At 46.2% G+C, this 144,179-nt stretch overlaps 1 non-coding gene across 1 annotated transcript; it reads left to right on the top strand.

The window, feature by feature from the left end:
• The first annotated feature begins 90,410 nt into the window (after positions 1-90,410).
• On the top strand, positions 90,411-90,545 carry LOC130493652 (small nucleolar RNA SNORA38). Its single transcript, XR_008934014.1, has one exon. It is a non-coding gene; the product is annotated as a small nucleolar RNA SNORA38 (small nucleolar RNA).
• The last annotated feature ends 53,634 nt before the right edge of the window (positions 90,546-144,179 follow it).

Below are 144,179 nucleotides of genomic sequence, written 5' to 3'. Positions count from 1 at the left end.
GGAGGGGCTTGAGAAGAGCGGGTTTGGTGAGGGGAGGGACTTCAGTGGGGTATAACGCCACAGAGTCCTCCTTCCAAAGTGGCTATTTTCTCCAGGTGAACCCATCTCTGTCACCTGGAGATCAGTTGTAATAGCAGGAGATTTCCAGCCACCACCTGGAGGTTGGCAACCCTACCCCAAACACATGAGTCTGTTTCCTACACAGCCAGCCTATTGAACCTGAGCACCACCGCTAGCTGTATGCATAGGGTTGCCAACCTCCAGGTAGTAGCTGAAGATCTCCCACTATTACAACTAATCTCCAGCCGATAGAGATCAGTTCCCCTGGAAAAAATGGCCACTTTGGCAATTGGATTCTATGATGTTGAAGTCCCTTCTCTCCCCAAACCCCACCCTCCTCAGGCTCTGCCCCCAAAATCTCCCAACCCGGAGCTGGCATCCCTATGTATGCATAGGGCACTGAGATAAGCGTAGTCATAATCTTTCTTATTCAGAGGTGTTTCCTTATGTTTAACAACATTTTGGAACTGATAGTCTGAGGACATGTCCTAAGATTGCACGACCTTCGTTCTGGTAGACCATGGCTTCAAGACTGTGGCACGAAAGGTTTTTATTGCTCTTCTTCTCAAAGTTGTTTTCAGCCTTTTCTAATTCAGTTATGTTACAGGGAAGCACCCTCCTTCTCCTTGGCCTCACGCCGCACCATTTTATTCAAGCGCCACAAGGATTTATAGACTGGAAAGCAATTTTATGAGTTCAGAATGCACGATTAACTAAAGAGGGAAGGACCAGACGGCATAGCCTAGTGTAAAGAAGAGTAAGGGAAATACGGGCAGTGTTTTTTTTTTCAAGAATCAAAAAGACTGTCGTAAAACAAAAGGCAGAGGCCGTTGCAGCTCTACACGCTGCCGCGGTCTTGTTTTCTTGCAATCAGCCTCCACTGCGTCAGAGCATCCCTGTGTTGCGAGCGGACTTGTAAGGTTGCCAACTCTGAGTTGGGAAATGCCTGGAGATTTGGGGGCAGAGCTTGGGGAGGGTGGACTTTGGGGGAGGGGAGGGAGCTCAGCAGGGATATGATGTCATATGGACATAAGGACATAAGAAAAGCCCTGCTGTGCCTCTGGGAAGCCCACAAACAAGTCAACTGCAGCAGCATTCTCCTGCCTGTGTTCCACAGCACCTAATATAATAGGCATGCTCATCTGATCCTGGAGAGAATAGGTATGCATCATGACTAGTATCCATTTTGACTAGTAGCCATGAATACCCCTCTCCTCCATGAACATGTCCAGTCCACTCCCCTCTGAAAGCCTTCCAAGTTGGCAGCCATCACCCCATCCTGGGGCAGGGAGTTCCACAATTTAACTATGCGTTGTGTGAAGAAATACGTCTTTTTATCTGTTTTGAATCTCTCACCCTGCAGCTTCAGCAGATGACCCCAGCAGATAAGAGAGGAAGAAAAGCTTCTCCCTGTCCACTTTCTCCACACCATGCATAATTGCATAGACCTCTACCATGTCTTCCTCTTAACTGCCTTCTTTCATGGACTCAGCTGCCATTTTCTCCAAAGGAACTGATCTCCGGGCACCCCAATTGCAAGTGATTGGATGACTCAATCGCTCTTGATGCAGAAGCGTGGTAGAATCCCCCGCACAGAACCATGCTGAACGTGAGACTGCATGATTCTGAGCTCCAATCAGGACTCACGTTCAGAACAGTGACTCAGTCAGAAGCAGAAGGAATGCTCCTCTAAGTGCCGACAGTTCTTATCCTTCCCCATTCGAAGAGCAAATCTTTTGAGACGCAATGTAAAGAATGTGCCTGTAATTGTTATTTATAAAACATGCGAGCCGGAGCTATCAGAAGTTTGGGCGATTCTGTTCTGAGGGGTGTTCCCTACAGTCAGGAACAGACTGTACATGAAGAGCGCTCAGGGTAGAGGACAGCGTTTGTTAGGCTCCGAAATGAGAGGAAAGACGTTTTTGCTGAGCATTAGATGGCCCAGGCTAGCCTGATCTCGTCAGATCTCCGAAGCTAAGCCGGGTCAGCCCTGGTTAGTAGTTGGATGGGAGACCACCAAGGAAGTCCAGGGCTGCTTTGCAGAGGAAGGCAATGGCAAACCACCTCTGTTAGTCTCTTGCCATGAAAACCCCAAAAGGGGTTGCCATAAGTCGGCTGCGGCTTGACGGCACTTTACACACACACACACACAGAACTCATGCAGAGTCTTTCTTCAGAGGCCTACCCCCCAGGGGCTTGTTGCAGGCCCCAGCAGGTAAAACATCAACCCTGAAGTACTAATTTAACAGCGGAATGATTTGAGCAGAGGCAGGTCTAGACGTCTCCTGGTGGATTAGCTGAAGTGACTCAGAGAGCGGCAGCTGGGAGGGGAGCGGGAGATACGGAATCTGGAATTTCAAGTGGGTTACGCGGCACGGCGGAGGGGGTGTGGGAGAGGCCGAGAGACAGAACTCCTGGGTTCCCAAAAGAGCAAGGGGGAGATGGCTGAGATGCCTCAAAGAGGAAAGAGGGGGACTAGGGGTTCCTTCAGAAGGAAAATAAGAGTTTCATGGTTTACAGCCAAGCTGGGAGACCTAAGAACATAAGAAAGGACATTCTGGATCAGACCAAGGCCCATCAAGTCCAGCAGTCTGTTCACACAGTGGCCAACCAGGTGCCTCTAGGAAGCCCACAAACAAGGTGACTTCAGCAGCATTGTCCCACCTGTGTTCCAGAGCACCCAATACATTAGGCATGCTCTTCAGATCCTGGACAGAATAGGGTAATTTAATTCATTGATAGGAACATAAGGAAAGCCCTGCTGGATCAGACCAAGGCCCATCAAGTCCAGCAGGCTGTTCACACAGTGGCCAACCAGGTGCCTCTAGGAAGCCCCCAAACAAGACAACTGCAGCAGCACCATCCTGCCTGTGCTCCACAGCACCTAACAGAATAGGCATGCTCCTCTGATCCTGGAGAGAATAGGCAGGCATCATGACTAGTATCCATTTTGACTAGTAGCCATGGATAGCTGTCTCCTCCATGAACATGTCCACTCTAGGGTTGCCAGGTCCCTCATTGCCACCAATGGGAGGTTTTTGGGGCGGAGCCTGAGGAGGGCGGGGTTTGGGGAGGGGATAGACTTCAATGCCATAGAGCCCAATTGCCAAAGCAGCCATTTTCTCCAGGTGAATTGATCTCTATCGGCTGGAAATTAGTTGTAATAGCAGGAGATTCCCAGCTAGTACCTGGAGGTTGGCAACCCCTACTCTTGAACTGCATCTCTAGTTATACTCCCATGTACCAACTGCATTCCTCAGACAGCCTTCTTCTCACGGTGAACTCATTTAGGATGGTCTGTTTAGCAATGCTTAGGCCATGGGCATTCTCAGTGATGGCCTCATTCCTCTGGCACAGCCTAACTGAGTGGGTTCAGTGGGTTCCTTCCCTTGCACCGTTCAGGAATGCATGTAAGATTGTTGTGTTCCAGAGGCCATTTGGTGAAGGGTACATTAATTTTAGGCTGAGTTCTTTTAACGGTACAAATTGGCTTTTAAGGACATGTAGTGGTCTTTACTAGGGTTGCCATGCCCCTCTTCGCCACTGGCGGGAGGTTTTTGGGACAGAGCCTGAGGAGGGCGGGGTTTGGGGAGGGGAGGGACTTCAATGCCATAGAGTCCAATTGCCAAAGCGGCCATTTTCTCCAGGTGAACTGATCCCTATCGGCTGGAGATCAGTTGTAATAACAGGAGATCTCCAGCTAGTACCTGGAGGTCGGCAACACTAGCTTTTACCCATGTTTGTGTATTGGTTTTATCTCGTTGTTCCCTTATGATGTTTTGTCCTTGCAGCTTTTGATGGTCTTTTAGTAGCCTTGGGTTTTCAAAGGCAAGGCAAGGTATAAATAGGGTTGCCAGGTGCCCGGTGGTGGTGGGCAAACCCCCGACAATTCGCCCCTCTGCCCGCCGACCACCTGAGGGCACGCCAATGCACGCGCACGGCACTTCCGTAAACCAGAAGTGCCGCGCGTGCGTATCAGCATGTGCACGTATGCGTGCGCGCGCAATCACAACCACAGCCCCATAGCCTCCCGCCGGAGCAGAGGAGGGACCTGGTAAGCCTAGGTATAAATGAGTTCCGCAGGGCCTGCAAAACAGAACTGTTCCACCAGGTCTACACCTGAGGGCAGCCGCAAGCCTTTCCATTATTACAAATGGCTGGCCTCCCCATCCTCCCCCAACTGGTTTGGGGCTCACTGGCTGGTCAGGACTGCCCAGCCGCTGAAGTCACGCCATCTTGTTTTATTATATGTGGTATGACTTTTAAGCTATGTTTTAATATAGATTTTAATTGATGCTTTTATGTTGTGTTGTGAGCCGCCCGGAGCCGGGCTGGCCAAGAATGAGGGCGGGGTATAAATAATAAATAAATAAATAAACATTTCAAATAAACAAATAAGCTTAGCTTGTGCACAAATCCAGATCTGGTCAAAATGGATGCTAGTCATGAGGCATACCTGTTCTCTCCAGGATCAGAGGAGCATGCCTATTATCTTAGGTGCTGTGGAACACAGGCAGGATGAGTCGTCTTGTTTGGGGGCTCCCTAGAGGCACCTGGTTGGGCCACTGTGTGAACAGACTGCTGGACTTGAAGGGCCTTGGTCTGATCCAGCAGGGCCTTTCTTATATTCTCATGTCAGACCTGAGCTAAAATTCACTCCCATCATGCAAGGGATGCCAACCTCCAGGTGTGGCCTGGACATTTCATAGAATTACAACTGACCTCCAGGCTATACAGATCCGTTTTCCTGGAGAAAATAACTGCTTTGGAGTGTGGCATCACATCCCTCCTGAGCTCCCTTCCCAAATTCTGCCCTCGTTCTATCTCCAAAATCTCCAAGAATTTCCCAACCCAGAGCTGGGAACCCTACATGAAGCCCATTTGGTACTCTTTGTCCTTTCAGCCTAACCTACCTCACAGGTAGGGTTGCCAGTTCTTGGTTGGGAAATATCTGGATATTTGGAGGGTGGAGTCTGAGGAGGGTGGGGTTTGGGGAGGGCCGGGATTTCAATGCCATAGAGTCCAATTGCCAAAGCAGCCATTTTCTCCAGGGGAACTGATCTCTGTCATCTGGAGATCAATTGTAATAGCAGGAGATCGCCAGTCACCACCTGGAGGTTGGCAACCCTACTGATATGGTTATTATGCGGCTGCATGGCTAGGAGATGCAGGTGGTGGTGGCTGGAGATCTCCTTCTATTATAACTGACATCCAGGCGACAAAGATCAGTTCACCCGGAGAAAATGGCTGCTTTGGAAGGTGGGCTGTATGGCATGATACTCCCTTGAAGTCCGTCCTTTCTCCAAACCCTGCCCTCCTCAGGCTCCAACCCCAAAATCTCCAGGTATTTTCCAACCCAGAGGTGGCAGCTTTATATGCTGCCCTGAGCTCCTTAGAAGAAGGCTGAATTTTAAAAATATATAAATGTGATAACTAAACTACCATCATGGGGGAAACTGCATTTCGACCAGAGTTCTGTAGATCCTACAGAATGAGAAAAAAACCAGGAGCAAGCAAGATGATAATTTTCTTTGGCTCAGAGAGCCTTTAAAATATCAGACGCAGGCTTTTGAGTTATGTAGGACCCTTCTTCCCTTGCAAGGTGTACAGAGTGAAAACAAAAAACAGACATGCCGTAGCTGGGCTAAGGGTTACCTGAGAGTAGTTTTTGGGTGATAGGCCTCTTTGCATAATCAGATGCAGATGGCCGAATGCATTCATACAGGGGGAAAATGTCATCTCCACTTGAGTACAGAGAAGTTGCAGAGATGGGACGCGCTCTGGGTTGCAATCAGATCTTCTTCCCTGTTTAATATTAACGGGCTAGAAGTGTTCATGCTGACTGGGATGTTGGTGATCAGATGACGAGCAGATGAACTCAGCTGTCGGAGAGATGGGTTAATGGCAGATATCGCAAGTTTACACTCTATTACTGATCCGCTGGGAACGACGAGGCCTTCTGGGATATGTCCCAAACAATCAGCAGCTCACTAGGAGGAGTGTTTCTTAATGAAGGACATATATATCATGTAAGACCTGACTTTATGAATATGCATCAGTCAAAAGTCAGTTTGCAGACACTGGGACATCCACGGCCATTAGATGGGTGGGTATGAGGTAGGGTTGCCAACCTCCAGGTAGTTTTTTGAGCCATAGTTAAATGGGAAACCTAAACAAACAAACCTGTGCTGTAAAGAGCGTTACTACATATAAGAAACCAGCAAGAAGGCTCACTGTATACAAAATCTATTAGATGATTGCCAAAATAAGGATCTTATAATACTTATATATAAATTTGCAAAGATCACACCAAATAATACAATCACCGTCATAACTGTCAAATCCAATAACTGATAGTCCATCAAATATCCAGCAGTACGCGCAGAAACAACAGTCTGTAACAATGTCCAAAGACTTCAAGGTACTTCTAAGAACAGTCTATCTTCTGTTGAACTGATGGGAAAACACGAAATGCGCCTTCCGGATTTGGGTTCCACGTTTTCGCCAGACAATAGCTTCATCAGCCTTTTTAATTAAATGATCTGTAACTAGACCACAGAGGGTTCAGCCATAAACCATGTCTGCAAGGACTCTTGGTATGTGATAGTTCAAAAGTGTTCACGTGGTCCCAGCCTCCTAACTTTTCCAACATGGCCTGGACACAAGAACTTAAACACATGAAGCTGCCTTATACTGAATCAGACCCCTGGTCCATCAAAGTCAGTATTGTCTACTCAGACCGGCAGCGGCTCTCCAGGGTCTCAGGCAGAGGTCTTTCACATCACCTACTTGCCTAGTCCCTTGAACTGGAGATGCTGGGGATTGAACCTGGGATCTTCTGCATGCCAAGCAGATGCTCTATCACTACAGCCCCTCCCCAACTTGGTTCAACGGAGCCGGCGTCAGAAGCATCAGTGTTCAGGAAGGGCCCGTAGCTTGGTGACAGGAACCATGCTTTGCATGTATATGATCCCAGATTCAACCGGTGGTTTCATCAGTTCCAGCACCTCTGGTAGGGGAATCGGGAAAGATCTCTGCTGGGGATCTTGGAAAGCCACTGTCAGAGCAGACAGAACTAGACTAGAAGGACCGATGATCACACAGAAGAGCAACTAACTTAAGTGTGTGAAAGGTTTAATCAGCACAAAATATTCCCAACATTTTTCAAACTTCCAGGCATCCTTCTTCAAGGGAACTAGCGACAAAGCTGTATGCAAGTGTTACTTTTATTGTGGGAAAGGGCTGGCTGGCCGATTCAGACAGGCTTCTTGGTATTTGAGAGAGCTCCCACACTAAAGGGGAAACACCGAAAGCAGAGAGTGGGAAGAAAGCAGGTGGTGGGAAGGAGTTGTGTCAACCTGCCTTGCCCAAAACACTTGGCAGGACAGGTTGGTACATCTCCTTCCTAGTCTCTCATTACATTGTGTTTCTTTTTCTGTTCTTAGTGTCAGAATATTTTCCATTTGTCCTGGGATGAAGGATTTGCCTGTGTGAGTGTAAAGTGCCGTCAAGTTGCAGCCAATTTACGGCAATCCAGTAGTGTTTTCAAGACAAGAGACCATCAGAGGTGGGTTGCCATTGCCTTCCTCTGAATAGCGACCCTGGCTCCCATCCAAGTACTAGCCGGGACTGAACAGGTGCCTGGAGATGGGAATGGGATGGGTGAGGGCCAATAAAGTAAAGCTCAATCCAGACAAGACGGAGGTAATGCTGGTCCACAGGAAAGCAGCTCTGGGTTGGGAAATACATGGAGAGTTTGTGGGTGGCGCCTGGGAAAGGCAGGGTTTGGGGAGGGGGAGGGACTTTAATGCCATAAAGTCCAGTTGCCAAAGTGGCCATTTTCTCCAGGGCCAAAAATATGCTGGACTAGCAACCCCCTGAACCACCAAAATCAAAAGGGATCTCCATATTTTCCTCCCTATTTTTCTCTAAAGCAATTCCTTGGGTTTTGACTCATGCAGCTACAACCTCCCCCCAACATACACACAGACAGCGCAAGCGCGACAGAGTTCATTGAAGGGAGCCCCTGCATTGTGCTTCAGAATCTGAGGCTGTGTGTGGGAGAGGAAGTAACTCTCTTGTCTAGAGAGATTAATTTGCCATCCAGTACCATGAAAAGAGGATGTGGGCTGGGTTGGGGGGTGGTGGCAGCTTGCGGGATTCAGAGGGGCTGCTGGGATGGGCCCCCTTTTGTGCTGCGCTTTCAAAGGCAATCGATCAAGCGACTGTGCTCCACTGCCTCTGACAGGCAGTCAACCCCTCTGCATTGGCCCTGAGCTTCACAAGAGGCTCTAGAAGCATCCAGAAGTTGGCCTGGGCTGCATTACTTATGAAAAGAGAGGGGCGGCTGGAAAGAGGGAAGCAGGTGGGTCATGTGAATGGACGACAAAGAAGGAGTTGGTTTTTATATGCCGGTTTTCTCTACCCTTTAAGGAGAATCAAACCGGCTTACAAGCCTCCTTTCCATCCTCTCACCACAACAGACACTTTGTGAGGTAGGTGGGGCTGAGAGAGTTCAGAGAGAACTGTGACTGGCCCAAGGTCACCCAGCTGGCTTCATGTGGAGGAGGGGGGAAACCGACCCAGTTCACCAGATTAGAGTCCGCTGCTCATGTGGAGGAGTGGGGGATCAAACCCGATTCTCCAGATTAGAGTCCACCGCTCCTAACCGCTATACCATGCTGACTCTCTAAGCACATAGGTATACCTGTCTGGGGTTACCAACATCCAGACGGTGGCTGGAGATCTTGGATTTCAGCTGACCTCCAGGCAATGGAGATCAGTTATCCCGGAGAAAATGGCTGCTTTGGAAGGTAGACTCTAGGGAATTATACCCTGCTAATGTCCCTCCAGGAATTTCTCAACCCAGAGCTGACAACCCTATCACACCACAGATCTAAACTGATTTAGCAGTTATTGCCTCTCTCTAGAGAGCTCATTTTCTGTGGGAGAAGGGAATTTTTCAGGATTCTTTACAGGAAGTCATAGCAGTAAAAGTGACGCCCCCCAAACAATGTATGGTGTAAATATGCTACTACCATTAGGATATAGATCATGATGGGTTAGGCTGTCTGTATCAGTGAAAAAGAGCAAAAGTCTAGTAGCACCTTAAAGACTAACATAAGAAAAGCCCTGCTGGATCAGACCAAGGCCCATCAAGTCCAGCAGTCTGTTCACACAGTGGCCCAACCAGGTGCCTCTAGGAAGCCCACAAACAAGACGACTGCAGCAGCATTGTCCTGCCTGTGTTCCCAAGCACCTAATATATTAGGCATGCTCCTCTAATAATCACAAAAGCCCCTACCCTGCCTGAAATTGTGTTAGTCTTTAAGGTACTACTGGACTCTTGTTCTTTTCTACTACCATTAGGAAAGATAAGGGAGGCTGTGACGGCGAGAGGCTCAACCCTTTGCCATCATCGCTGCCAGAATTGTGACGCTCCTTGCTGTTAACACCCGTGGTGGCAGCGTAAAGCCAGAAGCGCCAGATGGCAACCAGGTCATCTCAGCAGTGGGACACCCCCAGCACGGTACCCAGCTCAAGGCCCAAGGCAGCTGCCCCGCTTGCCCCACGGCTAAGACCTAGGGTTGCCAACCTCCAGATACTTGCTGGAGATCGCCTGCTATTACAACTGATCTCCAGCTGATAGAGGTCAGTTTGCCTGGAGAAAATGGCCGCTTTGGCCATTGGACTCTATGGCGTTGAAGCCCCTTCCCTCCCCAAACCCCACCCTTCTCAGGCTCCACCCCAAAAATTGTGGAACTCCCTGCCCCAGGATGTGGTGATGGCTGCCAGCTTGGAGGGCTTTAAGAGGGGAGTGGACATGTTCATGGAGGAGAGGGGTATTCATGGTTATTAGTTAGAATGGATACTAGTCATGCTGCATACCTATTCTCTCTAGTATCAGAGGAGCATGCCTATTATTTTGGGTGCGGTGGAACACAGGCAGGACGGTGCTGCTGCAGTCGTCTTGTTTGTGGCTTCCTGGAGGCACCTGGTTGTCCACTGTGTGAACAGACTGCTGGACTTGATGGGCCTTGGTCTGATCCAGCAGGGCCTTTCTTATGTTCTCCCACCAGTGGCGAAGTGGAACCTGGGAACCTAATAAGACTGTAGCTTCATCCTCTCCCCTTCTACACGTCATGTCACCCACAGAGGGCATAAGGCTGCTTCATGTGCTTCTGCATCCTGTTGTTGCTCAATTAAAGAGTGGGATGGAGCAGTCCCTCCTCCCAATCGGCTGTCCTTCTGTCTTCTGCTCCCTGCCCCCAAACACTTACAATTTACACCAGATAAACAAAATAAGAGAACGGGATACTGAGTCTTTACACTGCAGTGGGAGCTTGCTGGGTGACCTTCGCCGAGTCATTCTCTCGCAGCCTAACCTATCTCACAAAGACGTGAGGATAAAACAGAGGAAGGGAGAATGGCGTTGTAAGCCACTTTGGGGGCCCCGTGGTGGAAAAAAGCAGAGTATAATAGGGTTGCCAGGTCCCTCTACACCACAGGTGGGAGATTTTTGGGGAGGAGCCAGAGGAAGGCAGGGTTTGGGGAGGGGAGGGTCTTTAATGATTACAATCCAATTGCCGAAGGGACCATTTTCTCCGGGGCGGTGGGGACAGGACTGATCTCTATCGACTGAAGATCAGTTGTAATAGCAGGAGATCTCCAGCTAGTACCTGGAGGTTGGCGACACCTAGAGTACAAAATATCCCACAAGTAAATAAAATACGTTCATCTATATGGATTTTCTCCCGAAGGACTAGACACTTGTTTTAAACTAGTCATTCTCGGAACTCTAACATATCTTTGGATGCGCAAATAAAACTTTCCGCTGCCCAAGGCACCCAGATAACCCCATTTGTCTGTCGATTCATTTCATTTTCAAAGCTCAGTTTCCCTTTCCCGGTCTTTCATTTTCTCGCATGATTGATGGAGCTTGCCACTGGGGAACCCTGGCCCGTGGGCATGAATACAAAGGCCTGGTGGGCGTTAGGGGACTGAGCGTCATCAGCTGTACTCACTATACTTATCTTCAGACTCACTGCTGCTCCCCCTCCAAGGCTCAGACGTCAGAGATAAGAGCTGCTGGTTCTAGCTGGCTAGCTGGAAGCCGTGGAGAAGCATCATTAATCAAAATCTCCTACAAGGGGGGACTGCTCAGAAAACTCAGACTTTGAACTGTGCAATTGCTTCAAGCCCACCAAGGGGCTTTGGTGGGCTGGCTCAGTGCTCTGTTGTCCTCCCCCAAGTCACCCATTCTCAACTAATTAGGGCCTAACTACACGTTATGTCTTTCCCTGTGGGTCCTCCCTGGGCGATAGGGTTGCCAACCTCCAGGCACTAGCTGGAGAGCTCCCGCTGTTACAACTGATCTCCAGCCCATAGAGATCAGTTCACCTGGAAAAAATGGCCACTTTGCCAATTGGACTCTATGGCATTGAAGTCCCTCCCCTCCCCAAACCCTGCCCTCCTCAGTCTCTGCCCCCCAAAGCCTCCTGCTGGTGGGGAAGAGGGACCTGGCAACCCTACTGGGCAATCAAATGTGTATTGTGAGCTCCACACTGGGGACTGAACTAGGGTTGCCAGGTCCCTCTTCTCAACCGGCGGGAGATTTTGGGGGTGGAGCCTGAAGAGGGCGGGGTTTGGGGAGGAGAGGGATTTCAATGCCATAGAGTTCAATTGCCAAAGCGGCCATTTTTCTCCAGGTGATCTGATACCTATTGGCTGGAGATCAGTTGAATTAGCAGGAGATCTCCTGCTACTACCTGGCAGTTGGCAACCCTAGACTGAACCCTTGGCAAACCATCTGGGGTTGGAACCATGGGGCACGAGGGGGCTTCAGCCCCCCCTCACACACCATTTTTCTGACCTGAAATGGTTCCAGGATAGGGTTGCCAACCTCCCAAGTGGTGGCTGGAGATCTCCTGGAATTACAACTAATCTCCAGTCTTCAGAGATAAGTTCCCCTGGAGAAAATGGCTACTTTGGAGGGTAGGCACTATGGTGTTGTACCTCACTAAGCTCCCTCCCCAGGCTCTGCCCCCAAATCTCCAGGAATTTCCCGGCCCGAGTTGGCAACCCTACCACTGGAGGTGGTATTTGTTCTGCTAGGAAGCCTAGGTGTATCCTGTCAATGCACTTGGTACCCCCAATGGGGCTAAGAAAGCCCTCCAGGGGCCATTTCAGGCTGGGAAAACGGGAAGAAAGCTGAAGCTCCCTTTCTCCATGTGTCACAGTCCGGATCTGAATAGGAACTATACATGTCTGGGATTATTTCCCAGCACAGAGCTCGCGATACACGTTTGATCAAGTGAACCTGGGGAGCGTCTGATGAGAAACATCACGCGTAGTTAGGGTCCTACGAGTTAGCAGTGGCACAGTGGCATGCAGACCCAGAATAAGAAGAGCCGGCATCTTCTGTTGGGTAATAAAAAGGGCCGAGTTTATTTATTTTGATTTGTTTACATCGATCGAAGGGGATTTGCTGCGCCCGCAGGCCAAAACCCCATTTGACGCAGTGTGAGACGTTGGTGGGATGCAGAAGTTAGGCCTCCAATTGTTTGTGCATCCTTGAATTTATGAGTGAGGTCACCCTGGCTCTCAGCTGTAGGCTGCACATACATATGTGTAGGCTTGCCAATGGCCCAGTGCAGGTGGCCCAAAGCCTTCCAGTCCCCAGGCTAAGCGCCAACCCTCAGGTCGTCGGCGGACAAAAGAGGCCAGGCGGAGGGTGAGACACACAACACCCCACCATCACTTCCAGCGCATGCACACACAAACTATTCAACACGTCGATGTCATTTCCAGGTTTCCCAAGAAGGAAACCATATGGAAACCATATGATGAAACCGTAGAATTTCATCAGAGATTGCTAGAATGTGGTTGTCACTTCCAGGTAAACCTGGAAATGATGTTGACATGTTGAGTGGTTTGTGTGTGCGTGCATCATGCACCTGCAGCCATGCCCCCACCAGTGGAGCAGAGGGACCTGACAACCCGACGACTCCTTGGAAAGCCTCCACGATGCTTGAGGGAGATGTGCTACTTCCTGTCCCCCTAGCCTCAAGGTATATAGGTGGAGGATAATGACACCCCTCAAGGGCTTCCTGTCCCAGTCCCATGAAGGCCCCAGGCCTGGTCTGGGAATTAACCCTTCACCACCCAAATGATGCCCCAGGGTGCTCGCCTAAGTTATACTGCGTACATTCATTCAACATGACCTGCCATGCTACTGCCATCACTGAATACCAATGCCTAGGCATTGCTAAAACTGGGTAGATGTTCTTTTGCCCTTTTCAGCGCAGAGTAGGTAAAAAAACCCACCCAGGCTAGTGCCAATCTGCCGGAGAATAAAAAATTCCTACTCAGTAGTTGCCAATCTCCAGGTACTAGCTAGAGATCTCCTGCTATTCCAACTGATCTCCAGCCGACAGATCAGTTCTCCTGGAGAAAATGGCCACTTTGGCAATTGGACTCTATGGCATTGAAGTCCCTTCCCTCCGCAAACCCAGCCCTCCTCAGGCTCTGGCCCGAAAACCTCCCGCTGGTGGCGAAGAGGGATCTGGCAACCTTACTACTCAGCCCCCATATGGGCAACCAGGTAGCTCTCAGTCTGAAATAAAGGCATGAAGGGTGGCATATGCCATCCTTTATATGGCCTTTCCACCCTCCCTCTGCACCCCCAACTGCATCACGCAGAAGATGGTGTCATGATATCTGCCTACTGATGCAAATCTGCTCCTTCCCAACTCCTCTTTGCCTCGAGGGTTTAGAAGCTCTCTTTGAACCAGGGGTTAGCTGGGGAGCATGTGAGGCTAGCGAATAAAGAAGAGGTACAAAGACCATGTGCACGAATGATTCTCCTTACTTATTAACCACTATGCTATCTGTGCCAACCTGGCTTCTGCACGCCCAGATCTCAGGTAGGTTTTTGTGCTTGAGCATTTCTCCGGTCGGAAACAAAAGGACGGCTGGAACCTCAGAGCCAGGGAAGGGCTCCACCTTAATTCCCCCGTGTCCTTTTCCAACTTGCCAGCCATGAATTAGAGCCTGGGCGCTCCTGGCCAAGACACAGCCTGTGCTGAATCCATTGAATGTGTGCCAGCTGTGTAGCAGTTAAAGGCACAGTAGCCCTGCCAGAGAAAGGTGGCAGCCCTACCTTTCACGAAGGCCACATTTCAAAGAAATAACAAAGCCCAGGCTTGTCTTTTATCTTATGAAACAAGAAGGAATTTTGGCAGGCACTGCTTGTCTTGTAGGGAGAAAGAAAAGCTGCTCCTACAAAGCAGTTTAAGAAGAGTTGGTTTTTATATGCTGATTTTCTCTACTTTTTTATGGAGAATCAAACAGACTTAAAATCTCCTTCCCTTCTTCTCCCCACCACAGACAACTTTGCCAACTGGACTCTATGGCATTGAAGCCCCTCCCCTTCCCAAACCCCCACCCTGCTCAGGCTTCGCCCCAAAAAAACTCCCACCAGTAGTGAAGAGGGACCTGGCAACCCTACTTGTGAGGTAGGCGAGGCTGAGAGAAGTCGGAGAGAACTATGACTGGCCCAAGGTCACCCAGGCCCAAGGTCCCTTCCCCTCCCCACAACAGACACCCTGTGAGGTAGGTGGGGCTGAGAGAGCTGTGACTAGCCCAAGGTCACCCAGCTGGCTTCTTGTGTAGGAGTGGGGAAACAAACCCAGTTACCCAGGTTAGAGTCCGTCACTCACGTGGAGGAGTGGGGAATCAAACCCGGTTCTCCAGATTAGAGTCCACCGCTCTTAACCTCTACACCACCACAGGAATCCTTTGCATCTGGCACTCCTAACCTCCTAGTCTGTGTGCTAATGCAAACCTCATTAAACGGCATGCCCTGGATTAGAATCAGTAATGCGGAGGTTAAGGTACAGAATTAGGAGCTGGGAGACCCAGGTTCGAATCCCTGCGCTGCCATGGGAGCTTGCTGGGTGACCTCGGGCCCGTCACACATTCTTGGCCTAACCTACCTCACAGGGACTGTTGGGAGGCTAAAACGGGCACAGGGGGGGGGATACAGCTGTAAACACTGGGACGACAAGCGGAGTATGAATATATGATGCACAAAGTAAATATATGTCAAAACAAAACAAACAGGACAAAGTCCCCAACTGGGTACGACAGTTCTCCAGTTTGCCTTCGGTCTGTACCAGCCACTCCTTGGCGTGAGTCCCTGTGCCAAGAGAGGGCCCTGTTGTGAGCCTGCAGTGGCCAAAAGGAGAGAGGACACAAAAGATTTATTGTCGGCTCGATTTGGCTCGTGCGCATGTGACTCATTCAAGGTTTGGGAAGAGAGGGCAGCACAGCAACAACACAGAGAAGAGCTGTCTCGCAGAGAAAGGGCAAGCGGGCTCAGAGGAAGAAGAGGAACCAGGACGTGGCCTGAAAGGGAGCAGAGATGGATACAAGGGTTGAGTCAGGATTCCTGGGATAAACAAGTTTACCAAGCAACTCTATCTATTGAAGCTATCTTGATCTTGCTAAGTCCAGTTTTATCTCTCCTGACTGGCAAAGCCTCCTAACAGAAATCTTTCCCAGCCGAGTTCCCGGGGAGGGTTGGGGTCACTGGGGATGTGGGGGGAAGGTAGTTGTTAATTTCTTGCATTGGGCAGGGGGTTGGACTAGATGACCCTGGTGGTCCCTTCCAACTCTATGATTCTATGATTCTTCTAAGTGGCGATGCCCAGGACTGAACCAGGCACAGAAGAAGAAGAAGAAGTTGGTTTTTATATGCTGACTTTCTCTACCACTTAAGGGAGACTCAAACCAGCTTACAATCACCTTCCCTCCCCCTCCCCACAACAGACACCCTGGGAGGTGGGTGAGGCTGAGAGAGGGTGACTTGCCCAAGGTCACCCAGCTGGCTTCGTGTGTAGGAGCGGGGAAACCAACCCAGTTCACCAGATTAGCCTCCGCCGCTCATGTGGAGGAGCGGGGCATCGAACCCGGTTCTCCAGATCAGACTCCACTGCTCCAAACCACCACTCTTAACCACTACACCACGCTGGCTGCCAAGTCCCTCTTCGCTACCGGCGGGAGGTTTTTGGGGTGGAGCCTGAGGAAGGCAGGGTTTGGGGTTCTATCAGCTGGAGATCAGTTGTATCCTTCCCAGGATACAACTTACCATAGCTATTGTGAGACTGTTACGTACAGACTTAATGGCAAGGAATAAGACATACGGAATGCGAGGAGGGGTGAGGTGGAACTGATGAAGAAATTAAATCATCATCTTCCCTTCTACTTCTGTGATCTCCCTACTTCAGGATAGAATTATACTTACCTGCCATCCATACCTGAAAGAGAAAAAGAACCATTATTGGTCTACCGGACTAGTTTTTCAGAATAATACTTACCTGCAATCCATTTTTGGAATATAACCATTATTGGTATATAGGGCTGAGATTTTTGTATGGTGAACTATATTCTATATAACAATTTTCTATGTGCTGTCTTGTTATGTGTAGGTCAAGTGTATTTTGTATTTTGCAATTTGTACAATATAGTCTTTGTTTAGCTATACTAGGCGTATAGATTATGTGTGTCAGAATATGAATTACCTAGAGGTTGGCAACCCTATTTCTACTCTGTGAGCTGCCTCAAGTGCACCTGGGGACTCACGGGCACAAACAGGCGCACACACCCATATGTAACAGGCCCAGGGACTGCCAGTACTGTTTGCATTGGATTGGGGAACCTCCACCCTGCCAAAGCAGATGGCAGCCCCAGTGACAGTAACTACCCCAGGTAGTAACTACTTAGATGATTACTGCAGGGCGCCTGTAACTCTGTTGTTGAACGCATGAACACATGAAGCTGCCTTATGCTGAATCAGACCCTTGGTCCATCAAAGTCAGTATTGTCTACTCAGACCAGCAGCGGCTCTCCAGGGTCTCAGGCAGAGATCTTTCACATCACCTACTTGCCCAGTCCCTTTAACTGGAGATGCCGGGGATTGAACCTGGGACCTTCTGCTTGCCAAGCAGATGCTCTACCACTGAGCCACAGTCCCTCCCCACAGTCAGCCACCTGAAGGTAGGGACTCTGGGGCCCACTTTTCACAGAAGATTTTGATGCTCTCTTGCCGCGGAGCAAAAAAAAAAAAGCGATTAAAATTTATTTTTCATGGGCGCGATTTCAATTCATGTCTTCATATCCCCGCCAATCCAGAAGTAGTTTTGGTTTTTCATGGGAACAAAGCAAGCAGTATTCTACAACGGTTTGGTCTGTCCCCTTCTGAAAAGCTCATGGTTTATGCCCGCCCCCAACTCTGCCCCAACTCCACCCAGCGGATTACCCAGTGCAGTTCACCTCCGTGGACACAGCCCCAGCCAAAAAAAGCACAAGTCCCTCTGGTTTCCTTATATAACTTTTCTATTTACCATGCTCCCCGTTCCCCCCCTTCAGTACTTGGCCACCCCCCCTTTCCCAGACTTTGACAGACGGTCATCATTGTGCCCCCCCCCATAGAGCTCCGGCCATCCATTGCCAGGAACTTCCATCCAGATAGAGAAGGGAGACCCAGAGCAGACTGGCTGCCCCTCTTCAGAAGGGTGACGGGAGTTTTGGCTTGGATTTGCAGGAGGGAGATCTGTCCTGCCTTGGAGGGAGGCTGTCCCCCAGGCTTGAAACTCTCCCAGCCAATCGCCGTTCACATGGGAGGAGAAATTAGCCGACATGGGTGGGGACAATTGGTCCGAACCCAGGAACATTTTTCATGGAGCGAAAAAAACCCCGTAGCAACCACAACGAACGGACCAACACAGGTTTGAGAAGACGCGGAGTTGACGCGGTTTTTCTGCTAAAACTCGAAGCGTTCATGAAAAATCAAAAATTTGCTGCGGGGCAAAACAAAGGTGAAACCATGCCAAAGCTCCATGAAAAAATGACCTGGGATGCCTGAGACTTTGGACCCCCCCCTCCGCCGCAACCCACCTTTGTCTTGGCACCAAGTGTTGGAAGGAAGGTGACCTTGAAACTGACTTTTCAGTTTCAATGGAAACAGCCAGGGATGACTTGAAGGAACAAGACAAAACACACACACACACAAAACCCCTCCAAGCAGCGGCAGGAGTGTCAGAGAGCACATTAGTTTTCCACTGGCGTCTCTGCTGGTCTCTCTAAGTGCATAAATGTGACAACGCATGACCCACCCCCCCTCCCAAGCCGTCTGGGCTCTAGGCTGCCAGCCGGAGAGGTTTTCTGGCTGCAGAAGGAGACTCTGATTTCCCAGGGAGATTATCTCCTCGGAGCGAAGGGGGCGTGTGGAATAAAAGCCCCGATAGAGCCACCGCCACCGTCCGCATTCAGAGATCCGCCAAAGCCTCTCTCTCTTCCCCCCTCCAGATTCTCGACCTACAACCTGTTTTGTTCCATCCCATCCTTTTAACTGGCAGGGTACCTCTTGTATAAAGTATGGCTGGGATCAAGACACACACCCCTGGCGCCTCTGGGAGAAGCACCGGCTTTATCTACTGTGATTCCAGGAGGTTTCCTGTGGTTAAATATAGGGGCAGAGAGAGAGAGACAGAGGGGCCAGTCCGAGGAGTAAAAGAGGAGACAGGGAGAGAGAGAAAAGGAACAAAGATGGATAAAGGGACGGTTTAGAAAGGGCTGCCTGAAACGCTGAAGTCCAATGTCAAAGATAATCCAAATTCTGTACTGAAAACCTCGTTTATGTGGCTGGATATCTGGGGCTATCATATATCTTTTAGACATGTCTGTGCAAATTTTAAAAATCTACAAAAGGGGGGATGCCCACAGCTGAGGAACAGGTTTCTGTAAACCTGGGATAATGCCCCCCTCCCCTCGTTTTGCAGATTAGTATGAATGTTTGTTTTAAAAGTGTGATCAAATCATACATTTTAAAACAGCAAGCTCTCACAACTCTATTTGCCAGAGCTTGGCTGCCAGTTTAGGTTTCCTCGGCAACCTAGAGCAAGGTTTCCAAGTCCCAAAGCGAGAGGAGAAGACACAGGGGACATGTCCCCCTGCCCCTCACGGGTCCCCCTCTCGTTTTCTCTCGATTCCTCCTATTTGGCATGATTTATTCTGGTTTTGCTAATTAAAGGAATGGACGTGAAGCCTTGCATGGAACTAGGGTTGCCAACCTCCAGGCGGTGGCTTGAGATCTCCTTCTATTATGACTGATCTCCAGCCGATAGAGATCAGTTCCCCTGGAGAAAATGGCAGCTTTGGCAATTGGACTCTATGGCATTGAAGTCCCTCCCCTCCGCAAACCCCACCCTCCTCAGGCTTCACCCCAAAAACCTCCCGCCAGTGGCAAAGAGGGACCTGGCAACCCTACATGGCAGAGAAGGTCCACTCCTCATCCTAGGGTAGCCAACCTCCAGGTACTAGCTGGAGATCTCCTGCTATTACAACTGATCTCCAGCTGATAGAGATCAGATCACCTGAAATCTCCAGGTATTTCCCAACCCAGAGCTGGCAACCCTACCTCATCCCCAAAATCCTGCCTCCCCCCACTTTTGCTTTTGAGGCTCCAGCAGGCAACGCCCACACAGCCATCCGTACTGCATGTCAACTATCCAGTATGGTCAAATACCAGCCATTGAAATCAAAAGTCACTGGGTGTCAAAAATAAAGATATCAAGTATTAGGGCCATAATCAGAGAATATCTGGGAAATAGTCAAGGTCACATATGCAAAGGAGAATTCTGAGCGGCAAATTTGTAACAGGCTAAAATCTCACACCCAGTACTATTGAAACCCTTGGAAACCCTTGGAAACGAAACACAGGTTGCGTATCCCTTATCCAGACATCCGATATCCGGAGTGCTCCAAAAACTGGACCTTTTGAGCAGCATGAAGGCATTACTCCCAGGCCCTCAGCAGCACCATTGATGGTTCAATGTACACAAAATTATTAAAAATATTGTTTACAATTACATTCAGGCTATGTGTATAAAGTATATATAAAACATAAATGAATTTCGTGTTTAGACTTGGGTCCCATCCCCAAGATATTATGTATATGCAAAAATTCCAAAATACAGAAATATCCAAAATACAAACCACTTTTGGTCCCAAGCAGTCCTGATAAGGGATACTCAACCTGTACTTCATCTCTGCATCCCAATACTAACCACTTTTACTCAGAGGTAAGTCTCACAAGTTTTCCCAAAAGGCATTCCTGAGCGATGACTATATTTAGGATCTCAGTCCCAGTTGCTAAAGTACCTTGACTCTCTTAGCGTTTCTCTCCTCTCGTGGTTTTTTTCTATCTCATCTGTTTCTCTTGCTTTTCAGGTCAGTCCAGTTTTTCGCTTGGATACAGCTGAATAGTGGAACGAATGCATGTCCAGACATACTCCCATGAATCATAGACATTCATCTTCTCAGCAAACACAGACATACAAACACCTACAGGCAGACACAAAACTGTGTGGTTCCTGTTGTGGGCAGACACAATCTGAGATACAAGTGCACTTAACATGGAATATTTATTTACCCCCCCCCAAAAAAAAAGTTGGAAAGATCCAGGACAAATCTTAGAGTGCTGTGATCAACAACAAAACACTTATCCTTATTCCTGCTTGTGCCTTCGCTCCTCCTATACCCTTTAGACCAGGGGTGTCAAACATGCGGCCCGCGGGCCACATCCGGCCCCCGGAGAGCTTTTATCCGGCCTGCAGAGCTGAGGCACCTAGTGCCCCTTCCCCCCTCCCCCAGCTTTTTCTGGGCTTCCCAGGGCCCGTGGATGGCCGGGGAGGGAATGAGGAAGGCTTCAGCCCAGTCGCATGTGCGGCCAGGTGGGGGCAGAGGCTTCGGCCCAGTCGTGCCAGGCTGCGGAGGCCCCTTGTGCACCCGGGTGTGGGGCAGGAGCCTGGGCCCCGTCGTGCTGGGCCACGGAGGCCCCTTGAGTGGGGGTGTGTGGGGCGGGAGCCTGGGCCCCATCGTGCCGGGCAGCGGAGGCCCCTTGAGTGGTGGGGTATGGGTCGGCATAGCCAATTAATGATATTTTTTACTTTGTTTTTACTTAAAATACAAACATACTTAAAACAATAACAGTAGGACTGTTAAATATAAGAAAACACTCTAAGAATGTTATTTTTGTAAACTTGTTTGTGTTTTAAGTAAAAACTGAAATCATTAATTGACTTTGCCTGTGTTTTCTATAAAGTTTGTATCTCCAGTACCTGGCATTACATTGTATGGTATTTATTTATTTATTTAGTCGGCCCGATCAAGTGACATTTATGTTATATCCAGCCCTCCTAACAAATGAGTTCGACACCCCTGCTTTAGACAAATATCAGCAGACCATTTCAGAAAACAGCGCCTATGCTTCTTAGGGTTGCCACAACTTGCCAGCTCCGGGTCAGGAAATACCTGGAGATTTTTGGGGTGGAGCTTGAGGAGGGTGGGGTTTAGGAAGGGGAGGGACTTCAATGCCATAGAGTCCAATTGCCAAAGTGGCCATTTTCTCCAGGAGAACGGATCTCTATCGGTTGGAGATCAGTTGTAATAGCAGGAGATCTCGAGCCACGACCTGGAGGTTGGCAACCCTAATGCTGCTGATTCACAACATTGCTTTAACCCTGCCATAAAGCATGCTGACTAAAGGTGTTCCTCTGCTCAGCCCTCTCTGGCAACTTTAGGGGGTAGAAAAAATAAATGTGGTCTGAGCTGTGATCTAGCAGTCTGCTTCAGAGCTAATTTTAAAGTTCAGTAGAGGAGGGAGGCAGCGGAGGCAGCCCATAGGGAAATCCCGCTGTCCTTTGCTTTTGGTCTCTCACATTGAGATTTAAGACTTCCCCTTGAGGATCCCCATTGATTTAGACACTGAGATCAGATAGCCCTATTCTCAACATCTATTCTGCCCTTTTTATCTCACCCTTCAAGGAGCTCAGGGTGGTGGTAGTGTATGTGGTTAGTTTGTGAAACCAGGACCTCCACACAGGGGAGAACTGGCTCAGTTGGAGAGAATACACATGAACACACATGAAGCTACTGGTTGGCCACTGTGTGAACAGACTGCTGGACTTGATGGACCTTAGTCTGATCCAGCATGGCCTTTCATATGTTCTTATGTACCTTATCCTGAATCAGACCCTTGGTCCATTAAGGTCAGTATTGTCTACTCAGACTGGAAGCGGCTCTCCAGGCAGAGGTCTTTCACGTCACCTGCTGCCTTGTCCTTTTCAGCCAGAGATGCCGGGGATTGAACCTGGGACCTTCTGCATGCAATGCAGATGCTCTTCCACTGAGCCACAGACCAATCTGCTTGGCATGCGGAAAGTCCCAGGTTCAGTCCCTGACATCTCTAGTTAAAAGGTCCAAGTGATGTGAGAGACCTCTACATAAAATCCTGGAGTAGACCTTGATGGACCAAGGGTCTGATTAACTTAACTGGAGATACCTAGGATCCTCTGCAGGCCAAGCAGATGCTCTACCGCTGAGCCAAAGACCTTCTCCACATTATTAGTTGAATTCAAGCTCAGCTCCCAACTGAATTACTGACTTTTGGTCTCCAAGAGCAAGGGGACACCTTAGCATGTTTAGCTAGGAACGCTTCAGGTTTTGGATCAAGTTAGACGTAAGAACATAAGAAAAGCCATGCTGGATCAGACCAAGGCTCATCAAGTCAAGCAGTCCGTTCACCCAGTGGCCAACCAGGTGCCTCTAGAAAGCCCACAAACAAGACAACTGCAGCAGCAGCATCCTGCCTGTGTTCCACAGCACCTAATATAATAGGCATGCTCATCTGATCCTGGAGAGAATAGGTATGCATCATGACTAGTATCCATTTTGACTAGTAGTCATCATGGATACCCTTCTCCATGAACATGTCCACTCCCCTCTTAAAGCCTTCCAAGTTGGCAGCCATCACCACATCCTGGGGCAGGGAGTTTCACAATTTAACTATGTTGTGTTGTGTGACAAGGAAGTATTTTGTCATGAGTAGGATACAGCTAACTTTTTTCTGTGAGTAAAATAAGGATATTCAGGATAGTCAAAGCCTCCAGGTGTTGTGCAAATGGGAAAGCTAGGAGTGGCCTCCCTTCTCCCCTGGAACAGACACGCCTGACAATTTCCTTATTATTTTCCCCTTTCAAAGGCATTGCCATGCACATTTGTCTTCTGCTCTCAGTTTATCCCACTGGGAGATGGAGTCGTCATTAGCAGGGGCTTATTCATTCATTATTCACTGCTGGGGCTGTGACACCCAGTACTGGCCCGTATGGCAGGGAGTGTGTGTGTGTGTAACAACTACTAAATAATGCAGAGATTGCTCAGCTGCCCCTGGGCTCAGTCGATATGCCAAGGAGGGGCTGGGAGACAGAAATGTGTCACTGTCAAACTGGAGATTTAATCCTGGTCCCACGGCCTCGTGATGGTTCCCAGATAGAGTCCAGGGACTGAAGCTTCCTTTTATCTCTCAGGACTCATAAGTCACCATTCCCTGTGGTTACCAACGGAGTTGGCAACATGAGCATTGCCAGTCACTGAGGTTTACCAAGCCCAGACCACAAAAGGGTCCCTGAAAGAATTTTGCCATGTTTATTTCTGATGGCCAAACCTACATTTTAGACATGGTGGCCCAGGGATTGGCAGGTGTATGGCAGCTGTGAGTTCCTTGTGGCAACTTAGAAAGGAACTGATTTATGCGATGTATAACCAACTCATGGGAGTCATTACCACACAATGTTGTTATGGCCACTGGCACAAATGACAAAGAAAATGGTTACAACAAGTTTATGGAGGTTAGGTTTATCAGCGGCTCTTATTGTCTCTGATTACGAGATGCTGGGAACAAATAATGAGATAGCTGTCACTTTTGTGTTGATTGTGAGCTGTCCTTGAAGTATTTTTTTGGGTCATTGTTGGCGATGGAAGTTTGACTAGACGGTCCTTTGATCTTGTCTAGGAAGAGATATCATATGCTTCTGTGCTCTTAAAACCAAAGGTGCCCAGTCTACAGGGGTGTCAGTCCTCTTCTCTCAACCCCGGGGAACAATTCCAGGGCGCGGCCTGGGGAGGAACTCTAATCTTGCTACATCACTTCCTGTTGAGCAGGAGGAGGTGATGACACACTACCATAGAAATATGGGAAATTCCTAGAGCGCTGCTGGTGCTTTGATGTCACTTCCATACACTCAACAGGAGCTGGAGCTGGGGCAGGAGGTTTCCCACTACAGCAGCATATAAAAACCAACTCTTCTTCTTCTAGTATATTTAGTAATCTGTTTGCCTTATGTATTATGTTGCTCTCAGTACCTTTTATCTACCTATGTAAGTCCACTCCTTGGCACTGTGAACATATCAAGTCTAAATACCTACGCTTTGTTTTCAGATTTCTGTAATCCCAGTCCTACTATTTCACTTGCCAGATGTCTTATTCTAGCGACTGCATTGATTTACATTCTGTAATCTGCCTTGAGTGTCAATGAGAAAGGCAGACTATAAATAACATAAACAAACAAAATAATAGCAAGTTTAACCTTCTAACATTCAGCGTTTGATACACTGGTCCCAACTCAATTGCAATCATCAGCAGCATTTGCAATCTGGGTTATGGCAGGGAGGGAAGCGAAGCGGCGCACCGGCTTTTTATGTTCACATCTACTCATTTATATGCATGAGCTTTAGATATATGCTGACTGTCAACTTGCATCCAACCCCCTACTCAGAGATTTTGCTTCTACAGAGACAAAGGAGAGAATGAAAATCTGCAAATTGGTGCATGTGCGTTCTCTCTCAAATTTTTAAAAAAGGTATCTGTGACATCCCCTAACAGGCAAAATAGGGGCAGCGGTTTACCAGGGCATGTCGGTACTGGGAAAACAGGTAAAACTGGGAGGATCCGAACATATGATATTGCCCTAGTCAATGGTGTACCTCTGAGCTCCTGGAGAACCCAGGTGTCCTGTTGGGCCCTTGAAAGCGAAACCTGACCTCTCCTTTGGTGAGGGGGAGCAGCTGCAGTGTATGATTGCAAAATATTTGATCCCTAGATGTGAAATTCAGCAGTATCTCTCTCTTCTCTAAAACATATAGACACTACCCAGGTAGCACAATCATGTAAATGAGTTTTTAGGCAGAGATGATTGGCAGTGGTGGACAGAGAGATCTGACCAGAGCACATGGCATTCCAGGTAGTGTTAGGTGCAAAGGGATATTGTTTTCTGCACCTTTAGGAAGGAACTTAGGTGATTAAAAATTAGAAGTTGCTATGAACTGTGGTTTAGTGTAGCTGAAACCTGGCTAGATATGTGAGAGCCAGCATGGTGTAGTGGTTAAGAGCGGTGGTTTGGAGTGGTGGACTCGATCTGGAGAACCGGGTTTGATTCCCCTCTCCTCCACATGAGCAGCGGAGGTTAATCTGGTGAACTGGATTTGTTTCCCCACTCCCACACATTAAGCCAGCCGGGTGATCTTGGGCTAGTCGCACTCTCTCAGCCCCACCTACCTCACAGGGTGTCTGTTGTGGGGAGGGGAAGGGAAGGTGACTGTAAGCCGGTTTGATTCTTCGTTAAGTGGTAGAGAAAGTCAGCATATAAAAACCAACTCTTCTTCTTCTGCCCCTGAAAATAGTCCTCATGATTAAAATTAAAGGGGAACACACACCTACCCAGTGCTGAGTAGGGCTGCCAGGTACCCACCAAAACAACCTCTCTCTATTACATTTTTATCCCTTAGGTGGGATCAGGTTGGTCTCCCTCATTCTTTTTACCTTCACAATAACCTTGTAAGGTACGTTCGGCTGAAAGAGTGGTTGACCCTGGGTAATCCAGTGATCTTCACAGCTGAGAGGGGTTTTGAACCCGGGTCCCTCCAGACTTGTCTGACACCAACCACTATGCAACACTGGCTGACAATAGTGCATAGCTGATCATCTCCCACCTCCTTTCCTTCTTTGGTCCCCTCATCCTCTCCTCTCCCCCAACTGTTTAAGGGCCAATTAGAATTCTATAGGCAACAGCATGAAAGGAAGGAATGGGTTAACGGGCCAGTTAATGGGAAAGAATCAGAACTGGATGTACAGCAGTTCTTGCCTGATCTGACCACGTGGTATTTCTCTGTGACAGGTACTTTGTGCATGGTCAGAGGTGCCTTATCCTTTGACAACATGGTCCAATACCTGAGGCTTAGTACTGAAAATACTTGTTGGTGTTGAACAATGTTGCAGAATTGTTATGGTTTTAGCCCAGTATACTGAGAGATTTCTTGTTGTTACAGCTACAGGACTCTTTGGGCGAAAACGCATGGTCGCTTTATCCTCCTTTAATCCCTGTTTCAGCCAGGATTCAGCCTGGATCGAACACATGCGTTTCGCCTAATGTGAGTTCGATCCTGGCTAAAACAGGGATTAAAGGAGGATAAATCGACCATGCGTTTTCACCCTTTAATTCAAGGAGCTTTACAGAGCAAATCTGCAGTCTATTGACATCATGTGATATAACACGCAAGTAGAGCAGCCAGCTCTGGGTTGGGAGATACCTGGAGATCTTGGGGGTGGAGCCTGAGGAGGGTGGGGTTTGGGGATGGGAGGGACTTGAACTGGGTATTTTGCCATAAAGACCACCTTTCAAAACGGCCATTTTCTCTAGGGGAACTGATCTCTGTCGCCTGGAGATCAGTTGTAATAGTGGGAGATCTCCAGCCACTACCTGGAGGTTGAGAAGAAAAAGGCACCTCTATACTAATACCAATTAGGTTAGGAAAACAGTACAGGGGCAACAGTCATATACAAAAAAGTGCAATTTATATAAGCTACTGAGTAGCTTATATAAACTACCTGGAGGTTGGCAACCCTACAACCCACCTTTGTCTTGGCACCAAGTATTGGAAGGAAGGTGACCTTGAAACTGACTTTTCAGTTTCTTTGGAAACAGCCAAGGAGGACTTGAAGGAACAGGACAAACGACACACACCCAAAACCCCTCCTGCAAACTGAAGTTCCTTGAAATGGGACTTGAGATCTCAAACAGAGGAAGTTCAGCACCCTCACTAAACTAACACTTCCAAGATTCTTTGGGGGGAAATACACATTTGTTGTCCAGAGTATTCTCCATTTCCTATCAGTGGATACAAAAAATGCTATCCCTCGAATTCCCTACCTATCCTGCATCAAAATGCACCTCTTGCAGAAAAACCAGGACTCCTGGCTAGCAAAAATCCTGATTTAACCGCTCGTATGTGGTTAGGAGAAGTACATAACATCCAGAGGCAAATAGGATGATGAGAATGCAACATGAGGTAACATGACCGAATTTGGCTCCAATTGACTCTGTACCTTGTATAACACCTTCAATTTATTTCCTGAGTTAATACAAAGGCTGCACGCCATTCCTTACAGCCTCTCCGGTTCAGAGAAGCATCAAAGCTATCTGTTGGCCATTGTTCATTCTGTGGAGCAGAACCATTTTATTGCTTCTGGCCGGAGGTAATTTGAAACCAGCTCCATTGGAACCACGCAAGGCAGGTGAACAAGAGAGGTGGATTCACAAGAGCCAGCGTGGTGTAGTGGTTAAAAGCGGCAGACTCTAATCTGGTGAACCGGGTTGGATTCCCCGCTCCCCCACATGAAGCCTGCTGGGTGACCTGGGGCCAGTCGCCATTTTCTCTGAATTCTCTCAGCCCCACCTACCTCACAAGGTGTCTGTTGTGGTGAGACAACAAGAATGTGATTGTAAGCCACTTTGAGACTCCTTAAAGGTTGAGAAAAAGCGGGGTACACATGAAGCTGCCTCATACTGAATCAGACCCTCGTTCCATCAAAGTCAGTATTGTCTACTCAGACCGGCAGCGGCTCTCCAGGGTCCCAGGTAGAGGTCTTTCACATCACCTACTTGCCTGGTCCCTTTACCTGGAGATGCCGGGGATTGAACCTGGGACCTTCTGCATGCCAAGCACATGCTCTACCACTGAGCCACAGCCCCTCCCTATAAAAAACAACTCTTCTTCTTTTAACAGAACTGACTAAACATATCCTGTAGCCTGTCCCAAAGCTCCTTTTAAACATTTTTGTAATATCCAGCCTGAAGAAGAGTTCTGGTGAACTTGAAAACTTGAAACTGTTACTTGTCATTGGGCTGCTCCTAATAAATGGTATTACATGGATTATGTTTAGGGTTGCCAGGTCCCTCTTCGCCACCGGCAGGAGGTTTTTGGGGCAGAGCTTGAGGAGGGCAGGGTTTGGGGAGGGGAGGGACTTCAATGCCATAGAGTCCAATTGCCAAAGTGGCCATTTTCTTCAGGTGATCTGCTCTCTATCGGCTGGAGATCAGCTGTAATAGCGGGAGATCTCCAGCTAGTACCTGGAGGTTCAAAACAAAACAAATCACAGCACTCTCAATATTTAAACATGCACAGTTTATAGAAAATGAATCATACTGTAGAACATGACTAACTAACCTATATGATAACATGCAAAGATATGACTAAACACTCAAGAGGTACTGAACAGCAACTATGTACAATATATACAAAAGACAACGTGGCCAAATTAGCCAAAATGGTCAAGATGGTCAAAATGGTCCCACAATGTACTGATAGTGATCAAAGGTACACACAGTCCAAAGCCAAAAGCCACAAAACCGGCTTGAACAATCTCACGAATGTGACGGTTGTATTCCGTTTCGCTAGTGGTACCAAGGTCAAAAAAATCCCTTGAAAAGGGTAACGTCTTATTCCTGGTGGGACCCACAAGTCGGATGTTCAGGAGATTCCCAGTTGCCTTAAAAAAGGTCCAGTGCTCACAGGAAGAAGAGAATTTTTGCAGAGATATTGCGCTAAACTATTATTTCTAAATAAGCCTCTCCCTCTGAGACCCAGCTGTGAACCATTAACAGGACCTTTTTTAAGGCAATTGGGAATCTTCTCGAGACGTGCAAGGCTGATGAAGCCTCGTTTGGTGAAACGCAAATAATTACCTGGAATTTGCGTCCTTTTCTACGCGGTCCTGAACATCCGACTTGTGGGTCCCACCAGGAATAAGAAGTTACCCTTTTCAAGGGATGTTTTTGACCTTGGTACCACTAGCGAAACGGAATACAACCGTCGCATTCGTGAGATTGTTCAAGCCGGTTTTGTGGCTTTTGGCTTTGGACTGTGTGTACCTATGATCACTATCAGTACATTGTGGGACCATCTTGACCATCTTGACCATTTTGGCCACGTTGTCTTTTGTATATATAGTACATAGTTGCTGTTCAGTACCTCTTGTGTGTTTAGTCATATCTTTGCATGTTATCATATAGGTTAGTTAGTCATGTTCTATAGTATGATTCATTTTCTATAAACTGTGCACGTTTAAATATTGAGAGTGCTGCGATTTGTTTTGTTTTGAAGTTCCCATTACAGCACCGGGTGATTCTTATTTTGTACTTAGTACCTGGAGGTTGGCAACCCTAATTATGTTCTTGGGTTTTTTTATTTTATTTTTGGACCAGAGCGGCTGTCAACAACGTCTTTCCAACCACTTGGACAAGAATCTGGGCTTCCAATTCCTTCCTGTAGCTTGACTTTGCAGCCCCCTCTCTGAACCCTTAGGCCCTGCTCCTCCTTCCCAAAGGAAAGGTATCCTGGCTACCAGTTTCCATGGCCACCTACCAGGAATGGATTGCAGGGGATTGGGGGTGGGGAGAGAGAAAGAGATGGATGAGACATGACCTAATGTGTCTTTTCCAGCAATGACCTTCGCATCTTCAAATGCAAACAAGAAACTGGAGAGAGCTAATAATACTCTGCGAAGCCCGCCCGGAGTAAACAGTCCCCTACCCTGGCTGTGCGAGCAGCAAGGAGCTCGGGTGACACCCGCCTGGAGCCAGCGCAGAGCGCCAAGAATGTGCCGAGAACGGATATAGTGTTACTGGGTTGCTGTCATGTGTTCATTGCCAGGGTCTCTCCGTCCTGACCCTCAGCCACTGGGCAGTGGGCGATTTGCTGAAGGAGAGAGAAATGGCACTGTCTGATTTAGAAGTCTGTCCTCTAATCCCCTGAGAGTTGCCAAACAAGAACAGCAAAAAAACCCCCACCTTGAGCGGATAATTTTGGACCTCAAGGGCTGGCTGCCAGAATTTAGTGTGGTGGTGTAAAGTGCTGTCAAGTCACAGCTGACGTGTGGGGACATTGGGGGGTTGGTTTCGAGTAGGGTTGCCAGGTCCCTCTTCCCCACTGGTGGGAGGTTTTTGGGGCGGAGCCTGAGGAGGGTGGGGTTTGGGGAGGGGAGGGTCTTATAGAGTTCAATTGCCAACTGCCATAGAGTCCAATTGCCAAAGTGGCCATTTTCTCCTGGCGAACTGGTCTCTGTCAGCTGGAGATCCGTTGTAATAGCAGGAGATCTCCAGCTACTACCTGGAGGTTGGCAGCCCTAGTTTTGAAGTAAGGGATGTTCAGAGGTGGTTGGCCGTTGCCTGCCTCTGCCCAGCGACTGTGGGCTTCCTTGGTGGTCTCCCATTCAAGTACTAACCAGGGCTGACCCTGCTTAGCTTCTGAGACCTGACCAGATTGGGTAAGCCTGGGACCTCAAACACAGGGTGAATTTAGTGAAAAAGCCAGAAATTTGGTCTGGCTGATGGAATTTTTTGAGTAAAACTGGCTCTCTCTTTTTTTGTAAATTAGCTGGGGAATTCTTTTTACTTTATTGCGCATTGATTCAAGGGTACATCCAGATGTATGTGTACTAGACTGCCAGGTTCTTGAGCTGAGGCTCTGCACACCATTTCCAACTGTACATGAGATATAGCATGCACGTGTGAAGAAGAGTTGGTTTCTATACGTTGATTGTCTCTACCGTTTTAAAAGGAGAATCAAACCAGCGTACAATCTCCTTCCCTTCCTCTCCCCACAGCAGTCACCCTATGAGGTAGGTGAGGCTGAGAGAGTTTGGAGAGAACTGTGACTGGCCCAAGGTCACTCTGATGGCTTCCTGTGGGGGAGTGGGGAATCAAGTTTGGTTCTCCAGATTAGAGTCCGCCGCTTGGAACCACTACACCACACTGTTGTAGTTTAGCAGTTTAGCTGCTGCCACCACGACCTTAGTGCCTTGTTAGGTTAAGAAGTTAGTTGCGGGACAATATGGAATTGTTGTGGCAGATGCTTTCCCACACATATGGCTCTGCTCCTACCTTTGGTATCAGAATTTTTTTAAACCAGACATGGGTGACCATAAATCCTACATATGTGACAGTGCCAGGGAAGGCAAATGCTCCTGCACATGCTTGAAGGTCCATGTGCCAGGGCTGATGCATGGTGTTAAAAGGAGCCTCCTGTGCTGAAGCTTGGGGAAGCCAAAGCAGAATACTTAAGAAAGACGGCCCCCATCCCTATCTCCCTGCCCAGGATGAAAGATCCACGCATGCTACGTGGGAACCAGCTCTGGCTGAGATCTGTCTTACTGGTAGGGTTGCAAGGTGCCCCTTGGCTACCAGCTGGGGGTAGATGTGTAGGGTTGCCAGGCTGGGAAACTCCTGGAGATTTGGGGGTGGAATAAGGTACCCTAAGGTCTGGAAACAACATGAAACATGGGGCTAATATTGATGCAAGTGATCTTATAAATGATGTGTAATAAATTAAATACAAACACAAATAAACAACGTATATACAGTTACATATAGTTATATACAGTAAGGTGTAATGGTTACACTATTTGGACGAGGACTGGGAGACTAGCTCCAATTCCCACTTTCCATGAAACTTACTGGGTAAAACCATAGACTTTTCCAGTGATTCCTAGCATGTCATAACATCACTGGCTGCGTTGGAAGGGTGTCCTCTATGGCATTATACTCCACTGAGGTCTTTCCCTTTGCCAAACCCCATCCTTTCCAGGCTCCACCTCCCAGATCTCCAGGAATTTCCCACACTGGAATTGGCAACCCTACTACAGTGCCTTACCTTACAGCATCCTTCTAAGGATTCATAAGTGAATGAGAAAGGACTTTGACCTTTGCAAAATGGTATATAAATACTAAATATTATTATGTTGCAGATGTGAATGTACTCACAGTACTCAAATCACAGATACATACAGCGGTTATACCAACAACGTCAACTCATGAAAGTGCTATATATTGTTACAGGATGCATTTCTGCCATTCGGTCTTCTTCAGAGACTTGTGTGTGTGTGTGTGTGTTAAGTGCCGTCAAGTCGCTTCCGACTCATGGCGACCCTATGAATGAAAGTCCTCCAAAATGTCCTATCTTTGACAGCCTTGCTCAGATCTTGCAAACTGAAGGCTGTGGCTTCCTTTATGGAGTCAATCCATCTCTTGTTGGGTCTTCCTCTTTTCCTGCTGCCCTCCACTTTTCCTAGCATGACTGTCTTTTCCAGTGACTCTTGTCATCTCATGACATAACCAAAATACGATAGCCTCAGTTTAGTCATTTTAGCTTTTAGGGTCAGTTCAGGCTTGATTTGATCTATAACCCACTGATTTGTTTTGGGGTTTTTTGGCAGTCCACGGAATCCGTAACCCTCTCCTCCAACACCACATTTCAAAGGAATCTATTTTATTCCTATCAGCTTTCTTCATTGTCCAGCTTTCACACCCATACATAGTAATGTAGTAATTTACTACAGAGACATAACATGTAGTAAATCCCCGTGGCTCACCAAACGCATGATTTCTCTTCACACATTAGGGAGCCGAACGTGTCTTGAGGAGGCCTGATTTGCATTATGGCCTGGGCTCCCCAGAGACCTTCTTGCCGTCCCTCATTTTATGGATTTTTGCTATCCTCCCTCGCACACACACACACCCCTAAGCCACCACAGCATTCGTGCTTTGTGCTCCAGCCTGTCCATTAAAACATGATAGGATCATCTTGACTGGAGCCAGTATTGATATGAGCAAGGATTACAATATCGATTTTCTGTCACTCAAGCTATCCTTTTTAAAATTCCTGGTCCATCTCCGATCCGGAATTGTAGCTGAAGTCTCTCTGCTGTGGCTTGCTCGACTGAGCCGCCCCATTTCCAGTTGGCGCCTCAAAGACATGACTGTTTTCACATGAGCAATAGAAACTTCTAGAAAAGCCCACCTCCCTATGGCTTCATTCAGGCATCATTTGAGTTATTGGTTCTTGTAGGTTATCCGGGCTGTGTTATTTGAGTTAGTTCCGTTTTATAAACTCAGTACACCTCAGGCTCAGTTGAAAAGAGCCCTTTGCGACAGGGCTCAAATCTGGTTAATTGTTGAGTTCATCTTAAACTACAGTTTAATTCTAGCTGTACCACACTTTCGTCATACTCTTCCACCAAGAAGCTTAGGGTGGCCTAGATTGGTTCTCCCCTCTTTCTGTTAGCCTCACAACAACCCTGAGAGGTAAGCAAGGCTGAGAGAGAGAGTTATTTGCCCTGGGTCACCCTGAGAGCTTCAAGGCAGAGTGAGGACTCAAACTTGTTTCCCCCCAGTCCTCATCTAACCACCACAACATACCGTGTCTTAACCAGTGTCTTAACCATAGTTAAGAATCCCATGTACTGGAAAATATATTTTTGTCTGCCCATGTGTGTGTGTGTGTGTGTGTTCAGTGCCGTCAAGTCGCTTCCGACTCATGGCGACCCCGTGAATGAAAGTCCTCCAAAATGTCCTATCTTTGACAGCCTTACTCAGATCTTGCAAATTGAGGGCTGTGGCTTCCTTTATGGAGTCAATCCATCTCTTGTTGGGTCTTCCTCTTTTCCTGCTGTCCTCCACTTTTCCTAGCATGACTGTCTTTTCCAGTGACTCTTGTTGTCTCATGACGGGACCAAAATACGATAGCCTCAGTTTAGTCATTTTATTTTTGCTGTAGTGTAGTGTAGTTTGTGTGTGGTGTAGTGGTTAAGAATGGTGGGCGCTAACCTGGACAACTGGGTTCAATTCCCCTGCTCCTCCACATGAAGCCTGCTGGGTGACCTTGGGCCAGTCACAGTTCTCTCAGAACCCTCTCAGCCCATGCGGAGACAGGCAATGGCAAACCACCTCTGAACGTCTTTTGCCTGGAAAAACCCACAGGGTCGCCATAAGTCAGCTGTGACTTGACAGCACACACACACACACACACATTGCCACTGTTGTTGTGTTCAGAAACCTTTAGCTACTTATAATGAATGTCTCTCTTAAATAAATGATAACCTCTTGCCTCCTCCAAGGACCCTGTCTGGCTCACACAGTGGTGGAAGGTCACTTGAGCAGATAAGGGTGATGGTTATCTGGAAAAAGCAAATTCCTGGGGGGAATCTTGAGTGGGGAGAATGCAGAACGGTGTGAGGCACAGCCACAAACCAGAAGGGAAGGGGGGATCAACCATGGCACTTTTTTAAAAAAACCTGCCTTGGGGGAAAAAAGTATTAGAGATCTGAAAAGCTTGAGCCCTGTCATTCTTAGAAATTAACCACTGCCTGAGATCAGTTAAATCCAGAGTTTTGATGGAGGTTTTTTTTGGAAATTATTAAATGGCTCCTGGAGCATAGAGTCCAAACAAAGAGAGAAGTCATATTTCCTGCTGAACTTGTACTCCTGGTAGATCTGGATTATTTCACTAGTTAGTGGATCCGTATGCTGCCTTTGCAAACTGAAGGTAGTTTACAAGTGAAGCGTAAGACTTCTGGCTGGGGCCCTCTCACTAGGTCCAGACAAGGCAATGTGTTTGTGTGTGTGTGTGGAGGGTGTAACGGAATTGGTGCGGAAACTCACCAGTCCATGGTAGCAGGATGTGTCTCACACTGGGCCAAATGAAGCCACCACTGTTTAATCCATCCCCCATGACCAAACCCAGTTCCCAGGGTCCTTTCCTTTTGATTCACACCTCCTTCTGGTTCTCCAGTCTTGCATGAGCCAAGCATATTGGCTGCAGCATCCATTCTCATGTAACAGCTGCCAGGCAAACCATCCTGTGGAGACAGAATTTCATAAGGACTTTTTGCCACACCCAGATCATAATGGACAATCCCCACATCTGTGCCAGCCAGAGACAAGGAATGTGCAGCAGCCCTGTGGAATTTATGGGGTGAGCCGTGGGAGCCTGGTGCCAAAGAGGGAAATGAGATTGCTTAGGGAGGCATTCTTAAGGGGGTCCTCTTTAAGGCCACTATCCGCCTTTTTTCAGGTATTTCTTGAGGGGATCAAGTTATGAAAAGATTTTATATTTATTCAAATGTATAGCCCGCTCTCAATTCTCAGCCAAGCCGGGCTCAGGGCAGATAACACTCTATAAAATCACATAAAAACCATAAAGTTAAAAACATAACATTACACTAATAAAACAGCAAGATGGCATTTAAATAAACCAGTTGCCTAGGGTTAGACGAGGAATAGAGAATAAAACTGCTGATATCATACTGCCCTTGTACAAAACTATGGTGAGACCACACTTGGAATGCTGTATACAGTTCTGGCCATCACACCTAAAAAAGGATATTGCAGAGCTTGAGAAGGTGCAGAAAAGAGCAACCAAAATGATTAGGGGACTAGAGCAACTGTCCTATGGGGAGCGGTTGAGACTCATAGGGCTGTCGAAGGCTTTCACGGTCAGAGTTCATTGGTTCTTGTAGGTTATCTGGGCTGTGTAACCGTGGTCTTGGTATTTTCTTTCCTGATGTTTCGCCAGCAGCTGTGGCAGGCATCTTCAGAGGAGTAACACTGAAGGAGAGACACTGGAGAGACACTGTCCTTCAGTGTTACTCCTCTGAAGATGCCTGCCACAGCTGCTGGCGGAACATCAGGAAAGAAAATACCAAGACCACAGTTACACAGCCCGGATAACCTACAAGAACCAACTCATAGGGCTGTTTAGCTTGGAAAGAAGGCGGCTGAGGGGAGACATGATAGAGGTCTATAAAATTATGCATGGTTTGGAGAGAGTGGACAGGGAGAAGTTTTTCTCCCTCTCCCATAATACTAGAACACGGGGTCATCTGCTAAAGCTGGAGAGCGAGAGATTCAAAACAGATAAAAGGAAATATTTTTTCACACAACGCATAGTTAAATTGTGGAACTCCCTGCCCCAGGATGTGGTGATGGCTGCCAGCTTGGAGGGCTTTAAGAGGGGAGTGGACCTATTCATGAAGGAGAGGGGTATTCATGGCTGTTAGTTAGAATGGATACTAGTCATGCTGCATACCTATTCTCTCTAGTATCAGAGGAGCATGCCTATTATTTTGGGTGCGGTGGAACACAGGCAGGATGGTGCTGCTGCAGTCGTCTTGTTATTGGCTTCCTAGAGGCACCTGGTTGGCCACTGTGTGAACAGACTGCTGGACTTGATGGGCCTTGGTCTGATCCAGCAGGGCCTTTCTTATGTTCTTATGTTCTTAGGGTTGCCAACCTCCGGGAACTAGCTGGAGATCTCCTGCTATTACAACTGATCTCCAGCAGATAGAGATCAGTTCACCTGGAGAAAATGGCTGCTTTGGCAATTGGACTGTATGGCATTGAAGTCCTTCCCCTCCCCAAACCCCATCCACATCATGCTCTGCCCCAAAAACCTCCCATCGGTGGTGAAGAGGGACCTGGTAACCCTACAGTTGCCACTATGGAACTGGGTTAACGCAGATCACCCCCCCCACACACACACCGATGACAGGAGTGGGGGGAAGATGGGGAGGCCAGCAATGATGGATAACTCACGGCTATCCTCAGTTATAGACCTGGAGGAATAGTTCTGTTTTACAGGCCCTGTGGAATACCATAAGGTCCCGCAGGGCCCTAATGTCACCAGGAAGACTATTCTACCAGGCCAGGGGCAGAGCCGAAAAAGCCCTGGCCCTTGTCGAGGACAGCCACACATTCTTTGGGCAAGGACCACCAGTAAATTGTTATTTCTGGAGTGCAAAGCTCTCTGGGGGGCATACCAGGAGAGGTGGTCCCGCAGGTATGATGGTCCTAGACCGTGTTAGATGCTTAAAGGAAACTGACTCAAGTGCACTTGCTGTAAGGCAAGCCAATTGCTGTAAGGCAAGGTTATATATATATATATATATATATATATATATATATATATATATATATATATATATATATATATATATATATATATATATATTTCCTGTCTTGGGAAAGCTCACTGTTACAAAACATTTGATGATCCCCTGGGGCAAGCAAGCCCTGATTTCATGAATCTAGAAGGCAGAGAACATATTAAATGCCTTGCTAGATCAATCTGGAGTCCAATGCCCCCATTACAACGGGGGCAGCTCCCCAGCTACTATTTTTTTGAAGACTACGAGGGGGCCAGCCCTGACCTGGATTGCCTAGGCTAGACAGGTCTTGTCAGATCTTAGAAGCTAAGCAGGGTCAGCCCTGAGTTAGTACTTGGATGGGAGACCACCAAGGAAGTCCAGGGTTGCTATGCAGCAGAAGGCAATGAAAAACCATCTCCGAAGGTCTCTTGCCTTTAAAACCTTACGGAGTCGCCATGTAAGTCGTCTGCAACTTGAAGATATTTTCCATCACAAGGGGGCCAAATTGGTGACTATTAGGAAATGTGATTTCTGGATCCATTAAGGATCCTTTATCCTCCCACCTCGGTTCATCTAGCCCAGTTTTATGTCTCCAACAGTGGTTAGTCAAATACTTCAGGATATGGAGGGGGAAAGCTATACCGTATTTTATCAGCAACTGGCAATTAGAGGTACAGAAGACTGAGAGGTGATATGATAACCATCTTCAAGCACTTGAAGGGCTGTCATATAGAGGATGGTGCCGAGTTGTTTTCTGTTGCCCCAGAAGGTTGGGCCAGAACCAATGAGTTGAAATTAAATCAAAAGAGTTTCTGCCTAGACATTAGGAAGAATTTTCTAACAGTTAGAGTGGTTCCTCAGTAGAACAGGCTTCCTCAGGAGATGGTAAAGCACTCCTTCCCTGGAGGTTTTTAAGAAGAGGCTAGATAGCCATCTGTCAGCAATGCTGATTCTATGACCTTAGGCGAATGATGAGAGGGAGGGCATCTTGGTCATCTTCTGGGCATGGAGTAGAGGTCACTGGGGGTGTGGAGGGGAGGTAGTTGTGAATTTCCTGCATTGTGCATGGGGTTGGACTAGATGGCCTTGATGGTCCCTTCCAACTCTATGGTTCACTCTGGCCCCAGAGGGTCCAGTTTTGCAAGCGATAAACCTAGCCTCTGTGACTTTGCCTAATACTTTTTAAAAGCTGCCTAAGATAATGGACTTCTTGTGGCAGCAGATTCCAGGAGGTAATTATGCATTGTGCAAACTAGCTACCACTCCCCCACCTGTTAAATTTTAAAATGGAACAAGCCCTGTCATGGTTTTGCCAGTCAGACACACCTACCAGGTTCTCCTCATGGCCTGCAGCAAGTGTTACACGGCCAGGAGACAAGATGACAAAAAGAATTACATGTGAACATGAAAAGGAGAGGAAATGCACAAACATTTAGTATTCCCCCTTTGGATAATTGACAATTGGGGGGGGGGGAATTCGGTTGAGTGACTTGCTGTGCCGTCCTATGCAGAGTTGCACCCTTCTAAACCCATGGACTTTAAATGGATTTTGAAGGATGTAACTCTGCTAGGGCTGCCAAACACCCAGTGTGGGTGGGAGATCCCTGCACCCAAGCCCTGTTGCTTGCCACCACTTGGAGCAACGGTGGGAGATTTTTATTATTTTTATGCAGCCAATTGTACTTACCCGAATTGACACAGGGGAGCTTTAGGAACTGCCAGAAACTCTATGGTTTTTAAATGCAGCCTTGCGTACTTACCGAACATTCTTACCAGCATGGTGTAGTGGTTAAGAGTGGTGGTTTGGAGCGATAGAGTCTGATCTGGAGAACCAGGTTTGATTCCCCACTCCTCCACATGAGCGGAGGAGGCTAATCTGGTGAACTTGGTTGGTTTCCCCACTCCTACACATGAAGCTAGCTGGGTAGGGTTGCCAGGTGCCTGCTGGTGGCGGGCAAACCCCCGGCAATTTACCCCTCTGCCCGCCAACCACCTGAGGGTCGGCGGGCAAACGTGCACATGCGCGTGCATACCGTGCGCATCACGAGGGGCCTTATACCTCTTAGTTTGAGTGGTAAAGGGCCGCGTTACCACTCAAACTAAGGGGTAAAGGCCCTTTGCGAGGCGGCACTTCCAGTTCTCAACTGGAAGTGACGTGTGTGTGTGTGTTCTATCAGAGACCAGCCTCCCGCCGGAGAAGAGGAGGGACCTGGCAACCCTATAGCTGGGTGACCTTGGGCTAGTCACAGCTCTTTCAGCCTTACCTACCTCACAGGATGTCTGTTGTGGGGAGGGGAAGGGAAAGTGATTGTAAGCTGGTTTGACTCTCCCTTGAGTGGTAGAGAAAGTTGGCATATAAAAACCAACTCTTCTTCTTACCGGAAGTGACAAGCAGTTCCCAGAGCTACCCTTTGTCACTTCCTGTAAGAATATCCAGTAAGTACACAAGGTTGCATTTGTAAAACTTTCTCCCGTGACGCAGCATCCCCCAACCCTTCTGCTGGTTGTTAGGCACTGGCAACCTGAACTCTGTTTAGGATTGCACTGCCCCGTTCAGTGGTAACTGATGTTACTGTCTTTTTTTCTGGGCCTCTAACAGCTGTATGACAATTTGCACTTCAGCAGGTAATACTTTACTCGTCATTGAATCCCCACACTGGGAAGAGTTACACTTGCTGAATTGCTTCCAGTCAAAAAGATGTTAGCTGCTTTCTCTGCACTCAAACCATTTCTAGGCTGGCAACTGGGGGATGTTTGGGAGGTCATTAATTCATAGTCAGTCGCCATAAGTCAGAAGTGACTCGAGGGCACTTAACACAGACACAATGGTTCCTATAGGGTACCAAGTCAGCTTCCTAGATTCAATAAGCTCCTGTTGGTAAATGCAGATTATTTAAAACCTCTACACCAGTGTCAAGCCTGAGGGCCAGATTCGGCCCCTTGGGAGCTCTTATCTGGCCTGCGAACCAGCCAAGGCAGCTCCCCCCCATGGTGTTAATTATCAAAGACAGTTAGATAAAAGAAAATACTGTAAGAGTGTTATTGTTTTAAGAAGGCTTGTATTTTAAGTTAAAAAAATAAAGAAAAAAATAGTATCATTAATTGGCTTTGCATGTGTCGTCTATAAAGTATGTATCTTTGGTACTTGGAATTAAATTTTATGGTACACATGGCCCAGCCAAGTGATATTTATGTCATATCCAGCCCTCATAACAAATGAATTCGAGACCCCAAGCCCCACCAAGCACCAGCCATCAAAGGTTTAGAAATGCTAATGGCTGCCCTGGCCAGAGATAATGAAGTGGTCAGCTCACACCTTAACTGGGAACTGACACATAGAAATGGACACAGACTTTGGGGATTTGAGAGGCTAGTTTGTATCTTCCTGGAGATTTTAGGAAAGGGTTCTTTGACCCATGAGGGGTTGGGAAAATAGAAAAGACAAAATCCCTCGGCATGGAGGGAGGAGGGCAGGTCCATCTTGGTTGGTTCCATCTTACACCAGAGCTCCATCTTGATGGCACCGTTGCCACATGGAGCAAACCGAGGGCTGGCTGCCTGGACAAAGACTCCAAGGTAACAGGAAGCTTTTAGATTACTGTAACTTCCAAAGTAAAGAATCTGCCTTACAATAAGATTAGCTACAACGTGTACAGGGACAGAGGAATTGCATGTTTACATGGCAAATAACATCCCACAAAGCCTTTCTTTTATATTCCTTGCTCTGTTGCTGCGCAGAGAGAACGTATGTGAACTTTTTACTTTTGATAAATTCTGTACTATTATAAATGCTGGTTCTCTATATACTATGTAGACCTCCACTGTTAGAACATGCTATTAAAAATGGGTGCTAGGGGAAGGGTTAGTTGGTAAATCACTATTTCCCCAGAAGAGCACAAGTGTGGTAAACCATCCTGTGGTAACCTACCTTCCGGTTAGTGGGAGACACAGGTTCTAGGCAGAACCTTTGGATGGCAACACATGAAGAAAGCTGGAGCACTGGCCTTCTTGGCAGGTATGACCTAGAACAGCTGGTTGGTGGCAGCAGTATTAAAAGAGCCAGAGAAGATCAGTAGGCTGAGATCCACTGAAGATCAGGTGGGCCAGGATATGTTGCATTGCTGAGCAGAAACTCAGGTGGTCACTGGTGCCTAAACTCCTCAGAGGACAAAACAGAGTGGTATTCATGAGTCAGCAGGGCTGTTCTGCCACAGCTCCACAACCAGTAAGGCCAGTAAAGAGCCAGCGTGGTGTAGTGGTTAAGTGCAGTGGACTCTAATGTGGAGAACCGGGTTTGATTCCCCACTCCTCTACATGAGCAGCAGACTCCAATCTGGTGGTTTCCCCACCCCTACACATGAAGCCTGCTGGGTGACCTTGGGCTAGTCAAGTTCTCTCAAACTCTCTCAGCCACACCTACCTCACAAGGTGCCTGGTGTGGGGAGAGGAAGGGAAAATGATTGTAAGTCGGTTTGAGACTCCTTAAAGGTAGAGAAAACTGGAGTATAAAAACCCTCCTTCCTGTCTTCCCATCTTTCCTGTTTTGCCTTGTATACTGTCTAATTTTCTTACATTGTCATGCTGAAAATGTAATTATCTCTGCATATTTTCCCCTCCATACCTTTTATTATCATTTTAGCAAGCAACACGCACACATACATAAACCCCACAGGAAATGTCACATTTAATTTGGTGTGAACTCTCAAAGACAGGAGGGTGTTCATGCACTTGGAACTTGAATAGGGGCCAAGGGAAGAGGATGTTACAGCTAATTCCTGGATACCCCTTCCATATGTATTGAAGGGGAGAAGGATTTCATCCAAGCCTGATCCAAAGAGCCTCTGGCTCAACCCATGCGGTTTCAGAGACAGTGTCGGTGTGACAACTGTTCCCAAAACTTCCCATAAAGAGACAACTGTATAGTGGACAGTTGTGAAAAGGGGGGTGGTTACTTGCAAATGGCAACTGGTGCTGAATAGGAAACAGGTGGGGGACATTGCAAGAGACAGAAGGAGAAGAAATATTCCTCTTTAAAGTGACCTGCGAAGAAAATTCAGGGTCACCACTGCTCTCTCATTTATGTTAGATTTTTTTCCCTCCACGATCGTATTTACTGATTTCCCTTTAGTCCTTTGTAACTGGAAATATGCAACTGATAGTTGCTTGTTAAATCTGGTTTTCGCTGCTGAAGTTAGACAAACGTTGCAAGAAACTGCGCGGGTCCACAGGGAAATTCCACAAAAGCCAAAAGTCGTGTAATATCTTTATCAGGACCAATCTGCAATCCCAAATTGTGTGCAGCGTGGGCCAACAGATCTGGAGAAAAACACGCTGCCACTTGAACAGATATGAATGTGAGTAAATTGTCAGCTGAAACTTTTCAGAAATCAATAACACCACCTGGCAAATAACATCCCACAAAGCCTCTGTTTAAAAGAAGACATTTTTCTCTAGGCCTGTTGGTAACACTGGCTGTATGTGATGATAGCAGGCCTGCTTGTTTAAACCTCGTTGCATATATAGTTAGGGTTGCCAGGTCTCTCTTCTCAACTGGCGGGAGATTTTTGGGGCGGAGCCTGAAGAGGGCGGGGTTTGGGGAGGGGAGGGACTTCCATGCCATAGAGTCCAATTGCCAAAGCGGCCATTTTTCTCCAGGTGATCTGATCTCCATCAGCTGGAGATAAGTTGAATTAGCAGGAGATCTCCTGCTACTACCTGGCAGTTTCATTATACGTTTGGAGACCCATGCAGAAATCCTTTTGGTCCCGTTTGAAATTGTGTTTATTCTATGAACTTCTTTGATACATGTAGCTGATGAAGCCATATGCGAAAACGTGTTTTTGATCTAGACGACACGTCCTGGCACCTTCTCGCTGTGGCCCTTGCCTCAGACATCTTCCGTCCAGCTTCCTAGAAGCACAGGAAAGTCTATTATAGACAATACATATTGATATACCTGATCCAATGGACATTTATACTCTTTGTTGTATTTTATACCATGCTGGATTAATTTTGCAATTCTTGTGAGAAAACTTGTACGTGTATCTCTTTGATTTTTGTATGTATGTATGCTCACTTTTTGCACTTACCTGCACTTTTATAAACTTATCTCTTTATTATATTACCTTGTGAGTGCTGTTTGGATCTCTTCCACTACCTGGCAGTTGGCAACCCTATATATAGTGGAGTTGCACAAGAGAAAGGGAAGGGAGTGTTAAATCATCCTTGGGTTACTAACAATCTGGAGAAAAATGTCTTGCCCTTTAAGTACAGCTTAATGAGGAGTTATTGGCCAAATGATGCAATTTACTTCCCTGACACAAAAACTACAACTGCCCATTTCCACACAACAAGCCCCTATTGAAGGGACAGGACATTTTTTCCCTCTCCAGATTGTTGGCAACCCTAATCATCCCCCACAGCGGTGACAAATCCCCACAGCCTACTCTCCGAGAGGCTGAAGTTGGTTCCTTATTCCCAGTTCGTTCCCTATTCCCAGTTCCTTGTTCACATTTCCTAGTTCCTGAATGATTTTGAGGACAATTCACAAGCTCTGCACCCCAAAATTGGACCAGGACCCAACATGCGCCATCTCGAAGAGCACCGTCCCCTGAATGTGGGGGGTGTATGAAATGTGGTGGTCCAATCCATATTTTGGGGTGCAGAGCTTGTGAATTGTCCTCAAAATCATTCAGGAACTAGGAAATGTGAACAAGGAACTAGGATTAGGGAACGAACTGGGAATAAGGAACCAACTTCAGCCTCCTCTACTCTCCCCTAGCACTTTTCACCTCAGCCAAACTCCAATGCTGGAACATTTATTTATTTCAAAGATTTATAAGCCATAACTCTCTGCTAATGGCTCCTGACATAGCTGATGAAGAAAAATGGGCTCAGCTTGAACAAAAATGTGTGTGTGTGGGGGGGAGAAGCTATGGGGAGTAAGAGCTGAGCATGGGAGAGTTTAGCACCCTTCACTAGAACTCCCCTTTTACTTAAAAAATAAACTCTATTTCCTTGAGCTTACACAAACAAGACAGACTCGTGTTTAAACAGAGTGGATTGTTGCAGTTACATGTGGCTTGTTCCCTGGGTGCATTTATTTAGTTGTAAGCCTCACTGAACCCTAGGGTTTCCAGTATAGGGTTTGGAAATACCTGGAGATTTTTGGGGGTGGAGCCTGAGGAGGCAGGGTTTGGGGAGGGGAAGGACTTCAATGAGGTATAATGCCATAGAGTCCATCTTCCAAAGTGGCCATTTGCTCCAGGGGAACTGATCACTGTCAACTGGAGATCCGCTGTAATAGCGGGAGATCTCCAGCTACCACCCGGATGTTGAAGGGGAAAATACACCTATGCTATTAACAATTAGTTATAAAAAAAGAACAGCACACAGCTCTATGTATATTCAAAATGCAAACGTTATATACATGACAAACAACAATGTGATAAAGTGAACACCACCCAATCAGTGATTAAACAAGTAACATAAAAGTATTAACAAACAAAACCTTATCTCTGTAAGCATCGAAAGCTTTTCTCATAAGTTCATGAAATCAAGTTTTTACAATTTTTAGACGATGCATATGTGTTCTTTCATCTTGCCGATGGGGCTAAGAGGCTGAGAAGACTGTATGCGAAACGAACTTAATCTTACTCTTAGCCCCATCGGCAAGATGAAAGAACGCATATGCATCGTCTAAAAATTGTAAAAACTTGATTTCATGAACTTATGAGAAAAGCTTTCGATGCTTACAGAGAGAAGGTTTTGTTTGTTAATATTTTCATGTTACTTGTTTAATCACTGATTGGGTGGTGTTCACTTTATCACGTTGTTGTTTGTCATGTATATAATATAACTTTTGCATTTTGAATATACATAGAGCTGTGTGCTGTTCTTTTTTGATAACCACCTGGATGTTGGCAACCCTATCGGGCCCTGATATCCCAGGTTAGCCCAAGCTCAACAGATCTTGGAAGTTAAGAAGGGTCGGCCCTGGTTAGCATTTGGATGGGAGACCTCCAAGGAATACCAGCGTCGCGACACAGAGGCAGGAAAAGGCAAACCACCTATGAACGTCTCTTGCCTTGGAAACTCTACGTGGTTGCCATAAGTTGGCTGTGATGGCACTTACACACTTAAGCCTCATTGGAATTCAGAGAGATTTACTTCTGAGTAAGCAGAAGACTGGATTGAACGAGAGGAGCATCAGAGGCAGGACTTAAGCCTTCCTCTGGTCTGGAGGGGGGAAATACATGCCAAGAGCCTCGCTGCCCAAGTCCGAGCCCCCAGGCCCGCTTCCCTGGTGTTGAGGGGCCTTCCACCTAGGGTTGCCAGCTCCGGGTTGGGAAGTACCCGGAGATTTCCAGGGCGGAGCCTGAGGAGGGCGGTCGTTTGGGGAGGGGAGGGACTTCAATGCCATAGAGTCCAATGGCCAAAGCGGCCGTTATCTCCAGGGGAACCGATCTCTATCAGCTGGAGATCAGTTGTAGTGGCGGGAGATCTCCAGGTAGTACCTGGAGGTTGGCAACCCTACCTCCACCCCTCTTCTGCTCACAAGAACCAGCCTGGAGCAGCAAGGGTGCCTCTGGTGTCTGCGGATTCTGAGCAGCCATTAATGGGACCTTAAACAAGGCTGTTTGCTTCCAAGGTCAGCAGGGTTGGTGTAAATGTCACGCTTGCTGCTGCGTTGGGTAGTGTTATCTTTCCCCTGGGAACCCAGCAAACACGAACAATATGCCATCTACCAAGCGCGCTCTTGGGCCTGCTGAAAATGAAACGGTTTGCTACCCTGGTAAACTACCACTGAGCTAGGCTTGCCTAGATTCCTCCAACACCACATTCCATAGGAGAGCGTTGCAGATACCCTGGACCGTCAGAGAAAACAAATAAGAGCACAAGAAAAGCCCTGCTGGATCAGACCAAGGTCCATCAAGTCCAGCAGTCTGTTCACACAGCGGCCAACCAGGTGCCTCTAGGAAGCCCCCAAACAAGACTGTGACGGGCAAACTAAGCAAAATGGAAAATTGCCGAATTGGGAGGGGGCCTGCAGGGGAAGAGAAAAGCCGTGTCAGGCAGGGCCGGATTGAGGTTCGATGAGGCCCTAAGCTATTGAAGGTAATGGGGGCCCTTTAAATGTCCAGCTGTCCTTTGTCAACAACAGATTGTCGCTGTTTTTTTGTGTTGAATATATGCTATATGGTAATTTATGGACCGAATAGGTATCTAAAGCACATAACAAAATATGTATTTTATCAAAGTAATTGTTGAACTGAAATACAATTAAGAAGAAGTATATTAATAGTGAAATAATTATTAAGCTCTAACTTAAAATGATGTTTTATTCATAGCAAACTTAATAATGCAAACACTGTTGCTGTAGGTAGGTTTTATTTTATTTGTTTTTATCTTATATTTTGGAAATGTACATCCAGGTTTTTTTTCCTTTAAATGTTTTGGGGGGGCCCAAGAGAGTGGGGCCCTAAGCTATAGCTTGTTTAGCTTATATGTAAATCCGGCACTGGTGTCAGGCAAGATAAGGAAGGGGTGAAGAGTAAGCTTTGTGTGTGCAAGATATGATAAAGGAAAAGTGCTGGGTGTAACAAACAAAAACGTAAATGAAGGCTTGAAGCAGAAACGGTCATGTAACCAATGAATTGCTTGGAGTAGAAATGTAAGGGCCAATGCCCTGAATGTTGAAGGGCGAGGTCCACAGTAAAAAGTGTATAAAAGGCCAAGGCCAAGTTTGATCAGGGCCCAGTTTTGTTGGTTGCTAAACCTGCTGGGCCTTGCAGCTGCAATAAACTGCTTTCTCGAACGCCGGTCTTTTGGGTCTCTCTGTTACAGCACCATTTTTGCCGCAACAAGACGACTGCAGCAACATCGTCCTGCCCGTGTTCCACAGCACCTAATATAACAGGCATCAATGAAATCAATGAAATGAGATCAATGAAACGCAATGAAAGCAAAGATGCCCAGGTGTTCTGGGAGGGAGGAGTGGGGTCTGGCACATTCCATGGTGTCTCTGTGGGCGAAAACGCATAGTCGTTTTATCCTCCTTTAATCCCTATTTTAGCCAGGATCGAACGCACATTAGGCAAAACGCATGTGTTCGATCCTGGCTGAATCCTGGCCGAAACAGGGATTAAAGGAGGATAAAGTGACCATGCGTTTTCACCCTGTGTGTGACTCTAGGGCCCATTCTTTTATCTCTGGGAGAATAATGAGACCACGTGTGTTTGGGGGTGGGAGGGCAGTGTCTAGTCCTCAGCTGTTATGAGCCCAACACAGTGCTATTTAGTGGCTTGACCCCTGACAATGAATGCTGACGAAGGGAAAAATCACAACCGGCTAGAAACCAGAATCAAAACTATTTCACCAAAGATAAGGGCCGATAGCCTCCCTTCTTAGCCAGCATGGAGTAGTGGTTAAGGGCAGTGTTTTTGGAGTGGTGGATTCTAATCTGGAGAACCGGGTTTGATTCCCCACTCTCCCACATGAGCGGCGGAGGCTAATGTGGTGAACTGGTTTGGTTTCCCCACTCCTACACATAAGGCCAGCTGAGTGACCTTGGGCCAGTCACAGCACCCTTAGAGCTCTCTCAGCCCCACCTACCTCACAGGGTATCTGCTGTGGGGAAAGTGATTGTAAGCCGGTTTTGTTCTTCCTTAAGTGGTAGAGAAAGTCAGCATATAAAAACAACTCTTCTTCTTATGCTTCAGAGATCAAAATACATTCAGGTGCAAGTAACTAAATACTGACAATTCCTTTCCATTTATTTTCACAATTTCTTCACAAGGAATTACCCTATTATCTTGGACTAAACCAATATTCTCTGTCACATCCTAAACTTTCCCTCATGCCTTCAATCCCCCAGATGTCTGATTTGGGCTAAATCCCTTTCTCATACTGCTGACTCCAGCAGAGAAGATGTAGGTAGCTAAACCAGGCTTTTAAGATATCAGCGAAGGACATAATTGTGTGTCACACATCCAATTTCTTTCTTTCACTTTTCTTGAGCCATGGAAAAATTGCACAGAGAGGTCCTTTGACAAATTCTTGTGCTGCTGCCAGGAGAGATAGATCATCTTGTGGCTTCATCCCTTCAGAAATCCATTTAATTATAGAAGCAGCATAATACGATGACAAATTTGGAAAACCACTTCCCAAAGAAAGTGCCCCCAACCAATACCACTCATGCAGGGGGTTTGATTTGGATCACAACTGCAGTAAAGGGGAAAGGAATTTTAACCCTTTCTCCCTGTATCTGTCTGTATTTGAGATTCCCATTTGAAACCACACTGTGATCACTGAGGGAAACATACAAGTAAATAATATAGCCAGTTGTCAGGCTCAGGCGTTCACCCCTAGCATCCTTGAAAGCAAACTCATCCAGGCAGGAAATCCAGAAGCAGTAATACTTTATTAGGAGCAAAAAGGCAAATAAAAGACCTAACTGTCTAAAGACAGAGCAAGGCTGCTAATGACATTACATGGGTTGAATACAGGTTCAAAGCACTCCAGCTTGAGAAAGTAAAACAAAGTGAAACAACTTCGAGATAACAGTTCCCAGGGCACGGCAGACAACACACCAGCTGCGGATAACAGAAAGAGCGAAAAACAGGATAACAGGAAAAGTGAAACTATACACAGAGTTTGTGGCATGTGAACCAAGGACTTGAACTGAAGCCAGAGTCTGGCCTGCTCATACCAAGAGCCCTCCTTCAGGAGACTTGGGTCAGAACCTGACTAGGACCTGACACCAGTATTGTATAGTGGTTATGGGGTTAGACTAGGTTCTGGGAGACCCAAGTTCAAATCCCCACTCAGTAGGGTTGCCAACCTCCAGGTCCTAGCTGGAGATCTCCTGCTATTACAACTGATCTCCAGCTGATAGAGTTCAGTTTACCTGGAGAAAATGGCCACTTTGGCAATTGGACTCTATGGCATTGAAGTCCCTCCCCTCCCCAAACCCTGCCTTCCTCAGGCTCCACCCCAAAACTGCCCTCTGGTGGTAAAGAGGGATCTGGCAACCCTATGACTCAGCCACAGAAACTTGCTGGGTGACCTTGTGCCAGTCATGCTCTCTCTCAACCTAACCTACCTCACCAGCATTGTGGCAAAGGTTTAAAAAAAGAGGAGGGGAGAATCATGTACAATGTTTGGAGATCCTTGGAGAAAGGGTGGGTGGTTTTTTTTAAAAAAAGTAATAAATACTTAAATTACGGAGCAAATAACAGCTTGAGGAGGGGTGGCTGTTTGTAGCTGAGAAACAGCCCCCACCTGGAAGGGGGCAACTCTATTCCCTACCCACCTTACTTTAATTTGTTTTTTAAAATTTTTTTGAGAAGCATGAGTAACACAGAGCTGCGCAGAGTGCAATACCATCTTTTTTTTAAAGGCAGGTTGAGCTGTGAGTGATTCTCTTGTGTGTTTTTTTTAAAGTAAGCATGAGTAATGCTGGATAGGAGTAATGCAATACCTTTAACAAGTTTTTTTTTTAAATCCTTGTATTTGTACAGCCTCCAACAATCTCCTCTCCTCTGTCTAAAATGCAGGTGATCCTCTTCTGCTAATTGTTGTCAGGGACTGGCCCCTTGTGGTCACCAACAAATGAAAAAAGTAACTGGCATGTAATTGACTAGCTCTTCACCAGTAGTCCCGTAATCACACTGTTTCCCCTTCAGAATCAAGATAGTGTTCTGCCCAGGAAATACTGTTTTTTTTTTACAAGTTTAAAAGAAAGCCGAGCTTTTTGTGGAAAGAAAGGGCTGTTAATGGCTCGTGCATAAATAAAGGGCAATATCATTTCGAAACATGAACAAATGCACCAGTTGGGTGGCTAAAACAAGGGAAATCCTTTGTGCGGAAGCAGTCCAAGATTTTAACGTTGCCAGCTCTTGAAACTAACCGACCGACAAACAATTCTAGTGCCAGAGAAGGCCGATGGGAAAGACCAGTGCTTTTTCTGTGGCTCAGCCCATCTGGCTTGGGTGAATATGGACAAGGAACCAAGTACACAACCGTCTATTTGCCAAACAAATAGCTCCTTGTTTTTCTGCCAACTGGCCCCGAAAGGAACCAGACTGATTTTTAGTTTGCTTGCTAGCGAATCTACAATATTCTCTTCTCACAAGGAGGCTAGTGATCACACACTGAGGAAAATTTCTTCAGCCTAGGGCATTTTGATAGGAATGGAAGAGAGGTCTTTTTAATTTGGAAGGGAACAACAAGCAGGTTCCTAATTCTAGTAGCTCCAAAATGCATTCTGAAGAAAGATTACTCTTCCGTCACAAATGCATTTTGTTCACTCACACACCAATGCACAGAGAGGGCATTCCTGGACACCTCAGATTAAGAGGAACCGATGAGAAAAATAAGCAGGTGTGCTTCATCATTGACCCGGAGGGCAGTTTTAACCCAGTTCAGTTTTTCAACCCGTTTTGTGATCTCAGGTCATGAAAACCTGTTCTGATAACAACGGATGTATGTTTTTAGTGAAACTTTCTTCCACAGTGCCAAAGTCTGATGCTTATTGATGAAACCTCGACGAAGAAGATCTACAAATACTGAAAGAGACTCTCTCTAGAGCAGTTTTCAGATGCCACAGATGAACCAGGGTTTGCTCATTATGGTTAATTGTTGGGGATCACATGTTCTCTCTTTCTCTCTCTCCCCACTCTCCCTGTGTGACATGCTGAGACCGAAGGCAGAAGCCTTCAGCTAATTCTATTCTGACATGACCTCCAATATGGGGCACCTAAACAAGCAGGAAGAAAATAGATTCCTTTGAAATGTGGTGTTGGAGGAGAGTACGGATTCCGTGGACTGCCAAAAAAACAAATCAGTGGGTTATAGATCAAATCAAGCCCGAACTGACCCTAGAAGTTAAAATGACTAAACTGAGGCTGTCGTATTTTGGTCACGTCATGAGACGACAAGAGTCACTGGAAAAAACAGTCATGCTAGGAAAAGTGGAGGGCAGCAGGAAAAGAGGAAGACCCAACAAGAGATGGATTGACTCCATAAAGGAAGCCACAGCCTTCAATTTGCAAGATCTGAGCAGGGCTGTCCAAGATAGGACATTTTGGATGACACTGATTCATAGGGTCGCCATGAGTCGGAAGCAACTTGATGGCACTTAACACACACACACACAAACAAGCAGAGGTTCCCTTCCTAGAAACTGGGATTCTGACAGTGCAATCCTAAATAGAATTACACCCTTCCAAACGCATAGGCTTTGAAGGGTGCAGTTCTTTTCAGGATTTACACTGTTAATCGTTATTTACTCCTGATGAAGGATCCCAGTTATCATGAAGGAAGCCTTTTGTCGGTGTATCACGTGGAAGAGGCAGCGTGTGACTGTGACAACTGACCAGGTTCATGCCTTTGCAAAACAAACTCTGGTTTGTTCATGACACATGAATTGAGGCTATAACAGCTGCCCCGCTGGTGGAAATGGGGGAGAAGAAGAAAAAATACCAAACATTCCATCTTTTATGATGACCACTGCTTGGTTGAGGTCCCCTTATTCATACATATTATATATACTTAAACAGATTATAGCCACCTGTTGTCCTTGTTAAATGTATGGGCCAATATGACATCTGTGTATTTGTGTACATACAGCCTACCTAGAAAAACATTATTTTCTGCATAGGAGTTATAGGTTTGAATCACAGTGATCATTTTCTTACTGAACATTTACTTGGTGTCTAAGTAACCACTGGCTGCATCAGCTTAAAAGCCTTTTAAAGACCTCAATAAAGACCTTTGTTTAAAAAAAAAAAATTCTAAGAATAGCCTGCAATTATGAATAAAATGGTTTCAACATGCTCACACACACACAAAAGGCACTTTGCAGAATGTAACGCTGCATCGAGTATAAGGAATTGGGAATAAATCACCATTTCTGGCCTTGTTTCCTGGTACTGGACCCCACACCTGCTCCAACGGGCTCGATCTCCTCCCGCCCAGCTCAAGAATTGCTGCATTTCAGGCATGCAGAATGTTAGACTTATAAGTTAAGTCATGGGACAGAAATTCCTGAGAAGCATGAATTAGCATCTGGCATCCGGGTAGGCAGGGAGCCTGCTCTTAAAGGGCCCTACGCCAGCCAAGAGCACGCCTTTGATGGAGGAAGTAGAAGAAAAATCCCACTTGCCCGCCCGCCCGAAGCCATGGCAGGGATCCAAGCAGAGAAGGACTTCGGCCTTTAACAAGGGCTGCAAGCTCTGAGGGAGAAATATGCGAATGATCTTCCATGAGAAAAAGGAAGGTTGCTAGGGGTGCTGTCTGGAGGTCACTGAGATCAAATTAATTATTACCCGGCTGGTCGGTGTTATTAGATTAAATGCGCTGGCCTGAATGTAAAAGGCTAAATTTGGGCAAAATGGAAGGAAGGGGATTGGTGGCACTTTACAAGGTTGCCAGCTTTCTAATCCGCTCTAGTAGCAACCTGATCCACAGAAATGTAGCAGGAGGAGGAGGAGGAGAAGGAGAAGAAGAGGAGTTGGTTTTTACATGCTGATTTTCTCTACCTTTTTTTTTAAGGAGAATCAAACCAGCTTACAATCACCTTCCCTTCCTCTCCCCACAACAGATACCTTGTAAGGTAGGTGAGGCTGAGAGAGTTCGGAGAGAGCTGTGACTAGCCCAAGGTCACCCAGCAGGCTGCATGTGGAGGAGTGGGGAAACAAACCCGGTTCACCAGATCAGAGTCTGCTGCTCATGTGGAGGAACAGGGAATCAAACCCGGCTCTCCAGTCCACCACTCTTACCCACAACTCCACGCTGGCATTTCCCACTTCTTCACCTCCAAGCCAGGAAAGGCTTCACTACGTTGGTGTATGTGAAACTCCAGTTAAAGGAAAAATAGAAGGGCTGCTTTGAAAAGAGAGAAGCAGCAACTCTTCCCCACCATTTGACCTGTTAAGAAAATTCTTATATCCAAAGGAGAAGCCAAACTCCCCTATAGGGGGATACTTGTGTTATTAGTCTTCTATCAATATGCTTGATTTGCCTTTTGCTTTTTCTCATCGGCGGGACAAGAAAAACAAGGGAGTGCTAAGTGTCGATTTAAATGGAATTTTGACTCTTACCAAGTAACCCCCCCTCCCCCAAATAAAAAGTTTAACTGTGTGTTATGATATCTGCATTAATCAGCCATCTTGCCCAAAAGAAACAAGAACGTTCATTAGGTGTTAAAGCAAAATATACTACAGGCTCAGGGAAACTGAGGGCGTTGGCGGAACAAATTCTCTCTTTCTGGAAGCCGAAAAGCATAGCAAATTTCTTAACCAGAAAACATGTTTCGGCATGCTCTCAGCCCACATTGCTTTCACATAAACACTTCCCCACTGGATCAGTTGAAGCTCCATCAAGTCCCGCTTTCTGTTTTTCTACAGCAACCAGACAGATTCCTCTGTGTGGTCAAGCTGAGACTGAGACTGTGTGGTGTAGTGGTTAAGAGCGGTCGTTTAAAGCAGTGGAGTCTGATCTGGAGAACCGGGTTTGACTCCCCCTCCTCCACATGAGCAGTGGAGGCTAATCTGGTGAACTGGATTTGTTTTCTCACTCGTCCACATGATGCCAGCTGGGTGACCTTGGGCTAGTCACAGTTCTCTCAGCCCCGCCTACCTCACAGGGTGTCTGTTGTGGAGAGGGGAAGGGAAGGTGATTGTAAGCCGGTTTGAGTCTTCCTTAAGTGGTAGAGAAAGTTGGCATATAAAAAAACCAACTCAACTCTTCTTCTCCAATAGCTTATTTACTTAATAAATGTGTACCTTGCACTGGTGGCTTCCAATATCTCTCCTGATAAATAATTCAATGAATAAGAAAAGCAACAGAACACAATAAAGCACCTTATGAAAGGACAACCATAATGCCAAAAAGAATCTGCCTTCCAATCAAAGTTGCGACAAACTAGCACCTGAAATCAGCAGTGGAAAAGTCTTACAAAGTCTAGCATTTAAAAAACAAATCAGCAAAAATCTTGGGGGAAAAACTGTCTTCAAGGGGCACCTAAAATAATGTAGACCACTACTGTCCACCCCATTTGTTCCCAGAACCTACAATTTAAGGATACAGTATCTCTGTAACATGCAATTTCTGTTTAGCTACCAAACCAGCAGCTATAGCAAATCCCCTAGGTGAAAATATATGACCATTTTTGCCTACTCTGCAACTTGTCAATCTCAATGGATGCACTCGGATATTATTGCACTTTTAAACCATATTCTTCAGGGCATCCCCCCCCCCAACAGTTTATACTCAAAACAACCCTGTGAGGTAGGTTAGCCTGGGACATATTCACTGGCCTAGGGTTTATCCAGCGCATCATGACTAAAGAGCAGGGTTGCCAACCTCCATGTAGTAAACCTGGAAAAAAAGGGAAGGCTCCGTGCTGTATAGTAGGTAAACAAACCAGAAACAGCACGCAAGAACAATATGATATAAATACAAATATATTAAAGTGACAAGTGAAAAGGTGAAATAAGCAAAAATACAAACAGAACAAAATGCACAAATATATACAACAAAAAATCCCCAGCCTAGACAATTCAAACAATCGTCAGAAACTGATATAATATAACAAGTTCAAAGGTAAGTATTCAGATCACAGATCTTGAAAATGCTTGTTCTATATAATCTTGTATTTCTCTTTTGCAGGAAGAAGTAGACAGAAGGCTTGGGAACAAACATCAAGAATTAATCCATAGCTTCATTGATAGGACGTGTTGTCTAGATCATGTGACCACGTTTCGCTATGGGCTTCATCAGCTATGCAATCAAAAAAAGAGGAAAGAGAATGCACCTAATAGGTATCATTTCATAACGGACCAGACTGGTTCCTCACAAGGATCTCTGTCTAGGCTGGGAATTTTTTGTTGTATATATTTGTGCATTTTTTTCTGTTTGTACTTTTGCTTATTTCACCTTTTCACTTGTCACTTTAGTATATTTGTATTTATATCATATTGTTCTTGCGTGCTGTTTCTGGTTTGCTTAACCTCCATGTAGTAGCTGGAGATCTCCCGCTATTACAACTGATCTCCAGCCGATAGAGATCTGTTCACCTGGAGAAAATGGCTGCTTTGGCAATTGGACTAGGGTTGCCAGGTCCCTCTTTGCCACTGGCAGGAGGTTTTTGGGGCAGAGCCTGAGGAGGGTGGGGTTTGGGGAGGGACCTTAATGCCATAGAGCCCAATAGCCAAAGCGGCCATTTTCTCCAGGTGAACTGGTCTCTATAGGCTGGGGATCAGTTGTAATAGCTGGAGATCTCCAGCTAGTACCTGGAGATTGGCAACCCTAAATTGGTCTTTATGGCACTGAAGCCCCTCCCTTCCCCAAACCCCGCCCTCCTCAGGCTTCACCCCCAGAACCTCCCACCGGTGGCAAAGAGGGAACTGGCAACCCTACTAAAGAGGGATTTGAACTTGGGTCTGCCAGTCCAACACGCTAATCAAATTGGCTTATTAGGAAACAGGGAGAAGGATGTCCTTGTTTCACACGTTTATCGTGTTATACACTTTTATTCACCCTGTACAAGCAGCCCTGTGTCCATTTTAAAAGGAACAAAGACGATTCGTTCGGGTCTGAGCACATCGTAGGCAAACAGGAAAGGCCGCATTTTCATGCAAATACCTTCCTTCTCTGAGAGGAAAGCAGATCACTGTTAGTATACGGGCCAGAAACGTACATCTGTTCTGGAGTCGAGCCCTTCTCCTGCTCTCTTCTGATCCTGCCCATTCCCACTAGGACGCCATGACCAAACAGCCATCTTGGGTGGCATCGTGCCCTCTCCTTGGCGGGGTCAGCCTAAATGAGTCACCCACACAAAACAGATGCTTCACCAAGGGGCTAGTGGGAGCAGCTGGGGGAGTGAAATCCAAATTGGTTTCAGTAGTTGGTCAGAGGATGCGGCTCTTCCGCTGATCTAGCAGGACAGAGGCCATTGTGGGATGAAGAACCGGGGAGTAGTCTATGACCGGAAACATTACAACTCTCCAGTCCGCATTGTCTAACTGCGTCTCAAGCCTTTCTGGATGGGCCAGCACGACACAGCAAAAAATAAACCAGAGTCTTGTGAAACTTTCAAGATTATGCGTAGTTAAATTGTGGAACTCCCTGCCCCAGGATGTGGTGATGGCTGCCAACTCAGAAGGCTTTAAGAGGGGAGTGGTCACGTTCATGGAGGAGAGGGCTGTCCATGGCTACTAGTCAAAATGGATACTAGTCATGAGGCATACCTATTCTCTCCAGTATCAGAGGAGCATGCCCATTATGTTAGGTGCTTTGGAACACAGGCAGGACAATGCTGCTGCATTCATCTTGTTTATGGGCTTCCTAGAGGCACCTGGTAGGCCGCTGTGTGAACAGACTGCTGGACTTGATGGGCCTTGGTCTGATCCAGCACGGCCTTTCTTATGTTCTTATGTATCAAAGGACATTTAAAATGGATTTGTGGAGAGATGCTTGAAATAAGTCTAGACTGACGCCTACTGGCTGATGTGTGCTATAACTCCAAATTAGGGTATTCCCCACACAATTTTACATTTTCCTATACAACCATCCCCGCTTCTCTCTCTTTCCTGCCCATTTCTTTTAAGCCTGGAAGGTTCAGATACTTGCATGGCAACCATTGTGCGGTTGCAAAACCATGCCACATGGTGCAAAAGTCACATTGTGGTGGTGCAGGACTGGGTGGTATGTATACAACGTCTAGAATCTCTTTGGTTCTTGTAGGTTATCCGGGCTGTGTAACCGTGGTCTTGGAATTTTCTTTCCTGACGTTTCGCCAGCAACTGTGGCAGGCATCTTCAGAGTAGTAACACTGAAGGACAGTGTCTCTCAGTGTCAAGGGTGTAGGAAGAGTAATATATAGTCAGAAAGGGGTTGGGTTTGAGCTGAGTATTGTCCTGCAAAAGTATTGTCCTGTAAGTATCAAGATAATGTGCTAATGAGGGTATGGTATGTTAATATGGAACCATTGTATCCTGAAGTGATCTGTTAATGTGTGTAATCCAAAACTAATCTGTATGGCTATTGTTGAATGTTGTCTTTGTCTGGAGGTTTTTCAGGGCAGGAAGCCAAGCCTTATTCATTCTTAAACTCTCCTCTTTTCTGTTAAAGTTGTGCTGATGTTTATGAATTTCAATGGCTTCTCTGTGCAATCTGACAAAATAGTTGGTAGAATTGTCCAGTCTTTCAGTGTCTTGGAATAAGACCCTGTGTCCTGTTTGTGTCAGTCCATGTTCAGCCACTGAACATGGACTGACACAAACAGGACACAGGGTCTTATTCCAAGACACTGAAAGACTGGACAATTCTACCAACTATTTTGTCAGATTGCACAGAGAAGCCATTGAAATTCATAAACATCAGCACAACTTTAACAGAAAAGAGGAGAGTTTAAGAATGAATAAGGCTTGGCTTCCTGCCCTGAAAAACCTCCAGACAAAGACAACATTCAACAATAGCCATACAGATTAGTTTTGGATTACACACATTAACAGATCACTTCAGGATACAATGGTTCCATATTAACATACCATACCCTCATTAGCACATTATCTTGATACTTACAGGACAATACTTTTGCAGGACAATACTCAGCTCAAACCCAACCCCTTTCTGACTATATATTACTCTTCCTACACCCTTGACACTGAGAGACACTGTCCTTCAGTGTTACTACTCTGAAGATGCCTGCCACAGTTGCTGGCGAAACGTCAGGAAAGAAAATTCCAAGACCACGGTTACACAGCCCGGATAACCTACAAGAACCAATGAACTCTGACCGTGAAAGCCTTCGACAATATTTAGAATCTCTTTCTTTTTTCAACTGGATTCGAGTCCAGTAGCACCTTGGAGACCAACATGATTTTCAGGGTGAAAGCTTTTGAGAGTCAAAGCCCCCTTCATCAGATACAAGGGAGCTCTGATTTTCAAAAGGGCGAGCCCCAAGAATCTTGTTGGTCTCTAAAGTGCTGCTGGACTGATAAGAACATGAGAAAAGCCACGCTGGAAATGACCAAGGCCCATCAAGTCCAGCAGTCTGTTCACACAGTGGCCTACCAGGGGCCTCTAGGAAGCCCCAAACAAGACCACTGCAGCAGCATTACCCTGCCTGCGTTCCACAGCACCTAATATATTCGGCATGCTCCTCTGATCCTGGAGAGAATAGGTATGCATCATGACTTTAATCCATTTTGACTAGTAGCCATGGTTAGCCATATCCTCCATGAACATGTCCACTCCCCTCTTAAAGCCTTCCAAGTAGGCAGCCATCACCACATCCTGGGGCAGGGAGTTCCACAATTTAACTGTGCATTGTGTGAAGAAATACGTCCTTTTCTCTGTTTTGAATCTCTTGCCCTCCAGCTTCAGCAGACGACCCCGCGTTCTAGTGTTATGAGACAGGGAGAAAAGCGTCTCCCTGTCCACTCTCTCCAAACCATGCATAATTTGATAGACCTCTATCATGTCTCCCCTTAACCGCCTTCTTTCCAAGCTAAACAGGCCTAAGTGTTTTAACCGCTCCTCATAGGACAGTTGCTCGAATCTAGCTGTTCTAATGCACACCCACACGGCTACCCTGTGAAACGACCCTTTTCAAGGATGACAAGTTTATGCATCTATTTTTATAAACCATACCCTGGCCAGAAGGAGCTCATAAACAGAAAGCATGCATTTTGCTCTGTGAGTTTGATCCTGTTCTGAGCACAGGGACATGAGTTGGGTGGAGACGTGACAAAGAGAGATCCTAGCACCGCAGCTGCGAGGACAGAGCGCTGTCCCTTGCAGAGGAGGATTAAGGAGTTCAGCAGTTTCAGCATCTTCTCTGCCAAGAGGCTCCCGAGTCAAAATATATTCCCCTGTAAGGAATGTTACGGCGACATCAAAATCTGCAGCTGGGGCAGCCAATGCTGCCCAACTCTGGAACAAAGGAAATGAGGGATGAAGAGGAACGAGTCCTAGAAATGAAAGAATACCAGGCCTCAGGGGGAACATTGTAACTTTGCAAGCAAAAGAAAGGGTACCGGGCTGGGCTGCTAAAATGATGCCAGATGTTGCAGCCAATGGCATACAAAGATTTTGCGTGTGCGTTTCTCCCATTGGTTGGCTGAGCTATCACTGCACATTCGACCGGAGGGGGGAATACGAGGGCATGTAAGAGAATGCACACCAATTTAAATGGGAGGCAATTGTTTTGAGAGCAGGAAGAAGTTTTTTTTTTTAATAAGCCAACTTTATCTACCACTTAAGGGAGAATCAAACCGGCTTACAATCAGTTTCTCTTCCCCTCCCTACAACAGACGAAGAGAGCTCTAAGGTGGGGCTGAGAGAGCTCCCTTGAAGACCAGCGCTTATTCCAATATCCTCTTTTGTAGGGTTGCCAGGTCCCTCTTTGCCACCGGCGGGAGGTTTTTGGGGTGGAGCTTGAGGAGGGCGGGGTTTGGGGAGGGACTTCAATGCCATAGAGTCCAGTTGCCAAAGCGGCCGTTTTCTCCAGGTTAACTGATGTCTGTCGGGTGGAGATCAGTTGCAACAGCAGGAGATCTCCAGCTGGTACCTGGAGGTTGGCAACCCTACTCTTTTGCCTGTTGGAGCTCACTTCCAAAAGTGGCACAAAAGCGTACGTTTCCTTTTAATCCTTAGACGCAAGACTTTATCTTATCCTATCTAACATCATTAAATCGGTACTAATATAAAATTAATAAAAGGTTTTAAGTGGCTGCGTGTTGAGATATTGTTCCTTAACAGGTGATTAGCCAGCTCTTATATACAACACACACATATTTAATAGTTCGGTACCTGGAGGTTGGCAACCCTACTCTTTTGCCTGTTGGAGCTCACTTCCAAAAGTGGCACAAAAGCGTACGATTCCCTTTAATCCTTAGACGCAAGACTTTTTTAAAAAATATTTTTTTATTTTCTTATTGACACATCAACATACAAAACAATATCCAGTATTAAAGAATAGCAATAATACTAAAGAACAACTAATACTACCAAATTAACAATAAATTGACTTCCCCCTCTCCCTCTTCTGTCCAAAAATAAATTGTATAAACTTTTGCTAACGGAACTAATCCCAATATTATTTTAATAAACATATTCTTATCCTATCATTAAATCAGTACTAATATAAAATTAATAAAAGGTTATAAGTGGCTGCGTGCTGAGATATTGTTCCTTAACAGGTGATTAGCCAGCTCTTTTATACAACACACACATATTTAATAGTTCGGTACCTGGAGGTTGGCATCCCCCTACTCTTTTGCCTGTTGGAGTCACTTCCAAAAGTGGCACAAAAGCGTACGATTCCCTTTAATCCTTAGACGCAAGACTTTTTAAAATATTTTTTTATTTTCTTATAGACACATCAACTTACAAAACAATATCCAGTATTAAAGAATACCAATAATACTAAAGAACAACTAATACCACCAAATTAACAATAAATAGACTTCCCCCTCTCCCTCTTCCGTCCAAAAATAAATTGCATAAACTTTTGCTAACGGAACTAACCCCAATATTATTTTAACAAACATGTTCTTATCCTATCTAACATCATTAAATCAGTACTAATATAAAATTAATAAAAGGTGTAAATAAGGGATTAGATCAGATCCTTAGGCAAAAGACTTCACGAACACTTACTACGGTACACACTCAGAAGCAAATCCTCAGGAAAGCCTCATCCAGCACAGCCGGGCTTCCTCGTGAGCAACATAGTTGCCCCTACTCTATTCCACCCATTCAACACCCCGCTCCCGTTCCCCCCCCCCACCCGCCTTGCTCCCAGCGCCAGGAAAATGAATGAAGTAGCTCCACCCCCCGATCCCACGCTGGCCAATAGGAAGCCAACGAAAAGAGGGACAAGGCAATTTGTGCATTTTTTTTTTGCAAGTTCCCGGCAGGCTTTGCAGCCTGGAGCCTGCAATGAAAGTGAGCGAGTGGTCGCTTTCTCCCGTGGCGATTAGTCAATCCATCGCCATCCGCGCTCTGGGTAACGTCGGAAAGGCTGGATCGCGTGTCACAGCGTTGCAAGAAAACCGGGTTGGGAAACGCGAGTACGATCTAATTCCGAGGATCATGCTTGCTCCGGTCCCTCGGGGGGGAAGCGGCGAGAGGTGGTCGGGCACGATCGTTAGCAGAAAAGGGCGTCTTTTGGCTGTCCTGTTTCCCGCATGGATCCGGAAGGTAGGAGTGCCAGCTGCGTGAAAGAGAGGCCCCTTTATGCATGGGAGGTTTTGCCTCGGATTTGCCGCTCTGTACATGCACATTTCCCCCACTTGAATTCTCAAAACTCTGCATGGGGGCTTATTTTAGAGTTTTGATGGCCATCTGTCAGCAATGCTGATTCTATGACCGTAGGCAGATCATGAGTGGGAGGGCACCTTAGCCATCTTGTGGGCATGGAGTAGGGTGTGTGGGGGGTTAGTGTGGAGGAGGTAGTTTGGAATGTCCTGCATTGTGCAGGGGTTGGACTAGATGACCCTGGTGGTCCCTTCCAACTCTACGATTCTATGGATGGGTTAAGTGTGCATCTACAGAGTGGCAAACCCAAGGCAAAACGCTCTTCAAAGCTTTCCCTTGGAAATATTGAAAAAAAGTTCTTTGGGGGGGAGGAGAGGAACCCCCCCCCAATTTTCCATTTTTTCCTGTCCTTTCACATCTGTTTTTATTACTGCATTATTTATTACTATTATTCCGAAATAGAAATGGCTTCAAAGGACGAATGGAAAGGAAACTGGTAAAACTGGAGTTTCTAAAACCTGACTACCTCTGTCAAGGCTCAGATAAGGATTAAGGGTAGATTTGGCAATAGAACAAACAAAACCAACGCACTTCACTTGGAGAAGTTTATCTAGTGCTCTTGAGTCTGATGTGTTCCTGTTCGGTCTCCACGGCTGGTGTTGCCAGATGTAGGCCTACTAGATGCAAATGTGCTTCTTGGCCAGGAGCAAAATGAACTGTTAGAGATCCCCATGCATAAATGGCCATAGTAAAACGACTGATGCAGTTTTCTGTTAACGCGCGGATCCGCACACCTTGACATCGACAGTCTGGGCACGTTCGCGGCATGCATCTGTAGAGTAATGTCTCCGGTTCTTCAAAGGAACGATAGCTTTAATATTTAAGGAAACCTGGTTATGGCAGCCAGGTCTGTCTTTCCCAGTGACAAAAGGGGGGGAAAGCTTCAAGGTGAATCTAAATAAATATGTGCCTCCGTACAATGAAAAGCCGCAGCTGCCCATTTCCACACATCAGATCTCTATGAAAGGGGTAGGATTGTTTTCCTTCAGGGCTGTTAGCATCTTTACATGTTCACTGGGAATGTGCCGAGACTGGTCGTCTCCAGGTGTGCGTCTCCAGGTGTGCGCGGGATTTGATCCTGCCGGCTCCTAAGAATTTGAAACCCTTTCCCTACCCTGCTAGATGCCTGTCTGAATGTGGAAGGAGCATCTTTCCCTTGCAAGTTCCCCTTTCCGTCTCACATCTGCAGTTACAGCGAATGCTCTCTGCCCTTTGGGTTCAGCCAGTCATCCATGTGTCTGTGTAAAGGTCTGTTTCTCACATCTGCAGTTACAGCGAATGCTCTCTGCCCTTTGGGTTCAGCCAGTCATCCATGTGTCTGTGTAAAGGTCTGTTTTTCGCTGCGGTGGCAGGTCTCCATTTTAAGGATGCTCATCTGTCGGCGGAAGCTGCGGGATTTCTTCTTGGCTGATTTGGTTAGCCTTGTTAGGTATGTTTAGCCTGAAGAGGAGAAGACTGAGAGGGGATATAATAACCCTCTTCAAGTACTCGAAGGGCTGTCATGGAGAGGATAGTGCCGAGTTGTTTTCTGTTGCCCCAGAAGGTCGGAACAGAACCAGTGGGTTGAAATTAAATCAAAAGAGTTTCCATCTAGGCCAGTGGTTCCCAACCTTTTTTGACCAGGGACCACTAGGACTTTTTTGTTCGGTGCAGGGACCCCAAGGTTCAAAATAAAAATTCCAAGAATTTGAAAATAAACTTGAATCAACTGTTAGTTAAACATTAAACTTAGAATAATATTTTAATATATATTTTATAATAGAGAACTTTTAATTGAAAATATTAATTTATTATGGGTTTATAACTTTGTTTCGCGGACCTTAATTTAGTTCTTGCGGACCCTTGGGGGTCCACGCACCCCCGGTTGGGAACCAGTGATCTAGACATTAGGAAGAATCTTCTAACACAGCGGTTCCTCAGTGGAACAGGCTTCCTCGGGAGGTGGCGAGCTCTCCTTCTTTGGAGGTTTCTAAGCAGAGGCTCAGTGATCATCTGTCAGCAATGCTGATTCTATGATCTTAGGGAGATGATGAGAGGGAGGGCATCTTGGCCATCTTCCGGGCATGGAGTAGGGGTCACTGGGGGTGTGTGGGGTGGGGAGGTAGTTGTGAATTTCCTGCATTGTGCAGGGGGTTGAACTAGATGGCCCTGGTGTTCCCTTCCAACCCTATGATTCTATGTTCTTGCCGTGGTGGGGAGTAAGGAGCGGAGGTCCCCTAGGGATCTCTTTTGGGATTGGGACAACCACTGTTTAACTTGTTCATAAATCGTCTTGAACTTGGGGTGAAGGAATGCAGTGGCCAGGTTTGCAGATGACACCGAATGGATGGAGGGGGGGACCAAAGCTGATTGTGAAGAGCGCTGGATAAAAATCCAAACTGGATGAGCAGAGGCAACATTATAGGAAATGAAGTTCAGAGTCAAGTAGTGTACCTTGGGGCTGAAGAAGACCAGGAACGTATTAATGAGCATCTGAAATGGCAGTGACTGACTGGGAAAGACATCTTAGGAGGGAAAAAAATAAGGGATCATAGTGTATTTATTCTGGGAAAGAGATTTTGGCATCACAGTGACAAGGTTCGGCAGCGTGGGGTAGAGGTTAAGAGTGGCGGACTCTAATCGGGAGAATGGGGTTTGATCCCCCACTCCTCCACATGCAGCCTGCTGGGTGACCTTGGGCTAGTCACAGTTCTCTCCGAACTCTCTCAGCCCCACCTACCTCGCAAGGTGCCTGTCGTGAGGGGGGGGGGAAGGGAAGGCGATTGTAAGACGCTTTGAGACTCCTTAAAGGTAAACTCTTTAAAGGTAGAGAAAAGCAGGGTATAAAAACCAAGTCTTTTCTTCTGTGTGTTGAGGGGAGGTAGATTGGATGCTAGGCAACATTTGAAAGACAAGAAGTCTCTCAAAGGTTACTGTAGAGGTGGAAGGGTGCAGAACAGGGGTCCCCAAATCCCAAGTGATTTTCCTCACAATGAAAGGCTAAGCTGTTTGGGGCTTTGTAGCTTAGAGAAAAGCGAACAGAGCGAGACGTGCAGAACTGCCCAAGGCACATCGGGTTATCAGTTTATCAAGGTCAGTATTGTACGTTTTGAGGGGCAGAGTCTCCCCAGGTTGTCAGGTTGGGGTCTGCCGCATCCCCCTCCAACCCAGTCGATCCTTTTAAATGGAGGTGCTGGGGACCGGACCTGGGTCCTTCTGCCAAGCAAATGCTCTGTTTCTGACCCACAGCCCCACCTCTCCCGTCCATGAGAGAGGGTGTATAAAAATGAATCGCGATGCACAGAAAGTGAACTTGGTCTGCTGCTTCCCTTAGTGCTCGAATTCACGGCACTAAGTTGATCGGCAGGACTTTCAGGACGGATGAAAGGGAGGGCTTCACTCAAAAAAGTGTGCTAACACTTTGTTAGGCCATTTACGCATGGGGCATTTTGCCTTGGATTTGCCACTCTCTAGATGCACGTTTTCATCTGAATTCTCCAAACTCTGCAGGGGGGCTTATTTTTGAATTTTGAGAATTTGGATGGGGGAAATTGTCCATCTAGAGAGCGGCAAATCCAAGGCAAAACCTCCCATGCATAAATGGCCTTAGAAGCTTCTTCATCCTGGGTGTGGAAGTTTTTTTTTAAGGTGTGGAGGAGGGCCCAGTGGTGGCTCCATGACATAATCAGCCCAACCAGAAATAGATGTGGCCGGACCGAAAGTAATGTGTCACATCTGGGATGTACTAAAACGAATGACAGGATTGCCCATTAGAAACAATGGGAGAGGTTACACAGCTCATTTAAGATAAAGGGAGGAAGGGGCGGGGAGAGAGCCTGCCCTGGCACTGCTAAGCTGGAGGCTGGGGCCAGCTGGGCTGCTGCTTGCACCACGCTTGGCTCTCCTCTGAGCGGCAGGGCGAGGGCGTACCCGAGAGACTATCCCCTTTTTAGGAAGAATTTTCTAACAGAGCGGTTCCTCAGTGGAACAGACTCCCTTGGGAGGTGGTGAGCTCTCCTTCCCTGGAGGTTTTTAAGAAGAGGCTGGATGGCCATCTGTCAGCAATGCTGATTCTATGACCTTAGGAAGATCATGAGAGGGAGGGCATCTTTTTTTTTTTTTATATATAAATTTTATTGGGTTTTATGATAGAAATTTTCCATTGCATTAAACAACATCTATAACAATATCGAATTTCAATTCTAACCTAAAATTGTTATAATTCCATATCATATAATAAAAAAGAGAAAAGAAAAAAGAAAAAAAAGAAATGGAAAATTTTTTGACTTCCCCATCACCTCTATCTGCCTCTTAATAAAAAGTTCATCCCGTCATAAGTAATCTAATCTTGATGAAATATCAATACCATATATAAAAATCCATAATCTGTTAGTAAATATAATTATGCTTATTCAATATAAAAAAAAATCAAAAATAATCCTCTGGATCAGATTAGAAAATATTCTTCCATTCTTCCCAATTTTAACTCATATTCACAATAATGCATCCACGCCCCCCATTCCCCCAAAAACCGAACGTCATTTTCTTCATTTAGAATAGCTGTGAGTTTTGCCATTTCTGCCACTTCAAACATTTTAACAATCCAGTCTTTTTTCTCTGGAGTTTCTAGCCCTTTCCATTTCGCTGCATAAAGCAGTCTCGCAGCTGTTGTGGCATAAATCAAAAAGGTTCTTTGTGTTGCTAAGTCGTCTGGAATCATACTCAATAACATCATTTCTGGTGTTTTGGATATATTCTTTTGTAGTATTAATCTCAGTTCGTTATAAATCATGTCCCAGAAGTCTTTGGCTTTGTCACAGGTCCACCACATGTGATAAAAGGAACCAATTTCTTTGTTACATTTCCAACAAGTAGGGGACATCGTTTTATAAATCTTTGCAATTTTCTTGGGTGTTAGATACCATCTATACATCATTTTATAGATGTTTTCTCGCACTGACTGTGCTTTTATTCCTTTTAAATCTTTAGACCATAATCTTTCCCATTTATTTAAAACAATATCATGTCCCACATTTTGAGCCCAATCGATCATAGTTGGTTTAATCGTGTCCTGCTCACAGTATATTGTTAAAAGGAGATTATACATTTTAGAAATCAGCTTTGTATTATTGTCTAGTAGAATCCTTTGAAAAGGAGATTTTTCTTTAGAGAAACCTTTTTTTGCATCTTGTACAAAAACTGATTTGATTTGGTAATATTGAAGCCATTGTAAATCATCCTTAAGAAGTTGAAAGTCTTTTAGTGAGCATTTCTTTCCTTCCCAATTAATTAGATCTTGATAAGTAATAAATTTGTCTGGTCTAAGTGGGCGCAAAGTTAGCATTTCTTGGGGCGATATCCACATCAGTGTTTCTGGTTCCAAAATGTGTTTATATCTCATCCAAATACGAAGTAGAGAGGACCTGATTATATGATTACGGAATGTTGCTTGTAATTTAATTTTATCATACCACAAATAACCATGCCATCCACTTAAGTTATTATAACCTTCCAAGTCTAGCAAACGTACATTTGACAAATTCATCCAGTCTTTTAGCCATACTAAAGCTACCGCTTCAGCATAGAGTTGAAAATTAGGCAGTGCTAAACCTCCTCTAGTTTTTAGATCCACCAAGTATTTATAAGCAGTCCTTGGTTTTTTTCCTTGCCAGATGAAGTTTGAAATGTCTTTCCTCCAAATTTCAAAATATTTTGTTTGTGATATTATTGGTAAATTTTGGAATAAGAAGAGCATCCTCGGTAAAACATTCATTTGGATCGTTGAGATACGTCCCATTAATGACAATTTTTTGTTTGACCATATAATCATATCAGTTTTAATCTTACCCCATAACTTGAGGTAATTGTTGGTTAACAGATCTTTATTCTTTGCAGTGATCCAAATTCCCAGGTATTTAACTTTGTTAGCTTTCTCCCAACCAGTATATGATATAAATTCCTGTTGTTGTATTTCCGATAAATTTTTAAATATTATCTTTGTTTTTTCTTGATTCACTTTAAAGCCTGATACTTTTCCAAAATCATCCAAAGTCTCCTGAAGTATATTCATTGACTGTGTTGGGTTTTCCAAAATTAGCAGTAGGTCATCCGCGAATGCTCTCAACTTAAATTCATGTTTTTTAATTCTTAGCCCGCGGATGTCCTCCATACTTCTTAGTTTCACACATAGCGGTTCCAACACCAACAAAAATAAAAGTGGAGACAAGGGACATCCCTGTCTAGTCCCTTTCGTGATTTGGCAGTTATCTGACATTGATTCATTAACCAAAATTTTAGCTTGTTGGGAGGTATAAATAGCCGATATACCTTTCTGAAAACGATCTCCAAAATTCAATTTATCCAAAATCCGTTTCAAAAAGTTCCAAGAGACCATATCAAAGGCTTTTTCTGCATCCAAAAATACAAAAGCCGCAGTTTGTTGAATATTATGGTCATAATATTCCAGTGAATCTAGTAAAATTCTTACATTGTCTTTTATTTGCCTTCCTGGTATAAAACCTGCTTGGTCCTCATGTATAAGATCCTTAATAAATTGCTTTATCCTACATGCCAAAACCGAGGCAAAAATTTTGTAATCCACATTTAAGAGCGATATAGGTCTGTAATTAGATGTTTTTTCTGGATCTCTTCCTTCTTTGGGTATCAGTGATATAAATGCGTGTGACCAAGTCTCCGGGGATGTTCCCTCGTCCAAAATTGCATTGTAAAGTGAACCAAAAAATCCAACTAAATTGTCACTAAATGTTCTATAAAATAGTGCAGTAATTCCATCTGGTCCAGGTGTTTTATCCGTTTTTTGTCTCAGTATTGCTTCTTGTATTTCTTCCCTTGTTACTGGAGCTTCAATACATTCTCTCTGGGTCATTGACAAAGCTTTCATCTGTATTGAGTTTAGAAATTTATCTATTTTCTGTTTTGGAGTATTTTCTTTCTGATATAACTTAGAGTAAAATGAAACAAATTCTTTCTGAATTTCTGAAGTTGAATAAACTGGTCCTTTAGCAGTTTGGATTTTTGTTATAATCTTCTTTTGAAATGAGTCCTTCAGTTGTGTTGCTAAAAATTTTCCTGGTTTATTTGCATATTCAAAATACTTTTGTTTAGCAAGTTTCAGATTTTTATTCATTTCCTCCATTATTACCAAATTTAATTGGTGTTTAGATGCAGAAATCTGTATTTGAATTTCTCTTCTCTCCTCTTCCTGTGTTACCATTACCAATTTCTGCTCCAAATTTTGTAAATTCCAAAGTATGTTGTTTGTAAATTGCAATTGAGTCTTCTTCCAGGCCGAGTGTTTCTGTATCATAAAACCTCTCAGAACAGCTTTGAATGCGTCCCAAACTGTATTTAAAGAAGTTTCCCCATTAAGGTTAATTTCAAAAAAGTCTTTCATTAAAACCTGTAATTCCTTTTGTATCTTGTTGTCTTTTAAAAGTTTATCGTTCATTCGCCATCTAAATGCTTGTTTATTGTTCCAATCAAAGGTAACAGGATTGTGATCAGAAAAAGTTCTAGGTAAAATATGAATTTTACGTAGTTGCGTGAAAATTGATTTACTGGCCCATATCATATCGATTCTGGAGTGTGAATCATGTCTTGCTGAATAAAAGGTGTATTCTTTAGCTGTTGTATTCATTGTTCTCCAAATGTCTTGTAATTCTAATTCTGAAGCCATGGCAAAGAAAGTTTTAGGCAAGCATCCATCATTGATATCTTTTGCTTTTGATTTTTTGTCCAGAGATGGGAGAATAATTCCATTGAAGTCGCCCATCAATAAAATTTGGTCTTGTGCGTACTGGGTTATCAAATCATGTAATTTTTCATAGAAGGATTTTTTCCCTTCATTGGGTGCATAGATTCCAACCACTATTGTCCTTTGTCCCAATATTTTAGTTCTGATAATTACAATTCTTCCTTCATTGTCTTTATATACTAATTCTGGACAGAGACTGGGGTGGGCATAGATTACCACTCCCTTTGTTTTAGTTTTAGCAGAAGCAATAAATGCTTGTCCAAGCACCTGTTTCTCCAAGTATTTTTTATGCTTTGAAGCTATATGGGTTTCTTGTAGGCAAATTAGGGAGTATTTATATTTCTGTAGATATTTGAAGATTCTGGCCCTTTTAGTTTTCTCATTCAGTCCATTTACATTCCAAGAAATTGCTTTTGCCATAATGTAGTGTTTTTTAGCAAAATAAAAAGTCTATAGTTTGGTACCACCTTCTGCACCCTGTACCTCTTCTTCTTCCTCTTCTTCTTCCTCCTTCTCTCCAGGTAATTCTTTAAGGTCCATTTTATATTTTCTCAGAAATTTCCCCACATCTGCTTGGGATAGAATTGTCGTTTTCACTTCCTTATAGGTGAAAGCCAATCCTTGTGGCATAATCCAACGGTATTTGATGCCATTAGCTTTCAATATAGACACAAAGTCTTTGTAGTTATTCCTCTGTGAAAGTAAATGCCTTGGAATATCCTTCAGTAGTATAAGAGAGGAATCTCCTGCTGACACTGGATTTTCATAATGAATCTTCATAATCTTGTCTTTAATTCTGGTGTCATAGAACACTATCATCAAATCTCTTGGCTTAGATCTTCTCATTCTAGCAGGTAGTGGTATCCTGTATATTCTGTTAATGGCTTGTTTTAATTCTTGTTCATCTATCTGAAATAAGTAGGCCAAATTTGGTATTGCAGATTCTTTATTGTCTCCCATCATATCTGGAAAATTGCGTATACGAAGGTTGGTCTCTTTCACTCTCATCTCCATCATTGCCATTTGATTTTTTGCCGCCATCTGATCCGCTTGTATTGTTTCAATCTGTTTTTCTTGGCTTGTTAATTTTTTCTTTGTGTCCTTGTGCTCATCCATCACTTTCTTAATTGATACATCCATCGCTTGCATATCTGTCTTCATAACAATCATTTGAGTTTTTACTTCTTTCAAGTCTCCAGTGACCACATCCAACTTCTGATTAATAGCTTGGGATGCTTGACCAAGATTTGTCATCATAGAAGTCAACTGTGCCATCTGTGTAGACATCTGTTCAAACTGTTTATTTGTTGCCTCAGTTTGTTTAGTTAGCATATCCTGTAACTTTTTTTCCATGGTCGAGGTTTGTAAAGAGTCCCTTAGTTTAGTATAGGCAGGGCTGTGTAGTGAGCCAGAGCGGGGTCGAGACATTTACATTCAAAAAAAGCTGGTAAAATACATGTCCACCGACAGGGCCTTTAAGGTGCTGGTTAAAAGATGATAGTTCAAAGATCAGCCTAATAATTTTTTCGGGTTGAAAAGAGTCGAAATTGGCTTTAAAATTGCATTTTAAAGTTTTAAAATACCAGTGAGTTTTTTCGGTCGCTCTAGATCGGATTAATCAGGAAGTAAACAGGAAGTTACTAGTGCTGCAGACCTTCTATCGCCTCTTCTCGATGGTTATTCCTTCAGGAATGATTTGAAAGTAACTCGAGTGCGACGGATATTCAGTCCCGCGGCTACTTCCTGTTGTTTTAGTTCCAATGATAGAGAGGGTGTTATAGAGAGTCTTCCGTTCCAGGCACTCCCTTACTGCAAACGTGGCAGGAATTCGCCGGAAAATCAGGAAGAGAGATCACCCTCCCCTTCCTTCGGACCTTCTCATTGGTGATAATTCTTGTCAGTCTAAAAGGTATCCTTCCGACTCTTTGTTATGGTTTAGGCTGATCGATCCGATAAGGCTCCTGTCGCTAATCCCGATGACTAACTCAGATCAAACTTTTTCAGTTCGGATTATGGAGGGGTGGGGGTCCCAGAAATATTCTTATCAGCCCCCCGTCTGTTCAAATTTCTAGTAAGTAGACAAAGAGTTCTTTTGTACTCACTTGGGTGTCAAGAGGTGAGGTTCTTTTCTTTATGTAGTCCTTATGTTGGTATTAAGGCGGTGGAGGGTAGAGCTTGCTGCCAAAGTTGCGTTTTGGCGATGTCCTTCCCTAGTGCCCTCGCAGGACCGGCGTCTAGGACTCCGAGGGGCTTAAAAAAGCCCCCTCAGAGTACCTAGGAGGTCAAACCGCGTTTGCGGGCTGCAGGGAGTTCCTGCTTTCCAACCCACTTGCAAGGGTCGGATTGGGGTATCTATGTACCCCAAAAATAACGCAAACTTGGATTTCTCCCAGGACAACCTGGGGAAATGGAGTGCTCTCTCCAACGGCACCACCGGAAGTCCGAGAGGGAGGGCATCTTGACCATCTTCTGGGCATGGAGCAGGGGTCAGTGGGGGTGTGGGGGGGAGGTAGTTGTGCATTTCCTGCATTGTGCAGGGGGTTGGACTAGATGACCCTGGTGGTCCCTTCCAACTCTGTGATTCTATGATTCAAACAGCGCATTCCTGAAAGGAATCCCTGCTCTGGGCTTAGGAGGCAACTGCCAAAACCTCCACCTGGCGCAAGAAACCCGTGCAACCCTCATAGGGTTGCATGGGAGATACGCCAGCAAAAAGCTGGCGTATCTTCACAAAAACAAAAAAGGGCGTTCCCGAACCGAAAGGGCTCAGGAGGCGATCTGACATCGGCTCCCCTTCCCGGCCAGCGCCATTACGCCCCAGAACGCCTCCCGACTCACAGCTGCAGCCTGTGCCAGAGGCCGGCAGGAGGCAGCGGCGGCCAGGGACCGGCCCCCGGGCCTGCACCCCGGCGCTGGGGCCACTCACACCGGCATGCGCCTTCTAGGTGCCAGCGGTGTGGGCCCCTGCGCCAGCGGAGGCCTTAGTCGGCCTCCTATGGGCTTTCGGCCCAATTTTCAGGGATGGGCCCTAAGAGAGTGTTGCTGTGGAATGCCAAAAAACAACAACAAATAAGTGGTTCTAGATCGAATCCAGCCTGAACTAAGAAGCTAAAATTACTCAACTGAGGCTATCGTACTTTGGTCACATTATGAGATGACAAGAAACACTGGAAAAGACAACAATGCTTGAAAAAGTTGAAGGCAGCAGGAAAAGAGGAAGACCCAACATGAGATAGATTGACTATAAAGGAAGCCACGGCCCTCAGTTTGCAAAACCTGAGCAAGGCTGTTAGCTATAGGACGTTTTGGAGGACATCGATTCATAGGGTCACCATGAGTCGGGAGTGACTTGACGGCACTACACACACACATATATTTCAAAAACAAACAGACCTGCGTGGTTGAGGAACGGGGCCTTGGTAGGAACTGTGAGGCTGATGGAGAAGACGGCGGAAGCTCTCCCAGGAGCCTTGACGTGGATCCCAGAAGGCCCCAACACAGGAACCTCATGGACAGTCAGCTGGTTGTTACTGCCTTGTACATCATGTAAGAAATGCCAATACTGTGAGCAGTTCCCCATTAGAACTAGTGTTACCAGTATCTCTTATAGAGCTTAAAATGTTCTATTTTCAGGAACATAGCCATAGTGTTAAAGAAGGCGTTGCTGTAATCAGCTTGCGGAGTTCACTGCTACAATGTGTAGTCTCTGGCTTAGGTTACTTTAAATCACTGGTTCCCAACCAGGGGTCCGTGGACCCCCAGGGGTCCGTGAGAACTAAATTAAGGTCCGCGAAACAAAGTTATAAACCCATAATAAATTAATATTTTCAATTAAAAGCTCTCTATTATAAAAATATATATTCAAATATTATTCTAAGTTTAATGTTTAACTAACAGTTATGATTAAAGTTTATTTTCAAATTCTCAGAATTTTTACTTTGAACCTTGGGGTCCCTGCACCGAACAAAAAAGTCCTAGTGGTCCCTGGTCAAAAAAAGGTTGGGAACCGCTGCTTTAAATGAAGGTTGGCCGTGTTCAGAGAACCCATCTGTGGCTATTAGCCAAGACCGCTATGGGTTCAGCATGACACCTTTGAATATTGGTTGCTGGGGGCAACAGCATGATGGAGAAGATGCTCTATGCCTTGCTTTCAGGATTGTCAGGGGCATCCGGTTGGGTGCTGTAGGAAACAGAGGTCACATTAAATGGGCCTTTGGTTTGATCCAGCAGGACACTTCTTATATTCTTAAGGGGTCTTAAGAACATAAGAAAGGCCATGCTGGATCAGACCAAGGTCCATCAAGTCCAGCAGACTGTTCACACAGTGGCCCAACCAGGTGCCTCTAGGAAGTCCACCAACAAGATGACTGTGGTGGCATTATCCTGCCTGTGTTCACAGCACCTAATATAATAGGCATGCTCTGATACTGGAGAGAATAGGTATGCATCATGACTAGTAGCCAAGCCATGGATAGCCCTCTCCTCTATGAACATGTCCACTCCCCTCTTCAAGCCTTCCAAGTTGGCAGCCATCACCACATCCTGGAGCAGGGAGTTCCACAATTTAACTATGTTTTGTAATGGTCTGTGCTGCATGTACAGTTGGGTTTGTAAAGGAATCCATGGAACGATGCCTGTGTGGTCTGGAAGTTTGCTGGGGCAAGACCCTGAAGAGACTTCCTTGCTTTTGCCAGTTACATGGAAAGGAAAGTGCTGGGATGGGTCCAGCCAATTTTTCCACTTGTGAGAAAGGAATGAGGACTCCTCTTTGACTGCCGAAAGATATGACACTGTGGATCATGAAATGAGCACGGACAGAAGTAATTGGGATGGGGGCTGTAGTGAGGAGGGGAATTGAGTAGGATTAAGTGAAAAAGTTGCCTAGATCTAACCCCTTGTCCAGTACAGTTTCCCATAACACATGAACACACGCAGCTGCCTTATACTGAATCAGACCCTTAGTCCATCAAAGTCAGTATTGTCTAAGACCAGCAACGGCTCTCCAGGGTCTCAGGCAGAGGTCTTTCACATCACCTACTCGCCTAGTCCTTTTAACTGGAGATGCCGGGGATTGAACCTGGGTCCTTCTGCATGCCAAGCAGACGCTCTACCACTGAGCCATGGCCCCTCCCCATAGGATAGTGATAGGGGATGTTGCTCTTGTCTAAGTGTTTCCTTTGATGTGACTTTTAAAGGAGCGGGAACTCTAGAATGCTGGCACTGCAACTGTGCGTATGATTTTTATACAATAGGGTTTGCTAGAGCAGGGGACCCCAGTCTTGGTGAGCCCATGGCCAGTTTGGGTGTTTTGAGAAAGGGCAATGGGAAGTACCACAAAAAGGCTGCTACAGGGACCATTCACAAAATATTGGGCGTTTGCAAGCCGAGCATACTCCTATGAAGAGAGTGATGCCTCCTTGGTTCTTTATAATCTCCTGTTCCATTGAGATGGTGGAAAGCCAGAACTGACTGTTTGGTTTGGGGAAGAAACAAATGGGTGCCATGGTGTCCATGAGTACTATGTTGGGGATCCCAGCCCTAGAGAATGTTGAGAAATGTAGTTTGATGGAGTTGCTGAGAGAAATGTGGGTCCCTTCACAGAACTATGATTCCTAGGGGTCTGCAGTGAGAGGGGATGATTATTAAACCAGTTTAGTTTGACTCTGGTGTAAATACAGCCAATTCATATTCTGTCTCAAATCTCTGCAACTATGTGTCATGATTATTTTTTAACTTATTGTTCATGATAGAAGAAGAAGAGTTGGTTTTTGTATGCTGACTTTCTCTACCACTCATGTGAAGGAGTCAGGAATCGAACCCGGTTCTCCAGATTAGAATCCACCGCTCTTAACCACTACACCACGCTGGCCAACATGCATTCACTTTATAAACGAAACGGGAATAATACCTGGTTAAAAAAGGTAAACGTCTCCTGTCCAAGCACTGGGTCATTCCTGACCCATGGGGTGACGTCACATCCCGACGTTTCCTAGGCAGACTTTGTTTATGGGGTGGTTTGCCAGTGCCTTCCCCAGTCATCTTCCCTTTACCCCCAGCAAGCTGGGTATTCATTTTACCCACCTCAGAAGGATGGAAGGCTGAGTCAACCTTGAGCCGGCTACCTGAAACTGACTTCCGTTGGGATCGAACTCAGGTCGTGAGCAGAGCTTGGACTGCAGTACTGCAGCTTACCACTCTGCGCCACGGGGCTCTTCTACCTGGTTAAAAGCAGGGTTTAAATCAGATGTTGAGTTGTAGATGCATTAAACAAACACGAGTCGCTCTTCTAAAGAAAAAACAAGCGCACGCTGTACATGGATTGTATGTGCGTTCATTGTAACTGGTGAACAGTACTGCTAAATCAGACCATTGATCTGTCAGGGTCAGTATTGTCTACTCTGACTGGCGGTGTCTCTCTAGGGATCTCAAACCTTTCATTACCTCCTGTCTGATTATTTTAACCAGAGACGCTGGTGACTGAGTCTGGGAGAGTGGCACACCCAGCAGGTAGCCTGTAACTCAGCCCCAGCATCTCAGTTAGGGTTGCCAACCTCCAGGTACCGGCTGGAGATCTCCCGCTATGACAACTGATCGCTAGCCGATAGAGATCACCTGGGGAAAATGTCCGCTTTGGCAATTGGACTCTATGGAATTGAAGTCCCTCCCCTCCCCAAACCCTGTCCTCCTCAGGCTCCACCCCACAATCTCCAGGTAGTTCCCAACCGGGAGCTGGCAACCCTAATCTCAATAGACCCCACTTTAAGCATGCTTTTGTTCATGCTTTTGTATCAGGGGTTTACCTTTAGGGAAGTATTTTCACATTAGTCACTTTATTGTAGGTTTCCACTGTACTGGGAAAGATTCCTGTGCATGGGCTAGGGTTCATAGTCCGTTTGTGTGAAACCTGGCTGAGGCCCAGCGGGCATCTTTGCTGTCCTGCGTGAACTAAGGATGCATCCTGGAATGCCCCAAGGGTCCCATGTGGGCATATACTGTAAAACAGCCAGTAGTAATAGGCAAACTGCCTATTCTTCCTTTCTGTAAGCTGATAACACCCACTACTCTGGAGCTGGTATTTCCTGAAGAAATTAAGATTTTTCTGAAATCTTAATTTCAGGTAAAATGTTACCAGACTCCCCCCCCAAAAAAAGCCAGTAATGCTTAAAAATGCGAGCTACATGTAAAACCGGGAGCCCCTTGGCACAGAGCAGTAAGCTGCAGTACTGCAGTCCAAGCTCTGCTCACGACCTGAGTTCGATCCCGATGGGAGTCAGTTTCAGGTAGCCGGCTCAAGGTTGACTCAGCCTTCCATCCTTCCGAGGTGGGTCAAATGAGTTCCCAGCTTGCTGGGGGTAAAGGGAAGATGACCGGGGAAGGGCACTGGCAAACCACCCCGCAAACAAAGTCTGCCTAGGAAACGTCTGGATGTGACATCACCCCATGGGTCAGGAATGACCCGGTGCTTGCAAAGGGGACCTTTATCTTTTTACACGTAAAACCAGCGGTGAGCAATAACAATAATAATCCAGTGACCCGCAGGCGTAATAAAAAGATGTGTAAATACTTAGGTGTTCAGTTTTAAAGGCGAGGCCGTTAAACTCAGGCTAGGTAAAAAGAAATTGTTTTACCTGGCACTGAAAGCGTAAAAAGCTACGGGCATATGTATGTCGGGAGGGAATTCCACACCCTTGGCACTATGAGCAAAAGGTCTGTGCAAATGCCATTCACCTTACCTCAGAAAATGGGGGCAAACAGAGAAGGGTGTCTGATGCGACACCTTGTCTTCTCTGACTAGCCCCATTGAGGAATCATATCCTTATATCCCCCTTTTTTCCAGAGAAGCTCTCTTCTGTTACATCCTCATAACAATGGGTGTTACCGCATTATGTATTCCCACCGATGTATTAAGAGTTTGAAATGGTTATTAAAAAATACTGTTCGCACTTTGTTTGGCCCCTCTAGCTGTGAAGATGTCTTCCAACCATTTTTTAGCCGTGGCATCCAAAAACCCTTTTAAAGCGATGTTTTCCATAACATTTTCAAACCCTTAATACATCCCTGGGGCTGTTACCGCACTAGGCATTCCCAGCGATGTATTAAGAGTTTGAAAATGTTATAAAAAACATCGCTTTGAAAGGGTTTTTGGATGCCATGGCTAAAAAATGGGTGGAAGACATCTTCACAGCTAAAGGGGCCAAACAAAGTGCGAACAGTATTTTTTATAACAGTTTCAGACTCTTAATGCATTGGTGGGAATAGATAGAAAGTGCGAACAGTATTTTTTATAACATTTTCAAACTCTTAATACATCGCTGGGAATACCTAGTGCGGTAACAGCCCGTGAATACATAATGCGGTAACCCCCAATGTTGTGAGGTTAATTTGGCTGAGAGAATCGTTAGCCCCATATTGCCCAGCGAAATTCATTACTGAGTGGGGATTTGAACTCAAGCTTCCCATCCGCATATGCATGCGCGTTCCGACAACAGCCTCCCACCGGAGGAGAGGAGGGACCTGGCAACCCTAGTGGGGTGGCTGCTTCAGCTGGTGAGCCCGCAGTGGGCTCCCCAGCCCAGCTTGGGAGTCGGGGGTGGCTGCCTCGGCTGGCTCATGGGCTGGGTAAGAGCTCTCAAGGGGCCGGATCTGCCCCCCAGGCCGTATGTGTGACACCCCTGCTCTAAGCACTTTGCCATACTATCTCCCCAAGCGCCCCTTAGTTGCATCATCTGTCAAGTGCATCTGGTCAGGTGGGAAAATGTGTGGAATTCGTGGTGGCTTGTAGCCTGATACAGAGGAAGGGCCCTATGTCAAGCGTAGAGGACGTGGATTTGATTTTATCTCATTTAGATCCTGCACTCCCAGCAAAAGGCTCTTGATGTGGTTGCCGTTCGAGATTTTTTAGAAAAAGAATAAAGCTGAAACCCAAACCAACGTGGGTTGTTTAAATAGCACAATTCAGTGCAACATAAGGGATTGTATTTAGTGGAAGGGATTTCCATCAGTAGAATGGGACGTCCTCACCTCTTCCATCATGATGCAGCCCCGAAGGGCTACTCAAAATGCTGTGCCTGGGGACAGGAAATACCCCTGAACAGCATGATGTATGACTATGCAGTGCAAAGAGCAAAAATCCATTGTTGAAAACTACTTTCTGGATCCAACCCGACAAGAGGCCTTCTAGATCAGACTTGGTAGTCCATCCAGTCCAGCATCCTGTTTCACACAGTGGTCACCCAGTTGACCTGTAGAGCCAGGAAGGAGGACCAAGGACTTCCCATTATGTTGCCTTCTGTGTTGCCAACTGGTACTTGAAAGGGTTTTTGTGTGTAGACAGGGAGTCAGTAGAATGAACAGAGGAGAGTGGGGAAAAATTGGACCAAGAGTAATTTGGGCAGAGGGCAAACAACATTGTCCTGGTATCTTGACCCACTTGGAGGAGGTGAATTGGCTCTCAGAGAATGCCTCTCCAGCAGTTCTGGATTGATAGAACCCCAAGTCTAAGGAGGCTTGTTACTTGTGGAAGAACAATGAGAAAGGGCTCTCAGGAGTAACAGTGGCAACCCAAGGTTATTTTGATGGCTTTGTGGAACTTGGCAAGCAGCAGCCAAAAGTCTGAGGAGCTGGGTGGCACATCCCAGATAACTGAAGTCCATTGGGTAGGACCAGGGCACAGCTGGAGGAGATGCTGAAGCTTTTCTGCTTGGAACTGCTGTTCCAGCAGGAACACAGATTGTAACTGCAGATCAAGTATCTAATGGACACCTTGAAAAAATAGCGTGTGTATCCAGAAGGAAGCCTTCTGTGAATGAAAGAGGGGCCCAAGTTACACACAAATGTTGGACACACCTGTAAGATGATCCCCTCTTTTTTTTGTGCTGACACACCTGAATAAAAGCAACAACCCTAGTCTTCCTTTTGGGTAAATATAGTACCAAGATGAACCTCATGCCAAAGTGTTATCCATTGAGAAGTGTTGGATAGCACCACAGGGCATGCACCCTTGGGCAGTGCCAGCATGGTGTAGTGGTTAAGAGCAGTGCACTCTAATCTGGAGAACCGGGTTTGATTCCCCACTCCTCCACACTCCTTAAAGGCAGAAAAAAGTGGGTTATAAAAAATAACACTTCTTCTTTTTCTTCTTCCTGAAGAAGGCATATCCCACTCAGATATGAGGCCGCCGTTATCAACTTTCCATAATCCAGACTATTACTATCTGTCACAAGCAAAAAAAAAACAAAAACCTTTGATTAAAACAAACAAAAAAATCCACTGAAATTTAATTTTGTAAATATTTGTATTGCTTTCTGTTAACTTTCTAAGAAGTTAAATACTGAGAATTTAACACAAGTAAAAAGTAAATGGGACCCCAAGATAACTTGGCAGGCTAGACCAACCCTGAATTTATCTCTTGCCCTATCAAAACCAGTTGTGTATAGGTGGAAGATCGGGCGATATCTTGGGCATCTGTTGAACGGATGGTTTGCTCCTCCAACCTACTTTGCAAATTAGTTCCCAAAAGTTACACGGCAGTTAAAAAAATGTTTCCTGACCCACACCTGCCCCCAATACTTAGACCAGTCATTTGTGGCCTAAAACCGGGTGAGTTGAAAGCAGATTATGGTCCTTAAGTAGACCATTGGTTGGTTTCTGACAGGCTGCTGAATACCTGCTGCTGTTTGTAGACCTTGAACGTATCTAACAAGCCATGTCTTAAATTCTTCCAAGGAAAACCGTGTGCTCGGGAATTCATATAAGAGACCCAGAGCTTGTACTGGCAGGAGAGGAGCTTCTCAATGGCTTCTAGCCCTGACACTAAAGGCTGTAAACCTCTGAATTGCAGCCCTAGAAAGCGGAAGACCACCTCTAGATCCTGTTTGCTAGCCCTCCAAGGGAATTGTTTGGCTGCTGGGTGAAACAGGATGCTGCACTAGATGGAAGGGCTGTGGCTCAGTGGAAGAGCCTCTGCTTGGCATGCAGAAGGTCCCAGTTTCAATCCCCGGCATCTCCAGTTAAAAGGACCAGGCAGTAGGTGATGTGAAAGACCTCTTCCTGAGTCGCTGCCAGTCTGAGTAGACAATACTGACTTCGATGGACCAAGTGCCTGGTTCAGTATAAGGCAGCTTCATGTGTTCTTGTTCTACTCTTTCTTTTTATATTTAAAACACATCGGTGTCACCAGCCTGGATGCATTTCAAGCCTTCCTGCAACCCATCTGCGTTTTGAATACCTGGCCATACAGGGTTGGGTATATGACTGTCAATGGGTGAACAGCATTCTTCACTGAATTACGTTTGCACCTTTTTCTTTCTTGCATATGATGCTTTGGGGTAACACTTATCATATCCACGGCCTTGTGGCAACAGTATTGTGGCAACAGTATCTTGGCTACCAGATCTAGTAGGATGGGGGTTGTCTGGCTTAAATCCCTCTTAACCCAAACTGGTCTGTGCTTCCCATGAGCTGGCCAAAGGTTGAGGGGTCAGAGAGATGGGGAAACCTACGGCTGAGGTTACCTGAATGATAGTGACCTTGGTGTACACTAACCCCAACATGGCTGCTGCTGCGGTGGATGAGCTGGCTCCCGCCCAATCCCTGACTGATATTCCTCACCTTCTCTCTCATTCTGTGGCAAACCCAGCTCCTTCCATCCTCCTCGTCCTAACCCATAACCTCTTTCCACTTTGGCTTCCATCGCTCCAGCTTCGTTAACATTTTAGTAAACCCAAGTGCTTTGTTCTCGTGCTTGCCGCCTTGTGTTTCAAAACATCCAAACAGCACCTTTGCTTTACAGGATGAGATGTCTGTGCCTTTCTCGACGTGACTTGTATCCGTGTTTTCCGCTTCGTGTATCCCACTATCCTAAATCGAGAGCTGCTTCGACTCTGGCATCCCCGGCAGAACAATTTTCTCTTGCAAAAGCTCAGTAAAGATAAAGAGTGCATGTGTCCACAGAAATAAGCCAACTTATATCTTTTTGCATGTAATTTTTGGGGTGTACAATTCGGGGTTTCTTGGTACAGAATTGGGAAGGGTGGTGTGAGAGATCCCCCTCTCTGAGTTTGCTTCTCCAAATCAGTTGCTCAGACGTTGATACAGAAACAATAGATTTATTGAAGCCTTCAGGAGATGAGACAGGCACAGGTAGAAAGTTGCAAGTGAGGGGCTATACGGGTTTACAGAATATATTGACTCCAGGGCACTGGGGCACTGGGGTTCACACTTATTGTTATGGGAAGTTACAAGCTTGGCATAATACAAAACATCAGACGGATCCCAGGAAGTCTGGTGCGGCTATCACACTTCCAAGGCCGCACCGGCCTGAGGGAGTACAGGCAGGAAGAACAGCGGGGGGGAAGATACATGGGCCATCAGGCCTGGCGCCTGAGACCAGAAGGTGTGAACTGCTTTTACGAGTTCACTGATAACACCGCAGGTGATGGAAAGCAGAGACACAAAGACAGAGACCCTCACATTCTGCCCCCCTTAAGGCCCCCCTTCGAGAGGACGAGGCTTATCGGGATAAGCGAGGTGGAATTCTCGGACCAAGCGAGGAGCTGCCATGTGGGGTGCGGCCACCCATTCGTCATGAGCGGAGCCAAGGTTTTTCCAGCGAACAAAGTAAAACAGTTTCCCTTTCTTCCATTTGGAATCTAAAACCTTGGATATTTCCAAATGGGTATCCCCTCCTACTACGGTAGGAATCTCATGAGCGGGAGGGGGGTGGAACTGGGGAGCTGCTACATAAGGTTTGAGGAGGCTTATATGGAAGACTGGATGAACTCCCTTGAGAGTCTTAGGGAGACTCAGTTCCACGGTAACCTCGTTGATTACTCTGGTAATGGGGAAAGGTCCTACATAACGGTCGCTCAGTTTTTTGCAGGGGCGAAGAGAGCGGAGGTTTTTGGTGGACAGATAGACTTGCTCCCCCACCTTGAGTTCCCATCCCGGAGACCGGTGTTTGTCTGCTTGTTCCTTGTACTTGCTTTTTGCCCTTTCCAGATTTTTGAGCAACCATGGCCAGGTGGATTTAACCACCTGAATCCACTCCTGAAGATCAGGGGTAGACTGGAGCTCTGGCGAGACGGGGGCAGAACCGAAAGGGCCAAAATCCGTCCCGTATATAACTTGGAAGGGACTAAAGCCGGTAGAGGAATGAGGCGCATTGTTGTACGCATATTCGGCAAATGGCAGCAGGTCGACCCAGTCGTCCTGGTGGAAATTTACATAGCAACGCAAATAACATTCTACTACCGCATTTACTCGTTCCGTTTGACCATCCGTTTGGGGGTGATAGGCGGAAGAAAGGCCCTGTTCCTCCACTCCCATTAACTTTAGGAAAGCCCGCCAGAATTTGGCAACAAACTGGACCCCCCGGTCGGAGAGGACCTTCCTCGGGATCGAGTGTAGCCTGAGGACGTGCGTGATGAACAGTTTAGCTAAGCCCTGGGCTGAAGGAAGACCTGCACATGGAACGAAATGAACCTGTTTGGAAAAGAGGTCTGTGATAACCCAGAGAACCGTTTTCCCCCGACTTGGAGGTAGGTCGGTGATAAAATCCATGGCGATGACTTCCCAGGGACGGGAGGGGTTCTCAAGCGGTTTGAGAAGCCCCGGGGGTTTTCCCATCCGTTTCTTGGCTGTGGCGCAGGTGGGGCAGCTGCGCACATACAACTCTACATCAGATCTCATACCGGGCCACCAGAATTGTCTTCGAACCAGGTGAAGCGTTTTTATGAAACCAAAATGACCCGCTAGCCTGGCCCCATGTACAAGTCCCAATACTTCTTTGCGAAGGGAAGATGGGACATATAGTTTCCCCCCTTGCACCCACCAGGTGTTGGTTCGTTCCAAGCCAGTGGGGAGGAGATGGTGCTCCTCCTCCTGTAAGGAGGCGTCCCGGAGTCGCTGTTGGAATGCTTCCGGGATACCTTTGAGCGTAGGGGGGGTCTCCGGTTGGCGGGCTTGGGATCGGGTGGTGACGGCCAAGCCAGGGACTTCCCCTCGCTGTTCGGGAGTGAACAGGGAGTCGACGGGGCGATCGAAATCGTTGCGATACTGGGGAAGTCGTGACAAAGCATCAGCTAGGGCATTTTCTTTGCCAGGGACATGTTTGAGGGTGAACCGGAATTTTGCAAAAAAATTGGGCCCACCGAATTTGTTTGGCATTGAGTTTTCTAGCTCCCTTGAGAGCCTCAAGATTCTTGTGATCTGTGCACACTTCGAACGGCAGCTCGGCCCCCTCCAAGAAGTGTCTCCATATGGTAAGGGCATGTTTGACCGCTGCTGCCTCCTTCTCCCAAATGGCCCAGTTGATTTCGGACTGGGAAAACTTCTTGGAGAAGTAGGCGCATGGCCTCAACCGTCCCCCCTCATCCCTCTGCAATAGGGCCCCGCCCATGGCTACATCCGAGGCATCCACCTGCACCACGAAGGGCTTGGTGCAATCCGGGTGAGCCAAAACGGGTTCGGATGAAAAAAGTAGCTTTAAACGTTCAAAAGCTTGCTGGCACTGGGGAGACCATTGCAGACGGGCTGAGGGGAGTGCGGCGCTAGCCCCCCTGTCCTTGGTACGCAACAGGGCAGTGAGGGGAAGCGCAACTGGGGCAAAGTTGGGAATGAAATTCCGGTAAAAGTTGGCAAACCCCAAAAACTGTTGAAGTTGGCGGCGGGTAGTGGGGGTTTCCCAGTCCCGCACCGCCTGGACCTTGGCGGGGTCCATTTCCAACCCTTGGTGGGAAATCACATACCCCAGAAATGTAATAGAAGGTTGGTGGAATTCACACTTGGACACCTTAGCATACAGTTTGTGCTCCCGCAGCCGCTGGAGCACTTCTCGCACTAGGCGCACATGTTCTTCCATGGTCTCAGAGTAAATAAGAATGTCATCGAGAAATACCACCACCCCCCGAAACAGTAAATCATGCAAAACTTCATTAATTAATTGCATAAAGACACTCGGAGCCCCCGAAAGTCCGAACGGCATGACCAGGTACTCAAACATCCCAAAACAACTGGAAAAGGCCGTTTTGGGTTCGTCTCCTTCTTTGATGCGAATGCGGTGGTAGGCTTCTACCAAGTCCAGTTTGGTGAAGATTCGGCCCTCCTTTAATTGTGCTAGAAGGTCAGGAATAAGAGGGAGGGGGTAAGCATTAGACTGGGTGACTGCGTTCAGTCTGCGAAAGTCAATACACAGTCTTAAATCTCCCGTCTTTTTCTTTACAAAGAAAGCTGGGGCTGAATAAGGAGCCTTGGAGGGGCGTATGAAACCCCTCGCCAGATTGACATCCAGATAGTCTCGCAATACAGTCTTTTCACTAGGGCTCATGGGGTAAACCTTTCCCTTAGACAGTTTGCCTTCCCCTACAATCTCGATGGCACAGTCCGTTTCTCTGTGGGGAGGCAGTTCGTCGCACTCTCTAACATCGAAAACATCAGTAAACTGCGAGTACTCAGAGGGTAATTGAGGAGAGACTGGGGCGGGGGACCCTACCAGTGCGGCGGCTGGAGTTCTGAGTACCCGTTCCTTGTCATGCAACCCACAGGGGTTTTCGGGGAAGGAAAGCACCCGTTTCACCCAATCAATGGAGGGATTGTGTCCCCTTAACCAGTTCATCCCTAACACCACAGGGGTTACAATAGGGGCGATGGTGAAATACAACCGTTCCCAATGTTCCCCCACGGACATAATCACGGCTGCAGTTCTGTGGGTCACAGGGCCCCGTTTAAAGTCACTCCCGTCCATTTGGGAAAAACGGAGGGGTCCCGGAAGCCGCTTGCGCCGGACACCCAACTTCTTGGCAGTTTCCTCATTTATCATGGTGCGGGCACACCCCGAGTCGACCAACGCGGGGACCTCTAACGGGGGACCCCCTTTGGGTAGGGACAGATGAACACGCACAAATACATTGTCCTCTTGGGCGCTTACCATCGGTGGAGCTCCTTGCACAACGATAGGGACGGTCTGCTGCGGAGCCCCCTCTACAGCAGACCGACGGCGTTTGTTGCCGGCTGTTCCCACTCTTCCTCCTCGCTGGAAGAGGGGGACGGGGTGGTGGCTTCCGGGGAGCCGTCCGAATCAAAGACGGTATTTGTAATCCGGGACCCCGATGGGACCGTAGAGTCGGATGCCCCATCCTGGGGGCGCGCGTGGAGAGCGGAGGGTGCGCCGGAGCGCCGGCTCAGTGGTCCACTTCTGCGGCGAGGCTGGCTGTCGGCGGCCGGTTTCGTCGGCTCGGCCTGGGTTTGGCGGGGGGGGGTCGGACGGCCTGAGCGAGAGGGGCATTGCGATGCAAAGTGACCCTTTCCCCCGCAGATCAGGCAGACGCCGGCCTCGAACCGCTTGCGGCGTTCCGCGGCCGAGAGACCCCCGCCACCCCCTTGCCGGAGTTCCCGGCCACGGTCACCTCGGGGCCTGGGGTCTCGCCCAAGCCGTTGCTTGGACAAATTCAGGAGTTGTTTGCGATTCTCGATGTCAGCAGCATGGCGAACCCAACCTTCCACATCCGGGGGGTTCCCTTGCATGAAGGCCCAATGTTGGAGGTCTGGGTTGAGACCCTCCCTGAAACATTGTACCAAGGTAGCTTCACTCCAGTCCAGAATTCGGCTAGCCAGTGACTGGAACTCACTTGCATACTGCGCCACCGACTTAGTCCCTTGGCGCAGTTGCATCAGGGAGGCTTTAGCCCGCTCACCCAGAGTCGGGTCCTCAAAACGGTTTCGGAGTGCTACCATGAACTCGTCCAGGGTTCGCAGCACCGGCGAGCGGAGTTCATACTGCAACACCATCCAGGCAGCCGCCTCCCCTTGCAGTAAGGAAGCCACGTACTGCACCCGGGACTCCTCAGAAACGAAGGTTCGGCCTTGTTCCCGCATAAAAATGTCTACTTGGACCATAAAAAAGGTCAACTGGTCTCCCGACCCGTCATACGTGACTTTCAGGTCCCGACGGGCCGGGGGGGCAGGGGTTGCGGGCGGAACTACCGGCGCCCCGTCTGGGGGAGCACCGGCTGGAGGTTGCAACTTCAGCGCATCTAGGGTCGTGGCCATCTCACCCATTACGCGTTGCATGATCTCCATCTGCTCCTGCATAGCACGGCGGTCTTCCTGCCACTGCTTTCGTTCTTCCTCCATGAGGGCCTCTTTGCGGGCCGGATCCCCTTCGAGTCCCGTGCTGGGGAAGGCCAACCGGCGATCCTTCGCCGCAGTCCGCGAGAGCGACCAGCCCTTGGGAGAGTCCAGCCAATAAGTAAGCCCCCGGGGACGTCCGTCCCGATCTTGGTCGGGGGCGCGATCCTTCGGTTTCTTTGGCTTGGCTCCCTCCTCCTTCGGGTCCGGCTCGTCCGGTTCCTTGGGGGCATCGGGGTTAGGGGTGGTGTCCTCGTCGGCTGACATTCTGTCCAAAGCGGTACAGCTGCAGTCCGAGAGGCAAGGACTTGCAACTTAATGTGAGAGATCCCCCTCTCTGAGTTTGCTTCTCCAAATCAGTTGCTCAGACGTTGATACAGAAACAATAGATTTATTGAAGCCTTCAGGAGATGAGACAGGCACAGGTAGAAAGTTGCAAGTGAGGGGCTATACGGGTTTACAGAATATATTGACTCCAGGGCACTGGGGCACTGGGGTTCACACTTATTGTTATGGGAAGTTACAAGCTTGGCATAATACAAAACATCAGACGGATCCCAGGAAGTCTGGTGCGGCTATCACACTTCCAAGGCCGCACCGGCCTGAGGGAGTACAGGCAGGAAGAACAGCGGGGGGGAAGATACATGGGCCATCAGGCCTGGCGCCTGAGACCAGAAGGTGTGAACTGCTTTTACGAGTTCACTGATAACACCGCAGGTGATGGAAAGCAGAGACACAAAGACAGAGACCCTCACAGGTGGTGATGTTTCAGGCCTTGATTGTTTCAGGTCACACATACATTCATTATTTGTAGCATGTGACAGAGTTATATAAGCACAAGGCAGGTTCCTGCCCCAAGGAGCATACAATTTAATGAATACAAGAGTCCACGTTTAATTTTGAAAACAGAATAGAATCCCTTGTTCTCCTGTTTTTTCTCTGTCTGTTCAGGTGGGACACCTGCCGTGTCAAGGTTACAACCATTCACCTTCCGGCTGTCCTGATCTGACGTACCTCAAGACGTCATCTTTGTTCCTTTGAGATGTGGCCTTCGGTATCGGATCCAAAAATGCCTGAATCGCTTCAGCCGAAGACGTTTTCTGAAAAGGTAATAATCTTTCTCTCCTAAGGTGGTGGTGTGAGGTCCAGGGGTCTGTGCGCTCCACACTCGTCTGAGGAAACCAAGGGGACGGGGAGAGCAGCTGCTGTTTGGAATTCTGATTCTGAAAGAACGAAGGCCGTCTAGGTCAGCCCCCTTCCCAAAGGCAGGGATTCCCAGTCCATCCATACACCCACCCCCATTAACCAAGGCTATCAATGCAGAGCAGGCATACCCGTAAGAAATGCTTACATGGTAGTAAGCTCTTGTCAGCTCCGGTTTCTTGGCTGGTTTGACTTGAAGGGAGACCTCTGTTGGAAAGGGGACCAAGGATTCTTGCATTGAATGTTGACATTGAAACCCAAAAACCTGAATAGCATTCTTTGCGCGCGCACGCACATACACACTTGAGTACACCTGGCTGACTTAAGAACATAAGAAAAGCCCTGCTGGATCAGACCAAGGCCCATCGAATCCAGCAGTCTGTTCACACAGTGGCCAACCAGATGCCTCTGTGAAAACCCACAAACAAGACGACTGCAGCAGCATTATCCTGCCTGTGGGGAGGGGCTGTGGCTCAGTGGTGGCGCATCTGCTTGGCATGGTTCAATCCCTGGCATCTCCGGTTAAAGGGACTAGGCAAGCAGGTGATGTGAAAGACCTCTGCCTGAGATCCTGGAGAGCCGCTGCCAGTCTTAGACGGTACTGACTTAGATGGACCAAGGGTCTGATTCAGTATGATCACAGCTTCATGTGTTCCACAGCACCCAGTATAATAGGCATGCTCCTCTGATACTAGAGAATGGTTATGCATCATGACTAGTATCCATTTTGACTAGTAGCCATGGAGAGCCCTCTATGAACATCTGCACTTTATGAACTTCATTCTCAAATGTAAAATATTAAGTGCTTAATTCTAAGCATGGCTCACTTCATGATGGACAGTGTGGTTCTTGAAACAAATGGCCTTTCCCAAATGGATTCACTGGCTGTCTGCCCTTCATTCTTTCAATTGTAAACGGCAGTTGTTTCATGCCAAAATGGTTTTGTTGGTTAAGCAGATAACAACTGGATTGAGAAGAGGTACCTCCCACAAAGGCGTGTCTTTACTTCCCATGCATAGACATGTAAGAACTGGAGGTAGATCAAAAGGACTGAGACCCTGCAGTGAGAACACATCTACTATGTGGAGGTTGTTCCTGTGTCTTCAGTCCTACACTTCCTTGGCAAATGCAAGATAGTGTATTGCTCACCTTGACTAGATTGATAAACTATCAGTACTAGCATAGATTTCCTCCAGCCATGCTAGATTTCTGTGTGCTAAGGCTTCTTTTCCTGAGGGAATATATAACCTTGACCACTACAGCCCCTGAAGTCTGTTACCAACTCTTCTATTGTGTGTATAGACTGGGCCTTGGAATATTTTGGCTCTAGTCCGTGAGTGGGTGCCTATGGATGTTTTGGACACATGTGTGTTGGGAATCACTGGGTGGAAACCATCAGTATCCTTACTCAGGGCTGGTTTTCACGTAAGCCACCCAAGTGACTGGGGTGGCATAATGAGGGTGCTGGCGCATCATAGGAGCTTAATTTGTTCTCGGATGTTGGGTGTGGGAGGTGACACGCATCACCTCCTTGACATGACTGCTGCTCCTGGCTTGAACTCGGCTGGTGGCAGTGTGAGAAGAGGCTGTCGGTGCACCTTGGGTGGGATCGCAAGGTGCCCTCACCTGACCCTGCCTTTTGCCAAATTACAGTGTGTAATCTGCAGCTTTTAAAATGCAAACACATCAACCTGAACCAAGGATATTTTTTAACCACTGTCAGAAGATGCTTGTCTTTGGGGAGGGGCCATGGCTCAGTGGTAGGGCATCTGCTTGGCATGCAGAAGGTCCCAGGTTCAATCCCCGGCATCTCCAGTTAAAGGGACTAGGCAAGTAGGTGATGTGAAAGACCTCTGCCTGAGACCCTGGAGAGCCGCTGCTGGTCAGAGTAGAGAATACTGACTTTGATGGACCAAAGGTCTGATTCAGCAGAAGGCAGCTTCATGTGTGTTTGTTTGATTAATTTTTTTAAGCGTTGCATCAGGTGTTGAGATGTTGAACCTCAAGAGGATTCTGGATCGGAGAAGAGCCATCCAAATGTACCGTCGATGTAACATCAGTACTTGAATTGAATGTGCAAACACGGTGTGTGGTCAGCAGACATGGAGACAAGAAACGGCCCGGAGGGATCCAATGGCACAACAGGTACAGAAGGTTTGGACCTTCTTTGGACCAAACCGTTTACCTTGGATTGTGGCTGGAAGATCTGATGCAGTTGCTGGATAAAACCTTACGTGATGTTGTCACAGCCATGTGTGAAGTTTTTCCCTGTGCCAAGACAGCCCTTTTGCCAGCTGCTCCAATGTTCAGAATTTTATGAATGAAGGAGTCAGCATTAGTAGAAAAGGGCAAGAGTCCAGTAGCACCTTAAAGACTAACAAAAATATTTTCTGGCAGGGTAGGAGCTTTCGTGAGCCACAGCTCACTTCTTCAGATATCTATCTGAAGAAGTGAGCTGTGGCTCACGAAAGCTCCTACCCTGCCAGAAAATATTTTTGTTAGTCTTTAAGGTGCTACTGGACTCTTGCCCTTTTCTACTAATCTTCAGGTATCTGAAGAAGTGAGCGGTGGCTCACGAAAGCTCCTACCCTGCCAGAAAATATTTTTGTTAGTCTTTAAGGTGCTACTGGACTCTTGCCCTTTTCTACTACTGCAGACAGACTAACACGGCTACCCACTGTGAGTAGTCAGCAAGCGGATGAACCTTCTGTGACATCGCAGCAGTTCAGCCTGTCCTCAGACAGGTAGCAGTGTTTGATTGGATGCTTTGCTGTTGCTCCTTGGCTTACGCTATTGCTGCTGTCTGTTTTTAGTACCTCTGGCTTTTTAATGTTTTGTGGGTTTTTCTACTGGTGGGATTTGATTTATTATTCTGTTTTTATAACATAATAATGTTGTAATAACGCCACTTGTTTTGGTTCTGAGTTTGGGGCATGAATATTTTAAATGAAAGCAGAAACCATGTTTTGAGCTTACGGATAATTGAGAAATGTTGCGGGGCCAACCTCCCACAAAGGCGTGCCTTTACTGCTCTGTGTATGGGCACGTAAGAACTGGAGGCAAATTAATGGGGGGGGGAGGCTGTCTTTGGACCAGACTGGCTGCCATTTTGTGCTCTTTCTGGGCCTCCCAACTCTACATTTTCTGTACAGCATGACATTAGTCTCAGAGCAGTTCTGTTTGATTGCTGAAGCTGGCCTTTTCCTTCTATGGGACTCCTGCTTAAAATGAGTCCCAGATACAATTGTAGTGGTTGTGACTGGGTTGGTTGGGGGGGGGGGGGCAAGGAATTGGGCCTAATCTACACTTGCAGCAGAAGGGGTAGAATTGTTTGGACGTGGAAGATTGCATTTTTTAATGTTCCCTTCTGTAAGCAGAAAACTAGCCCTGCAAGGAACAGACTTGGTTAGAACCTTTCTCCTTGATGGGCTAGATAGATTTTTTTTTTCCAAGTACAGGGAGGCTTTTTGTTACCCAAGGGACCATTAAAACTGGTGTCTTTGACCTGGAGTCTGAAGTGGTGCAGTGTAGACAGCCTCTTCAGAATTCTTCCATCCCCTCTTGCTTCCTGCATAGTCTAGATGTTGGACAAATTTTTTTGGATGTACCTCCTTGTTTCCTAGAATTAATGACTGCTTTTTCCTTTTGCCCTCAGAAGCTGGCGTGAGCACACCAAAGAACTGCCATGATGTGGGTCAAGAAATGCAAGATGAACAGAAAAATGATCCCAAGAAACTTGCAATCTTGGAAGTGTGCAAGAAGAGTCAGTCCCTGAGATGGGGCAGATTCCTTTCACATGTCTTTTGTGTGTGTGTGTAAAATTTGAAAATAGTAAATAATAGACAATCCCCTTCCACACAGGCACTTGTGAGATCACTTTCACATCCCCATCTCTCCCCTGCTACATATAATCTGTATTCAGCTGTTTCTCTTCTGTCACAATTCAGGAGTTCCTTTTGTGTTCAGAGATGCTCCTTCTGTTTTTTGTTTGTAACGATGCACACAAACTCTATTCACTGCATCATCTTCCCTTGATTGGTCCTCACTTCTTCATCCTACCAGTTTTAACTCCATGCAGGCATCGCCAAAAAAAACCACATCCCAATTTTATCTTCACAACAACCCAGTAATGTAACTTGAGAGGGACCGTCTGGCTGAAGGTGACTTATTTTGTGACTGAGGGTCTGAATACCCGCCTCTAAATATTCCTCCCTATCTTTCACCAGTAAAAATGCTTTCACACACACCCCGGCAATATTTGGAAACCAATCATTTTTGACACCAAGCTGTTGTAAATTGTTATTAAGAATATGATGTAGAACACATCCAAAGCCAGCCTTTGATTTAGGGACTCTTGTCAAACCTTTTTGGAGTAATTTACGTCTGCTGCAATCAGGCTTGTTAACCATCTCTCTAAGAACTAAAGTTTAGTAAGACATCTCGTAACAGACACCATGCTGATTCTTCCTTTGTACGATTTGCGCCTCTATGCATTTACTAACTCCTCACAATAATTTTCTCCGATTTTTCAGGAAGAGGCATTAAGCTAACCGGCCTGTAATTTCCTAGGTATCCCAAGGATCATTTAAAAAAAAAAAATCAGGGCTGCATTTTGCTACCTCCCAGTCTTTCTGGAGGCCAATTTTAGCAGTTTTTCATATTTTTGACAGGTGATGCAATCATTTTGCATTGGAGCTCCTTAAGAATCCTTGGCTGCAGTCTATCTTGACTGGTGATTTGTTGGTGGTTTATTTTGCCCATTAGCTGTAGCATTTCATATTCATCACCTTTGTTTGACTGTTCAAGTGTTGCCCCTCTTCTGTGTGAGTGAACATAGTTATGGGGGAAGGAGAAGAAGAGTTGGTGTTTATGTGACAACTTTCTCTACCACTTAAGAAAGAATCAAACCGGCTTATCACCTTCCCTTTCCCACAACAGACACCCTGTGAGGTAGGTGGTGCTGAGAGAGTTTGGAGAGAACAGTGACTAGGCCATGGTCACCCAGGAGGCTTCATGTGGAGGAGTGGGGAAACCAACCTGGTTCACCAGATTAGTGTCCACTGCTCATGTGGAGGATTGGGGAATCCAGGTGGTCACTGGAGATCTCCCGCTATTACAACTGATCTCCGGGCGATAGAAATCAGTTCCCCTGGAGAAAATGACCGCTTTGGCAATTGGACTCCATGGCATTGAAGTCCCTCCCCAAACCCTGCCCACCCCAGGCTCCACCCCCAAAATCTCCAGGTATTTCCCAATCCAGGGCTGGTAACCCTACCTAGGGAGCAGGAGCTCGCTGCGCATGGGCAGTGGGTATGTTGCCAACTGCAAGAGCCCCATCCCCCTCAGCCATTCAGGACCGCAACAGGAGAGAATTTTCCCCTGTAGGAATTGTCATAATAAAAGGGTTTGTCGGGATGTTGGTTACGTTGTGGTTCAAGATATGGTTTAAAACTCTCACCCCATCAGTGGGTCGGTCGGGCCTGCAGCTGGAGAGGGGAAGGCCAGGACTTGGCTGTGGGAATCTGATTATTTCCTTTCAGGACCAAGCCGGAGGGAGATCTGCAGCAGCAGCAGGAGCCACAGAAGAGCAGAGGTGGAAGAAGCAGCCCTGCACTTCTAGTGAATATTTTGGACTTTCTCCTTTTCCTTTGTATTTAGTGGGCCCTGTTTGTTAGTTGCCATGGTTAACCGTGCCCTTCCTGAAGAGCAGAAACGGCTTGTGAGGAATTTTCCCTGTAGGAGTTGTTACAATAAAAGGGTTTGTCAGGCTGTGTTGGGGTTTTTCTATTAAGTATAACTCCGCCTGATTTACCTGTGAAACTTAGAGACTTGTTTAAATATTCCACAACAGCTGCAAGAGTGGTACTGGCAAGAACTTGGAAGCAAATGTCTATACCTGACATAGAAGAATGGAAAGACAAAATGCTCGACTATGCAAATATGGCCAGAATGACTAGCGGATTAATAGATAAACATATTATAAGATATTAGAATATTCAACTAGATAAATGTAAACATATTAGATCAGTGAAAATGCTTGATAATTAATAATATGAAAATGTACAATGTTTTTAATTTATGAGACCAAAACCGTGCTTGTTCACATCAGGCGGATTTCCCCTATCCCCTCCCTTTTTTCCTTTTGTATCCTGTATTTGAAAAATAAATAAAATTATATATATATAAAAAGTTGTGTTAGTGTTCAAGAAGGGCAACTGAAGATCCTGTGTACTGCAGATGTGCTATGTCCATAGCCATTATGATTTAGTGGTTGTGTTTGTATTAAATGTTTGTTATTTGGAATATTGTTCTCCTGTTGAAGCAATTTCACTTTTATTGTCGAAGGCTTTCACGGTCAGAGTTCATTGGTTCTTGTAGGTTATCCGGGCTGTGTAACCGTGGTCTTGGAATTTTCTTTCCTGACGTTTCGCCAGCAACTGTGGCAGGCATCTTCAGAGTAGTAACACTGAAGGACACTGTCCTTCAGTGTTACTACTCTGAAGATGCCTGCCACAGTTGCTGGCGAAACGTCAGGAAAGAAAATTCCAAGACCACGGTTACACAGCCCGGATAACCTACAAGAACCAATTTCACTTTTGTTCGCAAGCCACAAGGGTGCTGTCGTTTTATTCATTTTTGAAACCCCACCACCACCACCATTCTAAGAGGGGATCTAGGTAGCCAGGTAGGGTTGCCAACCTCCAGGGGGGAAGGAAACATGTTGGCTGGCCTCACCTTGGACATCACTGACATGGAGACTTGTTTCCTCTCCCCTCTCTTTCAGCTGTATGCCTGGCCTAGGGCAGTCACCATCCATATGGGGCCTGGAGATCTCCTGGAGTGACAACTGATCTCCAGACTACAGAGATCTGGTTCCCCTGGAGATAATGATTTCTTTGGAGGGCAGACTCTATTGCGTTATACCCGTTGAGGTCCCGTTCCTCCCCAGGCTCTACCCCGCAAAACTCCAGGAATTTCCCAACCCAGATTTGGAAACCCTTGGCAAACCACTGGGGAACTGCTGGTTGAGCCCTAGAGCAATCTGTCCTTGCTCAGACACTAAACCAGTGTAGTCCCAGTTTGTGCCCACAAATGTGTATTGTAGAAACTTCCTTCTCACCATTTTCTTTTTTCCAAACAAAAGCAGGAAGAAATATATGCGGTGTAACCACTGAATGCTTAAAAGTACAGGGTGGGAGAAAAATAAATAAATAAACAGCCTCTGCCTGTGGGTTATTTTGTATTTGAGCTGCTTTCACTAGAAGCGTAATGTGACTTCCATGCCTATGTGGATGTGGTACCTTAACATGCTTGCGTGAATCTCAGGCATTTGAGCTACCTGGAACCGGCTGGCTAGAAGTCTATGGCAACATTTCGCCATCCTGACCTTGGCCCTTCTAAACTGAGTTTTTCCCTAGCAGATTTGAGCCTCCCAATAAGGCCTCGAATTTCAGAAGTGGAGAGGGCCATCATCACGCATCTTTTCTTTCCCTGCCCCATCAAGGGGAACACGTGACGGAGAATTTCTTCCAGAACCCTTTCGAGCTCGCTGTAGATCACAACATCTTGAGTTAAAAGTTCAGCCGTGTCTACTTTCCCTGCCAACACGGCGAGGAAGGTCACACATTTTCTCAGGGTGTTCTGAAAGGCCACGATTTCTGCTTGCTGTGAAGCCAAATGCTGCTTTTCTGCCTCAATCGAAGAGATCCTCCTTTCACTGGTCTCAATATTTGCTTCAGCATCTCTTATCAGAGCTTGGAGTCTTTTGATTTCATCCAAGCACCGGTCAACCTCTTTAGAATGGCAATCCACTTCATCTTCAGCTTCCCTCTTTGCCTTCTGGGCATTCTCCAGGGCTATTTGGCTGCAAACAGCTACGTAAGCACCTGAAGAAATGTAGTTCACATTAGAGGTGTAAATTATTGTTTCTTTGACCAGCTTGGAATCAGCCCCAATTGTATCCATCAGTATCCAAGTGAATCCTACTTTCGTGGCATTTTCAGTTAGGGATGCTTGAAAACCCACCTATTCAGCCTGTTCATCAGTGGTCATCAATGGGATATTTGCATGCAAACTCTTTGGTAACTGCCTGCCCTCCCTTTCCACCTAGGGGAAATGAACACTGAAAACAGATTCAAGCCACAGACATTGTGGCAATTCCAAAATAAGAACTGGAACTGCCTGATCTGAAAGACCGGGGGATGGGGGAAGGGGAGATTCATTTAAATTAATTCCCCTTCTGAGTTTAACAAGAAACAAATCCCCAGCATGGTGTGGTGGTTAAGAGCGGTGGTTTGGAGCGGTGGACTCTGCTCTGGCGAACTGGGTTCGATTCCCCCCTACTCACGTGAGCGGTGGAGGCTAATCTGGTGAACTGGATTTGTTTCCCCACTCCTACACACAAAGCCAGCTGGGTGACCTCGGGCTAGTCACACTCTCTCAGCCCCACCTGCCTCACAGGGTGTCTGTTGTGGGGAGGGGAAGGGAAGGTGATTGTAAGCCGGTTTGAGTCTCCCTTAAGTGGGAGAGCAAGTCGGCATATAAAAACCAACTCTTCTTAATAAAAGATTCTGTAGAACACTGGGTTGCAATTTTGTCTTAAGGGATTCTTTCACACCTTGTCAATTTGAGTCCCCTGCGTGAACCCCCTGCATATTCTAGGTCACACACAGTTCACAGGGGAAGTGTGGTTGACCTTTTGGGCTTCGTTCTAGCCCTGTGCATAAACAAGCATTGTACAACACATGCGCGGCCATGCCCCTGTGGCTGTGCAGTCACGAGGACGAGGAAGCCGTTTTCAAGGAAAGCTAGTCCACATCGAATGATCTCTTTGAGGATCTCCTGGCAAATTACTAAGGGACTGCAGAGTTCAGGGCACCGCTGGGAATGCACTGGTTTAAAACGTAAGGGTGCGGTTCCGTTGACGTCTCAGCTGCGACCGAACATAATGGTCATGGGACTGGGCGCAGAATTCACAGTATGCTTAGCTCAAGGTAATCTCGGCTTGTGCTTTTAGCAAGAAGGTTAACTACCACTTAGTAGTGGGAAATAAAATAGTTGAGTCTCTGGAGAAGCGGGCCAGAGAGGAGCTGCGTTTCCAGAGGCCAAAGGTACCAGTGCCCTTCCTATGACCTCACGGGAGGTTAATAGGTTTCACAACATGTGTGTGCGTGTGCCGCCAAGTCACCCAGTAGGGACCCAGTAGGGATTTCAAGGCAAGAGATGTTCAGAGGTGGGTTTGCCATTGCCTGCCTCTACGTGGGCTGAGAGAGTTAGGAGAGAACTGTGACCCAAGGCCCAAGGTCACCCAGCAGGCCGCATGTGGCGGAGTGGGGAACTGAACCTAGCTCTCCAGATTACAGCCAACCACTCTTAACCACTATGCCATGCTGGCTCTCATTTACAACATGTTACACCTATTAAAGGATCCATGTTTTCATAATGCAGAGTTTCATTGGCCTTGGTACAAAACCTCGTGTCATGCTCAAGAATCCACACATAGCTGTCCACAAACTCAATGAGAAGCCACTCACCAGTAATAGTTCCGACAATAGGGATGAACATTAGTCCAATGCCAACGTTTCTGAGCATCCGACTCTCCTGGATTTCCTCTTCCTTTAGGGAGAGCCACGACTGCGTTTTTTCGAGATTCTTCTGAGCTGTTCCCAGCATCTTCTTGGATTTTCTTTCCAGGCTTCTATGTGAATCCAGTTGGTACCTTAAGTTACTGAGTTCCTGGGCCTGTGCTTGCCTCTCCCCCTCCACATGTTTCTTCTGCCCTACCAGCTGGGCAGATTTGGCATCGATAGTCCTCAGGCCTCCCTTGAGCTCTTCCAGAGCCTCGCCCATTTCTTGTGATGCTCTCGCGATGTGCCCCTTCATTTTGTTACACACGCTCAGGTCTGCCCTGGCTTCTATCAGACTCTGAGCAAATCTCACAAGTTCTTCCATGCCTGGCTGAAAATGACGCCGGACAACCGATGAGCAAATCTCATTCCTTCTAGTGGAAAGAGCCATGATGCCAAGAATCCTATAAGTAAAATAATGTGCAGTGTGTAAGGTTTAGTGTCTACAGGAGAGGGATTTATGACTCTTGGGGAAACCATCATTAGAGACACCCAACAGGAACACAGTAAAATTACAGAACAGGCAACCAAAATGATCAAAGATATGGGGCACCTTCAGGTAAGATATTTGGGCTTTTAAAAAATGTAGAACTATATCTCATAATACACAGTTGATTGAAGGAATTCAGAACAGGAGGAGGAGGAGGAGGAGGAGAAGAGTTAGTTTTTACATGCCAACTTTCTCTACCACTTAAGGCAGAATCAAACCAGCTTACAATCACCTTCCCTTTCCCCTCCCCACAACAGACACCATGTGAGGTAGGTGGGGCTGAGAGAGCTCTTAAGAAAACTGTGATTAGCCCCAGGTCACCCAGCTGTCTTCATGTGTAGGAGTGGGGGAACCAACCTGGTTCACCAGATTAGCATCCACCGCTCATGTGGAGGAGTGGGGAATTGAACCTGGTTCTCCAGATCAGAGTCCACTGCTCCAAACCAACACTCTTAACCACTACACCACCGCAAGATGTGATGGATGCTAGGCTTAGACGGTTTTAATTTTTAAAAATGCTTAGACAAATTCACAGAGGTCAGATCTATCAATGACTGAAAGTATCTAGCAGAGTTCTTCTTTGGTTCAGAACAGATGCCATCATTCTGTTCTCCAGATTACAGTCAACCACTCTTAACCACTATAATGAAGCATAACAGTTAAGCGGGTGATTTGGATAGTCCCTGAGTTGAGTCTTGCCTCGGCCTTGAATTTGAGAAGCTCACTGTTCTTTCATCCTCAGCTCCAGGTCCTCAACAAATGTATACTGACGCAGGTTGTGGTATCACCGAGAAAGAAGAGGAACCCACCAAACCACCACAAAGAGCCCAAGTCTATCCCTAGTCCACGTTGAACCCCCTCACATAAGGAAAGTGTGTGCGGGATCTTTTGCAGACCTTTTTCTGATAGATCTGGAGGAGCCATGGAGATTCCGTCCCCTATGAATTACCCATTGGCATAGAGATATGGGTTTAGGTTGGCTACCTACGGAGACCTTTTTATTGGGGCCAACTAAAATATTGTGCAATCTTGCATGGTTGTTGGAACCCTTCATTAGGCAGAGGTTACAAAATTTTAAAAACTGAGGAGGAGAAAGGCAGTCTCTCATGCTGGCTGTGGTGGTGTTGGATGCTAACAGGTGCGAAGGCTTGTTTGATTGTCAGAAGTGTCGGATTCCCATGCTTGCATTCTGGGAAGAAGAAGTAAACAATGGAGGCAAATATCAACTGAGAACATTAAATCCGGAATACGAAAGTTCACACAACATTTTGTGTTATTTTGATTGGCCTGAATAAAAAGGTATCACAGGGTGTTCTTCCTTGTTCTAGAGTTTGTGTGGGCTGATATGACTGTTTTCACCTTTTTATCTATGGTTGACCCTAAAAGGAGGACAAAGTTTGAAAAAAAAAACATGTATCCTAATTTACATCCGTAGAGCCAAACTTGCATACCGTGACTACAAACTGAACAGAAATACAACTTCCCATATTGCATACTGTGTCTCCTAACTGTTAAGAGGGAATTTTTCAAGGCCCCCGCTGTATTAATCTACAGTAATCATATAGCCACACCAGTTTAGAAGTTCAACAATTTTTTACTGAATGTTCAAAGCATGCAGGTTACATGTGTCAAATGACAATACATGGTAGATTGGTTGTCTACTAGAAGAATTGTATAGCACAGACATAAGGACAAATGCAATTGAGGTACACACAAATTAAGCAAAGAAGATATATTCTAGTGAAATATAACAACTCAATATAATTGACAACACTTCAAAGATTGTACTGTTAGCTAGCAATTAGTAGTGTAACAATAGAAAAGGGACACCAATTTAAGAAACACAGGAATATTGTGCCAAGTTTGCACAAATGGATGCAGATTATATGCTAGTTTTTCGGCACACAGCTGTGATTTTGCTTTCAATCACATTACCCATTGAAGTCAAATACCATAAGCAACGGTTAGAACGCAACACTGATTGGCCATCTCACAAGGTAGAGTAATAATTTCAATCTAGGAGAATGATTAAACCAGCTTTGCCCCCTTTCTCAGAAGCAGCAGAGGTGGCTCTGTAAACTCCAGGAAACAGGTGTCTTGCAAAGGCCTGACCTGAGGTTGCTGGAGTCACTTCTTCATCGGTATGTCATCAGATTCTTTTTCAGAGGGAGCCACAACCAAACTCGGTCCTGATCTTTGGGCTGGAATACTGCTAATGACTGCAGGCAGATTAAATAAAGGGTTCCTACATCCCTCAGCAAAGAGCAGAGATTTCCTATTACCCAAGGAGACTTCCTCTGGTGGAAAGCTCCTTGCATAGCTGGGAGGAGTTTATCCCACCCTTACTCAAAGGAGAGACAGGTTAAGAGAGACAATGATGGGCCCAACCAAGGTCGCCCAGTGGGTTTCATGACTGCATATGGACTTGAAGCCCGGTTTCCTCATTCCTCATTTGTAATAATCACTTGTAATACTCCTGGACTACACAGCAACAAAATATGCATTCTAAATGTCACATTCAATTTGACTGAAGGAGTTGAACCATGGCAGGAAACCAAGAATGTTTCACAATCCAAGACTGGAGAAATAAGAAGAAATTTGCACCCAAGGAAGAGAACTGGGCCCGCAGCAGAAGCTTTCTTGGAGGATTTATCTGAAGCAGCTCCCATACCTGAGAAAATAAGCCTTTCACAAAGTGCAAACCCCCCTCAGAATGCAACTTGCTTCTTCAAGAGAGAGTTGCCGCAGACAGGACCACAACATGATGGTGGGGGTGGCTGGGAGACTTCACTGGGGTCATGATATGGTCAACTCATGTGATTTCAGAAATAAAATGCAACCTTTTCTTTTCTGTCTTAGCTGGGGAATGTTACAAAGTGTTTATCAGGCTCAGATTAATTATATTGGGTTTTGCCCCAGCTATAGAGGAACGTTCCAAAGGATGCAATGCTTTCGGATCGTGGCCTCTGTCACCTTTGGACAGCAAGCGGAGAAAAGGGATCTCCTTCATGTCCAAGTTATTCCTGTCTATCAAATTCCAGTGTTAAATGAAGAATTTCTCTCTGCCCTCCCTTTCTTTTTTCCACATTACTTCTTATTTTGTCAATCAATCTTATATTTACAGTCTGGGCAGATGATTGACTGTTTACAGTGTATTAGGTCCACTAATTTCATACACATTTTAGACAAAATATGAAAAATAAAAAGCAAAAGAGAATTATATATCTAATTAACAAAACAAAAAAACCTCCACAATGGGGTCACCCAGAGATCATGTAGATGTTTCTACAAGCCTTGGGGGAAGGAATATTTGTTGAAGTGGCATTTTGGGTTGCTGTAGGAACTCAGACTGGTGCCTGACATTGTATGGCCTCCACTAAGAGATGAGGACCAGAGTAGGGTGAGAGAGAAGCCACAAGGGGAGGGAAAGAGCCAGGGGAGGGGAAGGAAATCCGAGCCAGCAAGGAGGAAGTGGGAAGCAAAGGAAACGGGAAGGAAAAACCATGGGCAAGAGGAGATGGTATGGGGAAGAGGGCCAGTGGAGGGGAATGGAATACCCCTCATTTGCAAGCCCTCATACGGCCCCTGCTTCTTGTATTCTGTAAGATATTGAATATTCATACTGGGCACTGTTGGATGTGCTAACCTAGACAAACTGATCCTCCTCCCATGCTGTCAACTCTCTCCTCCCATCATGCACTGCTTTTTTAATCATCTTTTTCTCCACCACACTGATTGGGGGAAGCACCGCCTTAATCTCTCTGTCGATGGTCTCCATTCTTGCCAATAAATTCCTATCAAATTCTTCCTTCTTCTCTACCACCATATTATAAATGGCCTTGCGGGCCTCTTCACAACCTCTGCTCAATGCAAGCCGTTCAGAATTAAATTCTGGATCTGTACGTTCCAGTGTGAGAAGCCTCCCCAGACTGCTGACCTGATCCATTAAGTACATGCCAGACACCTCTGTATAGGTCTCAGCAATCATATGCACCAGGTGGGCCACACTTGAAGCACTGAACACTTGATTGTAGATGGTGTCTGTCACAAAGGACTTGGATGAATACCCCTGGATCTGTCGGACATCTGACACAAATTCCAGCAAGTCACTAATCTTTTGATTTAGGCAAGTATCAATGATATTGGAGATCATTACGAAGAACCGGATCATCTTCTCCCATTGTTCTTTGACCTTGCCCATTGCCTTCAGGCCTTCAGTCAGCATCTTTAGAGCAGCTTCAAAATTGATTTCTTTCACCTTGCAGTTCTGCATCTGGCACAAGATTTCAGCAAGCTCTTTGTTTTGCTTCTTGAAGTTCTCAAAGCTCTTCTGATATTCCTTTTGGGTCTCCTTGAACATTTCCCGGCTCTGCTCTACCTTCAGATGTGCATTTCTCACCCCAATGGATCCTCCTGTTGACTCCAGTTGGTATTTAGCCATGTTGGGTGGCTTTGGTGAAAAGGTAGGGGTTTTAAGGATACCTTTGCTATAGGAATCAAATGCAGCTGCTTGTTGGTAAAGATCTTCAATTTTCTTAACAATAGCTCTTTCTTCTTCCTTACCTATTCTGGCTGATCTTACCATATGCTCCAGCTGCTCACAGATGAATATACCAAAAACACAAATGTGTAGAGCTTTCTCTTTGGGTTGGCAGTTTTCCTCCTTGTATATGTCATTCTTCAAATCTAAGAAAGCCTTCTTCACCCAGTTGGTTTTGACCTGACCTGTCCTCCTGTCATAAACGTTTTCAAGATTGACTCCATCCCACTTAATAACATTCTCCTTGAGTCCTAATGCATAGTTCAGTATCATGGATGAAAGGTTGCAGATTCTCATGGCAGATAATGGGCTCTGTGATCCAGAGTTTGGCATGGCATATCCACTGGAAGAGCCATCTGCTGATCTCCCAAATTTACCTTGCACCAGGTTGGCAAAACCATTGACTATGCCAGTAAATGCATTTCCCAAACTCTCCACAATCGTCATCCCAATAGCTTCCCATCCTGAAGGGACTTGATCCATGGCTTTCTTATACTGATTGAACGAATCTTCAGTTTGCTTCTTTATTTTATAGTGGTATTCCTTGGCCATCTTCATATTCTTTTTTGCTGTCTCCTCTCTAATTTTTGCCTGTTTCAGGGCAATCTGCACCTCTTCTAGCTCCCTTTCATAACCTGTTTTGGCATTTGTACAGGCCTCCAAGAGTTCCTGGATCAGGGAGATCACATCCTTATATTTGTCCCTCACACTTTGTGCTAGGGTTGTGCACCTCACAACTATAGATTTCATGCTCTTTAGTTGTCCAGGAAGCATGGCATTGGCTACCTCCACTTCCTGGAAGAGAGCTTGAACCATGAGCTTCAATCTTTCTGGGATGCTTGCTGTGAGCAGTCGGATCTGGTCCATGTTGACATGGGCTTCGTTGAAGGCATGCCAGCCTTCATTGCTCACTTGACATAAGCAGGCTCTGAAGGACTCTGGGTAACTTATGTATTTGAAGCCTTTGGGAGGTGGATTCCTGTTGATGGAGAAGTCTCCTTGGCCTGCAGAAATGAAGATGAGTTGCCCTAAGATGGCAATGGAAAGAGGGGCTGGCATCAGGTACTCTTCCCAGTTGGCATAGGGCTTCATAATTTGCTCTGTCTCTTCTCTCACATCTTGAGCTTTGCTGATTCTCATCTCAGCCTTGACCACAGCTTGGCATTTCTCATCTTCGCTTGCCATGCTGTTGACCTGTGAGCCTAAACATATTTTACATTGATTACTAAGAAGAACATGTTTCTTAAAGCCCTCTTCCAGAGGCTACCCTAAGAATCCAAGGAGCATTAATCATTTAAATGTTTATATTACACTTTCCCCTAGAAAGGGCCTATGGTTACTTGCAATAATATATGCCAAAAAGACATTCAAATGAAGAACACTTTTACATCATTTTGTAACACCAGTAGAAAAACAAGAACCCAAAATTGACTGATAAGGTTTGCAATGGGGAAAAAAACACAATGCAATTTTGAAAAGCATTGAAATATGGCCATTTTACATTTCTTTCTAAAAGTGATAATATGGGTGCCCTTCTTACCCCATTCAGATAACCAGAGGGCTGGTACCACATATATAGGGTCAGAAAATAGAAAGGTGTGATGTGAATCTCTTGATGAAAGAATGAATGATTAAAAGAATAAATAAATAAATGGTTATGTGGTTCTTTCAAGCAGTGGTTATCAACCAGCAGTATGCTGTACAGCAGTATGCTGTACCAGTGGGGTACAGAAGTAGTCTAGGATGCCCTTTTGGAATGCCACTTTTACGAGGAACTTCGATCACTTTATATTTCCCCTCTTTTAACATATAAATCTAATGCCTCTGTGTCTGACATAATGCCTTTTCTACTAAACGATAGGGATCCCAAGGCTACGTTGTCAGTGGCAAGATTTGTTTCAGTCCTTATATCCCTCAAACACTAGATATATGCTGCTCAAGATCAATGGACCAAGGAGCTTCTAAGGGATAAAAGGAAAGGAAAGAAGTAGTCTAGGTGGGATGCAGGGTTTTCATTCCATTTACTAAGAATTTTGCTCTCCCTCTGGGTCAAACTAGATGTGACGCCACCATTTTAAAGTAATTTTAAAATGCTGTCAGAATCTACAGAGCAGTGTTCTTTTTCAACAACGGGGGGAGGGGCTGTGGCTCAGTGGTAGAGCATCTGCTGGGCATTAAGGACCCAGGTTCAATCCCCGGCATCTCCAGTTAAAAGAACCAGGCAAGTAGGTGATGTGAAAGACCTCTGCCTGAGACCCTGAGAGCTGCTGCCAGTCTTAGACAATACTGTCTTTGATGGACCAAGGGTCTGATTCAATATAAGGCAGCTTCGTGTGTTCATGTGTTCCGCACTTGAAAAAGTGTGGAGGGAAGGGGACAGGAGCCCTCAACCCACCGGGCTCTGGACGTTATCAGGATCAGGCCCCCATGCATTTTTAGATTACCTTAAAATGAGGATGCCATCACGTCTAGTTTGGCCCTGAATCTCCCTGTCCTCCTGCAAGTGTGGCATGTCATCTTCCGTCAAGCCTACCTGCCTCAGATTATCCTTCTGTGACCATTTGACATACTAGCAGGAATAACAGAGTGCCTGTAGACATATAAACCTTCTTCTTGGGAAAAGTGGGCTTTTTGTTTCTGTCAAAGTGGGACCCAGGTGATTTGACAGAGTGGTGGGACTGAAGGTGCAAAAGACTGAGAACCACTACCTTAGAGAGCCCTGAAGGGAACAAATTATATTGCCCGACACAGCCCAGAACATATTAAAAGAGACTATGTGGCTCTGGGTAAGAAGGTGAAGGACCCGGGGCACAGGTTGTGTTTCCTGTCGAAGGTCATGGTTTAGGAAGGGAAAGAAGGATACTGGAAATTAATGATTTGCTGCCTAGATGGTGTCGTCAGGAAAAGTTTTGATTTTTGGACCACGGATTACGCTTTTGAGATGAAGCTCTTCTATCGGGAGATGGTTTGCACCGCATGAAGGTAGGAAAAAATGTGTTTGGTGAGAAACTCGCAAACCTGATTAGGAGGTATTGTCGAAGGCTTTCACGGTCAGAGTTCATTGGTTCTTGTAGGTTATCCGGGCCGTGTAACCGTGATCTTGGTATTTTCTTTCCTGACGTTTCGCCAGCAGCTGTGGCAGGCATCTTCAGAGGAGTCACACTGAAGGACAGTGTCTCTCAGTGTCAAGTGTGTAGGAAGAGTAATATATAGTCAGAAAGGGGTTGGGTTTGAGCTGAATCATTGTCCTGCAAAAAGTAATCAAAGCTGAATCATTGTCCTTTGATTACTTTTTGCAGGACAATGATTCAGCTCAAACCCAACCCCTTTCTGACTATATATTACTCTTCCTACACACTTGACACTGAGAGACACTGTCCAGTGTGACTCCTCTGAAGATGCCTGCCACAGCTGCTGGCGAAACGTCAGGAAAGAAAATACCAAGACCACGGTTACACAGCCCGGATAACCTACAAGAACCAACTGATTAGGAGGGCTTAAAACTAAATCCTATGGGGGAGCGAGACAACAACTTAAAGCCTATTATGATGACAATAACTGGAGATGAGAACAATAAAGATTTGCGGGTAGTGGCACGTATGCAAGGAAACATTAGCTTGCGGGTAAGTACAGAAACAAAAACCTCGGGGCACATAAACCATGGATTCCGATGTCTCCACTAATGTGCTGAGTATGGGAAACAAGCAGGAGGACCTCAAAGTCCTAATACATGAAGGGGATTTTGACCTAATAGGCATTACTGAAACTTGGTGGAATGACACTCACAGTCAAATATTAGGACTGAAGGGTACAACTTATTTAAAAGGGACAGACAGATAAGGAAGGGGGGAGTAGTAGCATTATATGTCAAGGATGTGTATACTTGTGAAGAAATACATGAATCTGAGCATGGACGTTCAGTCAAGAGTCTATGGGTAAAAATAAAAAGAGTAAGAAATAATGATATTATGGTGGGGGGTCTGCTTCAGTTTGTGACCTGCTGCACCTATAGTTACAACAGTATATTGATATAACAATTCTTTAATGCCGTTTAAAAAAAAATAACACCCCCCAGTGACTAGGGAAGAAATGGTTGCCATGGGGATAGGGTCATGGGAAATGACTGTCCCGTGTGGACCAGTAAGTGGGGGTCTGCAGTGGGGAAAGGGAATCAGCAGAAATTGTTGCCCTCTCTTCTAAAGACTTAAGTGCAGTTTGGAATTGCATGGTTGGATACATCAGCAGCTGACTAATCTCTAGAGACCCTCTCCAAAGGGCCGAGCTTAATAAATAATTTTAGTGGGAATACACATAAACAAACAACATAGTCACTATTAGAAAACCTTAAAATGGCAATAAATATGTACAGATTTTCTGTCTCACAGCAAGATTCACACGTTTGATCAGGTGAAACGAAGAATTCTGGGAGACATTCATTTCACAGTGGTTCTGCTTTCCAACACCTGCTTCGGTGCATTCCAACAGTCTTTCTGCTACTCAACAGAAGGGGATGTGCTCAAACACGTACACGCAGAGTACTGTACTTACATCTTCTCATTCACTGATTTGTTTTAGGATCTCCCTATTGGATTTCAGCAAGCGATGCCAGAGCATCACTTCCAGATTGCTCACCAAAGCTCTCCCCAGCCAATCTGAGATGCGCGCGTACACACGCACACATAGGGTTGCCAACCTCCAGGTACTAGCTGGAGATCTCCTGCTATTACAACTGATCTCCAGCCGACAGAGATCAGTTTACTTGGCCACTTTGGCAACTGGACTCTATGGCAATGAAGTCCCTCCCCCCCCTAAACCCCACCCTCCTCAAGCTCTGCCCCCAAAACCTCCCGCTGGTGGCGAAGAGGGACCTGGCAACCCTACAAACATAGAACAAAGCTTTAGATTTGGGGGAGGGTTTGGAGGGGAAGGTCTTGGTTGTTCCAGCTATTAGCAAGCAGGCTAGATCCTTCCCCGGTAGTGTTGCCGTCCCCCAAGTGAAGCCTGGAGATCTCCCTGGATTACAACTGATCTCCAGACAACAGAGAACAGTCCCCCTGGAGGAAATAAAAGATTTGAAGGGTGGGCTGGAAGGCATTATATCCTGCTGAGGTCCCTCCCCTCCCCAAACCTTGCCGGCCCCAGGCTCCCCCCCCCCCCAAATCTCCAGGGATTTCTCTATCCAGGGTTGACAACCCTATCCCCAGGGCCATTTCAGGTCAGGAAAACAACGCACAGAATAACATTGGGATTAGTCCTGTTAGCAAAAGATTATACAATTTAATTTTAGACGGAAGAGGGAGAGGGGGAAGTCATTTGATCGTTAAACTAGAATAACATTTGTTTTTTTTCTATTATTATTACTATATTGTTTTTTATGGATATATTAAATGAAGAAAAATAAAAAATATATATACATTTTTTTAAAAAGGAAAACAACACACAGAGACGAAGACGGAAGTCCCTCTTCGCCACCAGCAGGAGGTTTTAGGGGAGCAGCCTGAGGAGGGTGGGGTTTGGGGAGGGGAGGGACCTCAGCAGAACTGAGTTCCTAGCACAGACCCATGCCTGGCACATCAGTTTAGAGTCCATGTGCCCTTCTGGCATGGAGTAGGGGTCACTGGGTGTGTGTGTGGGGGGCGAGGTAGTGAATTTCCTGCATTGTACAGGAGGTTGGACTAGATGACCCTGGTGGTCCCTTTCAACTCTATGATTCTTTGAGTCTATGAGTCTACGATTCATGTGGGCTGTGTAATCCATCTATGACGCACCCCCCCCCCCTTTCAACCACTTCAATATCCCACTCTCTCGGCCCGACTGTATATGCCGAGGGAAAAGCGTTGGCCTGAGTCTATTCGTGAGGAGATTATTTTCCTTCTCCTCCAGTCCCACACCAGTATTTACCTCAGAGAGAAACAGGACACAAGGGGCTTTTTTTAACTTAGACAGACAAAACAGGGAAGTTTATTGAACAGAGCTCACAGAGATTGGTTTTCAAGGAAAAGGCAGAAATGGGAGGGGAAACTCAAAGTCAGGTTTATCTACATAAGATTACTTCAGAGAGATATCGTAGATGTTCTCAGAGATACATCTTAGATGTTTTCTTCACTCAAGTGCCTTCAGTTCTTAGTTTCTGTCCCTCAAAACTGTTACTCAGATTCAGACTCTCAGACTCTGTCCCCAGTCGAGCTCACGGGAGCGAAGGAAGTCTGAGTTCCTCTCTGTCCTCAGAGAACTCACAGAAGTTTGGGGAAATATCCAAAATCCCTCTTCCAGTCCTCTGTGACTACCCCACACCAGTGGCTGTAATCCTCCACACCTCCCTGCTACTGGAATAGCTCTACCTCAGAGACTAATTCCCCTTTGTGGCCTGATGTCAGGCCTTTGCCTTTTAGCTGGAGCTGTAATGCCTGGAATTATTATTATTATTTGATAAAATGCTTTTGTGTTCAGTCTGCATACTTGCTTTTATGGAAATGCGAGGCCTAACGTATAGGAGCTGGTTTGAGACACTATGCATTCATGTACACACACACGCACTGAGGGATTTGGGAAGGTGGCACCCAGGAGCCATGAGTCAGTAAATCAGGCTGTCTGTGTCTGGTACAGCCTTCCACCAAGACACGGCCCAGAATTACCTACGGCCCAAAGAATGTTAAGTTTCGGTTCCCCATCCCAAATCATGTAGCCACCTAAATCCCCGCCTCAACTCCCACTGATAGGCCTATGCTAATCCAAAGGTGTCCATTATTGGGTCTTTGCTCTGTATTGCGTGTATTGTACCACCCCTGACCAGAGGTTATAAATGTCATGGCAATCCTTTGTTTGAGTGTGAAGACTGTCCTGCGCATTTGGGCAGTTTCACCCGGTATGTATATTAGGCCTAATAAACAACGGCTTTGAACTATCAACCTCTTCCTGTTTAATGGTAATTGGGACTTAACACCATAATTCAGGCACAACAGAGCAAAGGCTCTTGACATAAGTTAGGCCAGGTTCTGGCCACACGACAAGTCCTTGGTTCTCATGCCGATGAACGTCTGTGTACAGTTTCGCTCATCCTGTTTTCTGCTGCTGTGATCATGTTTAGTCTGCCTTCCTGGGAGCTGCTTATCTCGGGGTTGCCTAGCAATGTTTACTTTTCCAGTCTGTAGTGTCTTAAGCATGTAACCTGCCTGTATTCACCGTTACTGGCCTCACCTGCGTGTAGGCAGTCAGTTCTTTAATCTGTCTTTTTGCTCCTAATAAAGTATTACTGCTTCAGAGCTACCTGCCTGGATGAGTTTGCTTTAGGATGCTAGGGATAGACGCCTGAACCTGACACCTGAGAATGGGCCCTCTCTAACCCAATTCTCACTCCTGTCACTCCCACAGGTTGTGTGTTCCAATAGTTTTGGGCTTTAACAGAACCCCTCAGGTTCACAGAGTACAGTCTGGCTTCCGCTCGGTCTCGCTACCAAGCTCAGAATCTATCACAGCCTTCTCTGGCTGGGTCCCAAGCTTCGACTACTTTCACAGCCTCCTATCCAGGCTGGGTCCCAAGCTTCGAATGCTTTTCCGTCTCTCCGAGCTCAGAGTGTCAGCTCTCTGGCTCCACCCGCTCTCGGTCTGTCAGCTCTTGCTGCAGATCAACCCCCTTCTCCGTCACAACATCCATCGGCTGTGAGCGGCTGTGTGAACTCGGCCCTCCCTTTGCCACATCGCACACTCGAACAACTGCATCACACCAGCAGCTGGAGGCAGGGGCAGCACGGTAAGCGTCAAAGCCACCCAGCCACAGCCCTCCACCGCCTGGACTCCCTGGAAGCAAAACCAGACTCACATTCCCAGCTCTCCCACCCATCAGCTCAGCTTGGCTTCTTGACGCAACTCCGCTGCTCCCTCCAGAGTTGCACAGTCTGTTTGATTGATGGTGGTATGCACAGTCTGAATGTAATGTCAGCCCGTTCCAGAAGACTGCGTTCCTCGGATGTGCCCTTGCACAAGTCAAAACGTATTTTAGTAACAATCTGCTTCTACAGGCCCAAGGTTCATACAGCTTAAAATACATACCCCGGGCTGTTACAAAATCATTCTATTTGTTAATGTATGTGTAAGTGTGCATAATATGACCACTGAAGAAGGCCTGGGGGCCAAAACGCATTTGGCAGGTGGTTTTAGATGATCAATCCTCTATTTGCTGCCATAAGGGCTTGTTTTTAATATTTATACGCATGAGCGCTTTGGAATAAATACATGTCATTGTTTAATTGAATTTTATTTCACCCAGCCTTTTGGGTACCCAACTTTGTGTTTAGAGGCTGGGTCATTTCCCCCTCAGTTCTGTCCACTTTATTTTGTACCCAACTTTGTGTTTAGAGGCTGGGTCATTTCCCCTTCAGTTCTGTCCACTTTATTTAAATAAACGAAAGATACAGACATGCTTCAATTTCTCATTTTGGGGGGAGGGTACACTCTCTGTCCTATTACAGCCATGTACAAAGCCAAGCCATATGTATGGCTCCATATGGGAGGGGCTGTGTCTCAGTGGTAGAGCCTCTGCTTCGCATGCAGAAGGTCCCAGGTTCAATCCCCAGCATCTCCAGTTAAAGGGACTAGGCAGGTAGGTGATTTGAAAGACCTCTGCCTGAGACCCTGAAGAGTCGCTGCTGGTCTGAGTAGACATTACTTACTTTGCTGGACCAAGGGTCTGATTCAGTATAAGGCAGCTTCATGTATGATACCAGGAAGGAAGGTCAAGTCCCCCCAAACTCACCAGGCAACAAACCTGGGATGGAAGGAAGGAGGCCAAGAGAAATCCTCTTTTCGCCTCACCCCCATTTGCACTTGAAGAGAACACAGCTGCCAAGAGAAGGGAACTACAGGGACAAAATGGTGGGTGCTCTGATTACTAGGGTTGCCAGGTCCCTCTTCACAACCGACGGGAAGTTTTTGGGGCGGAGCCTGAGGAGTTTGGGGAGGGGAGGGACTTCAATGCCATAGAGCCCAATTGCCAAAACGGCCATTTTCTCCAGGGGAACTGATCTCTATCAGCTGGAGATCAGTTGTAATAGCATGGGATCTCCTGCTAGTATCTGGAGGTTCCAAACAAAAAACCGCACACACGATAGTTCACTGAATACAAATTTATAGAAACTTAACAAAACTAAAGCAGTTGACTAACTAACCTATCTAAAGACACAAAATATGAGAGCAAATAAACAAAGTGGTACTGAACAACGTCTATGTACAACTATATACAACAATATACAACAGGCTATAATAGCCAAAGGTAATCTCACAGGACATAAGTAAAAGTCTTTAAATGTCCAAGTCTTCAACAGTTTTAAACAGACTCCCAAGAGAAGTAATTTTCTTCCGTTTCACTTGTAGTGTAGAAGTCTGCTGAAATCCCTTAAAAAGGTAATTTGTCTCGTCCAGTGGGACCCACTAGCAGGATTTGTTCAGGACCGCGAAACAGGACGCAATTCCCAGGTATAATTTTTGCATTTCACCAAATTAGGCTTCATCAGCCTTGCACGTCTCTAAGGAATTCCCAAAAGCCTCGAAGTGAGGTCCAATACGTTCAGAACCCTACCCATACTCCATGCCCAGAATATGGCCAAGATGCCCTCCCTCTCATCATCTGCTTAAGGTCATAGAATCAGCATTGCTGACAGATGGCCATCTAACCTCTTCTTAAAAACCTCCCGGGAAGGAGAGCTTACCACCTACCGAGGAAGCCTGTTCCACTGAGGAACCGCTCTCAGTGTCAGAAAATTCTTCCTAAAAAGGGCAGAGTCTCTTGGGTACGCCCTCGCCCTGACTCTCAGGGGAGAGCCGAGCGAGTGTGGCACAGGGGGAAGCAACAGCCCAGCTGGCCCCAGCCCCCAGCTCAGCGTGCCAGGGCAGGCTCCCCCCCCCCTTATCTTCAATGGGCTGTGCAGCCTCTCCTATTGTTTCTAATGGGCAATCCTGTCATTCGTTTTAGTACATCCCGGATATTTTTTCTGTCCACACCTTTGATGCCAATGTGAGAAACCTACCGTCTTCCTGACTCACACATTTGAGTCAATGTTTTATTCTGTCTTAGTGCTACTTGCATGGATGGAGGGGAAGATATCAATAGACAGTGCAACAATTCCAGCTTCCCCAAATATCACAATCTTGGAAATGTCTGTCACTGTGTATTTTTGCTTTTTTGGATTATGTTGATTTCACCATATAGCGGCATAACAACATACCTAAATGTGTGTGTGGAGGGGAATAGAACTGTTTGCATGTGTAACCCAACCGTAAGATTTAACATAATTTTAGTAAAGTCCAATTATCTATATCTACAATGGTAAAGTCCAAAAGTCAATAGAATTCTATTATATTGAAGAAATTTGAAATGGCCGAATCCCCATGTCATTAATGGAAAACAGTATTTCTTCTGCTGAACTATCTTGAAAATACATACATCAGTGACTATTGGACTTTACCATTATAGATATAGGATCTTGTTAGACCCATTGTTTTGGCATTGTTGTTGCTTACTATGCGTAACTTTTCCAACAGACTCTTTTTGCATTTTGTAATTACACTGTTGTGTTGCTCCTGTGCTCATTTCCTAACTATATAGTATTAGTACAGTGGTGTCTCTTTTTTCTATTAATATCTGGAGGTCGGCAACCCTGAGTATGGGTCTCTGGGGGTGTGGGGGCGGGGAGGTAGTTGTGAATGTCCTGCATGGCGCAGGGGGTTGGACTAGATGACCCTGGTGGACCCTTCCAACCCTATGATTCTATGATTCGAGAGGGAGCAGCAAGTTTGTAAAGTTCTGACGGACGTCCCGGTGGTGTTGGCCGGGTGGGAAGACAAGTAGAGAGCCAGGCCATTTATTCATGGAAGGTTTTGCATTGGATTTGACACTCTATAGATGCACATTTTCCCCATCTGAAGTCTCAAAACTCTGCATGGCGGTTTATTGTTGAGTTTTGAGAATATGGATGGGGGAAGAGTGCATCTAAAGAGTGGCAAATCCAATGCAAAACCTTCCATGAATAAATGGCCCCAGAGAGCAGCAGCCCCATGAGCTCTGGGCAGCCCCAGCCTACCTGAGCCCTAAGGTGCCTGCTTCCTCCTTCCCCTCTCCAACCCGTCCCTCGCACCCCCCGCTTTTTGTCCTGAGCCTGAACTCGGGTCCTGAGCATCCTTGGCGGCAGCTACCGCCTGCAGGAAAATTCAGTGGACGGCTGCAGCGCTATGGGTTGCCAGGTTTCCCTTTGCCACAGGTGGGAGGCTTTGGGGGTGGAGCCTGAGGAGGGCAGGGTTTGGGGAGGGGGAGGAACTTCAACGCCATAGAGTCCAGGGGAACTGATCTCTATCGGCTGGGGATCAGTTGCAATAGCAGGAGATCTCCAGCTAGCACCTGGAGGTTGGCAACCCTACGCAGCGCCCATGGAGCTGCGTGCCCAGCGCGCCTCTGCTAGGAGCCAGCTTCGCGCGGCGGATCTGGCCCCCTTTCCCCCGCCTGCCTTTGCCCCTAAGGAGTACCTGTTGTGCACGCCTATCCCCACGTGTTCAATTCAGGCAGGCCTGCATGCGGCGCGCAAACAGCTGGGGGGGGGGGGCAGACGCCCCTGCAGCCTCTTAGGCAGACCTCTCCTCTCTAGATCAGCCCTGGAGCCTGCAAGTGATCGGGGTTCACACTGGGGCTGTTTGCACCTCTTCCATATCCTCCAAGTCTGCAGCCGGAGGCAGGCTAGGTGGGGCTGGGGCGGGGGCGGCCGCCTCACCTCCTCGAGCCGGAAAAAAACAGGGGAGGGGGGCGGATCTTGCCCGCGGGACGTAAACTGGACACCCCTGCCCTAGACCCAACGTGTGTGCCCAGTAGGGTTGCCAACTGCCAGGTAGTAGCAGGAGATCTCCTGCTAATTCAACTGATCTCCAGCCGATGGAGATCAGCTCTGTCGGGTATTAGATAGCGAGCTTTGCTACATGTCAGACAGTTAAGGGTTAATATTGTAACTGACCAAGTGGTCAGTATGGTGGCCATTGCAGTCGTGCCTGGTGGTCACCTATACAACAGTTTGCATGTTTAACTGCTTTCGATATCCTTTGTTTGGAAGTGAAAGCAGTTCCTCGGTTACTTTTGAATGCCAGCCTGCTAGGATGGAGAGGCTTTCTTGCAGTTTAAGAATGCCTACTCGTGAGTAAGATTAGCGCCTGCCAGAGGCTCCTGGCAAGCATAGGAAACCTAGAATGTAGACAGGATTATTTGTTTTTGCTCCCAGTGAATTTCCCCCCTACCCTGAATTTAGAGTAAACTGTTTATTACCAAGACAAACGTCTTGTGTGCGTGTGTGTGACCAAGCTTTATTTTCAATAGACCAAGATCAATGAGCCAATCCCTCTGAATCACTGGTTCCCAACCAGGGGTCCGTGGACCCCCAGGGGTCCACGAGAACTAAATTAAGGTCCACGAAACAAAGTTATAAACCCATAATAAATTAATATTTTCAATTAAAAGTTCTCTATTATAAAATATATATATTCAAATATTATTCTAAGCTTAATGTTTAACTAACAGTTATGATTAAAGTTTATTTTCAAATTCTCGGAATTTTTATTTTGAACCTTGGGGTCCCTGCACTGAACAAAAAAGTCCTAGTGGTCCCTGGTCAAAAAAAGGTTGGGAACCACTGCTCTGAATGGTAGCAGTAACACCTTTGAATTTAACAAGATCACCTGGAGGAAAACTGCCGCTTTGGCAATTGGACTCTATGGCACTGAAGTCCCTCCCCTCCCCAGGCTCCGCCCCCCAAATCTCCCGCCGGTTGCAAAGAGGGACCTGGCAACCCTAGTGCACAGCAACAATTAGCATGCTGCCCGTTGGTCGCTGAAGAAATCATACCACTCACCCGCTCGCTGCAGCCGTGCCCGTCGGTTAGAAGTTCCGTCCACCTTTGCCTGCTCGAGTGGTCTCCGGCTTATATAGACGCCGCTGTGTCATGTGCAAGATTGAGTAGCAGAGCCTGCATACTTCCCGCCAAGAGATGTTTGGGCTAGAAAGCCAGGATGGTTTCCAGCAACGAGCTGATTTACAGAAAACCAAAACTGTAACTCAAGCCAAAGAAGAGGGGGGATGGCGTGCTGGAGAGAGGCCCAGCCCAAGGAATGTTTGAGCTGCTGTCTCCAGGCCAGATAAACAATGGCGAGAGGGGGACTTGCAGAGTTCAGAGATGGGAAAGGAGTGCACTAGAACCAGTTATTAATAGCGTTATGTTGCATTTCTTAGTTGGATCCAGACTGAACGGATAATTTCCACTGATTCCCCCTTGTCAAGAAACAACTCCCTGAGTTTCTTGTTCTGCTTTTACCCCCCTTCCAAACCTTAGTTCTCTGGATTAGGCTCTTCTGGGCCTGCATGGTAAAAAGTTCATAAAGGGGGGGGGGAAATGCACTGTCATTGCTTGGACTTTAGTGAGAAGAAGAAGAGTTGGTTTTTCTATTATGCCGACTTTCTCTACCACTTAAGGGAGAGTCAAACCAGCTTACAATCACCTTCCCTTCGCCTCCCCCACAACAGACACCCTGTGAGGTAGGTGGGGCTGAGAGAGCTTTGACCAGCTCAAGGTCTTATGTGTAGGAGTGGGGAAACCAGATTAGCGGCCGCCGTTCAGGTGGAGGAGTGGGGAATCAAACCCGGTTCTCCAGATTAGAGTCCACTGCTCCAAACCACCACTTTAACCACTACACCACACTGGCTCTCAATGAGCTGTGATCTATTAGCGATGGCAATAAGAACTCCAGGTGCGGGAGATTGACATTCCATTCCATTAGCAGAGAAATTAAGGTCTGACACATGGGAGAGAATGGGAGGTTTTAGCTGCAGATAAGGCAACCCACTTCTAATTTATGATGACTCTTTCAACCACCTGGTCAGCAACAAGCTGATGCAATTAATTGAGATCATCAACTGAAGATCTGATTGGTCAAGAGCTCTGGCCAAGGTCAGGCCAATTCAGCCTCCTTCTGCTAACAAGGAGAAAACACGGGCATTATGGGGTATTAATTAGCTTACCAAGATCCTAATTCTGTGCATACTGGGGTTGAGCTACAGAACAACACTCGAAAGAAATGAAGGGAATTAAGCTTCTTAAACGAGAAAAGAAATTTATTGAATTAACAGAAAGAGAACCAAGTTATATCAGTAGGGTTGCCAACCTCCAGGTACTAGCTGGAGATCTCCTGCTATTACAACTGATCTCCAGCCATTAGAGATCAGATCACCTGGAAAAAATGGCCGCTTTGGTAATTGGACTCTATGGCATTGAAATCCCTCCCCTCCCCAAACCCTGCCTTCCTCAGGCTCCACCCCAAAAATCTCCAGGTATTTCCCAACAAGGCAGCAGGAAAAGAGGAGGACCCAACAAGTGATGTATTGACTCAATAAGGGAAGCCACAGCCTTCAGTTTGCGGGATCTGAGCGGGCTGTCGAGGATGGGACGTTTTGGAGGACTTTCATTCATGGGGTCGCCATGAGTCGGAGGCAACTTGACAGCACTTAACACACACACACTTCCCAACCTAACAAGCCCCGTGGCACAGAGTGGTAAGCTTCAGTACTGCAGTCAAAAGCTCTACGTCTGGCCTATGGTTGAGGCCAGCTATGGTTTGTACTATAAATGCTGGCCTCCCTACCTTATCCACCACTGCCAAACAACTGCCTGCTGGCCATACTGTGGCCTTTATATTACAAACCTGTGCTCCATCAGGAACTGGAATTAGAATGCATTTTAATCTGTTTAGGGCTGTTTTAATGCACTGTTTATGTGATTTTATCGTTTTATTGTAAAAAAAATAGAGGTGCTACAGAAAGGAAATAAATGCATATGTGAAACAAAACACAGTTTAAACCCTTTCCCTAACAAACTACCGGCTAGTAGGGGAGGAAATGAAAGGGGAGAATTGAAGACATAATACTGGCCTTCTTCCTGAAGACTCTGGAGCACGGGAGAAGGGAAATTGGCCAAACTGGATGATGGAAATTGTTGGGGAAGGCCTGTTGCTCATTGTCTTCATTATTTGGATTGTTCAGTACGTCCAAATTATCAAGGAGGGGACCCCATAGGTCCTTGGCGGAAAGGCCCTTTGATTGACTCCCACCAGAGATGAATTCAGCAAAATTAATGTCTTCACATTCCTTTGCATGCCTTCAGAGGGACTCATGGTCATTTGGATATCAGTTTGATCCAGACTCCATTTTTCATTGCTAGGCCCATGCTAAGATGTGCGTCCATACAGGGATCGAAATGGGGGTCTCCCCTGAGGGCAAGTCCGGGGGCATCACGGCTATTGTCTTCTTGCAATGCTAGTGAGCGTCCCATTGGCCACTGTGGTAAACAAGATGCTGGTCTCGGGTTGCCAACCTCCAGATGGGGCCTGGGGACCCCACAGAATTACAGCTGATCTCTAGAGACCAGTTGCCCTGGACAAAATGGCTACTTTGGTCTCTACGACATTAATAACCTGCCCTCCCCAAAGCTCTCCTCCCCAGGCTCTACCCTCAAATCTCTTGAAATCTTCCAACATGGACTTAGCATCCCCATGTGCAGGGGCTGCTACTTTAGGGTTGCCAACCTCCAGCTTCTAGCTGGAGATCTCCTGCTATTACAGCTGGTCTCCAGCTGATAGAGATCAGATCACCTGGAGAAAATGGCCGCTTTGGCAATTGGACTTTATGGCATTGAAGTCCCTCCTCAAACCCCACCCTCCTCAGGCTCCACCCCGAAAACCTCCCACCGGTGGCGAAGAGGGACCTGGCAACCCTATGCTACTTTGAGCCTGCTCCCACTCCCCACACACGTTCTGTATTGCATGGATATAACGGGCTGGGGGGCTCAAAGAAAACAAAGCTAAGCAAGCAGGGTATGGGGATAGGGTTGCCAGCACCAGATTGGGAAATACCTGGAGATTTTGGGGGCAGGCTTGAGGAGGGTGGGGTTTGGGGAGGGGAGGGACTTCAATGCCGTAGAATCCAATTGTCAAAGTGGCCATTTTCTTTAGGTGAACTGATCTCTGTCAGCTGGAGATCAGCCTCGCCCAGCTGCGGATCGGGAGGTGGGCCCTAGGGGGAGCAGAATAGGTCCTGACTAAGGGCTCTTGGCAGGACCAGGCCAGGCTCTGGCTTCAGGTCAAGTTCTTGGTTCACATGCTACAAACTCCGTGTATAGTTTCTCATCCTGTTATCCTAATATTTCTTCAGCCTGCAGTTCCCCAGCTGTTGTGTTGTCAGACATCAACTCCTCTTTCCATTCCGTTAAGTACACTTCCAAACCATATGCTGAATTACATTTCCTCTTGTTTTTGTTTGTATACCCAATATATTTGGTTTTGTTTCCATGGTTTTCAGGGGGAAAGGTCTGCTCCTGTAATGTTTTCTCCTCTTTCTAAGTAACATGCCATCCTTGGGGATTGTGTACCCTGCTCCAAAGGGATCTTGCCTGCCAGATTTCAAGCAGACAACATAAACAACCTCTATTTGATAAGTAATCCCAAAAAATTGCAAGGGATCCCTAAATTGGCATGAGTTTGCTTTCTTTTCCTAGGATGTTTAAGTGTGTGTGTGTGCATGGGGGTGTCTTCCCTCCCATGCAGTTTTCCCAAGCAGAAATGGCCTTAGAGCTAGGGTTGGGAATTCTCTTAGAGGTACCACTCACAGAACATTTTCTAGATATGAAACATAGCCCGGATGATGTAAAATCTGTGTGCATATCCATTTTTTAAAAAGAGAATTTCAAATATAATAAAGTAAATATGTTAGAATGGCTGCATCAACAAGAGGCATTTTACATACATAAATTAAATACTATTCAACCAACAGGGTTAAATGCAATGTTAGGTTTATCATTGTTTCTGTGAAATAGAAGATGTGAGTAACTATGTATACATTGTTTTGGTATTAGGATTGCCAACCTCCAGGTGGTGGCTGGAGATCTCCTGCTATTACATGTGAGCTCCGGTTGATGGAGATCTGTTCACACTCACAGCCACTTTGGCCATCGGACTCTATGGCGTCGAAGTCCCTCCCCTCCCCAAACACTGCCCTCTTCAGGCTTCGCCCCCAAAAAAACCTCCCGTACAGCAAAAAGCGACCTGGCAACCCTATTTAATATATAGTTTGAACTATGTTGGAGGATTAAATGGGGCTACTTTGCTGGAATTCTTTTAAAAAGATATAACTAAGGAGTCACTACTTTGATGTATGGGAGGAGTAAAGGAAGCCTCTGGTGAGATACAGGCATCATTAAGAGAACAGCTGCAGTCAATGTGAGAGTTGATTTATGGAAACTGTTAATGTTGGATATCGCAGACCTTAGCGAAACAGAGGTTTGTGCACGAAACAGCAGCATGGTCTTCCAATATAAATATAATTAGTCTGCTTGGGTAAGGTAAAATTGTGTTGTGGTAAAACTATAGGGACTGATGTTAAATTTTAAGGGATCAATGTATTCATGTGTGCAGTTTTTGCTGAAAATTCTGTTTTAAAGCAACAGGAGCAAAATCAGAAAGTCAAGATTTTCCTGTACAGCAGCAACAGACTCCTGATGAAGCTAATGCAATTAGCGAAACAACGATAAGATTCGCAAAAACTTGCAGGGATTGTTTCATTGCAACTTGTATAGATTGTTTTGTTGCATAACTTAAATTAGTTGTTGGAAATCACATGTTTGAAATTATATAAACCATTGTATGCAGTGTATCAGTGGTACTTTATGTTTATGTGTGTTCCAGGTACCACTCCCCTTCTGGTATTGTATACAGCCTGGAGGTTGGCAACCCTACTCAGAGTCCACAGAGTATGGGACCTCCAAGTACAAAAGTCATGTAAAGAGGAGTCTTTGGCAGGCCAGGATGAAAAAGTTTATGCAATCCAACCTACTGCCATACCACAGGTTTTTTTAGAATCATAGAGTTGGAAGGGACCAACAGGGTCATCTAGTCCAACCCCCTGTACAATGCAGGAAATTCACAACTACCTCCCCCCTCCACACCCCTAGTGACCCCTACTACATGCCCAGAAGATGGCCAGGGTGCCCCCCCTCTCATGATTTGCCTAAGGACATAAAATCAGCATTGCTGAGAAATGGCCATCTAGCCTCAGCTTAAAAACCTCCAGGGAAGGAGAGCTCACCACCTCCCGAGGAAGCCTGTTCCACTGAGGAACTGCTCTAACTATTAGAAAATTCTTCCTCATATCTAGATAGAAATTTGTTATTTTTATCATATGAATGAGGTTGTACATAAATTAGTATTGCCCATTTTGATGGCAAATGACAAACTTTCCCATCCCTTACCCCACCAAGAACCTTTGTCATCACCTGTTGTCCATCCGGATGGTGGCTGTTGCAGTCTGGTGGCACTTCTCCGTCATGGCCTCCAGGATATGGAAGTGGCAATGTCCTCCAGTTCACCACTTTTGAGATCTTGGCCCCTTTAAAGCAGGCGTTGAAGACTTATTTCTCCACTGTGGGCTTTTTGGGTTCTGGTGTGTTTCTTGCTTTTACTCAGTACCTTGGCAATTGCACAAACTCATAGAATCATAGAGTTGGAAGGGCCCACCAGGGTCATCTAGTCCAACCCCCTGCACAATGCAGGAAATTCACAACTACCTCCCCACGCGGCGCCCACACACCCCCACTGACCAGAAGATGCCCAAGATGCCCTCCCTCTCGTCATCTGCCTAAGTCACTCATCCTGTTTCAGGATTTACAGCTAAGTTCCATTTTGTTAGGTCCTTGCCATAAGAACTTTTGAATTGAAAAGCAGGTTAGTATACAGAATAAATAAAATATGTAACACTTGTCCTGCAGCTTGGACTGTGTTCTCCCGAAAGATTATGTTGATGTTTGTGTAGAAGTGTTGCCCCATCTAGGGTTTTTTTCTTTAAAAAAATGGGTTTGGAATTTGGCCACTCTGAGCAACCTGCTGCCTTGCCTCTTGCATTGGATTTGCAGGAAGAAGAAGATTTGGTTTTTATATGCCGGCTTTACCACTTAAGGAAGAATCAAACCGGCTTACAATCACCTTCCCTTACCCTCCTCACAACAGACACCCTGTGAGGTAGGTGGGGCTGAGAGAGTGTGACTAGCCCAAGGTCATCCAGTTGGCTTTGTGAGTAGGAGTGGGGAAACCAACCCAGTTCACCAGATTAGCCTCAGCTGTTCATGTGGAGGAGTGTGGAATCAAACCCGGTTCTCCAGATCAGAGTTCAGTCCAGCGCTCCAAACCACTGCTCTTAACCACTACACCAAGCTGGCTCTCCTTCTGCGACTGGAGAGTGTCCAAGGAAAAGGGCACCGTTTGCTCCACATCTCTTGGACTATCACTGTATTCCCTTCAGCTTCCTGCCATAGGGCTATTCCTCTGCACATCATAGTTGTTTTTGTGCATTATTCTGACACATTTATTGTTTAAAATACGTATATGCCCGTTTTCCAACACATCACTCAAATGCATTATGAAAGAGAGAGAGAGCTACAAAGATTAAAAAACAATACAAACCAAAAGCCTAAGAAAGTACCAGAAAATGCCCCAGTGTGGCAGAGAAGTCACTCAGAGCAGAAATTTCATGGAACAGAAGATTTTATGATTCTTTTAGTGCAGGGGTCCTCATCGTGGTACCCATGGGTGCTCTGGCATACGCCAACACCTGCCAAGTGTTTTCAGAAAGTGGGTGGGGCCAGGTGGGGCTTTTGCCCTATGAGGCTTCTGACTGACCACTGGAAATTTGATTGGCTGTGCAGATTTTTTACAATATTGCTTTGACAGCAACTGCCACCACAGCACAAGGATCTTCACTGAGTGATTGAAACAAAGCTGCAGCAGCCCTTTTGAGGCTGGCTCTGCCTTCTGGTTCCCAGATGCCTGGTAATGGCGGGCGATTGCCTGCCAATTAATGGGCCTGCCCGCCGTTCCTCAGCTGGCCAGCGGGTGTAGTGGCAATTTGCGGAAGAATATTGTACGAGGAGTTTTAGGTTGACATGTCACATATTCCTCCATATTCCCTATATGAAAGTATAGTTTTCTATAATGAATGTTAGTTTAGTTTGTTTCTGTAGTGTGTTGGGTCGCCAGGTGTGCTTACTAGTTGATTAGGCAGTCTATGCTGGCTCATGCAGCAGCTGGTGTGCATGATTAGGAAGGCAGGGCTGTGGGCCAGGTGTCCTAAGTCAACCCAAAGTACCTGGCCGGAGTGAAAAACCCAAGAAAGGAGAGGAACAATGGGCTTCTACACAGATCAGGCTGGATGCTGTATGACCGGACTGTTGACCTTGGGATCTCTCTGGATGCTGCACACGGGGCCCCTGCAGCCAAGGAGGAGAGAGAGACTCATGTAAGGGGCTTCTACACAGATCCGGCTGGATGCTGTGGGACAGGACTGGTGATTCTGGGATCTCTCTGGATGCTGCACACGGAGCCCCCTGTACCCAGGAAGGAGAGAGAGACACTCATGTACAGTGGTATTTGCTCTGAGTTACTTTGTATTGTTTTGCCTGCTGAATGTGTAGTTTGGTAATTAAACTGTTGATTTTCCTTCAATTACCAGAGTGCTCATTGCCTCCAAATCTTAAAGAACCCCTGCCTTGGCAGGACAGCGGGTGGAAGCAGATCAGCTGAAGGGAGGGCGATCCGCAAGTCATGATAATGTCACTTCCAGTGACAGGGATTCTCTAGCATATTCCTCCCAAAAACTCTATGGTTTTCCATAGAGTTTTCCATACAGTTTTTTGAGAAACATGCTAGAGTGTCTCTGTTGCTTCTGAGGTAAACCCGGAAATGACATCGTGGTGCTCACAGGGATTACCCCCCCCCTCAGCCCCACCACAACAAAGCTCCCACTGGTGGCATGGGTGGACCTGGCAACCTTACTATACCTCCTGCAGCAACTGTTTTTGAGAGTCCCAAATGTGCCACAGGCTCAAACAGGTTGGGGACCCCTGTTCTAGTGCAAAGAAAGCAGTTCAGAGACTCAGTTCTGGGGATAGGTTGGTCCATGATCAAAAAAAGGTTTTCTATTAAGTTGCCATTCTGATTTTTTCTTTTTAATCCTCTTCTTTAGAACCTATTGCCTTCCTTTAAAACTTGGGAGGGGAGCAGGTTGCTCAGAGTGGCCGACTTCCAAACCCTATTTTTGAAAGAATCTTTTTTTTGAAAAACCTATTGTCTTCCTTTAAAACATGGGAGGGGCCATAGCTCAGTGGTATAGCTTCTGCTTGGTATGCAGAAGGTCCCGGGTTCAATCCCCAGCACCTCCAGTTAAAGGGACTAGGCAGGTAGGTGATGTGAAAGACCCCTGCCTGAGATCCTGGAGAGCCGCTGCCAGTCTGAGTAGACAATACTGACTTTGATGGACCAAGCTTCTAATTCAGTATAAGGCAGCTTCATGAGTTCATGTGTTCAAAACACCCAGCTGGCTTCGTGTGTAGGAGTGGGGAAACCAACCCTGCTCACCAGATTAGCGTCCACCGCTCATGTGGAGGAGGGGGGAATCAAACGCCCAGATCAGAATCCTCTGTTCCAAACCCCCACTCTTAACCACTACACCACGCTGACCAACCCGCTTTTTTAATAAACTGCAATCCTGTTTCTCTAAGCCAAAAGACCAAGTTATAGCTGAGCTAAAACTATTTGCAGGGTTTTTGTGTAAGTTCTGGCAGTATCAAAGGACTCCTCCATTTTAGTGACTTCCTTTTAGTTGCACCTTGTAATAATGTTCATTGAACCTTCAGTTACCCTCAGTGATGTGATCTTGGAGGTAAATGTGGGAGTGGACCATTGTAGTCTCATCCCATACATCGTGTGGTTTCTGTGAGGTGATTCTCTCCAGTCTTCCTGATCAAGAAAGGAGGAAGGAGCCACACGGGGACTGCAGAGTGGGTGGGGAGACTGGCCCTGGCTGCAATTGCTTGAGCCCCCCGCAAATGGCATCATTGAGGAAAGAGGGAAGGTGAATATAGAACGGCACAATCTCGAACCTTCTGGGTGCAACGCCTGCATGTGGAGGATTGATGTAAAAAAAGGGGGGTCCCCACTCTTGCTGAGTCTGTGGGCACTATTTTGAGAATGGGTAGTAGGTGACACCACAAAATGGCTGTTGGGAGGGAGGGCACTGCCAACCCCAAGCTCGCTGCCATGTGGGCTATGATCAGATTGGGCCTGTAGCAGATGGCTCCGTCCGGTATCTGGCAGGCTCCGGCTGTGCAGAGTGAAGTAAACAAGGCGGGGCTGGAAGAGGGAGATGAGCAAAAAGTTTAAAAGGAGCATGGAGGAAGGGGGGGGGGGGGGCTGGCCAAGCAGAGAGAAGATAACAGCCAGGGAAACAATGTCGGGGGCGCCCACGCTGGACCGGGTCTGGAGGCTTCAGAGGCAGCTGCCGAAGGGGAGAGGGCTGAGGCCAGCTCCAAGGCAAAAAAGCCACAGCCAGCTGTGGACAGCAGACGAGGCTGGGAGGCCAGAGAGGAGGAGGAGGAGGAGAGTTGGTTTTTATATGTCAACTTTCTTATATGCAGAATCAAATTGGCTTACAATCACCTTCCCTTCCCCTCCTCACAATAGATACCCTAGAGGTGGGGCTGAGACAGCTGTGACTGGCCCAAGGCTACCCAGCTGGCTTCGTGTGTAGGAGTGGGGAAACCACCACAGTTCACCAGATTAGCATCCACCACTCATGTGGAGGAGAGGGGAATCAAAGCCCCAGATCGATGTCGTCATAGGAGGCCGCGTCAATGTCAACGGGTGTCAGCAACCCCTGTGCCAATTCGAACGTCTCTTGGCCGCAGAGGCTGAGAAATGCCGCTTTCTTTTTCTCGGCTGTAGTAATGTCGTTCACGACCATGTGGTATCGTATTCGGATGGTGTACGCGTCCCACCTCTCCGGGGTGGCTGGATTGAATGGATTGAATGTTTCCCTGGCTGCTTCAGTTAGCCATTTTTCTGGAGATTACATCTCTCCTTCGTGTATCAGTGGTGAGTTCAGCTCTCGGGTCGGGTTGCCTACAGACACTTAAGTGATTTCAGTCGTTACAGCGCTGGGCTGCCTACCAGCGTCGGCATCCCACCTTCGTCGCCACTATTGTGTAGCGTGGGCGATACACAAGACCAGAGACGGAGTTCAAGGCTAACAGGTTTATTCAACTGCTGAGCAATGATAAACTGGGGAACTAGGACTCAGACGCCCTTCTTTTATACTTTCAGAAAGCCCTTGCTTCCCCCCATACTGTCTTGTGATTGGGTAGTTCAAACCACGGGTCAATCAAGACTCTTATTACAGAGTTTTATTAGCTTCCCTCCCAAATGCTAAACTCTGTACATTCACATACATAACAAGAATCCCAAACCACCACTCTTAACCACTACACCACGCTGACGAAAAGAGAGCTCTGAAACGCTGCGGAAAGCAAGTGTCTGGAGCAGCAGGGAAGAGCCAGGCCATCTCCCAGAGGGACTTATACACAAGGGAGAACTACAGTAAAGGGAGGGAGGTGAACACTGAGTTCTTGAGGCTGTATAGAGGGCACACTAGGGGCTTGACTATAATAAAGCAAAGTAAAAGGGGGCTCTGGCCCATGAGGAACCTGGGAGGGAGACCCTGCTGGCTAGTCCCCTGGTCTGAGGCCAGCTGAGCCGTAACAGTGCCCTCAAATGTGTATTGCACAAACTTCCTTCTCACCATTTTGCTTTTTTCCAAACAAAAGCAGGAAGAAACATATGCAGGGTTCAAAAAGAAGTAAATTAACAGCCTCTGCCTGTGGGTTATTTCGTATTTGAGCTGCTTTCACTAAAAGCGCAATGTAATTTCCATGCCAAGGTGGATGTGGTACCTTAACATGCTTGTGTGAATTATCATATCTCAGGCATTTGTGCTACCTGGAACCGGCTGTCTAGAAGTCTATAGCAACATTTCCCCATCCTGACCTTGGCCCTTCTAAACTGAGTTTTTCCCTAGCAGATTTGAGCCTCCCAATAAGGCCTTGAATTTCAGAAGTGGAGAGGGCCATCATCACACATGTTTCCTGTCCCTGCCCCATCAAGGGGAACACGTGATGGAGAATTTCTTCCAGAACCCTTTCGAGCTCGCTGTAGATCACAACATCTTGAGTTAAAAGTTCAGCCGTGTCTACTTTCCCTGCCAACACGGCAAGGAAGGTCACACATTTTCTCAGGGTGTTCTGAAAGGTCACAACTTCTGCTTGCTGTGAAGCCAACTGCTGCTTTTCTGCCTCAATCGAAGAGAGCCTCCTTTCACTGGTCCAAATATTTGCTTCAGCATCTCTTATCAGAGCTTGGAGTTTGTAGATTTCGGCTGAGCACCGGTCAACCTCTGCAGAATGGCGATTCACTTCAGCTTCAGCATCCCTTTTTGCGCTCTCAGCATTATTCAGGGCCGTTTGGCCGCAGCCAACCATGACACTACCTGAAGAAATGTAGTGCACATTAGAGGTGTGGAATTATTGTTTCTTTGACCAGGTTGGAATCGGCCCCAATTGGATCAATCAGTATCAAAGTGAATCCTAGTTCTGTGGCATTTTCAGTTAGGGATGAAGAAGAAGAGTTGGTTTTTATATGCCGACTTTCTCTCCCACTTAAGGGTGACTCAAACCGGCTTACAATCACCTTCCCTTCCCCTCCCCACAACAGACACCCTGTGAGGTAGGTGGGGCTGGGAGAGCTCTAACAGAGCCGTAACTTGCCCACGGTCACCCAGCTGGCTTCGTGTATAGGAGTGGGGGAAACAAACCCAGTTCCCCTGATTAGCCTCCGCCACTCATGTGGAGGAGTGGGGAATCGAACCCGGTTCTCCAGATCTGAGTCCACCGCTCCAAACCACCGCTCTTAACCACTACACTACGCTGGGATGCTTGAAAACCTGCCGATTCAGCCTGTTCACCAGTGGCAACTAGTTAATCAACAGGATATTTTGTCTGCATGCAAACAGTTTGGTAACTCATTGGTTCTTGTAGGTTATCCGGGCTGTGTAACCGTGGTCTTGGTATTTTCTTTCCTGACGTTTCGCCAGCAGCTGTGGCAGGCATCTTGAAGATGCCTGCCACAGCTGCTGGCGAAACGTCAGGAAAGAAAATACCAAGACCACGGTTACACAGCCCGGATAACCTATAAGAACCGATGCACTCTGACCGTGAAAGCCTTCGACAATAGTTTGGTAACTGTCTGTCCTGCCTTCCCAACCACGGGAAACGAACACTGAAAACAGATTCAATCCACAGGCATTGTGGCAATGCCAGAATAACAATCAGAACTGCTTGCTCTGAAAGATGGGGGGGATTTATTTAGATTAATTCCCCTTCTGAATTTAACAAGAAACAAATTCCCATCACTCAATAAAAGATGCCATAGAACACTGACTTGCAAATGCGTCTTTCACACAGTGTCAGTTTGAGTCCCTGGAATGAACCCCCTGCATTTGCTAGGTCAAACACAGTTTACAGGGGACGTGTGATAGAAATTTTGGGCTTGCTTCCAGCATTATAGAACACATGTGCCACACCCCTGTGGCCGTGCATTGAAGAGGAAGAAGAAGCTGTTTTCCAGGAAAAAAGCTAGTCCACATCTATTGATCTCAGGGCAATGCTGGGACTGCACTGATTTAGAATGTAACAATGCTGTTCAGTTGAAGTCTCAGCTTTAACAGAATATAATGGCAATGGGATTTACTTCAAACTTCTTTTTTTAGCTGAAGGTGTGCCTACAGCACAAGCTGGGGGGAAATGAGACTAGGGGGCAGAATTCATAGTACGCATAGCTCAAGATGATCTCGGCTTGTGCTTTTAACAAGAAGGTTAACTTCCACTTACAGGTGGGAAATAAAATAATTGAGGCTCTGGAGAAGGGGCCTGGGAGGAGCAGCATTTTCCAGAGGTCAAAGGTACCAGTGCCCAGCATGGACCTCTGCCCTTCCTATGACCTCACAGAAGGTCAATAGGTTTTGCAACATGTTGTGTGGGGAGGGGTGTGACTGTGCGTGCCGGAGGGTTGCCAACCTCCAGGTACTAGCTGGAGATCTGCTATTACAACTGATCTCCAGCTGTGGAGCTTAAGAATCCACACATAAATGTCAACAAACTGTCAATAAGAAGCCACTCACCAGCAATCGTTCCCACAATAGGGATGAACATTAGTCCGATGCCAATGTCTCTTATCAGCTGATTGTGCCGGACTTCCTCTTCCTTTTGTGAGAGCTGCCGCTGCATTTCTTCGAGATGCCTCTGAGCTGTTCCCAGCATCTCCCTGGATTTGCTTTCCTGACTTCTATGTGAATCCAGTTGGTATCTTAAGTTACTGACTTGCTGGGCCTGTGCTTGCCTCTCCCCCTCCAAGCATTTCTTCTCTGCTACCAGTTGGGCAGATTTGGCATCGATAGTCCTCAGGCCTCCCTTGAGCTCTTCCAGAGCCTCGTCCATTTCTTGTGATGCTCTCTCGATGTGCCCCTTCATTTTGTGACAGACGCTCAGGTCTGCCCTGGCTTCTATCAGACTCTGAGCAAAGCTCACCAGTTCTTCCATGCCTGGCTGAAAATGACGCTGGACAACCGATGAGCAAATCTCATTCCTTCCAGTGGAAAGAGCCATGATGCCAAGAATTCTATAAGCAAAATAATGTGCAGTGTGTAAGCTTTGGTGTCTACAGGAGATGAATTTATGACTCTTGGGGAAACCATCATTTGAGGATTTATGCCTACAGACACCCAATAGGAACCCAGTAAAGAAACAGAATGAGCAACCAAAATGATCAAGGATTTGGGGCACCTTCACGAAAGATATTTGGGATTTAAAAATGTAGAACTGTATGTCACGGTGCACAGTTAAATGAAGGAATTCATTACAGCAAGATGTGGTCACAGCTGCTAGGCTTAGATGGTTTTAATTTTTTTAAAAGGCTTAGACAAATTCACAGAGGTCAGATCTATCAACCACTGATAGTATGATAGCTTATCTAGCAGGGTTCTTCTTTGGTTCAGAACAGACGCCATCATTCCTCTTATAAATGAACCACAACGGTTAAGCCGGTGGTTTGGCTAGTCCCTGAGTTGAGTCTTGCCTCAGCCTTGAATTTGATAAGCTCACTGTTCTTTCATCCTCAGGTCCACAACAAATGGATACTGACTCAATTTGTGCTATCACTGAGAAAGGAGAGGAACCCTCCCAACCCCACAAAGAGCCCCAGTCTATCCCTAGTCCATGTTACACCCCATATGGGAAGTGTGTGCGGGATCTTTTGCAGACCTTTTCCTGGCAGATCTGGTGGAGTCATGCAGTTTCGGTCCCCTCTGAATGACCCATTGGCATGAGACAATTTTTTTAAAGATTAACACAGAGGCAGGGAATAAGAGTGCAGAGTGACACCCTTTATTGCCTTACACCCACAACATCCTATATGGCTCCGCATTAGAATCATAAAATCACAGAGTTGGAAGGGACCACCAGGGCCATCAAGTCCAACCCCCTGCACAATGCAGGAAACTCACAACTACCTCCCCCCTCCACACCCCTAGTGACCAGAAGATGGCCAAGATGCCCTCCCTCTCGTCATCTGCCCAAGGTCACAGGATCAGCATTGCTGACAGATGGCCATCTAACCTCTTCTTAAAAACCTCCAGGGAAGGAGAGCTTACCACCTCCCAAAGAAGCCTTTTCCACTGAGGAACCACTCTGTTAGAAAATTCTTCCTAATGTCTAGACGGAAACTCTTTTGATTTAATTTCAACCCGTTGGTTCTGGTCCGACCTTCTTGGGCAACAGAAAACAACTCGGCACCATCCTCAATATGACAGCCCCTCAAGTACTTGAACATGGTTATCATATCCCCTCTCAGTCTTCTCCTCTTCAAGCTAAACATACCCAGCTTTTTCAACCTTTCCTCATAGGGCGTGGTCTCCAGGCCCCTCACCATCTTTGTTGCCCTCCTCTGGACACGTTTCAGCTTGTCTACATCTTTTTTAAATTGTGGTGCCCAAAACTGAACACAGTACTCTAGTTGAGGTCTAACCAGAGCGGAGTAAAGCTATACCATCACTTTGCATGATCTGGACACTATACTTTTGTTGATGCAGCCCAAGGCTGCATTTGCCTTTTTAGCTACCGCATCACACTGCTGACTCATGTTCAGTGTTTGGTCTACTAAGACCCCAAGATCCTTTTCACACACACTACTGCTCAGACAAGTCTCCCCCACCCTATAATTATGCATTTGATTTTTCCTACCTAAATGCAAAACTTTACATTTGTCTTTGTTGAAGTGCATTTTATTAGTTCTAGCCCACTTCTCCAGCCTATCAAGATCATCCTGTATCTTGGCTCTGTCTTCTACCGTATTTGCTACCCCTCCCAATTTAGTGTCATCTGCAAATTTAATAAGCATCCCCTCTATTCCTTCATCCAAATCATTTATAAAGATGTTAAACAACACAGGGCCCAGCACAGATCCCTGAGGAACTCCACTTGTCACTTCTCTCCAAGTGGATGAGGAACCATTAACTAGCACTCTTTGGGTACGATCTGTCAACCAGTTGCAGATCCACCTAACAATAATAGGATCTAAACCACATTTTCCCAATTTGTCAACTAGAATACTATGTGGAACCTTATCAAAAACCTTACTGAAATCTAGATAAACTATGTCTACAGCATTCCCCTGATCCAGCAAGGTAGTAACTTTCTCAAAAAAGGAGATAAGATTAGTCTGACATGACTTATTCTTAAGAAACCAATGCTGGCTCTTAGTGATCAGATCCATCCTTTCTAAATGCTCAAGGACTGACTGACTGATGATTTGTTCGAACACTTTTCCTGGTATAGAAGTCAAGCTGACAGGTTGGTAGCTACCCGGATCCTCCTTTTTCCCCTTCCTGAAGATGGGGACAACATTTGCCCGCCTCCAATCTTCTGGTACCTCACTGGCATGGCTACCTACTGAGACCCTTTTATTAGGGCCAACCAAAATATTGTGCAAGTTATCATGGACACTGGAACCCTTCATCAGGCAACATCTGCACACACACAAAAATCATGTCTCCTAATTTACATCCGTAGAGCCAAACTTATTATGGTGACTACAAATTGAATAAAAATACAACTTCCCATGTTGCTCACTGTGTCTCCAAACCATTGAGAGGGAATTTTCTAAGGCCCCCGCTGTATTAATCTACAGAGGTCATACAGCCACACCAGTTTAGAGGTTCAACACTTTTTACTGAATATTCAAAACATGCAAGTTACATGGGCCAAATGAGAATACATGGTAGAACGGTTGTCTACAAGAACAATTGTATATCATAAGACATAAGGACAGATGCAATTAAGGTTAGCCCAAATTAAGCAAAGAAGATATATTACAGTGAAATATAACAACTGAATATAATTGACAACAATTAGCAATTAGTAAGGTAACAATAGAAAAGGGATGCCAATTTAAGAAACATAGGAATATTGTGCCTACTTTGCTCAAACTGATGCAGATTATATGATAGCTTTTCTGCACACTGTTGTGATTTTGCTTTCAAGCACATTTTAGACAAAATATGAGAATTAATAAGCGAAAGAGGAAATATATATCTAATTAACAAACAAACAAAAATTCCACAATGGGGCCACCCAGAGATTATATAGATGTTTCTAAAAGCCTTGGGGGAGAGAATATTTGTTGCAGTGGCATTTTAGGTTGCTGTAGGAACTCAAACTGGTTCCTGACATTGTATGGCTTCCACAAAGAGATGGGGGCCAAAGTAGGGAATGGATGAGAAGCCACAAGGGGAGGGAGAGGAAATGCGATTTTGCAAGGAGGAAGTGGGACAGAATAACCATGGGCAAGAGGAGACGGTATGGGGATGATGGCCAATGGAGGGGAATGGAATACCCCTCATTTGCAAGTCCTCGTAGGGCCCTGCTTCTTGTATTCTATAAGATATTGAATATTCCTACTGGGCACTGTTGGATGTACTATCCTAGACAAACTGATCCTCGTCCCATTCTGTCAACCCTCTCCTCCCATCATGCACTGCTTTTTCAATCATCTTTTTCTCTGCCCCACTGATTGGGGGAAGCACCGCCTTCATCTCTCTGTCGATGGTCTCCATTCTAGCCAATAAATTCCTATCAAATTCTTCTTTCTTCTCTACCACCATATTATAAATGGCCATGCGGGCCTCTTCGCAACCTTTGCTCAATGCAAGCCGTTCAGAATTAAATTCTGGATCTGTACGTTCCAGTGTGAGAAGCCTCCCCAGACTGCTGACCCGATCCATTAAGTACTTATCAGACACTTCTGTATAGGTCTCGGCAATCATATGCACCAGGTGGGCCACACTTGAAGCACTGAACACATGATTGTAGATGGTGTCTATCACAAAGGACTTGGATGAATACCCCTGGATCTGCTGGACATCTGACACAAATTTCAGGAAGTCACTAATCTTTTGACTTAAGCAAGCATCGATGATATTGGAGATCATTACGAAGAACCGGATCATCTTCTCCCATTGCTCTTTGACCTTGCCCATTGCCTTTAGCCCTTCAGTCAGCATCTTTAGAGCAGCTTCAAAATCAATTTCCTTCACTCTGCAGTTCTCCATCTGGCATAGGATTTCAGCCAGCTCTTCATTTTGCTTCTTGAAGTTCTCAAAGCTCTTCTGATATTCCTCTTGGGTTGCCTTGTACATTTCCCGGCTCTGCTCTACCTTCAGTTGTGCATTTCTCACCCCAATGGAGCCTCCTGTTGACTCCTGTTGGTATTTAGCCATGTTGGGTGGTTTTGGTGTAAAGGTGGGGGTTCTAAGGATGCCTTTGCTATAGGAATCAAATGCAGCTGCTTGTTGGTAAAGATCTTCAATTTTCTTAACAATAGCTCTTTCTTCTTCCTTTCCTATATTGGCTGATTTTGCCATATGCTCCAGCTGCTTACAGATGTCTACAACAGATATACAAATGTTTAGAGCTTTCTCTTTGGGTTGGCAGTTTTCTTCCTTGTATATGTCATTCTTCAAACCTAAGAAAGTGTTCTTCACCCAGTTGGTTTTGACCTGCTCTGTCCTCCTGTCATAAACGTTTTCAAGGTTGATTCCATCCTGCTCAACAACATTATCCTTGAGTCCTGATGCATAGTTCAGTATCATGGATGAAAGGTTACAGATTCTCATGGCAGATAATGGGCTCTGCGATTCTGAGTTTGGCGTGGTAGATCCACTGGAAGGACCATCTTCTGTTGAACCCCCAAATTTACCTTGTACTAGGTTGGCAAAACCATTGACTATGCCAGTAAATGCATTTCCCAAACTCTCCACAATCGTCATCCCTATAGCTTCCCATCCTGAAGGGACTTCATCCATGGCTTTCTTATACTGATCGAACGAATCCTCGGTTTGCTTCTTTATTTTATTGTGGTATTCCTCGGCCATCTTCATATTCTTTTTTGCCGTCTCCTCATTAATCTTTGCTTGTTTCAGGGCAATCTGCACCTCTTCCAGCTCCTTTTCATAACCTGTTTTGGCATTTGTACAGGCCTCCAAGAGTTCTTGGATCAGGGAGATCACATTCTTATATTTGTCCGTCACATTGGTTGCTAGTTTTGTGCACTTTTCTACTATAGATTTCATGCTCTTTAATTGTCCGGGAAGCACAGCATTCACTACCTCCATCTCCTGGAAGAGAGTTTGAACCAGGAGCTTCATTCTTTCTGGGATGCTTGCCGTGAGCAGCCGGATCTGGTCCATGTTGACATGGGCTTCGTTGAAGGCCTGCCAGCCTTCATTGCTCACTTGACATAAGCAGGCTCTGAAGGACTCTGGGTAACTGATGTATTTGAAGCCTTTGGGAGGTGGGTTCTTATTGATGGAAAAGTCTCCTTGGCCTGCAGAAATGAAGATGAGTTGCCCTAAGATGGCAATGGAAAGAGGGGCTGGCATCAGGTACTCTTCCCAGTTGGCATAAGGCTTCATAATTAGCTCTGTCTCTTCTCTCACATCTTGAGCTTTGCTGATTCTCATCTCAGCCTTGACCACAGCTTGGCATTTCTCATCTTCGCTTGCCATGCTGTTGACCTGTGAGCCTAAACATATTTTAAATTGATTACTAAGAAGAAAGTATTTCTTAAAGCACTCTTCCAGAGGCTACCCTAAGAATCCTAGGAGCTTTATTCATTCAAATTTTCATATTACACTTTCCCCTAGAAAGGGCCTATAGCTGCTTGCAGTAATATATGCCAAACAGACATTCAAATGAAGAACACTTTTACATCATTCTGCAACACCAGTAGAAAAACAAGAACACAAAGTTGACTGATGAACGATGGACCATCCTGGAAAATTACATTCTGAATTTACAATTAGCCTAATGCTACATTAATTATTGCAGGAGATTCAAATGCCAGAATAGGAGCAGACAATGATACCCTTTTGAAATCTCAGCTGTGGGATCACTCGTCACCTAATTCTATACTCATCATAGTAACATGGAAGTCTAAGGTCATTTATGCAGGGGAAATTTATGTTTGGTTTGCTGCACATTTTTCTATTCCAAATTCTCAAACACCATATGCATGAGGGATCCCCCCCTTCCAGTTGTACCTTGTGATTAATCAGGCATCCGAGTTTCTGAGTCCCTCCCCTGAAAACGCAGTGTTACCGAAACTGCTCTTTGATTGGGGAAATTAGCATGAGCAACGGCACTAATTTATTTATATAGCGGAATCACCCAATGTATACCAGGGTTGTTTTCAGTGAATCTCAGAATAACGAGAGACCAAGGATTTCCAGATTGAAAATGTTTATATATTCATTCATTCAGTGTTGTAAATACATACATACAAGAAACTAAGAATAAAAAGGAGGTAGGATTAGAGAGGTTTCTCAAGGGAGAGGATGTTGTTGATTGGGTATTATGTTACCAATCTAGAAGTGGAGATGTCCAAAATCCGTGGCATATAGGTACAAAATAAAATATAGCGGGGGATATAGCCAAGTCACAGAAAAAGGGAGGGTGTGGAGCTCCGCAAAACACAACACTGCTTGTGCATTTGCTGGGTATTCTTCCCCACCTTTCTTCAACAGCTCCCTTCATGGTGCTGCCTTCCAACCTTTGCAGCCTTCTTCAGTGTCTTCCTGCACATTGTATTTTGCTTTGAGGGAAGGGTAGGGTTGCCAGGTCTCTTTTCACCACCAGTGAGAGGTTCTTGGGGCGGAGCCTGAGGAAGGCAGGGTTTGGGGAGGGACTTCAATGCCATAGAGCAAGGGTGTCAAGCTCAATTGTTACGAGAGCCAGATATGACAATAATGTCACTTGGTCGGGACGGGCCATGCCTCTCCAGACCATATCAAGAGTGGGGGGGGGGCCTGCCTCGGCCGGCTTGCGGGCCAGATAAGAGCTCTCCAGGGGCCAGATCCGGTCCCCGGGCCTTATTTTGACACCCCTGCCACAGAATCCAATTGCCAAAGCGGCCATTTCCCCCAGGTGAACTGATCTCTATCAGCTGGAGATCAGTTGAAATAGCAGGAGATCTCCTGCTACTAGCTGGAGGCTACAATAATAAATAACACCTGTGAAATATTTAACCACGTTAAAGAAAATGGCGGCACGAGGGCTCAAGTATACAACCACACTGGAGTTTCAACAAAAATCATATATTATCCTGAACAGCATTACCTCATGCATAAACAGGAAAACAAAAGTAATAATGGACATGCACAGCACTAACATTCACAATAATAACTAAATGAACTTAAACAAGAAATATCGGGCGGGGCAAGAGGCTCCCGTCTGAATGTCAAAATCAAAGTAGGACGGGAAGTTCCCATGGCGAAGGTCTAAAGTCTCAAGTCCCAAGAGTCCGTAGTGACACTTTATAAATTCAAAGAAAAGGAAACAAAGGAGAATGTGTGGCTAGTCGTTGGTGCACGTTTCAAAGGCTTTCTTCAGCTCCAAAAAGTATAAGGCAACTATAGCTTTTAATCCATTTGGTGATAAGCCAGTTGTCCAAGAGACCGTCAGCTGTGAAGTAAATAATTAAATAATATAATCACAATAGCATACATAAATTAATAATCATGTGGACCATATAAGGAGTTCAGCTTACCTAAGAGCGTTTTATTCAATAGCACATTGTCTTAGATTCAATAGCACATTGGCATTTACTTCAAAACATACCTGGCTGTAACCAGTTGCCAATCTTGGGCATGAGAAAGACTGCTTCCATACGGGACATGCTCATTAAAACAGATACGCTCCAAACTAAAGAAACATCACTGACCACGAGCCATCATAAATGTGGGCATTGTTCCATGTGTCCCTACAGCTTACCTATTAAAGAAGTTCATTCCAACTCTTCCAAATTTTCTTATTCTTTACGTCAGTTCAGTAATTGCGGCACACCCATGACCGTGTACGCGGTCCTCTGTCCGTGCCGTTTGATGTACGTTGGATGCTCATCTCGGCCCATCAGACTTAGGATCAGGGAGCACAGGGCGCACATACACACACGGAATCTTGAGGCCCCGCTCGTACAACATTATATCCAAGCACACCATTCAGATACAGATCTGCTATTTTTTGTCCTCTGGCAGTTTAAATCTAAACCTTACAACATACAAGATGCTAAGAAAATATTACTTCAGCAAGAATCCCGCCTAATCTACGCTTTTCAAACCCTCATTCCTAAGGGTTTGAATAACGAGTTCGATCTGTCATGTTTCGTTTGAGATAATTGTTCTTTCATGATGCTGCCTTCCCTGTTGTTCTTCTTCTTCTCCTTTCACACCTTGTCCCTTTAAAAATTGCTTCATGTTAATTGGATACCATATTTAAACCCCATTTCCTGCTTACCTTTACCACAGATTCTAAGACAATGTGCTATTGAATAAAATGCTCTTAGGTAAGCTGAACTCCTTATATGGTCCACATGATTATTTATTTATGTATGCTGTTGCAATTATATTATTTAACTATTTACTTCACAGCTGACGGTCTCTTGGACAACTGGCTTATCACCAAATGGATTAAAAGCTATAGTTGCCTTATACTTTTTGGAGCTGAAGAAAGCCTTTGAAACGTGCACCAACGACTAGCCACATGTTCTCCTTTGTTTCCTTTTCTTTGGATTTATAAAGTGTCACTACGGTCTCTTGGGACTTGAGACTTTGGACCTTCGCCACGGGAACTTCCTGTCCTACTTTGATTTTGACATTCAGATGGGAGCCTCTTGCCCCGCCCGATATTTCTTGTTTAAGTTCATTTAGTTATTATTGTGAATGTTAGTGCTGTGCATGTCCACTATTACTTTTGTTTTCCTGTTTATGCATGAGGTAATGCTGTTCAGGATAATATATGATTTTTGTTGAAACTCCAGTGTGGTTGTATACTTGAGCCCTCGTGCCGCCACTACCTGGAGGCTGGCAACCCTAGGGAAGGGGTTGGATGGAAGGGACTGATGCGTGGGAGGGAGAAGTAAAAAACAGGCATGGGGAGAGAAACCCAACGTTAAGAGCTATGTATGGAAATAGGGGGGATTTGCGTTGCTCTTGCCTTGAAGCAGTATTTAAATTCATCCTAAAATAGGAGCCTAGAACTGCGGGGGAAGAACGAGTCACGTGTGAAGGTGGGTAAAATCCATGACTAATGAAAAAGAAGCCTCGAAGCAGTCCAGCAGGGACTGCAAAGTAAATACCCCTGCATAAATGGCCTAAGGATAAAGGCATAAATTATTCAGGCATCAGACTAACACAAATAATTATGAACTTAAATTTATTTCTATTGAGTGGGAATACCTTCTTGGATCCAGCTGGATACTTTATTTTCCATTCTGAAAAGGGCACCAGTCTTATAGATTATTTTACAATCTCTTTGCACAATGTATCGCCCTTAATAAAGTTACAGGTAGCTGATATATTAACCAGTGATCATTTCCCACTGGAATTATGTTTTGAATTAAAAGATCTGCCACTTGCCAATAAGGAAAAAGGTATTGTCTGTAGGAAATGGGATAAAAATACAGCAGCAGAAGCTAGGGCAATAATGAGGCAGCAAGAAGTGAATCAGACTGTGACAATAACAATGCAATTTTGAAAAGCATTGAAATATGGCCATTTTATATTTCTTTCTAAAACATGATAATATGGGTGCCCTTCTTACACCATTCAGGTAACCATAGAGCTGGTACCGCATGTATATGGTCAGAAAATAGAAAGGTATGATGTCAATCTCTTGAAGAAGAAAGGGAAGGGGAGGGGAGGAGAGGAGAGGAAAGGAAGAGTAAGAGTCTGTTGTACCTTCGAGCAGTGGTTCTCAACCAGCAGTACACGTACGACCGGTGGGGTGCAGAAGTAGTCTAGGTGAGATGCAGCTTTTTCATTCCAGTTACTAAGAATTTTGTTCTCCCTCAGGGTCAAACTAGATGTGATGGCATCCTTGTGGCTCCCAAAAGGATGTCGCCATTTTAAAGTAATTTCATAATGCTGTAAGAGCCTACAGAGCAGCATCCTTTTTCAGCACTTGAAAAAGCTCTATGCAGGGCTGCTCTTAAAACTGATCTGGAAACTTCAACTGGTCCAGAATGCAGCGGCACAGGTCCTTATAGGGACCCCTTGGAGGGTACATTTCCCACCTTTGCTCCGCCAGCTGCACTGGCTCCAGATTGAGCAACGGATCAGGTGCAAGGTTTTAGTGTTAACCTTTAAAGCCCGAAACAGTCTGGGACCATTGTACCTTTAGGACCGCCTCTCCCAATATACCCCCCAATGAGCGCTTTGCTCATCTGGAGAAAATTTTATGGTGATCCCTGGCCCCAAAAACATCTGGCTGTCTTCAACCAGGGAATACAAAAAACAACTCGTGCTCTACAATAAAGTCAATGCAGAGAAATCACAGCAGCCATGGCCAAAATTACAACGTTCAACTAGGGTTGCCAACTTCCAGGTAGTAGCTGGAGATCTCCTGCTATTACAACTGATCTCCAGCCGATAGAGATCAGTTCACCTGGAGAAAATGGTCACTTTGGCAATTGGACTCTATGGCATTCAAGTCCCTCCCATCTCCAAACCCCACCCTCCTCAGGCTCCGCCCCAAAAATATCCCACCAGTGGTGAAGAGGGACCTGGCAACCCTATGTTCAACACTACCACCGAGTATATGCAAATACTTTACCAACAAGATAACAAACAAGATACAAAAATTGGGAACAGTCCCATTCACAAACTGTTTTTTTGTATGGTTAGAACCTTGCCTCCACTTACTTATCTGGGGTAATTTCCTACTGCAGTTTCACATTTTTTGGCAGAATGAACAGAGAAGTGTCTCTACAACATTTCCCTCTACGAACACTGTCACCTACACATTAGTAAATAATGTTCCCACAATAGAGCCACAGGGTGTGGAATGGTATAGGATAGCAAAAACGTGTCAGATCTCAGAAGATAACTAAGTCAGTACTTGGATGAGAGACCACCAAGGAAGACTTTGCAAAGAAGAAGAGGAAGAGGAGTTGGTTTTTATATGCTAACTTTCTCTGCCACTTAAGGAAGAATCAAACCGGTTTACAATCACCTTCCCTTCCTCTCCCCACAACAGCCACCCTGTGAGGTAGGTGAGGCTTAGCCCAAGGTCACCCAGCTGGCTTCATGTGTAAGAGTGGGGAAACAAATCCAGTTCACCAGATTAGCTTCCGCTGCTCATGTGGAGGAGTGGGAAATCAAACCCGGTTCTCCAGATTAGAGCCCACCACTCCAAACCACTGCTCTTTAACCACTACACCACGCTGGACACTAACTGTGGCATGGAAGTTTGCCTTGAGTCTCAGTGTTTTCCACAGAGGGAGGGAGGGAGGGAGGGAGGGGAAGGAAGGAAGGAAGGAAGAAAGGAAGAAAGAAAGAAAGAAAGAAAGAAAGAAAGAAAGAAAGAAAGAAAGAAAGAAAGAAAGAAAGAAAGAAAGAAAGAAAGATGGTTTTTATATGCCGACTTTCTCTGCCACTTAAGGGAGAATCAAACTGGCTTACAAACACCTTCCCTTCCCCTCCCCACAACAGGCACCCTGTGAGGTAGGTGGGGCTGAGAGAATGTGACTAGCCCAAGGTCACCCAGCTGGCTTCATGTGTAGGAGCGGGGAAACAAATCCAGTTCACCAGATTAGCCTCTGCCACTCATGTGAGGGAGAGGGGAATCAAACCTGGTTCTCCAGATCAGACTCCACCACTCCAAACCACCGCTTTTAACCACTAACCACACTGGCTCTCCATCCCATGGCCAGGGCAGAAGCCGGACTGAAATGGGTCTAGAACCAACACTTCCTCCAGAAAACTCTGAAGCTGCTCTGCCGCCGTTCTCTCAACTCCCTTGCCCAGATATGAAAGATTCGACACTGGGCAGTAGTTGATGAGATCTCTAGGATCTAAAGATGGTTTCTTTAAGAGCGGACGTACCACAGCCTCCTTTAACCCCCTGTATCAAATAACATGTTGATAATATTATCCCAGGGGGCCTGTATCATATCCCAACTAGCCTTAACCAGCCAGGATGGGCACGGGTCCAAGAGGCAATGGTGGGCCTTACGGCCATCAGGATTCTGTCCACCTCATCTAGAGAAAGCTGGTTGAAATGGTCCAATATAGGACCAGAAGACGGGCAAGGGGGCCTCCAGTTCCTTTACTGTGTCAAGGTCGGCAGGGAGGTCATGGTGGAGCGACAAGACTTTATCCACAAAAAAGCTTGAAAATGCCTCACAGACATGGGCCAAATTCAAATTTGGTTGTCCCTCTGATAGGGATGTTAATGATCTAATAATCCTACATAATTGTGCTGGGGGAGAGCTAGCAGACACAATGGCAGTTGCATAATATTCCTTTTTATATCAAACATAGAACACCTGTGCTGAAACTCTCAATAACACAAAACAAAACAGCATGATGGCATACACATTTATGAACTGTGAAGCTCAGTGGATTGTCTTTGATTTATGGTATTATATTCTGTAATTTGAGTGTATGAGTTATAATATGTTTATTGATTCTGAGATACAGAGTTGATGATGCCATCGTGCTGTTTTGTTTTGTGATACTCCTTTTTAGCATCCTTTACTACCATCTCATAGGCTTTCATAAATGTCCTATAAGGTGCTCTTGCGGCTTCGTCACAAGTACGCCACCATGACTAGCTGAGCGAGGGGGTGCATGTAGATGTTCATTAACACTGGGGAGAGGATTGCCCAAGGGGTAATGTGGTGACATCCTCTCCCCTAGCACTACCATCTCTCCCTGACCCTGGAGGAATGAGGCCAGCCACTGCAGGGCTGTCCCACGTACAACAGTAGCGGCGAGGCAATGGGTCAACAGATCGTAGTCGACAGTATCAAATGCTACGATCTGACCAAGCAATAACAGCAGTGCTCATCTGCCTCACATGAACACACATGAAGCTGCCTTATACTAAATCCAACCCTTGGTCCATCAAAGTCAGTATTGTCTATTCAGACCGGCAGCAGCTCTCCAGGGTCTCAGGCAGAGAACATAAGAACATAAGAAAGGCCCTGCTGGATCAGACCAAGGCCCATCAAGTCCAGCAGTCTGTTCACACAGTGGCCAACCAGGTGCCTCTAGAAAGCCCCCAAACAAGACCACTGCAGCAGCATCGTCCTGCCTGTGTTCCACAGCACCCAATATAATAAGCATGCTCCTCTGATACTAGAGAGAATAGGTATGCAGCATGACTAGTATCCATTTTAACTAATAGCCATGAATACCCCTTTCCTCCATGAATATGTCCACTCCCCTCTTAAAGCCTTCCAAGTTGGCAGCCATCACCACATCCTGGGGCAGGGAGTTCCACAATTTAACTATGCGTTGTGTGAAAAAATACTTCCTTTTATGTGTTTTGAATCGGTCACCCTCCAGCTTCAACAGATGACCTTGCGTTCTAGTATTATGGGAGAGGGAGAAAAACTTCTCCCTGTCCACTCTCTCCAAACCATGCATAATTTTATAGACCTCTATCATGTCTCCCCTTAGCTGCCTTCTTTCCAAGCTAAACAGCCCTAAGCGTCTTAACCGCTCCCCATAGGACAGTTGCTCTAGTCCCCTAATCATTCTGGTAGCTCTTTTCTGCACTTTCCCAAGCTCTGTAATATCCTTTTTTTGGTGTGGTGACCAGAAATGTACACAGTATTCCAAGTGTGGTCTCACAATAGATTTGTACAAGGGCAGTATGATATCAGCAGTTTTATTCTATATTCCTCGTCTAATTATGGCCAGCATGGAATTTGCCTTTTTTACAGCTGCTGCACACTGGGTTGACATCTTCATTGAGCTATCCACCAGAGGTCTTTCACATCACCTACTTGCCTAGTCCCTTTAACTGGAGGTGCCAGGGATTGAACCTGGGACCTTCTGCATGCCAAGAAGAGGCTCTACCACTGAGCCACAGCCCCTCCTCTCATTCCAGCTGTCGACAGAGATCGCCTATGAGGGTGACTGATGCCATCTCTATCCCATGGCCGGGCCAGAAACCGGAGTGGAATGGGTCCAGGGCCAGTGTCCTCCAGGAAAGCGTGGAGCTGTTCAGCTGCCGCCCTCTCAACTACCTTACCCAGGAAAGATTCGACACTAGGTGGTAGTTGGTTGGATCTATGGGATCCAGATACGTTTTTTTCCCCAAGAGCAGCCATGCCCATCCAACAAAAGGAAGCCCACACAAGATCCCCCAGTTCCCACAATTGCTTATGAATGTGCATCTCCAGTGTGCTGCGAAGGTAGCAGAGAAGTCTGCCTGTGGAGCTTAACAGCACTCCGTAGGAATGCAAGCATTTCCGTCAGGTTGCCAACCTCCAGGTGAAGCCTGGCGTTCTCCCAGAATTACAACCGATCTCCAGACTACAGGGATCAGTTCCCTCGGACAAAATGATACTTTCGGTCTTGCTAGGAACAACGGTCCTTGAAGAGTTTAGTTTTTGTAATGAATGCAGTTATGTCAATTACTCGTTTTATCTCATTGTCACAAAAAAGGCTATATATATATATATATATATATATATATATATATATATATATATATATATATATATATATATATATATATATATATATAATCTTATAAGCACATGTTTTCGAAAGCTTTGGATCCCATGGCGGGGGGGGGGGGGCTGATCCCAAAGTAACATTTCTGGAACATCAGAAAAACAAGAAATCAAGTTAAGCCATCTAAGAAAGACAAAAATGCCCAACGTTTGTGCCCAGCAGCGGTTAGAAGCCTGTCTGTGTGTAGCTGAAGAAAACATAACACTCACCCGCTTGCTACAGACGTGTCTGTCGGTGAATGATTGATCTGCTTTTGTCTGCTTAAGTGGTCAGCGGTGGTATATATACGGCTCTGTCTTGTGCAAGATTACTTAGCAGAGTCTACATACTTCCTGTCCAGACGTGTTTGTGGTAGATAGCCAGGATGGCTTCAAGAAGCAAACTGATTTACAGAAAACCGAAACTTTTAACTCCATCCAAAGGAGGGGGGGAGGCAGAGCTGAAGAGATGCTGAGGGGAAGGAAGGTCTGAGCTGCTGCCTCAAGGCCAGATAAACAATGGTGAGAGGGGGGCTTGCAGAGTTCAGAATTGAGAAAGGAGTGCACCAAGGCGATGTAGACTGTGTCAAGGGGTGTTTGTGGTAAATAGCCAGGGTGGCTTCAAGAAGCGAACTGATTTACAGAAAACCGAAACTTTAACTCCATCCAAAGGGGGGGGGGGGTTGTAGAGCTGAAGAGACGCTGAGGGGAAGGAAGGTCTGAGCTGCTGCCTCAAGGCCGGATAAACAATGGTGAGAGTAAAAATCTTGTCGAAGGCTTTCACGGTCAGAGTTCCTTGGTTCTTGTAGGTTATCCGGGCTGTGTGACCGTGGTCTTGGGATTTTCTTTCCTGACGTTTCGCCAGCAGCGGTGGCCGGCGTCTTCAGAGGAGTAACACTGAAGGACAGTGTCACAAGACCACGGTTACACAGCCCGGATAACCTACAAGAACCAATGGTGAGCGTGTCAATATTACAAGGCTGTCAGATTAGTTTGACAGGTGCACGATAGATCGGATAGATCTGGTAATGATGCAGTCAGCCTGGAAAGTCCCT

The sequence above is a fragment of the Euleptes europaea genome, chromosome 1 (assembly GCF_029931775.1).
Source record: "Euleptes europaea isolate rEulEur1 chromosome 1, rEulEur1.hap1, whole genome shotgun sequence".
In the NCBI taxonomy this organism is placed as follows: Eukaryota; Metazoa; Chordata; class Lepidosauria; order Squamata; family Sphaerodactylidae; genus Euleptes; species Euleptes europaea.
Note: the sequence above shows the minus strand (reverse complement) of the source record. Positions and strands in the feature narration are given on the sequence as shown.